The sequence below is a fragment of the Elgaria multicarinata genome, chromosome 5 (assembly GCF_023053635.1).
Source record: "Elgaria multicarinata webbii isolate HBS135686 ecotype San Diego chromosome 5, rElgMul1.1.pri, whole genome shotgun sequence".
In the NCBI taxonomy this organism is placed as follows: Eukaryota; Metazoa; Chordata; class Lepidosauria; order Squamata; family Anguidae; genus Elgaria; species Elgaria multicarinata.
The window spans coordinates 95532034-95653607 of record NC_086175.1 but is presented as its reverse complement, the minus strand read 5'-3'; the positions used below and the strand labels follow the sequence as shown (position 1 = coordinate 95653607).

General features: G+C 43.1%; 2 protein-coding genes across 2 annotated transcripts; one reads left to right on the top strand and one right to left on the bottom strand.

Moving 5' to 3' along the window:
• Positions 1 to 27891: 27891 nt before the first annotated feature.
• On the bottom strand, positions 27892 to 102081 carry MORC1 (MORC family CW-type zinc finger 1). The gene is made up of 27 exons (XM_063126855.1): positions 102000 to 102081; positions 98513 to 98566; positions 96339 to 96373; positions 94249 to 94317; positions 85096 to 85183; positions 82496 to 82604; positions 76402 to 76561; positions 75142 to 75247; positions 74276 to 74401; positions 73088 to 73167; positions 72091 to 72164; positions 68233 to 68297; positions 67066 to 67209; positions 66559 to 66713; positions 63911 to 64039; positions 62062 to 62167; positions 59331 to 59463; positions 55620 to 55688; positions 54252 to 54485; positions 52660 to 52752; positions 41762 to 41837; positions 41095 to 41194; positions 40140 to 40286; positions 36569 to 36659; positions 34268 to 34318; positions 30759 to 30941; positions 27892 to 28452 (listed from the first exon to the last, which is right to left on the bottom strand). The coding sequence occupies exons 1-27, from the start codon at positions 102068 to 102070 to the stop codon at positions 28306 to 28308; spliced, it is 2895 nt and encodes a 964-aa protein (XP_062982925.1). The 5' UTR covers positions 102071 to 102081; the 3' UTR covers positions 27892 to 28305.
• Positions 102082 to 105079: 2998 nt separating this feature from the next.
• C5H3orf85 (chromosome 5 C3orf85 homolog) lies at positions 105080 to 111099 on the top strand. The gene is made up of 4 exons (XM_063126843.1): positions 105080 to 105187; positions 107288 to 107421; positions 109902 to 109987; positions 110827 to 111099. The coding sequence occupies exons 1-4, from the start codon at positions 105139 to 105141 to the stop codon at positions 110942 to 110944; spliced, it is 387 nt and encodes a 128-aa protein (XP_062982913.1). The 5' UTR covers positions 105080 to 105138; the 3' UTR covers positions 110945 to 111099.
• Positions 111100 to 121574: the final 10475 nt, after the last annotated feature.

Sequence of the window (121574 nt, the reverse complement as noted above, 5' to 3'; positions counted from 1 at the left end):
GCTAAAACTGGGTTTAATTTAACTAGGCTCACCAGGGCGTGGCCCCCAGAACTTGTTTTCAAATGCTTATCCATGGAATGCATGAGGTAAATAAGAATAGGAGAGTACCTTTGAAAATGTGCAGCGTGATTTTCATCCACATTGAGTAAACAAATGAGACTGTACATAGCAGAGATTAAAGTAAGGGCTTTCACATTTGAGAGGATTACTTTCACGCAGCACTGGGCTCTAGAATTGCTCTCTCTCTCTTTCTCTCTCTCTCTCTCTCTGCTACTACTACTGCTACAACTACTATTAATGTAGGCCATACAACAAAATGTTACAGTACAGAGTGGTTCTGCTCAAGGTTTCAAATACCAAACTACACCTAGAGGTGTCGGAGGAATCTATTCGGGGGCTGAAGTTCACTGAGCTTGCAGCAGCTCCCCCCCCCCCCACATGATTACATCGAGCCAGGCCAGCTCACAGATTTTCCACTGTTGTTGTTTATTTATTTATTTATTTATTTATTTAATTACATTTATATACCGCCCCACAGCCGAAGCTCTCTGGGCGGTTTACAACATTTAAAAATAGTAAACATTAAAAGTATACAATTTAAACACACACACACACACACACACACACACACACACACACACACATAAAAACAGTATAAAAACAACAGTATCCATTTAAAAACAACAATTGTGGGGTCCATTAAAAACAAACTTAACGTTGTTAAATGCTGTTAAAATGCTGTTAAAAATGCCTGGGAGAAGAGAAAAGTCTTGACCTGGCGCCAAAAAGATAACAATGTTGGCGCCAGGCGAGCCTCATCGGGGAGATCATTCCACAGTCGGGGGGCCACCACTGAAAAGGCCCTCTCCCTTGTTGCCATCCTCCGAGCTTCCCTTGGAGTAGGCAGTCGGAGGAGGACCTTAGATGTTGAGTACAGTGTACGGGTAGGTTCATGTCGGGAGAGGCGTTCCATCAGGTATTGTGGTCCCAAGCCATGTAACCATGCTGGGTACATCAACACCAAAAACAAGCCCTGGGTTGTTATGGGGGCTTGTTCCTCACACACAAGTTGCTTACAGGAATAAGTCTGGGATTGCATGACATGAGAATCCACCATGGCTTGTCACCCATGATGGGTTGTTGTGTCATGTGAACCCAGTCAATAGATGTAATTGTAATTCTAACAATGAGCTGTGAAGATGATTCCAAAGGCATTTTGAAAATTTTGAAAATTCATATTTTAGGTTTGTTTTGGAAATACTAAATAAAAAATTAAGCACAGCATAGCACCCCAAAGAGTTTCATTGGTTCTATAGGTAAAGATCTATTTTATTTTAAGAATGTTTATCTTGCTTTTCCATCAAAAGAAGGAGTTGCTCAAAGCAGCTTACAAAATATAAAAACATAAAATCAACGACAATCAGTTATTAACACACATTACATACTAAAGTAATAGCAAAACACAAAAGAGAGAAGGAATAAATGAAGAAATGAAATTAAGCAACCACAGAGTCAAATACTGGTTGAAGGAGCAAGGTTTTCAATTGCTGGCAGAAAATTTATAAAATGGAAGACATCATGACAATATGACAAAGATGTCATGATGAAGTTGCCAGCTCAGAGGTGCTAGAGATGACAAGTTTTAATGCCTGGAAAGCTGCAACATGACCAGGCAAGGAATAGTATGAATAACCGTACTGACAACCAGAATAAGATCAGTGGAAATTGCAGTAGCTAGACAAAACAATATCTGGATAGCCTGGATTCACAGCAATTTTATTCTCTATTTGGTACCCTGTAGATCTAGGCAACTTTGAAGCTTAATATTATTTTTCAGAAAATGAAAAGATATTTCTACACTTGAGTAAGCTCTATTGATTACATCAGAAGCAACCCATTGTGCTTCCTTTCTGTTTAAAGGCCTAAGGCCAATTGTCCTTCCATCTTGACCTTAGCCAGGCAACAGCTAGATTGAGAGGAAATGTGCAGCTGGGCTAGATCTACACTAGTGCGTTTTATCAATATTGAAGTGCACTGATAACTGTTGTGGCACATTACGCATTCCGTACACCGCTTTTCTAGCATTAATTCCTGTCCCACCCCCCTTTTATCCAAAATATTGCAACACGTCATTGTGTGTGTTACGAGGCATCAATGTGCAAAAGCATCACCATGATGGCATTGTATCCATATGACATCATATGTGGATCTGCCCCTGGTCCTGCTCCTGTAATGCTAGGCATTTCACTAGCATTATCATAGCAGTTCCCAGTGCCAAAAGAAAGCACATAGGCTTACATAAAATTTTCATATGCTAAATCTGGGACTGGTTATTCTTGGGAGAGAATGGCACATAAAGAACTATAAATCTCCCTGTCTCTCAGACTATAAGTCCTTGTTCAACTAGACTAGCGTGCCCACTTAAATGAAGGAACACGTTACCTAAAAGAGGATAAAAGGGACACAGGTTTGCATAAAATATGCATATGCTAATTCATATATAGCGATGCCAATTCAGAAGTAGGGATGTCCGTTGTTTCCAAATCCAGCCCTTTCAGGGCCCGACGGATCCTGTCACAGCTCGGATTGCATTCATGAGCTGAGCCATGGCCTTTCCCCAGAATCTAGGAACATTTTTCATTTTAATGTTTCTTTAAATCAACAGATGTACAAATTGCAGCTGCAATTTGCTCAAAGTGTGGCTGTAATTTGCTCAATTTGCATAAACTATGGCCATAATTTGTGCAAATAGAAGTAATTGCTATAATTTAAATAGACATAGACCTGGTGCACATGTATTGGTAACTATGGGTTAGTTATGTGTGGCCACAGTGAGCTTCTCCAGACTGCTGAGTTTGGAAGTCAGGCTAACAACTAAGGAATGGGTTGTTAGAAAAATGGGAGGGAGCAGGAACCAGCACACTCTTTCATTCACCAGTGCTCACAAACAACCCATGGTTTGTTTTATTGTGCAAACCAGGTCATACAATATATCTCATCATAATGGGGAAGGTTGTGACCAGGTGAGCTGTATGTCTGTTCACTGTTGATGATGACCAACTTCAAGGCTTTTGCTCTCCCTTCTTATGATTCTTTATCTTTATACTGGAATTGGTCTAGACAGTTCTTCAAAGAAAAGATTCCTTCAAAGCCAGTGTGGTGTAGTGGTAAGAGTGTTGGACTGGAAGCTGGGAGATTTGGGTTCTAGTCCCCACTCGGTCATGGAAGCTCACTGAGTGACTTTGGGCCAGTCACAGACTCTCAGCTCAACCTATCTCACAGGTTTGTTGTTGTTGTTGTTGTGAAGATAAAATGAAGAGGAGGAGAATTATGTATCCTCACAACAATCACAGGGTTGTTGTTGTGAGGATAAAGTCGAAAGGAGGAGGATTGTGTACACCGCCTTGGGTTCTCTGCAGGAAAAAAAGGTGGGATATAAATGCAATAATAAATGAAAATGAAAATAAAATAGTGTACCCCCCAGAGTTTTCCATAGAACATCCCTACTCTTTTGCTTTGTGATGTGTATTGATAGAATTTGGGGAGATTCCAGAAAGAAAATGCATGTGCCCTTCACTGGGTGGCCATGTCCTACTTTCCAGAGGATAGTCCTTTATTTATTTATTTATTTATTTATTTATTTATTTATTTATTTCATTTATATCCCACCTTTTTCCTCCAAGGGACTCAAATGAAATAAATAAATAAATAAATAAAGGACTATCCTCTGGAAAGGAGGACATGGCCACCCAGTGAAGGGCACATGCATTTTCTTTCTGGAATCTCCCCAAATTCTATCAATACACATCACAAAGCAAAAGAGTAGGGATGTTCTATGGAAAACTCTGGGGGGGTGCACTATTTTATTTTCATTTTCATTTATTATTGCATTTATATCCCACCTTTTTTTCCTGCAGAGAACCCAAGGCGGTGTACACAATCCTCCTCCTCTCGACTTTATCCTCACAACAACAACCCTGTGATGTGGGTTGGGCTGAGAAGGAGGGGATCCCCAAGGGTAGGGTGACCATATGAAAAGGAGGACAGGGCTCCTGTATCTTTAACAGTAAAGTGGAAAAGGGAATTTCAGCAGGTGTCAATTGAAGAGGGTGAAATTCCCTCTTCATCACAGCAGTTAAAGCTACACTAGCTATAGTAGAGTGGCCAGATACAAAAGAGGGCAGGGCTTCTGCAGCTTTAACTGTTGTGATGAAGAGGGAATTTCACCCTCTTCAATTGATACCTGCTGAAATTCCCTTTTCTATATTACTCTTAAAGATACAGGAGCCCTGTCCTCCTTTTCATATGGTCACCCTACCCAAGGGGCAGGGCTGGGATCACCTGGATAAGTGGTTTGAAGTGTTGAAGTGTTGCCCCGACTCTTGGGCTGCTTCCTTTCCAATCCACCCCTGGCAGTAACTGGTTTTCCATAGAAAAGTGCATGCCACCCTTTTGACAGCTATCAGGCTAGAAGCAGTTACTATGTTTGGGAGCAAAAAAAGGGGGCGGCTTATTGGCCACCCCAAAAAAGACTTGCTCAGGACTCAAGCAAGTGGGGATTCCTAGCAGGGCACCCCCTTTGAACCCTGGGGATAACCCTAGTAAGGGTGTGTGATCTGCACCTTACTTCCCCACCTGTCAATTGTCAGAGCATAGCAAACCAGCTTCTATAAAGTCCAGCCTTGTAAGTTACCTTCTATGTTTGACAGCTCAAATATACAAGGATGCAGGCAAGGCAAACTTGCATGTTTCATATAGTTGCAGTTGTGCACATGACCAATTCCAAAATGCAATAATAATGTTTTAATAAAAACATTTTTAAAAGGGGGGACATTTAAATTGTGACCAAAAATATCCTGGCCCCATTTTTACTCAAAAAAGAAAAAGAAAAAAAGAAAAGAAAAGGATTCTTATTTTTAAAAGGGCTCTGACTGTGATCAGGATCACGATCAGAGCAAGGATGGGGGACTTGGCAGCAGACAAGATGGGTTTTGCCACCAAGTTCCCTGGGATGCTGGGAAGAGCTGGCTGGAAGACTGAGAGGAAAGGGGGAAGAAACAACCCATGGCAACGCTGATTATCTGTTGGTTGTGCAAACCGCAGACTGTGGGCTGTTCACAAAGGCCCTGGTAGTGCGTATGTTGTCACCCGCACTGGGTCGCCATGCAATGCGAACATGGCCAATGTGTGTTTCATCTGATGACTGATCTTTGGATACAGATTTGGGACTACCCAGGAAGCACCCTCTGCAGCAGGAGCCTTTTCTGAGGGCCATAGCAGGCAGGGCAGGGGGTTAACTCAGCTCCTGTGCCAAGTTGGACATGTACTAGCAATCCGTATTGAAATCTGCCAAAATCAGTTTTTGGCATGCTACCCCAATAATACCTTTCGGAGCATTTATTTCAATGCACAAAAATGCAATCATTTAATTAATCAAGGTTTGCAATAACATAAAAAGTCAGAATGTTTTTGCTTTCTCCTTCAAACGCTTACCATAAACATCTGCCCTTCAGGGCTACAGGTGCTTTAAAGTTAAAAAAAGAAAGAAGTCATCACGAGATCCAATCATGGATCTCACATGTCACATTGTTTTGACACTTCACGAACGGATTACTACTAGTAACACTTCTGCTGATGTCATTCTGTTTCTCTTTAAGCTTGCTCCTTGGTACAAAACACCTTCTGAAGGTCAATTATTGCATCTATTTCTAGTATTTGATCGTTACCATTTTACAACGAAAAGAACTGGCAATAGGGTGTGAGACACCAAACAATAGAATCAATTGAAGATACAGGACCTGTGGAAGGAAATACACTGCTCAGGATTTTTGTTTTGTTTTGCATAGTTCATATTCTTTTAGCTTGAGAATATTTTAAATTGCCAGAAGTCCATGCTTCTCGAATCTGCAAACATCAATTGCTGAAATTTGCTAATTTGTAATATGCTAACCTAGTGAATTACTTATTTTACAGTTTTTATGAATCACTTATATTAAAGAATTTTCTAAGCAACGTACAAAAAAGTCTTCATACAGAGGACAAGGTTACCTTCCTGGGAATACCTATTGGGGAAAAAATATGTTTTCAGTAGGCACTGTAAACATAGGGCTGGTGACTCGTTAATTTGTAGTGGTAGGGAGTTCCACAGAGTGGGTGCTATGACACTTGGAAAATGGCCTAAAAGCCATATTCCAAGCAACGATGAACTGAAGCTTTGAAATTGTGGGTACCACTAGTAAGGCATCTCCGGATGGATGCAGCAACCGAGCTGGCCAGTAGGGATCAGGCAATCGCTTAGCATCCTGGCCCTGAGTTGTTTAAGGCTCTGTAAACTAGTACCAAAACCTTAAAGCTGATCTTGTAGCATATAGGCAGCCAATGCAGTTCCCTCAGCATAGGTGCTTTTAGGAAGTCAACAGGCTGGAACAACTCCCCTATGAGTAAAACTTAAAATACTCAGGGCTTTTTAGCTTAGAAAAAAGGTGAAAAAGGAGGTTATAGAGGTGTATACAATTAGGCATGGCATGGGGTAATGAGAGAGAGAGAGAGAGAGAGAGAGAGAGAGAGAGAGAGAGAGAGAGAGAGATGTTTCCCACCCCTATAATATTAGGAGCCAGGGTCATCCAATGAAACTGAATGGCAGGAGATTCAGGACAGACACTTCTTCACAAATCATAGTTAACATTCAGCGCTACAAGATGTGGAAATGGCTTTAAAACGGGATGTACACATTCATGGAAGATAAGGCTATCAATGATCATATCAGTATGATGGCTACATACCATCTCCAGGATGTCTCTGAATACCAGTTGTTGGAAACAAGAATTAGATAGGGTGACTGCCCTCATGTCTCGCTTTTGGACTTCATAGGGGCATCTGCTTGGCCGCTATGCAAAACAAGATGCTGGACTTGATTAGACTTTGGTCTGATCCAGCAAGGCTCTTTTTGTGTTCTTATGAATGTATCTCGAATCAGAAAACCCAACTGAAAATTAGCATTTGGAAAAAAAAATGTAGATAGATTTTATTTGATTCTCTTAGCTTGAGAATTTTCTTTTTCTTCAGCGTAATTTCTAAGAAATGTCACTCCAAGGACATCAGTATAAAAATGTTAATGCTTGGTATGGCAGTTTCAACTCACAAAGCCTGAAATATCAGGAGAAATATTTCAGTGCTCTAAAAATTAAAAAAATAAATAAAAAGATTTGTTTTAATTGCCAGCATATTGAAAATGTTTTAAGGTGGCAGAGAGTCTTTACTACCTACGTTTATTTCATGCAGATGCAGTTATTCCAAAATGAAAGTGTAAATCTAAATAGGATTTCAAATTAAAGTGTGGAGTTATTTGACATGCAAATAATTAAAAAAATAAGATACAATTTAACCAAAGCAAGGCACTCGAGAAAGAACCCTTACCTTATTTGAATCGAAGATATTAAACACTTTCTCAACATAGGTGTTTGCCTGTGCAGTCGGATTTTCAAGCCCCAGGAGTTTCTTGCATTCATACATGCTGAGTTGACCGGATGGGCACTCTTTCATGAATCTTGCATACCAGTGATGGTTTTCCATAGCAATGATCTCTTCCATTGATTCATTCGCACCCATCTTGTTGAAATCAGTTTGTCTTTCTCCTTACTCAAGTTTGTTTCCGGCACCTACCCTCACTATCAATGGCTCACATCCAACTGGGATACAAAGAGAAACTGCAGACCATATAACTATTGTAAACCTCTTACAGATCATTATAAATGTAGGCTAAGTAAAAATAGAAGCCAAGTGGGATTACCTTCAGTACTCCATTTTAATATAGGTTGATTTTGTCAATAGATGAACCAATTTGGGTTACAAAAATACCAAGAAACGCTGCTGTAAGAAATTGAAATTGTCGCTGTTAAAAGTTGCATAGTTCACGATTGAAGGGAAACTGATGTCCCATCTAATTGATATTATGATCATTAGATGTTCTACTATGCCATGTTTTGTATGGTCAGGGAATGAAATTGGATTGCCCCAGTAACATTCCAGTAAACCCTTAACATTTTTTTTCATTGATTTGCTTGGGTCTTCATAAGGAAAGTAATGAGTATTGGAATTGGAAATAATTATGCTACTATACTGCTTTCTCAGCTGCTCAGTTTTCACAAGAAGAAATCAATCCCTTAACTCTGAACTTTGCTGTAATAGATCTTTCATCTGGCTCCTTAATTGTTTATAATGGACTAATGGAATGAGCTGCTATTGGCATTACTAGGATTAGTTCCTGGTTATATAAAATTGAAACGATCCTCTAATCTTTCCCTCCACCCCTCCTCCATAAGACTGCAGTTCATATAAAAGACCTACAATCCTGTTTCACAATGTCCACAATTTCTCCCCTTCCCTGAGAAGCAGCAACCAATAAGAGCGTCCTTTGGCTGTCAGACTGTGTTTAGATCTCCCTTCCCATTTCACGCACATTCCCACATCCTTTTGCTTAGATTCTTGAAGCTGAAAGTTGCTGGAAAGGATAAACATTCTAAGATACATGTGCATCATTTGAGTAGATGAATGAAAGATGAAAGTTAGGTCTGAATCTCCTGGACGTCATCATTACTTTTTGCATCTTATCCCTAATGAACTGATGGTTGTTATTTTATTTATTTATTTATTTATTTATTTATTTATTTATTTATTACATTTATATACTGCCCCATAGCCGAAGCTCTGTGGGTAGTTTACAAAAGTTTCTTCCCATGCCTTTCTTTGAACGATGGCTGAAGGTCAGGGAAATGACACTGATCACTTGAGAGGCTCCCTTATATACTGTCATAAACCTAGCACCTATTGTTTTGCTACATTAAAGATTATTTTTGAATAGCCTGTGAGTTCCTTGTGTCTGATAATGTTGTGCCAAAATATGTCCTCGCGTTTCCTGTAGGTTTTCTCCTACAGGAAACTCAGAGTTTTTCTATAGGAGGCTGTTAATTTGTTGTATCTACTTTCAGTTTCATTGCAGAGTTGAGATCTGAGCACTACTCAAAGAGCATTTCCTTTCCTGCTTTTCCACTACATAACCTCTAGATGGCACTGTAGTGTAGTGGAATACTGCAAATACACAAGAGGAAATCATCCTTTCTTTCACTTTCACAAATACTGCATTTTCCCTGTTCTAAAAAACTCACAGGAAGTGCTGGTTAGACACAGAAGTGAAACTGGAGGATCACGATGTCATCTAAACAACTCATAAACAAGCATGAGCAGGGAATGATGAGTGTATGTTCTATGCATGTTGTAGAAAAAAAGAAAAGAATTCTCAGAATTCTTTAGAATTTCTTTTGGATTGCTCTTGGAGGTGTTTCTGAATTTACTGTATTGTTGCAAGGTGGCTGCTTTCCCCCCTTTCTTTGACACATCTCTCCATTGCTCTGCAGCCCTCCCCTGGCTGCCTAGGCTTCCTGATCTGAAAAAGTTCCATTAAAAGTTACCTCATGACATCTTCACCTCAGTTTTAATTGAAAGCTGAGGGGGTGCAGACCACTGGTTGTACAACTAAACCAGTTGTACACCGGTTGTTTTGTAAAGAGGGGACACTAACATAAACCTCACAGACACCTTGTTACCAAGATGAAGACAAGAACCCTGCCACCCCCACAATAACTTTACTAAATGTGTATTGCCGTTTGATTTATTTTTTTAAAGAAGGAATTTCTTTTCTCTCAAATTGAATTAGCATGTTAAAAAAAAGGTGCGGAAGAATTTTTTTGGCACAACACTTTGTGTGTGTGTGAAAGAGAGAGAGAAACCTTGACACAGTACTGAAGAAGGAGGAGGAGGAGGAGGGTAAGGCGAGGAGGGTAGGAAAGTAGCTCAGAAAACTAGAATGGTATTTTCAGGTGCGTTGTTGTCACAATTCTGCCTTTCATGCCACCACAAAGATATCAGAGGCAATGTTGCACTAGTAAATACATTGCACAACCATTTTTATCACCGAAATGTATTTTCAGTTTGAAATGTCTTTGGGGGGGAAAAAGAACAAATCTATCTTAATTCTAATATAATGAACAGAGTGAAGGAAGGATCCTCCTTTGATCTTACAGCAACAGTAGGTGCTGACATAAGACCATATATTTTAATTCTTGATTAAGCCAGAATAATTTCCATCTCATAGTTCCTGATCCTTGCAATCACTACCATGGACCTAAATCCTCACTCCGCACACAAAAATGAAAAACAAACAAACACACAACACACACGCTACCATACCTCCTTTTGTATATTACTACAATTTTATTTGATTCAATAAAGCTTTATTTGATTCAATAAATTCACACCTGTTACCATTTGTGCTGACCGTTTCATCAGTATTTAATTGCTTCCATTTTCCTGATGAAACATTGCACATCCCACCCTGGGGGAAAAGTTACAGCTAGCTGTAATCTCTGGCATGGTTTCATGAGATATACTGTTGCTACAAAAGCCACTCCAAGCCACTGTTATGTCTGCACCATAAATTACAAATTAATTGGCATTTAAGAGCTTTATCCCAAGCTTGTACAGTTTGAATGGAGGATCTGGGTGAACTCTCAAATGAAGCATCCAATGCCTCCTCCAATCTCAGGAATCGAATCTTAGAGGAAATTCTGGTGTATGAGGTAAAGCAAAAGCAGTCTCTAGAAGAGAATGAATGGGTACAACAACAACAACACATCTCTTATTTATTTATTTACATTTATATCCCGCCTTTTTTCCTCCAAGGAACCCAAGCCGGCGTACATAATCCTCCTCTCCATGTTATCCTCACAACAACAACCCTGTGAGGTAGGTTGGGCTGAGAGTCTGTGATTGGCCCAAAGTCATCCAGTGGGTTTCCATGGCCGAGTGGGAACTAGAACCCGGATCTCCCGACTCCCAGTCCAACACCTTAGTTACTACACCACACTTGATTCAAAGATGTAAATAAAGTACTAAGTACCTGCCACAGAAAGTATTATACATGCTGTTGTTATTGTTTGATTATTATTATTATTATTTAAAAAACTTCACTAGTATGTAAACACGTGAACTCAATTCGATTTTAACATTGAAATGGATTATACGTCATGTCTGCACAGGATATGATGTACTCAGCTGAAGGCAGTGCATTACATGCCATGTTCAGATTCTTTGGTTATTCATATGGAAGGGCTGGATCCCGATTTAGTGAGGAATAAATGGGACTTAAATTCATCATGACTAAGAGCTTCTTCACATGGAGGTTTTTTGTCCTGTGATTTTACTGGGGCTTCTGCTTACAGATTTCTTAGAAGAGAAGATCAACCCTTTACTAACTTCCCTCCCCCTCCCTTTCTCATGTTTATCTGTGAGATCCATATGTTTCATTAACATCAGCACCACCCAATGGCTGTATATATAATGCCACATCCTCTTTTCACATCAATTGACAGTGGATCTTTTTGTTAGCTCATTATTTCTGTTCAAATTAAGCCACAGAAATGGTCTGAAAACACAGGAGAGGTGTTTACATGTAAAGGACCCGCAAACTTCCTTGAGTAACCAATCTCAATCGCAGGATAAGTGCTCCATGTGCAGAATCTCCAAGTTAGGTCCTGACATTTTGAATGGGCCTTCTGTAAACAGGATTAAGACTGGTTCCAATCCAGTATGCTTAGTAGCCAGGGTTATAACTTGGGCTGAATATATTGGGCGGCGGGTGGGGGAGAAAACAAGGGTAATGCTGACACCCAGTGGTGCAGCAGGTAAGTAGATGGCAATGTGTGTTACTGCAGTCATGAAGCACACAACTAATGTTTCTACTCTCCCTAACACCATTCTATGCTTTACAACTGTTTCTACATTCCCAATCCCAATATGTTAGAGGAAAACAAACAAGCAAAATACTGTTTGCCCATCCTGATGGGAAAAAAAACAAAACTCTGGGCATGTGGAGTTATGCATTTTAAATACACTTAAATCACAGTATCACGAGACGGACGGGAATAAAACAGAGTTTTCTTCCACTGCCCTGATGCTTAATGTCATTTACTTGTGAATAAGCAACATTTTGAAATGGAAAAGAATAATTTATTTTAAAAAGTAAAAATAGTAAAATGAGCACCTCACAATGCTGCCCCCTCCAAACTACAGAAGAAAGAAAGGAAACTGCAGCAAGCAGCATCAACTCTGGTAGGACCCAGGAGCATGCCCACCCTGGCCCAAGTGCTGACACTGGGCCTATTTGCCACTGCCACCATGACATGCTGTTCTCTGGGTGGTCATTTGGGGCTTCCTTGCACTGTGGGGCCCTGGATTTCAGCCCCCAGGGCCAATACTTCTGTGCACAGAAGTCCTCGTATTCACTGAACAACAGAGTGTACAATGAATTTTAAAACCTCAATGGAGTCATACATGGGAGGGGGGAATCAGTTCCTTTCCCCGCACTTCCCATTGGGACTTCTTTCCCTACTTCCCAAACACTGTCGCTAAGTTGTTAATGGGGTTCTCCCACTCCTTAATTATACCTTTGTATGACCTGGTTCAGACAACATGCTAAATGATGCTGCTTAACCACAAAATGATTAAGGAAATACATTAACCTTAATGCATTCCATTAACCATTTTGTGGTTAAGCAGCATGGTTTAACATGTTGTCCGAACCAGGCCTATGTCTCCCATGTGCTGCTTCCAACAGTGTACATCCTGACCTGAAAGGGCAGTTCTGGGACTTTGCTTTTGGCCAGATGAGTAGCTGGCAGCCTGTAATCCAGCTGGCAGTGTTCCCCTGGCTGTACACTGGAGTCTAGAGAAGGGATGGGTGGACGTCAGTTTAGTGATTCAGTGCTTGGATGATCTGGGTTATTTATTTATTTATTTATTTATTTATTTATTTAGTTATTTATATATATAGCACCAACAATGTACTTGGGTTCCCCAAGAATATGAAAACCCACCAAGACTTGGGAGTTTCCAGCATCTACTGAGCAGAGCAGAGTGTGTATTGTGCATTTATTTTTGCTGGGAATATTGCAACCTCATCTGCAAGTTACTGGAAGGAGCAGTGTTGCAGTTAGTTAACTCAAGGGAATTTTGACCACAGCTAGCCTTAGGAGTAGGGCTGTGCTCCGCTTCTCCTCGGACTGGAGAAGCAGAAGCGGATCGAGGTGTTTCATCTCCCCTTAAGGCAGAGGCAAAGAGGATTGGGGGAGCAGAGTGGATTGAGGTGAAGGCGGATCCTTCGCCTAGATCTGGAGCTCCGCAAAAAAGGTAAGGGGGGGGGTTTACTTGGCCCTGCCGCTGCCGCCGCCACCCGTGTGGCAACGGCGGCAGAGCCAGGTAAAGGGGCAAGGGGGAGGGGGGTTCTTACCTGCATCTGTCTGTAGTCCCGCGGCTGCTTCAACTGAGCCCGAGGACTCAAACAGGAAGACCAGGCCACAACTGGACTTCCTGTTTGAGTCCTTGGGCTCAGTTGAAGCAGCTGTGGGACCGCGGACAGACGCAGGTAAGGGAGAGGAGGGAGGGGGGTTTACCATGCCCTGCCACTGCCATCGCTTGTGTGGCGATGGCTGCATAGCCAGGTAAGGGGGCAAGGGGGAGGGGGGTCTTACCTGCGTCCATCACGGCCCATCGCTGGCTTCACTAGAGCCCGCGGCTCAACCCAGAAGTGTAGGCCGCAAGCGGGGCCTACATTTCCTGGTTGAGCCGCGGGCTCTAGTGAAGCTGGCGATGGGCCGGGACAGACACAGGTAAGGGGGAGGAGGGGGGGCCTTACCTGATGCCGCCCCCCCGCTGCTGAAGAGCTCCGATTCAGAGCCGGAGCTCCGCAGCAGAGTGGAGCGGACCCTAGGCGGCTCAAGGCGGGGCAGAGCGGGCCTGATTCGCAATTTGTGAATCTGGAAGAGAAGAGGATTGGGGGGGGGGTCTGTGCACAGCCCTACTTAGGAGCTCTATAGCCTACAATGTGGTTTCCTGTGATTACCGTATTTCTTTGATTCTAAGACACCATCAATTGTAAGACACACACTAATTTCAGTACCACCAACAGAAAAAAAGCTTTGATTCTAAGATTCTAGGGTGGATTCCTGCATTGAGCAGGGGGTTGGACTCGATGGCCTTGTAGGCCCCTTCCAACTCGGTTATTCTATGATTCTAAATAATAAACGCACCTGCGATTCTAAGACGCATCCCGTTTTTAGAGATGTTTATATGGGAAAAAAGTGCATCTTAGGGCTTTGCTAGACCTACCAGGTGTTCCGTCGTTGAGGAGCGGTGAAAGTGGATTTTCCCGTTCAGCTGTGACGCCTCATGATCCACACCTGCCTTCGATTTGTGGTGGAAGTTTGTGCCGGTTGTGCTGCTGCCGCCGCGAGCACGGTTGCGCAGCCACACCGGCCTGATTGCCGCGGCTTTTTTTTTCGCTCGCTGCACGGTTTGTGCAAGTCCGAAAGACCGCAAACTTGCGCAGCCGTCAGCGATGCCGCCGCCGGCCCCAGCGGCGGCGGCGGCAGTGCCAGTGCCAGCTGAAGTGCTGCTGGTGCTGTTGAGGGTCAACACTGATGCGCTCACTTCCTGATGGGGGTCGTGGTGGGTGTAATATGACCCGAGGTCAATCGTCTGCATGGGCACTCTGTGCCTACATCTCCCATCATGCCTCTGAGGTGTCGGCGGCGATGACCGCCTCTGTGCCCCATCCCAAGGAGCCAACCCACATCTGGCCGTAGCCATGGCAGCAGCCCACAAACAGCTCTGCCCTCTGCCAGCCTGGTACCCACACTAACAGGCAGCGTACAGCACCGCCATTATGCGGCCACGGTAGCTGCCCACCACAAGGAGTCACCAGCCACTTTTCCGTTTCTCCGTTCCTGCACAAACTGTCACTGGGGGAATAAAAAAAAAAGCCGCTCTGCCGCGCTGCCCCAGCTGGCGGATTGCGCGCAAATGGCGGAGGCGGCTTGACCGAAGCTGCTGACCACTCCCCCTTAGCACGCCTTTTCCTGCCCAGTGCAGACCGCAGTGACCTCACATCCTCCCACACGTACTCCGAATTACCGCGGGACAGCAGGAAAAGGCGCACTAGAACTCACTTTTTTAAAGTCGGGAGAAAGAGGCTTCACCGCAGGATAACGGCGGATCCTCATGAACGTCATCTGGAAGCCTCGACGTGACTGCGGAAGGTAACGCGCGCTAGAGCCCCGTCTAGTAACGCCGTTAGAATCAAAGAAATACGATACTTCTATTTGATCCTCTTGCCCTTTCTTTGACCTCCGTGATTGCTAGAGCATATGTGTTTGCTCTGTTGCTCCTGCTGGTGTAATGGAATATAAAATGGACTCTTTTTAAAACTCTGTGCTGTGCCGTGCATTGTATAAGCAAGAATACTTGTGAGTAGCACTGTTTTCTGTCCTTCACTGAAAATGGGTGTGGCTTCCATTTTTGTGCTAAAATAGCCTGTGTGCATGTGGGGTTATTCTGTTTTGCCTTTTGTTTTTCTCTCTCTGCTAAAGAACCAACAAACAACTGTAAATAGGGAATGACGAACATGCAATAAAGGCCTTTTGTAGAAAAGCTCAGAGAAACAGTCTGGCATGACTGGGGCTTTATTCACTGACTGCTTCATGGATACCTGGTTTGTAAAAATCATTGCCATCCTACAAACAGGCAAGGTTTTGTTCTATAACACTGTGACCTTTTAGAGAGGCACCCTAATTCCTATTGACTCTCCAGCCTGGTGCCTTCCAGAAGTTTTGGACTTCAATTCCAAGCATTCCTGACCATTGAACATTTTGGCTGGGGCTGATGGGAGTTAAAGTCCAAAACATCTGGTGGGAACCAGCTTGTGGAATGGTGATTTATATACTCTCAGGATCAAACTAGATATGATGGGACAGAGATTTAAACTGTTGTGCATGTTCCACGTCAAGCCTCTAGAGGGCTTCTGCTATCTCTGTGTATATCAGTGCAGGACAAAGCAAGTGAGCAGGCAAGCAAGAAGCATGTCTGCCTGATAAAGAAGTCACTACATTGCTGTGTCTAGGAGTTAGCAATGGGACACAGACATCAATGCCGGCTCCTGGTTTTTGAGGGCCATTGGGCATGACACCCTCAACCGACACCCTCACCTTCACTGAGTCTACCAGGGACGGCCCTACCATAAGGCTAGAGGATGAGGTCACAGCAGGCGGTGAGGTATGGGTGGAGTGGCACTCTCCCTCCCCAACTGTCCGCTATTTCTTGGTCATGCCAGTTGCCTGAATGTCCAAGAAACACATGCTCTCTCGCTCCCTCATGTGTTATCATAGTATGATAGAATATTAGACTTGGAAGGAACCTATAAGGCCATCGAGTCCAAACCACGCCCCCCCATGCAGGAATCCATCCTAAAGCTTCCCCTCCCGCTCCATTCTGCTCGAGCATCTTCCAACCCAGCTGGCCCCACCCGCCTGCCTTTTCTTTGCACACGTGCGCATGCCTGCTTCTCCAGGGCTCTGCCCATAAGGTATTTTCCCCTTCAGGAGCCATGCGCTGCCTGCATGAGATCTGGCCAAGAACTGCGAGAGGTCCTGAAAATTCTGGGCTCTTTTGCGATACTTTGCCTGATGCGCAGGTGCCACACGGCTCAAGAGGGCAGAAAAACTGTCAGGGCAGCATGCTGGGGAGGCATGCATGCACGTGTACGCCCACAAAGAAAACTAACTCAGCTGGTGGGTGGACTATTGAGGTGTGAACGCCTACCTGCATCAAGAAAAGTAAGTGGGTGGGTGGTGACCTGTCTTGTTTGCTTGACAGGCAGAGATCCAGTGAGCAAGTAGGCAGTGGCATCTATGGCTCATTCTTGACTAGGGGCATGTCTAGACCTCCCGGCTTTCCAGGAGGGAGAGGAAGGATCTCACGATATGGTGATCGTGGGATCCTCTCCCTCTGTCTACACACAGTGCACGATGTTCCGGGAGGATGGAGGATGTTGCGCCCGCCTTTTTGTGGTTTTTTATCGCAAATGAGCACAGAAGTGCTCCTGTGCAAAGATACATGTTGTTGTTGTTTTAAAAATATTCCTGTTCCCCTGCCCCCCCCCCCCCCATGGGCATGGAGCTCCTGAGGAGCTCCACGCCCCGTGCCTGGCTCCTCGCAGTTACTCACGAGGAGCTGGGACAAACCGGGACTGCCAGCCTCACGTTCCTCAGTCTTGGGATCATCCTGAGACTGCGGGGAAAACCAGGATTAAAGGGTAGGGCGATATCCTGGGGAAAGGGAGGAATCATCTGTCCCTGCTCCTGGGATCTCCTATGCATCATTTGGACGCACAGGGACAATCCCAGGACAATCCCTGAGATATCGCCCATCTAGACATGCCCTCAGTCAGAGCAAGATGCAGGTGAGCAATCAGGTTGTAATAATATAGGGGGCTCTTGTTGGCGTGTGGCCTTCAGCAGGTGCCCATCCATGCCCACCCTTCCGAGTACTCGTCAAAGACAGCCCAGTGTGTTACAGTACTCCAAATGAGATGTGACTAAGGGGCTGTCTGTATGGCAGCAGGGCCATAGCTAGACCTAAGGTTTATCCCTGGATCGTCCAGGGGTCAAACCTGTTCATCTAGGTGACACACAGGGGATCCAGTGCTCAGGCAGGGGCGAACCCTGGATGATCCTAGGATAAACCTTACGTCTAGCTGTGGCCTAAGTTGCTGCAGTGATGAGTTCAAACCCTGCACTTTCACTGCTGTGGGGTGGTGGCTAATTCTGAGGCTGCAGCAAATTCATGGGCTTTCTAGCTTTGGCCTGCCCTCCTGTCCTCTGCCTGGGCAGACAGCGACCAATCAGGGGTCACCATCCACCCAGCCACACCTCTGCTGTGACTCCGGAGCGAGGCTAGATGGCGGATATGCTGTACTCACATCGTTCTGGAGAAAAAAGTCAAGGTAATTTCCCAACTTTTTTTCTTCAGTATTTTGTGGGAAAGCTCCGCAATAGCTTCAGGGAGGCTGCTGCATCATATAATAGATACAGCGCCACAGCACAGCTATCCCAGGGCTTTCGGCGCATATAGGTAGCCCCTAAGGCACGTGGAGGTGAGTGAAGCCAGTTCACATATAGATACTTAGCACACAGCACAATCTTATATATGTTTACTTAGAAGTAAGTCCCCATTGTGTTAAATAGGGCTTTTATCCTTGTAAATTGATATAGGATTGCAGTCTAACAGTGCAATCCTATACATGTTTACTCAAGTAAGTATGTATAGGATTGCGGCCTTAGTTTCAGTTTCATGTTGTAAACTTGTAACCCAGGCTTAATCTACACCAAGCAGGATATTGCACTATGAAAGCAGTATGGAAAAGGTATATAAAAAGCAGGAGCCACACCAAGCAGGATATAGCTGTATGAAAGCGGTGTATGGTATGTTTCTATGGGCCCCAACAGATGTCAGTGTACTTCAACACTGCTATAAAGCAGTAGTGTGGCTCCTGCCTTTTATATACCGCTTTCATATAATGCTTGGTGTAGATTAGGCCCCAGTCAAAGTCCAGCACTTTCCAGACACATTGATTTTAGGGTGAAAGAGTTAATCATGTGCTGATTCTCTTCCATTGAAATCAATGGGAGTTAAAGTTGCATAATTTCAGCTGGCGTGTACTTGCTCTTCTTGCATTATGAAAAGTTTCTTTGGTATTATATAAGGATAGTTTATTACGTCTCTAGTTTAAACATACCGTATTTCTTCGATTGTAAGACGCACACTAATATCAGTACCACCAACAGAAAAAAAAAACCCTAAGAGACAGCCGCGATTCTAAGACGCACCCCGTTTTTAGAGATGTTTATATGGGAAAAAAAGTGCGTCTTAGAATTGAAGAAATATGGTAGTTATCATTTTATTCCATGCTTTTAGGCAGTTTCCCATTGTTTAGAAGATATTAAAAGTATATCTTCTTGAGGAGGGTTTCTTAATTCGTCAAAGAGGTAATAAGAAAACACAGCAGGGTCCTTAATCTTTAAGCTTTATGGCATTAATTTAATCAGATTAATTTGATTGGTTCTGGGTCACTTTTCACAACAAAATTCATCTGTCACATGCTGAAGTATCAGTTTGTAAGTGAATACATGTATTGCCAGTGGATTGCCTGATTGATGACATGCTGCACCATCTATTGCATGGGGATGGATGGATCTGGGCTCATGTTTGCTGTTGGGCCATCATCATTATGAACCGTGTGAGCTGGGGTGGGCTTCATGACCCAACCAAGATTATGCTGAAGTGGCAGCATAGATAATTTATAGTATATACCAGGGGGCAGAGGGTGCTGAAGCTCAGTAGCTGGAAAAAGTTCAGAATAAGGCAACTAAAATGATCAAGGGATTGGATCATCTCTCCTATGGGGGAAGGTTACAACACCTGGGACTATTGTGCATGGAAAAAAAGGAGAGTAAGGGGAGACCTAATACAGGTGTACACAATTATGCATGGTGTAGAGAATGTGGATAAGAAGACATTTTTCTCCCTCTCCCATAATACTAGAACCTGGGGTCATCCCCTGAAGCTGATTGGTGGGAGAATCAAGATAGATGAAAGGAAGTATTTCTTCACACAGCGCATACTTAAACTATGGAATTCACTACCACAAGATGGCCACCAATTTGGATGGCTTTAAAAGGGGGTTGGATAAATGGCTTCTAGTCCAGTCTCAGAGAAAAGGCTATCAATGGCTACTAGTCCAGTATCAGAGGCAGTAAGCCTATGTACACTAATTGCTGGGGAACATGGGTGGGAGGGTGCTGTTGCACTGTTCTGCTTGTTGGTCCCTGATTGACAGCTGGTTGGACACAGTGTGAACAGAGTGCTGGACTAGATGGACCCTTGGTCTGATCCAGCATGGCTCCTCTTATGTTCTTATATGTGGCTCATGGCTTAATTTCATGTGTGAGAAGGAACCTGGAGGGAGAGAAGGAGGGTGGGACGCAGAAATGGTGGGGAGAGCCAAAATGGATGGAGAGATGGGAGGAGCAAGGAAGACAGGAAGACCTCTGCAAGGAATCAGTTCAAGGAGGGAAATAACTGAATGGGGGAGAAAGATATAGCTGATAAGGATGGATCAATTGAAGCAGTGGAGGCCCGTAGCTCCTATGTCAGTGGGGCAGTGAATCCACTCTGAGTTCTAAAGGATCTATCCAAGGGAGGACAGAGAAAATGGGGTGGGAGAGAGAAAATGAGTAGCCCCGCCCACTTTTGGATCTGGCCCCTCTCACAATTGGCTTTTGCCCTGCCCACCAGTAGGTAGCCCCCATCAGAAATATTCCCCCACCCCTGCTTTATGCACCACCTGCAGGCGCTGCCATTGCCAAGTGTGGTCTTCTGGTGATGTGCAGTGATGTTGCACAGACAGAAACGGGTGGAGAAGTAGTGTTATTGTTTGGGATGACTCGCCCATGGGAATCCTAATCACATCCTGCAGAGTGGAACCTCCTGTTCCTTCTCTGTCCCTTCACCATGGCCACAATCCCAAAAGCTATTTTACTCTGAAATAATTCCCACTGTGTTCAGTGGGGCTTACTTCTCTATCTGCATAAAACTGTGGCATGTGGGTGCCTATGGGTTTGTACAACTTCAGCGAACGTTTGATTGTCTTTTTGGAAGAGCAGCTCCCAAGGCAGCATGCAAGCTACTTTTGAAAGACCCCCCATGTTTCCAATGGCAGTTTGCATAGGGGCCTGCTGCTTGAGAAAACAAGCTCAAATCCTTGGCATGCAATCCCTGGGACTGTGTGGCCTATGTCAGTACAAATGGGCACCCCTTCCCAACATCCAAAAATAGCTGCTGGACTTTGCCAGGTCTTGTCCTTCCTTTCTAATAGACTGCCTGCATGTTTGAGGAGGCCCCTCCTTGGTCAAGTACCCTCTTGTGAGACCCTCCTTTGTCACGGAGCCCCTTCTGAAGTCAGTGCACCTTCTCTGGCAGGCTTACTTGGCAGCAGTGCCAGGCAACAAAGTTTTGCTTAGTGCCAGGAAATAACGTTCTGGTCAGTGCCAGGCAACAATGTTCTGGTCAGTGCCAAGTGACTGAACCTGGGAACTGCCCATTTAACTGTCCCAAAATGCCCTGGAGCAACACTACTTTGGGAGCATTGTGGGAAATTAACAAGGCGGCCATTTGGTGCTGACCGAAAGCTGTAAAAAATGCTTAAAGTGGGGTGGGGGATTGGACCCAGGATATACATCAGTGGTGGATCCTGCTGTGGCCTGAAAATTGCCTGAGGGTGCTGTTTGCTCATTAGGGTGGCCACAAAAAAGATGAAACACATCACCCCAAAAGAGGTCACAGGTTTGCATAAAAATTTCCTATATTAATTTATATGTAAAGATACAAATTTAGAAAGAATTATTAAAATTTAAATAGAAATACCGCACATTTCACCATAGTGTGGAAGACTATGTCCAGGTAGGCTGTCTGCCCAGTCTGCGGTCTAGGTGCTATTGATGGGCAACTTCAAAAATCCAGTTTCTTTCTATTGGACTTGGATAGGACAGCCCTTCAAATAGAGGATGCCCTCAAATTAGAGGACTGAATGTTATTTTTTTAAAAAGAGGGGGACACATGGCCACCCTAGTGTTGATGCTCGGCCTGCTCAAGTGTTATATTTTCCATTCCAAACACATGGTTGTACAGGGTAAGCCTGGGAGACTGATCAAGTTTCCTTTTTTTAAATTATTATTCTCTAAGGATTGATCTGCAAGAAATACTTGCTTGGGACAAGGAGTAATGTCCTTGCTACTGCTCTGACACTGTTCCAATGTTCCATTATTCACAGCTTGATAACTGCACAAGATGATAAAGGGAAGGGCGAGCCAGAGACCTGGAGGAAGAGCCTGTGTACTCTGTTTTCCTAATTATCTAATTCAGAGGCCCCCAACTTTTGGGGATCAGTAGGCCCATTTGAAATCTTGCTGGGCAAATATGTGATTTGGCATTTTGGGGATCAGACCCCCCACACCTGTGCCTAGTATGAAGTTTCTTGGTCAAATTACTTAGGTTTGCCTTCTGTGGAAATTGGTATTGGAATTGGAGCAGAAAACTGGCTTCAAAAGCTGGTTTTGTGTTTTGGAGCTCAGAGGTGGTGAGCTCCAAGACAGTGGGTGAGCTGGCTTGGTTCTGGGGTAAGTTAGTCTCAGCAGTTACTTTTCTGGGAAATGTGTTTTATAACTGTCCACTCCCTCCATGGCTGCAGCCATTTTGTGAATGCTGCAAGGCGGGTAAGCATCCAAGTTGAACAACAAAAAAGAGAATTTATTAGTGAAAAGCTGAGATTATTCTCTCATTTTGTATTCTTGTTGCGAATGGGCAAATCCCCAATGCCCAGCAGCCATTTATTGAGAGTACTAGCCAACACTGTCAAAATTCTAGATGTGCCCACTGACCCAGAAAGGTTGGGAAGCCATGCCTAAACTTCTCTCCGTGCCATGTATTTGAGAACTGGAAAGGAAACAAGACAGATAAGATAGTGCAGTTTGTTCTCTTGCTTTCTTGTCTTTCCCACCATAGAACCAGAACTTCCTCCACTCTCTGCTACTGTGGATACATCTGGGGAAGACAACAGTCACTGCCTCCTTACTACCAGTGTGGCTCTGGCCCTGTTTCCCTGCAATGTTTTTGTGTACTAGCCACATCAAAGTTTGATTAGGACTGCTTCACATTCAACAAAATGAGCAGGTAGCTGCAGCGCACCCCTTAGAGAGTAAGATGCATGTCTGTTTTTTTAATACTGCATATTATCCGTGTCATGGGGAGCTGGGACCCATCACTGCTCCCTTCAGTGGAGACATATGGGCAAAATCTAGTCACGTTTTGCATCCTCCCCACCCACTTTCACATGCATGCTCTGCATAAGGGATTGCCCGACATCATCTTCCTTTTCCATCGGCAGCCCTCCACTAGCCCCCTCAGCTGCTGATGGGTAGTGGAGGGGTTGGTGATAGGAAATGTCAACACACAGAGCGGTGCCTGCAGGAAGGATTGGGAAGAACACAAAAGGAGACTGGATCAGGCCAGTAGTTTGTATGTGATATATAAGTGGCCAAACAAAGCAGTGTATCTCTGTCACTATTCACTATAAAATAGATGGGGGTGCGTGCAAATGTTCGAATTTGAAGGTAGCCTGGTTGTACATGGTTTTCATAAAACATTTACATCTACTGAGCCATACTTGAAGCAAAGGGATTTATTGCATTGTTATCCCTTCCTTCATCCATCGAACTCATGGTGGGGTACCTGGTCCCTCCTTTTTACCCTGACAACAACCCTGTGAGGAAGGTTAGAAAGAGTGCTTAGCCCACTGAACTTCCTGAGTGGTGGAATTGAACCTTGGTCCTATCCAAGTCCTAGGTCAACATCCTAGACTTAGTCCAACACATCTCTCAAAGATAGATTTAGCAAATATGGATTCGAATTCCTCTTTGGCTGAGAATTCACTGAGTGGCCTTGGGGCAAATCACTATCTTTTGACCTTCATTCCGCTTTTAAAATGGAATGCATGTCTGTCTCACAGAGCTGTTGGGTGGACACTGGACAACCAAGATAAAACCAATAGATTACTTTGTATCTTGTGATACAGGTTAATGATACCTAAAGTTCTTATGCAAAGTAACCAATAAAATTCACTATCATGGTTAAAAAATAATAATCCATCAAACAAACAGAACAATAACAATGTTGTTTTCAACATTGAAAAGTTGGAAGTTGTATGAGACAACTTCCTAGGAATTACTGGACAGGGCTGGAGTGATCTGATTAGATATCCATAGAAGACAGCCACAGAAAGCCAGTTGTCATGTAAGAAATTCTATTTAAGAAGAACCATTGGTTATGAATTGTTATATTGTTCACTAATTTCCAAGCACTGCTTTCAGTGCTACAGGAATAAGCTAATGTACCTTAAGAATTGTTTAAAGGTGATTTTTATAACTCAAGTACTATGTGAACAATGCAAATGTAGAAGAGAATTACTCCTTACCTTATTCATGTCAAAAGTGTGAAAGACCTGGTCAACGTACTTATTGGCTTCTGGAGTGAGTCCTTGTAGACCCAAGACTGATTTAAATTCATGTAGACAAAGCTGTCCAGACGGGCATTCCCTCATAAATTTTGTGTACCAGTGGTGGATCTCCATAGCATTTATATCATCTGCTGATGCATTGGCACCCATAATGTCCAACATTCCAAGTATCCTTTTTAGTTTTTCTTTTTTAGTTTTTTTTAGTATAATATCATCCAAATGATTGTGCTGCCGCGTTGCAATGGCTTTGCGAGCAGCTGTCATTCAAACACCAACTTGCCATATAAAGAAAGAGCTACCATAAACCTCTTACAGATCACTGCAGAGATAGGCTATGTATATATAGATGCCTAGCAAGATTACCTCCAGTCCCCAGTTTAAATACAGAAAGGTTTTATCAGTGGGTGGCGGGCGGTCTTTCCTCAACTGGGATAAAAACAGTCTGATGCCTCTGTACATTACCTCAGTGTACTGCACGGCAACTGTGGCTGTCTTTTTGATGAATGTTGCTTTGTTGTTGTTGTTGTGTTTTAAATAGCCATGATGAATGTCAAAACTGGTTTCTCTTAGAATGAGGGAAAAGAGCTTTCTCAATAATCACCTCCTGTTTGTGGAATTCTCTACCCAGAAAGTCTTGCTTGGCACCTACCTTGCTTTCCTTCTGTTACCATACAAACATCTACAGGTTTATTGTAATCTGCTGTTATTTAATTGTTGGTCTTGTTGATTTTGGTGTGTGTCTGTGCGTTTATATTGATTTTATTATTGATTTTATTATTATTGCATTTATATCTCGCCTTCCCCCCCTCCAAGGAACCTAAGGCGGCGTACACAACCTCCTCCTCTCCATTTTATCCTCACAACAACCATGTGAGGTAGGTTGGGCTGAGAGTTTGTGACTGGCCCAAGGTCACCCAGTGGGCTTGCATGGCCATGTGGGGACTAGATCCTGGATCTCCCAACTCCCAGTCCAACACTTTAATTATGATCGCATCTCCTTGTAGACCACACTGTGAAATGTTTGGCTGAAGGACAGGATACAAATGTATAAAACAAATGTGTGGTATAGTGGCTATACCGACTTTCTAAGACATTTTACGAAGCCAGGGCCAACATGCTTGGAAGTTCAGCAGCCAGTTAGTTTCTGTACCCCAAACATCACAAAGTACAAATGCTGTTTATTTGCTCCGACACCATACATGTGTGATAGAAAATTGGCTTGATGTAAGCTTTCTTTTAAAAAGAAATCTTTAAAAGCGTCATCTTTAAAAGGGAGACTGAGGTGAAATTACCTGCTCAAAAATTAGGAGTCCCCAAGTGGGACTCACTCCTACAGCTTCCCTCTGGGAGGAATGAACTGTAAGGCCAAAACCGGAAGGTGCCTTTCTGAGACATTGACCTCAAAAGCCTTTTGAAAACAGCACTTCGTCATGTGTGCCATGCGGTTTTAATGGACTGTAAGCCTATAAAAGAGATTAAAAACAGCAGAATATCCTCAAGAAGTATGGAAGTGAGCAGGTGAAACAGACAGCAGGAGCAATTCCTGTCTGGTGTCATTGAGAATGAGCTCTATCTGATGAGCGTTTTATTGCACGCCCATTACTGGGCACTCATGGATTTTCCGCAAGTCCCTCACATGAAATCATCTGCCTCTCGCGTGCCTTCCGGCCTTCCTTGCACCGCAGGAAAAACCAGAAAAAGTCCAGCTGCTGCTTTCTCCTGCTGTGTGTGGGAGAAGCAGCGTGATTACACCACCCGACTGAATAGGCCTTGTGCTCATTGTTTACTTCCTGTTTCCAAACAGGAAGTAACTGAACAATAAAACCAGGAGTGGAGAAGCCACAGTAGCCAGCGTTTTTTTCTGAGGTGTGATGGAGCTTCCAATGATCTTCCAGAGTCATCAGGTGACTGTACACTAGTGTAGGTTTTGATGATTTCAAGTTTAAACTGAATGCCATAAAAATAGGAAGCCATGGCGCTGAAATAACAGAATCAAGTTCCAAATTGGTATACATAGAATCTTTAGAAAATTAGATGCAGATCGATTTTTGTAGATTTCAATAGAAGATTTTAAAGACAAGCTGTGGCTTAAGAATGTGGAACCATCCTTGCTCATCTTCCCTTCCCTTCCCTTCTCCGATACAAATTCTGTCCTCGCTCCCCATGTTAGCCTTAAACATGATTTAGCATTCCCACATGCACTGATGCAAACCAGTTTAACCAGAGTTTGCAAACCCAATTTAAATCCAGGTTCAGATGGGAATCCAGATTAGCATTAACCATTGTTAGCACTGGTACAGACATAATGCTAAATCATAGTTATGGATAACAATGCAGGCTAGAGAAGGGAGGACGGCCTGTGTTCCTGGGTTTGGATCTTGATTTGCAAACCTTGTTTGCAGGAAGCCAGTTTTATGTCTGCCTCTGGCCTTTGAAAATGACATGAGTTGCAATTCAAAGCACTTATTAGGGATTAATTTCAATGAGACTTACTCCTAAGGAAACATGCTTAGGTTTGCATTGTTGGGGCTTTAAATCACCAGTGTACTAATCCTAACAGTGCAGCCATGTAATTTGAATCATGAGCCCACTGTGGAAGTTCACTGATTGCATTTTGTTCAAACGCAAAATTTGTTCTTAAAGTTCCTGCTCAGAGGAACCTGTAATCTTCCTAGTTGTAACTAAACTTGGTTGTGCACAGCACTGATTGACTGGTTCCTGTGACATTTGGGAAGGACCATCACTTAGTTCTACATGCATGCAGACATTCCGGCATCACCATGTCAGCCTGAGAATGATCCCTGCCTGAAACTCTGGAGAACTGCTACCAGTCAGTTTATTGGGCTAAACGGAACAATTATGTTCCTGCCATGAGGCCTTTCTCCCTTTCTAGAACAGTTTTTTTTAACTTTCTAAAAAACAGATTGCTTAAAAAAACAAAAACAAAGAAAGTGGGATTGGGAATATTACTGAATGAATGTGTGAACACACAAATACATAGTCCGAGTTCGGATGTTCAACTGGGCTAGCAATGCAATGGCGGTTGTTTTCCCCATCCCTGTGTGTGCCAGTCATGTGACTTGAATCACCCTAAATATCCATGCTGCAGGTTCTGTGACATCTGAATCTTTCATCCACGGGAAAACCCATGGCTTGCAGTAGATGTTGTAGGGTGGGTGAAAATGCACTATGCCTGTCCTGTGTGCTGGGTTTGAATGATACCGTAAACCGTGACAAGGCAGAGGTAATTAGGGTTATCCTGGTCATGTGACCGGCATGTACCGGGGAGTGGGGGGGGGAAGCAGAGGAAAAAACTGACACAGACAAACACAGTGAACTTGCATTTAAAACAACCTAAAAAAACCTACAGCGTATGAACCATATGCAAAGGGAAAGACAATTAGCATTTCATTAGGGATTAGTAGTTTAGCATTAGTAGTAATTAGCATCACGAATGCATGGGGAATCTATGCTTGGCATAGGGGGAAGTACATGTTGCAACACCTGTTTTTGTTGTCTCAGTCTGAATGTTCATACCGATACATCCGCTCTGCAATTTCGAATTAACATTGCTCCAATGGCAACAGGACAATGCAATGATCTGGGACAGCATCCCAAATGCTTCATCCTAAACAGTTATTTGCTTATACTGAAAATCTTAGATTAGAACTGTTAATATCTGACTGGCATCTATGACTAGGGGGCGGGGGTGGGGGAAGCACTTAAACTAATCCCTGGGGATTAAATGTTTCAGTTTAAAAGCACATCTCAATTAACTTCAATCCATAACACTTGGCTAGTCAAGGAAACTGTAAATCATCTTTATTTATTATGCAAGATAAGTGGTATCAACAATTAAAACAAACAAGCCAGTATTTATATTGCTACAAACTAACAAATTATGGTTACCAAGGTTATTATTTCAAAACAAACAGAAACTGCTTTTAAAAGCTTCAATTTAAATCTTTCAGTAATACCACAACAGAATATTCACAAGAACACAGGGACCATTTCAACACGCACTGTTTGCTGAACAACATCCATACATTTCAATGGGACTTTTGTGAAACATTCCATTGAAGTGAAGGGGATGTTGTGCAGGAGCAGTGCCTCTGGCATTGGTTCACAAAAATACGATGGTAAAAAAATAAACCACAAAAACGTATCTGGGAATGTTTATTGGTATCTCTTCTGCAAGTTCCGCTGTAGCATATAAGATTTAGGCAGGATAATTCTGGGCGGATATCTGTCTATCCATCTAGACATACACACACTATAAAGTGTTAAAACTATTCCCCAATTTCTTCATCCAGAAAGGCGGGTCCTCCTATTTCTGTGGTTTTGGTATTTTCATACACAAATGTACTTAGATTTTCAAACTTCATGCTCTCTTCTAGTAAGCTATCAATGTCTTCCAGGTTATTTATACGAAGGAGCTGAAACAAAAAGCAGCATAAAGCCATTAATGTTACGACATTAACAGGCTCCAGGGAGAGTTAACCAGAATAAGCAGCCAATCAGTTCCTTAGGTCCAAACTGCATATCACAGGCAACTGGATGTAATAGTAGCCCAATAGCTTTGTTAGAACAGGAATTGCATACAGGAGAAACCTTGGGGGAACAGGACTTGGCACAAGGAAATGGCAGCTGGGGAAAGGGCTTAAATGCCCTTCTCCAGCCACCTCACTATTAGGAATCTCATAGAATAGCAGAGTTGGAAGGGGCCTGCAAGGCCATCGAGTCCAACCCCCTGCTCAATGCAGGAATCCACCCTAAATGACAGATGGTTGTCCAGCTGCCTCTTGAATGCTTCTAGTATGGAAGAGCCCACAACCTCCCTAGGTAACTGGTTCCATTGTCGTACTGCTCTAACAGTCAGGAATCTGGCTTCCTGTAACTTCAGCCCATTATTCCATGTCCTGCAGTCTGGGAGGATCGAGAAAAGATCCTGGCCCTCCTCTGTGTGACAACTTTTTAAGTATTTGAAGAGTGCTATCATGTCTCCCCTCAATCTCCTCTTCTCCAGGCTAAACGTGCCCAGTTGCTTCAGTCTCTCTTCATAGGGCTTTGTTTCCAGACCCCTGATCATCCTGGTTGCCCTCCCCTGAACATGCTCTAGCTTGTCTGCATCCTTCTTGAATTGTGGTGCCCAGAACTGGATGCAATACTCTAGATGAGGCCTAACGAGGGCCGAATAGAGAGGAACCAGTACCTCACGCGATTTGGAAGCTATACTTCTATTAATGCAGCCCAAAATAGCATTTGCCTTTCTTGCAGCCATATCGCACTGTTGGCTCATATTCAGCTTGCGATCTACAACAATTCCAAGATCCTTCTCATTTGTAGTATTGCTGAGCCAAGTATCCCCCTTCTTGTAATTGTGCATTTGGTTTCTATTTCCCCTTTCCCCTTTCTGATGGGGCCACTGGACTACTGTTACAACATGCGTTTGTGTGTAACTTGTGGTTTGGCACTTAGCATCACATGCACAGTGTCACATTTTTTTTCTATTGCGAATATCAACAAAACAGAACAGAAAATACAGCATGAAAATGAAAAAAAACACCCACTCATACATTACGTATATAAGATTATTGTCATTGCTCCATCACACCAGCCATTTATTGCACACTCCCCATGCCTGGTATGCAGTTTTGCAGCCCGGTACCCAAATGACGTCATCCACGTCCTGTACTCATTTCAGCTCTTATCCTCCATGTTTCATTTCTTTTTGGAGCTGGGAAAGTCTGGATTATTTCCCTCCCTGAGAAATAAATGCTCTCCTCCCTTCCATGTATTTCTGTAGTTGAGTTCTATCGACCATCCTGTTCTTTGTTGGGTGTGTGTGTGTGTCTAAGGGTGGTGTCGCTAACAAAAGAGGAGGGCGGAGAGGTTCTCCACTCAACCGTGAAGGGGGAGGGAGAGAGGTCCCATTTAACTCTATGTTCTTACTCCTGTGTAGGCATTCTCACCTTAAAAGACATGTGGAAAATGCACCCTCCTTGCCTGCAGCGCCCTCATTTTTAAAGATAAAGAGATCAAAATTGACACAGCGATAGCTCTTAATATGCCAAGCTTGAATCAGATTGGGTCATCCCTTGATTTTAAGGAATTTTAAAATGGAAATTTAAAGCTCTCCTTAAGAGCTATCATCATGCGGAGTTTGATCTCTTTACCTTTAAAACTTACACAGATGTAAACATTTTGGTTACTCTGGAGCCAAGGAGGGGCCCTGACCACCTTTACAAAAGAAATTAAAATGATTGTTCATCTGCCCACCCTTTGAAACGAGCAAAACAAACCCTCGCTCCTCACCCCTGTAAACCTTTCCCAAAGGGGCGGTGCTTGAGACTTCACTGGCATAGTAGCACTCCAGGTGAAAAGATACATGAGCTGAAAGAGTGCAACAATGCACAGACGTGAAAGTGCCCCAGCGCTTGACTCATTAAGGAAATGGAGGGGGAAACCTCGGATGAAAACTGGATAAAAAAGTAGGTGTGATGGGGCCCTAAGACTAATAAACAGCCAAAGTGAAAGTAGGAAAACAACTGTTAGTGCTAAGAGAAGGCAAGATTAATTAGTGCAACCTATGAGAAATATTAAAACCAATCCTATTTTCTCTAATATAGTGAGAAATATCAGCAGTGAGAGGGACATTCTTTTTTTTCTTTTTCTTCCAAAAATAAAAATGGTGGGAACCACTTAATTTCATCTAACATTAGAATAAAATAGCAGCACTTACTGGATGAAACTTCAATAGCAGTTGTGCTATTTCCCCCCGAAAATGCTCAAGTCTTTCCTGTGCAGCCTTTATTTGTACTTCACACAAAGTAATCTCTCTTTCGATGGTACTTATGGTTTCAAGGCCACGTCGTTCTATCGACTGGATTTTTTTTGAAAGTTGTACTTCATATTGCGAAAAATACTGAAAGATATATTCATACCTTTGAAATATACTGCAGGTTTTTAATGCCTTTTAACGCTCTACTATTCAATTTGTTCCTCTGCTCTAATAAAAACAACAAACAAACAGTGTCATGCTCTTTTTATAGCTTTGCTTCTATGGAAGGAGCTCTAGCATCTTCCGCAGCAGAATAATGGCAAGCACTGTACCGGCTGAGGTGAAGGACGAGATACCACTCTGGGGTGGAATGTGGGCTGTGAGAAGCACATTGATCTCTCCTCAAACACTTTGCTCCCTCTCCCAGAAGCTGTTACCTTAGGCCGCTGCCTCGCTCTGCCTAATGGTAGTGTTGTTCTTGAAGCAATAAGCCTATATACACCAGATGCTGTGGAACACGGGCAGGAGGGTGCTATTGCACTCATGTTCTACTTGTATGTTCCTAGTCAACAGCTGGTTGGCCACTGTGTGTATGGAATGTTGGACTAGATGGACTGATCCAGAATGGCTCTTCTTATTACAGGAAACATGGTCGTGTTTCATGTAGTAAAGTATGGTTAGTAAAAAGAGCATTCCACCATGTTAAAAGCAGTTACTTGGAGGGGTGGGTCATTCTAGCAGCCTAAAATGAAAAATATTTCACCAATCTTTCTGAAACAGAGTACTGCCAGAAATAAATGCTGGTTTTACATACCCTGCGCGGCGGTGGTGGGATGGGACGGTGGGGGGTGCAGGTGCGGGGCAGCTTGCCCGGGCCCGCCACTGTCGCCGCAGTTTGTGGGCGGGAGCGAGTGGGGGGGGGCGGGAGCGAGCGGGAGTGGGGGTGGGAGCGAACGAGCGGGGAGGCAGGAGCGGGAGCGGGAGCGAGCGGGGAGGGCGGGGCCCAGGCCGTGGGTGGGGGGGTGGGAGGACAGACTTACCTGCTCCTCCGCAGGCCGGCACAGGATTAAATGGGTAAGTGATGTTGGGGGCGGGGTTGGGCTTTCCTGGGGCCGCCGCCACAGTTTTTGCAGCGGTGGCGGTGGGGCCAGGCGGCGGTGGGACAGGACGGTGGGGAGCTTGCCACTGTTAAAGATACATGAGCCCTTTCCTCCTTTTCATATGGTCACCCTAGCCATATGGAAAGGAGGACGGGGCTCCTGTATCTTTAACAGTTGCACAGAAAAGGGAATTTCAGCAGATGTCATTTGTATGCATGCAGCACCTGATGAAATTTCATCTTTATCACAACAGTGAAAGCTGCAGGAGCCCTGCTCTCTTTTAAATGTGGTCACTCTAGTATAACTCCTGCAGCTTTAACTGTGGTGATGAAGAGAGAATTTTACCAGGTGCTGCATGCATACAAATGACACCTGCTGAAATTCCCTTTTTTATACAACTGTTAAAGATACAGTTATCTGAGATTTAAAAGATATCTGGTCATCCTTTACAAAAAGCTATGAAATTCAATAAAAAAAACCCAACGGTTTCTAAAGCAACGTTAAGGACGTACACTTTTCCACCAAGCTCCAAAAAGCGGGGAAATTGGGAGTTAAGGCTCACCAGCCTTAGCACCACATCCTCCCTAAGGAGGCAGAAAGTACCAGTGAAATTCTCATTCTTCCAAAGCAGATAAACCACGAGGACAGGATGGAGAATAGGATATGCAGAGGTGACTGTGGGGTTTTGGAAAACTGATGACAAACAACTTAGAGCCACCGACTTCTTTTTTTGTTTAGAGCAGCCCTTCCCCAACCTGGTGCCCTCCAAAGATGTTGGAATGCGACGACGGAGCAGGTAAGAAACTCCCCCCCCCGCTTGGCCCTGCTTACGTGCTCCATCGTCGCTGGGCCCGGGCTTGAACTGAGCGCCCTGGTCCACCTGGAAGCTCAATTCAAGCCTGGGCCCGGTGATGAAGGAGCAGGTAAGACCCCGCCCCTGCCTGGGCCCTTACCTGGACCCGCTGCTGCTGCTGTACGAACTGCAGCACAAGCCCCCACTCCAGCCCACCTCACTTACCTGCTCCGTCGTCGCCAGGCCCGGCTTGAATCGAGCGCCCTGGTCCACCCTGAAGCAAGTCCGCACCTGCAGCCTTGCTTTTGGGTGGACTCGGGGGCTCGATTCAAGCCCGGGCCTGGCCACGACGGAGAAGGTAAGTGGTGGGGTGTGGGGGTGCTTGCCTGGAGCCGCTGCCCCTGCAGTTTGTGCAGCAGCGGCTCCAGGTAAGGAGCCAGGCAGGAGGGGGGTTGCCTGGAGCTGCCGCAGTTTGTGCAGTGGTGGCACCAGGTCCAGGTAAGGGGCCAGGCGGGGGAGGGGGGTTCTTACCTGCTCCGTCGTCGCCTGGCCCAGGCTTGAACAGAGCCCCTGGGTCCACCAAGAAGCAAGGCTGCAGGTGTGGCCTTGCTTCTGGGTGCACCAGGGCGCTCAGTTCAAGCCCGGGCCCAGCGACGACAGAGCAGGTAAGTGGGGTGGGGTAGGGTGGGAGCTTGCCTGGAGCTGCTGTCCTACGTTCCCCATCCTGCTGTCCCAGCATTCCTGACCATGGGACATACTGACTTGCAATGATGGGAGTTGTAGTCCAACACCTTTGGAGGGCACCAGGTTGGGGAAGGGCTGCTCTAAACAAAAAAAGAAGTAGGTGGCTCTAAGTTGTTTGTCATCAGTTTTCCACAACCCCACAGTCACCTCTGCATATCCTATTCTCCATCCTGTCCTCATGGTTTATCTGCTTTATTTATTTATTTATTTATTTATTTATTACATTTTTATACCGCCCAATAGCCGAAGCTCTCTGGGCGGTTCTCATTCTTCGCTTTGGCAGAATGAGAATTTCACTGGTACTTTCTGCCTCCTTAGGGAGGATGTGGCGTTAAGGCTGGCGAGCCTTAACTCCCAATTTCCCCGCTTTTTGGAGCTTGGTGGAAAAGTGTACGTCCTTAACGTTGTTTTATAAACCATCGGTTTTTTGTTTATTGAATGTTCTTATGAAGGCTAAAAATATTTGGCTTAAGCTATGGAACAGTTGAATTCTTGACCCTGTCTTCATATGGGGATAGTGGAACTTTCTTGCAAAAAAAAAGCAGGCCCATTGGGAGGACACAGATCATTTGTGCTGGTGCTGAATTCGTGTTTGATTAGTGTTCAGAGAAAAGTGGGTGGGGCCAGGGAAAAGGGGGTTGGCCTTTTGGGGAACCCGGATTGGGGCCACTGGAGCACTGGATTTGGCCCCTGAGCTGGAGGACCTGTACCTGTATTAAATGAGTTTGCCCCAGGGCTGAACCTGGCACTTTTATTTCCTGATCATGTTTGTTACTGACCTGATGAGTACTCAGTTCAGAGAATATTAACTAGCCATATTAAATAGCTTTTACCTGATCGATGCGTAGAGTGACAGCCTCATTCTGCTCAGAATGCCCTTTCAGCTATATTTAGAAATAAAACAAATGCATAGTCTTAGAAAAATGGCATGAGGTGTGGAAATCTTGTACAGTCAGGACCAAACTACACATGACTGTATATTTTTGCCCTTCGTTGCAGGGTTGTTTTTCATAGCTTCTCCATAAATTACCAGTGCAGTGGGCCCAATCCCCAAGTGGGGCAGGGAAACCTTTAACCATTTGTCCCCTGATGTGGTTTGAATGCAGATCAGGGGCCTATGTCTGCAATTTGCATTGCTAGAAAAGATCCCCCCCCCCACTCCAACCTATGCAGACTGGGAGCTGAAAAATAATGAAAAGGGCTGGGTGAGTAGTTGGAGATGAAGTGCAAATGCAGGATTTGGTGCTGGGATCAAAATTCAGTCTCCCAAGAATCTCAGCTTTAATTTATAAAAACATGATTCTAACTCTTAGGGCTCTAAAGACACATTTGATAGTATGTGGGTGGGGCAAGAAGCATGGATTTCTACTGGCCAGGGAGGTGGGATTGGCACTGGTTGATTGTTTCTTACAAAAAATGGGGGATAAAACAAATGAGCATAGCTCCTTCGATTGTCTCATAACAAGCAGAAGCAAAATAAATTCTACAAAATAAAGCATCTCTCTCTCCCCCCCACCCCCCGAATTGCACAACCCTCAGATGGTAACTTTTCTTGGTACAACTTGGAAAGCCAGTGTAGCACAAGGGAGACTCAGGTACAAATCCCCACTCAGTCCTGAAATTCATTGGGCAACTTTGAGCCCATTACTAGCTCTCAGTTGAACTTACCTCCCAGGGGTGTTGCAAGGCTGTAAGCAGGGAGAATCATAGAATAGTAGAGTTGTAAGGGGTCTATAAGGCCATTGAGTTCAACCCCCTGCTCAATGCAGGAATCCATCTTAAAGCATACCTGATAGATGACTGTCCAGCTACCTCTTGAATGTCTCTAGCATGGGAAAGCACACTACCTCCCTAGGTAATTGGTTCCATTGTCGTACTGCTCTAACACTCAGGAAGTTTTTCTTGATTTCCACCCAAGAAGGACTAAGTATGCCAATCTGAGAACTTCTTGGAGGACAGGTAGGGTAAGAATATAATGAACAGTCTTCCAGCCTTCTGGGAGGGAGGGGGAGGATCTTGGGATTTCCTAGTTCTGAGATCCTTCCCCTGTCCACATGCCTGTGCCACGTCCAGGGATAGCGTGGGTGCCATTCTTTTTTTGAAGCATTGGGGCTGGTTGCTCAGGATTGAAGCCCCACTCCATCGAAAATGTGAGTTTTTTCTTCTTCTTTTTTTAGGAAAATACAAAAACCCCAAACCGCCCCCTCAAACCCCCTCCCTGCCATCCCAGGGATAGCAAAATTGCTGACACTCCCTCCCCTGATGGGCACGGAGCTGTGCGGCTTGGCTCTGTGCACATTTCTGGTGCTGCACTTACTCGCAAGTAAGTGCGGCACCAGGCAGGATGGGCGCCCAACTTACCGTGGTCTCGGGACTGTCCCGAGACCACAGGAAGAATCGGGTTTCCCCAGGGTTTCTTTATCCCTGGGATAACTCTGTGCCCATCCTCCTCTGACCCCATGGGTCTCTGTGCGTCATCCAAATGACACACAGGGACTCAGCCATGACCATCCCGGACTATCGGACTGGTGTAGCAGTGGAATAATTTTGGTTTTCCTGGCAGAGCTTGTTTAAAAAAAGCAAAGGGGTGAGTGGTGGGTGGGAATTATAGAGAACACAAATGCCTGATAACAACTCCATCTTCTTTTTAAGAAATATTTGATAATGCTAGCCAAGTTGGTACCAAGAGTCGGAAATTCCAAATGTTGAAGATAATACAAATATAGTCACCTGAAGCTGGACAATGAACAGCAACCCTCGTTTTCTCATACTAACATAGTTAATTCTTTGTTAATTATGGTGCTCTATTGGTTTTAATGCTTTCATTGAAGTTTTATATAAATATTTTAGCAATTATATATTTTAATTGTATACTAATATTTTAGACATTTTAGCAATTATATATTTTAATAGTATATTAATATTACAAAGTATTTTAATCTATTTAAATTCTTTAGTAAACCACTTAGAGATATATTTTTAAATATGGTAAGCAATTTATAAATCTATTAGATAAATAAATAAATAAATTCTTGTTTGATATTGATTATGCGCTGTTGTTGGTATTGACTAACTATACAAATCTGAGCAAATAATCATGCATTCATTCTAATTTCATTTAGATGCCCACTTACCTTGAACATAGTTAAAATATCTTCAGGACCCATGGATGTAAGACGCTCTCTTGAAAGACTACATTCAGGTAAAAAGTATAGCAGAATCTCTCTGGGAGAAGATAACAAAAGCAGGGTACCAAAACAGATTCTTCCACATGCCACAAACTTGCACGGTTGTAGGGACTCCTCCCATGCTCCAGAGGAAATTTTTAGAGAGCACAATTGGGGTACAGGGGGAAGGCAGCACCAGAGGAAATTACCTCCCTACTTTTTATTTATTTATTTATTACGTATTTATGCTGCTCATCAGCCTAGTCTCTCTGGGCAGTTTACAACTAAAACCATAAAACCACAACAATCCAGGTTAAAACTTAAAACTTTAAAAGTCACATAAAACTAGAGTAAGTTACAGTCCAGGGAAGGCTTGTCTAAAAAGGTATGTTTTTAGGGGGCGTTTAAAAGATGTTACATTTTCCGCCTCCTGAACCACACGAGGGAGGGTTTTCCAGAGGCTGGGTGCCGCTACAGAGAAGGCCGTGCTGTCGAGGTTCTTCATGACGACATTCTCTTCGTCTCGGAGTGACGAGCAGGGCCTCCTCTGAAGATCATAAATGCCGCCTGGGTGTATAAAAGGGAAGGCGGTCTGCTAGGTATCCTGGTCCCAAGTGGTTTAGGGCTTTGTAAGATAATAGCATGACCTTGTACATGGCTCGGTAGCTAACAGGCAACCAGCGTAGTTCTGGTTTTATATGAGCAGAGCTAGGTGTCCCCATGAGCATCCTAGCTGCTGCGTTCTGCACAAGCTGCAGCTTCCGAACCACACATATGGCTAGCCCCACATAGAGTGCATTACAGTAGTCTAATCGTGAAGTTACCAGTGCATGAATGACCGTGGCTAGGCTATCCCTGACCAGGAATGGGCGTAGCTAACATCCGAACCGAAGTTGATAATGGGTGCTCCGGGACACCGAGGCCACCTGTGTCTCCAATGACAAAGATGGGTCCAAGAGCATCCCCCAAACTACGGACCTGCTCCTTTAAAAGGAGTGCAACTCTATCCAGAACAGGCAAACACCCCATTTTCCAGACGTTGGAACCTCCAACCCACAAAGTCTCTGTTTTATTGGGATTCAGCTTCAGTTTTTTGGCCCTAATACAAGCCATAACTGCATCCAGGCACCGGTTCAGAACGTGCACAGCTTCTCCCGATTCAGATGTTACAGAGAAATAAAGCTGGGTGTCATCAGCGTACTGGTGACACCTTGCCCCAAATCTCCTGATGACCGCTCCCAATGGCTTCATATAGATATTGAATAACACTGGGGACATGATGGTGCTCTGTCGCACGCCACAGTTCAGCTGCCATGCAGCTGAAGTGCAGTCACCCAATGCTATTCTCTGGAACCAACCCCACAAGTAGGAGTTGAACCACTGTAAAACAGTGCCTCCAACTCCCAACTCATGAAGGCAGTCCAGGAGAATACTGTGGTCAACGGTATCAAGAGCTACTGAGAGATCGAGAAGAAGTAACAGGGTCACATCCCCCTGTCTCTCTCTCGAAGAAGGTCATCCATCAGGTCGACCAAGGCCGATTCTGCCCCAAACCAGGCCTGAATCCAGACTGGAATGGATCCAGATAATCAGTTCCACTGGTGGAAGCATCCATGAGTGCAATTCCATTCATGGGAATTCTGATACAAGTTCAATAAATTAACATAACATATGATTGCACAGACTTGTTCTTGAAAGCTTATGCCTAAGCTTAATAATGGTGTAATCCTATGCACAAATACAGAAAAAGATCCTATAACTCCCCAAACCCCAGCCAGCCAGCCAATCCTAACCCTGTCTAAACATCCATAGGATTGCACACTACATGTGATGGCCTTGAAGGTGCTACAAGATTTTTTTGATGAAATCAGTGTGACTCACAGTCAAGTATGTGCTTTTGTAATTGGACCTATGCAAAGGAATCACTCACAAGGAAGTCCCACCATGTTCAATTGAGCTTGCTCCTAGATAGGTTCATAGCTTTGCAGCTATGAACGTACAACGCTCCCCTACCCTGCCCCACCCCACCCCACCATGAGACACTATGCTGAAGCAGCACCAGATCAGGACTGCAGTGTGGGAGTGGATTTTAGAAAAATCCTTTCCACCAAACTGTCTTGCCAAAAAAGGCTGCTTATAAAGCTGCTACTTGCTCCCAAGGAGCTATTTTAAGCAAATTGCATCGCCAGGGGCAAATAGTGGCATGGAAAAAGGAACTAACCCACCTTGCCCCATACTGTGGTTCAGATCCGGATTGGCTTCCCACCCACTGCTGCTTTTAGTTAAGGAAGAGAACCGGCAGATTCAAACGAGGTTTTAAAATCCCAGAAATTAAGGGGGCAGTAGCATCTACTGGTTGCATTTAGAAAATAGCCCAGAGAATTGACCTAAAAGCTGGTAGTGTAGGAGAAGTTGGTTTGAGGATGGTCACTGCCAATTTTGAGCTAGAAAGAGTAAGAAATGCCTGATTTACAGGACTTTTAAATGTTGACGATTGACCTTCAGCACCTTGACAAATACTGCCTGTTTTCTTTCTCTTAGACTTTGTGGGGTTTAAAATTTATGGGCCAATTTCTCCATTTGTACACCATATTTCGGGCAACTGTTTGTGTCAGGTCTCGTACGTCCCATGCTCTAGTAGTACTGAAATGTGGTTGCAGTTTTTATTCACATTGTTGAGATGACACGCTAAGCCACGATGGTTAAATATTTTGAGCTAAACATTATGTCTTAGCTTGTCGTGAAAACCATGACTTAGCGTGTTGTGTGAAGCATTCCTAACCATGTAACTGCATAACTATGGTTTAAACACATTCACTAACCATTTGCTGCAAAAGGGTTAGCAACCTAATCATGGCTTAGTGCTGAACAGGCTCATTAAAATGCATTTTTGGGCCCATTTAACCTATGCAAGTTGCATAAACTATTTCATGTCAGTGAACTGAAAAATCTGAAGCTTGTGTCTACTACTCTGCCACTGACATCTATTCAGCTCCAAGGTAATAGTGAAGCTGGAACTAGCCACTGCATAGCATACCGTACATAAGTGCACTGCCTAAATAAGGCCTCTGTTAAAGGCATATCCTTTAACAGCTGTAATTTCTCAGCACGTTGGTGCTTCAGTAAACATGGAAAACCTTTAATGCAACATGTTAAAACGAAAGAGGTTTTTTTTGGTTAAGTGATTCTGAAAAGATCTCTCTCTTGATGGCACTGCATTTCTCAACAAAACAATGCCAAAAGCTCTAATGGAGGGAGTAATAAAAACACACGCAAAAGCCTTTTAAAACAATCCATTAAAACCATGGCTCTTGCCTACAATACTTTCACAAGCCCAAAACTGGCCCCAGGAGACCATTTCAACGCTGATTCCATACAGGGTATAGAAGTCATTAAATATTTCACAGCCCAAAGAAGCCGATCACTCAATTGCTGCCTTGATTCGTATTTAGCATGAAATTGGGTGTCAGAAAGGTTCTTGTTAGGATACAAGGACACACGTTTTTTGCTGCACATCTGAGTCTTTAGCAGTACTTACTTGATGCGAGATGTTAATGTTTCTATCATCTTGGATTCAAGGATGCTCTGGGAATTCCCCTGCTTGCATGAAACGGCAGTATTCGACTCCTGCACTGCAACAGGGACTTGCTCTTTATTGTCTTCTTCTGAAGCCCCTGCGGAACCACTTCAAAGAGATACCACCAAGATCAATTCACGTTTGATACCCAATTCAAGTATGATATCCCGGGGAGGGACCACAGCTGAGTGGTACACTGCATGCTTTTCATGTGGAAGTTCAATCCTTGACATGCAGTCCCAGTTAAAAGGATCAGGGAGCAAGAGATGGTAAAGACCTCTGCCTGAGGCCCTGGGGGCTGCTGTCATTCAGTGTAGACAGTACTGGGCTAAAGGGACAAATGGCCTGACCTACCTGCGCAAGTAAGCTATCAGGTCTTTATCAGCTCCTTACAAACAAGGAGGCTGTAACTTTACGTCCGCTCGCATGCCTAATTCTTAGCCAAGCCTTAATACAACCTTTTCTTCTGTACCACTGTATGCTTTGGACAGTCTGCAGCAACCTTCCTTATTGATGTGGGTCATTCTAAGAATTCTTCACCCCTCATCCAGTGGAATTAATGTCTTATCAGCTTTTCTACCAAGCAGCCAGTCTAGCTACATGGCAGCTTACTTAGTGCTAAGCAGAACAATCATGATCATTCATTAAAACAAATCAGGGCCTTTGTTTTGTTCACTGTGAGTTCCTTGCCATTAAAATGTGTTGTCATGTTATATACAAAGTGTAGCGATTTGTGGCCCCCTGATGTTTCGGCCTACAATGCCTATCATCCCTAGCCAAAATAGCCAATAGTGAAGGATGATGGGAGTTTTAGGCCCAAACCGGTAGAAGGCCATAAGTTGTCCACCTCTGTTATACCCACTGTAAATGCAGTAGAACCCAAGGTATTACCAGTTGAGGGTTCCAGTACACTCACCTTTCCAAGTCTGTTGGTGGCAAATCATTTTCCTCTAAATTTACACAACCTGCTAGGTTGAGGAGATGGCCTTCTTCTTCATCACTCTGCTCCTGTTTTTCTTCATGTGGTTTGAACATTAAAGAACAAATAACATGCAAAGTTATTAGCCACCAATTTAACCAGAGAACCTGCAAGAGCGATTGCCTCTAATTACCACTCCTTGACCAGGTTTACACGATCATGAGGGAGGGAGGTTTACACAACCAGGGCCTACTGTAAGGTTCTGGATGGCTTGTTACCCATGGCAACCAATCACCTTGCCTGGGTTCATATGACATGCCAAGCCACACCACCAGGGGTAATGATGCTAATCCCCCAGCACATGACCAGCACGAACGGAGCAATAAAAGAACCCACCATGGCTTAGTTCCCCTCCATAATAATACGAACTAGGTTCTTGTGTGCCTGATGAAGTTACAACTCTTGTCATTTTCTACTCAGATACGAGGACATACACACCAGCAGTGAACTTAAAAAACAAAACAAAGCCCACATGTTACCTATGTAGGTCCTCCGGCATACCTGTTTTTAATTTCCATTCAAAGCCAGATGCAAGTGAGGATACAGATTTTGATCCATACATAAGGGGAAAATGTATCACTGACCTCCAAAAGACTAATTTTACCTTTGTGCATGAAAGAAATGTCATTCTGTTCTTCGTACTTCAGCAAATCTTCATTCTCACTGTCGGATATTATAATCTGCAATGTAACATTTTGATTATAAAGAACGTTTTTCTTAAAATGTTTAGAAATACCTATGAGTTTATAAACCACCCAGAGAGCTTCGTCTATGGGGCAGTGTAGAAATATAATAAATAACAGTAATAAGATTTCCTTGGCATTAAGAATTCCATAAGATTCTCAGTTTAAGCTTGAAGGCTTGCCTTTTAGCAATCCGTGCCGGGTTTTAAACCAGCATCTTACCCATTTTACTGTACCATATGCCACGATGGTGTATTCTTCTTTAGGACTGTGTTAAGTGGAAAGAAAGATTGCTATATGCTCCCAAATCCCTAGAACAGCGAGATGTTCCAGAGGCAATGCTACCTGAGTTTGGCTAATGGCATGCTGGGGGAATTGCACACTTTTTGGAGGCTCTGGAAAGTGCGCTTTCCCTCCCTCCATGCCAATCGTCACCTTAAAGGGTTTTAAGAGGGCCTTTAAGGCCATGATTAGCACGGTGGTAGTGGCGGTAGCACGTGATTTCCTCAAGGTTGGGGAAATTTCATATTTCCCCCCACAGCATTAATGGCAGCCTCCATTAACACAGCCAGGAAAATGGGCAAAGGGTCACAAAGGGCCCAGACCGGCGGATTTTCGCCCCATTGCCGCTCAGGATATCCCTAGTTAAGGCTGGTGGGAGTTGTAGGCCCCAAAAAATCTGGAGGCCACAAGCTCTCCATTCTGGTGCTAAGTCAGAGTTTAGCAAGTATGAGCCAAAGTGAGTCTCAGCTCCCCTCTTCTTCTCTCACGTGGCTGGGATGAGGAGTTCGGAAGCGTTCCTTTTTGCTTTTGATTAACTACAGTTCTGGGTCAGGGGTCTGGAAACAAAGCCCTATGAGGAGAGACTGAAAGAACTGAGCATGTTTAGTCTGGAGAAGAGAAGATTGAGGGGAGACGTGATTGCACTCTTCAAATACTTGAAAGGTTATCACACAGAGGAGGGCCAGGATCTCTTCTCGATCCTCCCAGAATGCAGGACACAGAATAACGGGCTGAAGTTACAGGAAGCCAGATTCCAGGTGGATGGAACCAATTACCTAGGGAGGTTGTGGGCTCTCCCCCACTAGAGGCCTTCAAGAGGCAGCTGGACAACCATCTGTCAGGTATGCTTTAAGGTGGATTCCTGCAATGAGCAGGGACTCGAAGGCCTTATAGGCCTCTTACAACTCTACTATTCTATGATTAGTAGAATAGAGCTCATGAAACCAAGCCTCACAGTGGCTCATTCCCATATGTATACATTGCACCAAACAACGGTTTAGAAGAGTGGTTTCGTATCTCTTTCAGCTCAAGGGCCGAATTCAATTTTGAGGGTACAACCCAGGGGCGGGAAGGCCAAAGGCAAAAGAGGGGGTGTGGGCAAAAGCATAAGGCCCAAATAACAAAAAGTATTGTAGCTTGAAGCTCTTGCTGCCAGTAACTAAATGTTAGGAGAGGCATTTCAACCTTTTAGCATAGGGGAAAGAACCACTCAAAAGCCAGGAAAACCCCACAGAAGATCAGCAGTTGGGGTTAAGAGCTCACAGGCCTGAGGTTCACCACTCTGGTTAAGTATGATAAAGTCAAGTTGCTTACCTGTAACTGTAGTTCTTCGAGTGGTCATCTGTGCATTCACACTGATGGGCTCTGCGCCTGCGCGGAGACCAACCGGGAAACTTCCATAGCCTAGAGTTTTGGCGGGAACCCCTCCCCCTCCCTTATATATACTAGGGGTCCCCGCCCTAATCCCTCAGTTTCTAGGAGACCGACATTGTGGCCTACTTAACCGAGAGATGTATGGTGTTGACAGGGTAGTGTAAGTCAACAAGTTGTCATGATACATGTGTACCTACGGGTGATTTGGGCTCGACAAGATTTGATATCGAGCAAAGAGGATACGGAAATAACGTCAGTATCGACAGTATCATAACTATCACTAAGTATAGAAAAATGTACATATGTATATCAACGACCCGAGAGGGGTTGGAGGGTGGGTTGTGTGAATGCACAGATGACCACTCGAAGAACTACAGTTACAGGTAAGCAACCTGACTTTCTTCTTCGTGGTCTTTGTGCATCACACTGATGGGCGATTAACAAGCTGACGTACCTTGGAGGAGGGTCGGTGTCGTTAGTGAAGGATCTCAGACAGGACGGCTCTTCCGAAGGTGCAGTCCTCTCTGGCACGAACATCGAGACGATAGTGTCTTATGAACGTGGATGGCTTGGCCCAGGTGGCTGCTTTACAGAGAGAGGGTAATGAAACTCCTTTCCCAAAGGCGACTGAGGTTGCGACTGCTCTTGTCGAATGGGCCATAACTTGTACAGGTACAGGTAAATGAGCAATTTCATAAGCGAGCTTATTCATTTGGACAACCCAAGCAGCGATTCTTTGAGATGAGATGGGTAATCCTTTAGACTTTCCAGCGTAGGATATGAATAGTCTGGGTGACTTTCGGAATGGTTCCGTTCTGGCTTTGTAGAAAGCTAAAGCTCGGCGAACGTCTAGGGTGTGCATGGTACACTCTAGTGGTGATGTCGGTGATTGGAAGAAAGAGGGTAAAATGATATCTTGTCCCAAATGAAAATCTGACACCACTTTTGGTAGGAAAGTCACATCTGGGCGTAGAGTTGCTTTGTCTTTGTGAAAAGCCAAATAAGGTGGGTCTATTCTTAGGGCAGCTAATTCCCCTGCTCTCCGTGCCGATGTCATTGCGATTAAAAACGCCACCTTAAAGGAGAGAAGTCTTAGGTCAGCTGTTGCTAGAGGTTCGAATGGGGGCTTTGTAAGGGAATGAAGAACCACTGATAGACTCCATGTTGGAACTATTGGTCGCGATGTGCCAATCGTATTTTTTAGTCCTTTCAGGAAGCTTTTAACTAGTGGATGTGTAGTTAGAGGTGGGTTGTTGTGGCGGTTGGTGTGAGCTGCGATTGCTGCTAAATATACCCTTAGGGAGTTTGGTTTAAGGCCGTCTTGGTGTAAGGTGAATAAAAATTGTAGGATGTCTGTGACCGAGGGGCGTAACGAGTCAAAGTTTGATTCGCAGGCAAATTTGGAGAAACATTTCCACTTTGCTAGGTACGACCTTCTAGTATTGGGTTTTCTAGATTGTAATATAATGTTTTGAATGGGAGCGGGAAGAGTGTCTGAGGTTACCGCTTGATCCTCCATGCTGTGAGTCTCAGGGTGTTCAGGTTGGGGTGCCTGACTTTGCCCTGTTGGACTGTTAGTAAGTCCAGTTGTTGGGGAAGTCGATGATATTGGTTCCTTGAAAGGAGAAGTAGCCTGGTGAACCAAGGTTGGCGTGGCCACCAGGGCGCAATGAGGATGCAATTCGTGTTGTCGTGTTCTATCTTTGCTAAGATTCTGACGATAAGGGGAAACGGTGGGAAAAGTTAAAATAATGTTCCTTCCCACTTCATGTTGAAAGCATCTCCGAGGGATCCTGGGCTGGTCCCTGCTCGGCTGCAAAAGTTTTGACAAGCAGTGTTGTGGTGTGTAGCAAACAGGTCTATTGCTGGTGTTCCCCAGTTTGTGAATATGTCCGATAAAACATTGAGGTGAAGTGTCCATTCGTGTGTTGTGGATGAGGAGCGGCTCAAGTGATCTGCTAGAATATTGTCTCGACCCGCTATGTATACCAACGTGAGGTATTTGTGGTTGCTGATGCACCATTGCCAGATATTCATTGTGAGGTGTAGAAGGCGGGAGGAGCGTGTTCCTCCCTGTTTGTTTAGGTAAAACACCACCGTTGTGTTGTCTGATGCAACCGTGATGTGTTGGTTTCGAAGTACGGTAACGAAAGCTTTTAGTGCCTTCTGTACCGCCAGTAGTTCCAGGTAGTTGATATGGTTGAGTGCTTCGGCTCTTGACCATCGTGCTTGAATGTTTAGGGGACCGCAATGCGCTCCCCAACCTGATAGGGAGGCATCTGTTACCACAGTTTTGGTAGGTGCTGGTACTTGGAAAGGGAGCCCTTGGGTGAGATTGTTTATGTCTTCCCACCAGTTTAGGGATTGTTTTACTTTTGCGGGTATCTGGAGGATGAGGTGCTGGTCGTCTCGTTGGTTGTCGTATGCCCTTAGGAACCAATTTTGTAATTGTCTCATGTGGAGTCTCGCAAATTGCACCACAGCGGTCGTTGCTGACATATATCCTAGTAGTTTTTGAACTGTATGAACGGTAGTTGATTGTCGACATCGGAGTTTCTTTGCTAGAGCTGCGAGGCTTCGAGCCCCGTGTTCCGGGAGATATGCCCGACCGGTGATGGAGTCGATGTCTATACCGATGAAGCGAATGGTGTGAGTGGGTTGAAGGACGGACTTTTCTGTATTTACGCATAGTCCGAGATTGTCCAGGAGTTGTAAAGTGGTGTTGAGGTGTTGTTGAAGTTGGTGGTACGTTTTTGCTACCAAGAGCCAATCGTCTATATATGGATAGACTTGTATTCCTTGTACTCTTAAGTGCGCGCATATCACTGTCATGCATTTGGTAAAGACGCATGGTGCCGTTGCCAATCCGAAAGGGAGCACTAGGAACTGAAAAAATTGGTTTCCTATGGCAAAACGTAGGTACTGTTGACTGTCCTGTCTTATAGAAATATGGAAATAAGCGTCTTTGAGGTCTATGGTGACGAACCAGTCTCCTTTGGTTAGTAATGGGGTTATTTGTGCCAGGGTGACCATTCTGAACTTTTGTGTCGTAATGAATCTGTTGACGTTTCTGAGGTCTAAAATCGGTCTGAGACCCCTGTCCTTTTTCGGGACAGTGAAATATCTTGAATAGAACCCTGCGTCTATTTTGTGATAGTGAAGGGGGCGAATGGCACCCTTTTTTAGTAGGGTTTGTACTTCTTCCGTGAGTGTTGGTGATGGTTTGGTCACCTTTATTCCTGAAAAAGGAGGGGGATCGTAGAATTCAATCATGTAGCCTGACTCTACGATGGTGAGGAACCTGTCGGTGGTGATGGCCTCCCACGCGTGCAGATAGTTTGAGAGATGGCCATCGAAGAAAAAGGAGTGTCTGGTTCGGACCTCGAGGTGAGAGTCAAAGTCGCTGCTTCTTAAGGGGTTCCTGACGTTTGCGGTAGGACTGGTATTTCCCTGTATTGTATTGTCTTTTTCCTTGTTGTGGTTATTGTTGCTGGCGAAAGGTACGGTCAGGATGAAATCGTGTATTAGGTTGATACTGCTGTCGGTAGCAGGGGCGTTGCTTGAATGGTTGTGGTGCCTGTGTTAGACCCATTTTCCTAGCGGTAGTGCGTGCCTTTTGCACAGAGTCCATGGTATCATCTGTGGTAGCATGGAATAGTCCTAGGCCATCGAACGGAAGGTCTTCTATTCTCATTCGTGCCTCCTGTGTCAAAGAAGTGGATCGCAGCCAAGCATGCCTGCGCAATGCAACGGCAGCCATCATGGTTCTGGTGCCGCAATCTGTCTGATGCATGGCAGAATGGATTTGCATTTTGGCGAGTTCAGATGCTTCGCTCTGAAAGACTCTTGCCAAGTCCCTTCGATGTTCTGGAAGGTCGTCACAAAGTGCCCCTATCTTCTCCCATAGGAAGAGTTGATGTCGGGCCATAGTAGCCTGATAATTGGCTACTCTCATACTTAATGATGCTGATGTATAAATACGGCGTCCCATGAAATCCAGTCGTCTGTCCTCCTTATCGACTGGGGAGGCGTGGATTCTGTGGGATTTCCCTTGGGCCAACTCTACAATTACCGAGTTTGGCGGTGGGTGTTTTAAAAGGAAAGCCGTATCTGCTTCTTGTACTTTATACATATTCTCTAATTTCTTGGAAGCTGGAGTTAGAGAAGAGGGGTTTTTCCACACTTGCTGTGCAGTTTGTAATAGCGTGGGGAGATACGGTATCGTTACCGATGTCGCACTCTCTGTTGTAATTGCATCAAAAACAGGGTCTTTAGGTCTCTCTATTTGTTTTTGTACTTCCAGTCCCAATGTTTGGGCAATTCGGAGAATATGGTCGGAAAAATTCACGACATCTTGTGGAGGTGAAGCGGGTTCCTGTGAGCCTACGGCTGCGTCCGGGGATGGTGTCGATGGAGCGACAGATATTTCCAATGGAGAGTCGGATTCATAATCATCAGACGGAGATCCAGGAGAGGTAATGTATGGTTGTCGGCGCTGGAGGGCGCTGTCGGTAACGGCAGGTAAGTCGGGTTGTCTTGACCGTGGCCGTGGTATGGGCATGTGATCGTCATGTGACCTGTGCCTTGGTTCCGATCGGGATGGTGGTTGAGGAGGAGGCATGAACTGGTTGTCCTGTCTATGCCTGGATGGTGATCTGTCGTCAGGTCGGTATGGAGACGCACGTCGAGGAGGGTATCTAGTGTGGTCGTATTCATAGCGAGAAGGTTGGTAATATTCCCAAGGAGGGTAATCCCTTCTGTAGTTGTATGAGGAGCACTCAGACGATCTGTCCCACTCTGCATGAGGGGATCTAGATCTATCAGTACGGTATCGAGGCCGTTCAGCTCCTCGTTCTAACCCTCTCTCCGGTATATCGGAGGTTAGGGGTTGCTGCCTCTCAGGTGAGGTAATTGCCGTGGCCTGTATAGCGAGGCTCGTTGGCGCGGATTCGACAAGTTCTCCTTCAGAGATCGAAGCAGTCGGTATGACGTTCGGTACCGAGGTTATTGGTTGTACTGCTATCGGTGTCGATGGCATTGGGGGCGACGGAGTTGGTGTCGATGGTCGTAGAGGCGTTTGCGAGGCAGATGGGTGCGGCTGCTCACTACGCTTTTTCTTCCTCTGTGGGTCCAAATGCTTAGTTTTTTTGGACTTTTTTGAGAGTTGTTTTAATGATAGAGTTCCCTTAGGAGTGGTTGGTTCATGCGTAAGCGCTGGGCCAGAGACTGATTTAGATGGAGAACTTGTATAATTCTCAAGCTGTGTTGTGCAGCTGAGGAATCATCTGACCTGGTTGTAGTTGAGGCCGAGGTAGGCTTCATTTTGGAAGCTGTTTTTGTCTTTTTGGGATGGGCGTCCACGGCTTGGAGGGCCTTATCCCAAAGGAGTGAGCATAGACGATCTGCACGATGTTTTCTAGTTTGTCTGGTGAAGGCCATACAATGGTGGCATGTATCCACGATATGACCTTCACCAAGACATAAAACACAAAGAGAGTGTCCGTCGGAAGGGGGGAGTTTGCTCCCACAACGGACACACTTACGGAAGGGTGCTTTGACGGCCATGCGGCAAGGCCGTGCGATCAGAGATCGCAAAATAAATATCCAAGGAATAAAGAAAAAAAAAAGCTAATTGAAAGAGAGAAGTATGAGAAAATAGAAAAGGCAGAATAGAATAGAATAGAAAAATTATTCTAAGCGCTGCTGAAGCAGAGAAGCCCTAAGTTGGTCTACCACAATGGCGGTCAACGAAGAACTGAGGGATTAGGGCGGGGACCCCTAGTATATATAAGGGAGGGGGAGGGGTTCCCGCCAAAACTCTAGGCTATGGAAGTTTCCTGGTTGGTCTCTGCGCAGGCGCAGAGCCCATCAGTGTGATGCACAGAGACCACGAAGAAGAATGGCCTGTCTCTGTCCAAACGGCTTGTTTTATTTCTCTCTCATGCACGCTAATCGTGTGTGTGTGGAGGGGAATTATTCTGCACATCACCGCATTTTTGCTCTTTAAAAAAAAACCTTGCTTTGATGCCTAATACAGACTTCCAAGCTAATTTCCCTCTCTGTTTGTACTTCTCCCCCACCAAATGACTTTCAGGAAGTTCTCTTGGGATACATCACCAGTTGCTAGGGGAACTGCAGATTGCCCAGGGATTGTGTCTTCCTCCACAAGGCTAGGAAGTAAGAAGCTTGCCATGTCACTGTATTATGTGCATTAGCTAGATAGATATTTGCAACATTCTTTGCAATTCTTTGACCTTCAAAGTCATTAATAAATATGTTAAAGAGGGATTGCCCGCGAGGGGTGCCTTTTGGCACCTCAACCTAATTTGATATGGATTACTTAATAATTATTATTCTTGTAGGGGGAGCTCTTCACTCAAATACCAAGGAAGATTTCCTGGAATAAATTATGTACAGAAAAGATTTCTCATCAAATTTACATTTCAAATGGTCTCTTTGGGGACCCCAGCAAAACTGATCAGAATTTCATCTTATTTCCCCTTATTTATTTCCTTAGTGGACTAAATTAATCTTAAGTGATTCTGAGATGTTTGTTTTGCATTACTTTTTGGAAGCCATTTCTTATACTTTCTGTTTTTTCTCATTATGCTACTTGTTATCACCTAAGCTTCCCAGAGTAATTGTAAAACGTAAGATCTGACATATGTTAAGTGAATTCTCACTCTCTACCATTTTGTTTTGTTTTAGACAGACCACCTGCTATTTACAGTAAGTGGCAGCAACATAATTAACTCAGAATAGTGAACTCTTTTAAATATCTGCTAATTACACCTGCATAATACAGTTTATGGGCTGCTTTTTTTCTTCGTTAGAAGCAGAGTATATTTTCAGGCAAACCAAACAGCCGAGCAGATGAGCCACAAGTAATTAAGGCAAGGAGTATTTCAAAGCAGAGGTTTAGAGTGCTGAAAGCAGCCAGCTGAGTATTAGGGACTTAAAGTAATTTGATCCCCATCTATGCTACATTTTCTGCAATGAAAATTGCTTTTGGTGCCAGGGTATTATAAAGACAGGCACGTGTATTTTCTTTGATTTTTTTTTTTACTCCAGCCAACTGTATAAGAGATACCTTTTAGAAGCAGGTATTACCCATGAGGGTGGTGTGTGTGTGTGTGTGTGTGTGTGTTTGTGTGTATTTAAATACAGATTTGGTTCAAGCCATATTCAATGATAAAAACTTGCCAGTAAGACCGGAGAAAAGGCTATCCAATGGTGGCCCAAGATCCACAAAGCCAGGAAACTGGAATCTAAGGCTAATGCCTTAAGAGAGGTGTCTATGATCAGTAAGGAAGTTGTGCAAATTCTACCTGCTTACTCTCCATGCATCCACATTTTTACTTGTTCTTTCAGGCCCCAATCCAGATGGGCAGGTTAAAGTGCCTGGGATCAACAAAGATTCTCCACATTGTCCCTTGCCTGTATTGCGTTGTTGTTGTTGTTGTTGTTGTTGTTGTTGTTGTTGTTATTATTATTATTATTATTATTTACATTTATATACCACCCCATAGCTGAAGCACTCTGGGTTGTTTACAAAAGGAAGTATTTGAACCTGATTGTATTGCTAGAGGAATTTCCCTGTGAGTTGACCACTATCTGTTGCTTGTAAGCAAACAGTTTGTTACATTGCATAACATAATCATAGGGGACCGTCTGTTAAGGCTTCAGCCTTAGCTTCCAGTTTCCTGACTTTTTGAAGCTTCCGTAAACATGGGATAGCCTTAATTTTAGTCTTAAACAGGCAGGTTTTTAAAGCATTGAATTTCCCTGTGTTTTTTTTTTAAAGCACATGTATTATTTGAAAAGAAATTAATATATATATATATATATATATATATATATATATATATACACAAGGGAGTAGATGTGTATAAATGAATAGATATGTCCCTGTATGTACAGAATAGCTAGTTTCTGGGTATCCCGACACAGGATTCCAGCGTAGCTTTTTCCTTTTCCTCCCTATCCTCTCTTTATCAGTGATCTATCAATCAATGAGAGTGATTCTCTCAGCCTACAAAATAACCTCACTCTTGCTACCCCTCACCCAATCTATCAGAATTCTGACAAAAACACTGGAATTCCTTTCAAAACACTGGAGTAATGGCAGCATTCTAGTTTTAGAGTGAAAATGAGCATGCCTGACATAACTTTGCCAATAGCTGCTGTCATGGGGCAGAAAAGTCTTGATAACTTTTAAAGCGCTGCTCAAAATGTCACCAAAGCAATGAAAGGCACACCTCCTTGACGAGTATGAATAAAGTACATCAGTAGTTTCTTCCAAAATTTGAAAGAAATATATTTATTATTACATTTATATTCTGCCTTTTCTCCTGCAAGGAACCCAAAGCGGCGTACATAATCCTCCTCCTCTCAATTTTATCCTCACAACAACAACCATGTGAAGTAGGTTGGGCTGAGAGTTTATGACTGGCCCAAAGTCACCCAGTGGGTTGCTATGACCTAGTGGGGACTAGAACCCAGATCTCCCGACTCCCAGTCCCAAATTCCTGCCTCTACACCACACTGTGACCTACAGTTTGGAGTAAAACGTACAAATATGTCAGCACTTTCTAACTTGCTATATCTGTGGCAATTTGTATCAGATCAATCTGAAAGTTTGTACAAATTTTGTGCATGGATCATGGCTCCATGTTTCAGGTTATTAGCTCAACAGGTGTCACTGTCATAAGCAGTAGAATTTTGAGGCTTTTCAAGGAGAACGTCTTTGTTTTTGTGCAACGCATCTTAACTAAAGGGACACTCCTGTGCCCCTTTAATGACAGTACAGCTCTGTTTGTTTAAACATGGAATTGCTCCACTCAGGTCAGGGAAAAATCTTATTTTATGAGCAGAAGTGCAACATGGCGGAGGAGTGTAGAACCCTCTTCCCACCAAACAGCCCCTGACGCTCACTGCACTTTTCCTCCAGTCAAGCTCAAACTGCACTAAAAGTAAGCAGGGTTCGCCCTCCCCCTGCCACATCCACAAACCCCCTTTTTGCTTTTATAATCTGACCTCATCTGCTGCGTTTCTAGACCACTGTGACAGATCTGGGCTTAAACGCATGGGACCTCCTCCATCGCATGTAACCCGAGCCTTAGGATCTCGCCTGTTTTGTACAAGAACATAAATGGGCTCTTACACAAATGATTTCTGGCTCACTATCGCTTTCAGTTTTGATGACCTCAATCTCTTCCTGACGTGGCTGTTTATCTTGTATTTCAAAAGGTAGCACCTGCATTAGAATTTGAATAATTGCAGTAATTAATTATGGTTCAACAATGACAACAACGACGTAAGTGTTAGGCACTTAAATGAAGGAAAAGCCTTTCTCAAGGTAACTAATCTAAAAATGTGGCAGCCCCATTATTGACAACAATGATGACATGATGCATTGCCTGTTCTCACAGAAGCTAGTTAGGTGCATAGCTGGCATGCCAGCATGTGGAACTGATTTAGAATCACACATATCAATACAGCAATTGCAGTAGTAAATTGTTTGAATACTATACGGGCCAAACAATTCATTTCACTAACATTAATGTTATGACACATTCATATTCATTACAAAATAGGCAATATCAACTATTACAACAATAATAAAAAAAACACCACAGTATGTAGGCAGTGTTTACGAAATATTTAGCGGCGTTGAGAAGGGGGAGAATCTAATTGCAATAGTTCAAAAATAACAGCTAATTCACACATGCAGCCACATCACCTAATTTTCCTATTCTGGATGTGGAATATGTGAGCTGAGTCCATGGAAAAGCATGGGGTCAGAAGGAGAGTTCTAGCTGCACTGTTGAAATATGTGATGCCTATTTGTACATGACCACAGGGCACCTCTACAATAAGAAAAAAATTCCACACCCTTACCAGGCTCCCCGCCCCCTCGGGTCTTTCCATGTTTTCTACGGGCTCCTTTAGTTAGTGACCATGCGATTTGCAATTGAAAACTTTCCCTCTGGGCAATATTCCATAAAATTCAATGAAAGTGGCAGAATTAATCCTGCGATTATTTTAAATACTCTATTATTTCCATTGTTTTCTAAAACGAGATTACAGGGGGAACGCACAGGAGACATCCTGGAAGTTGATGGCATCATGTAAAGGCCTAACAAACTTCCATGAGAAGCATGCAATAAATCACTCGTGTAGAGAAGCTCACAGTCATCAAGGTACAAATACGCATGTGTCAACCAGCCCAAGGCATCCTTAATCAGGATAACTAACACTCCCTCCCCAAGACTTGCATCCCCTTTTTTTTGAACTTATAGGCTTATCCCCACACTTCAGGCTTGTGGGTCTATTTAATTTTTTACTAGAATGCCGATGTCTACCACTCAGATCAAGCTGCAAAATGGCAGCTCAGGGACAGAGTCTCTTACCTACTGCCTCCAAGAATCACACATCATTGTGTTCACCCACCCACCCACTTGTGAGTCGTTGGAGCTCAGGGATTCTAACAATTCTCTAAAACTACTCACCAGAGCAGAAGAAAGACCTGGTCAAAAGCAACCACTCAGTACTCCTATTTTACAGAAGAGGAATGCTAAGGCAGAGATAATCAACTTTCACCCTGTGTGGGTGTGTCTGCTCATTTATGCAACGTATGTACTAGAATAAAATGGTTCTCATAAAGTAACATATGGAATAGGGCAAGAACTATTAAGCACACCAAATATTGTGAGCCTATGGATTTCTTTCAGCACACTTTGCAATATACTGTACCATTGGCTTGTCATACTTCTTATCCTCGGGCACAGAAAGGAAATATTTTCCTTCCTGACAAGGATGCTGTAAGCTCCGATAGTGAGTCTTTTGCTTTGCATGTGGTTGCTTTTGATGGCTCAAGTGTTGGATGAGTCCTTTATTTGTTCTACTCTTAATCAAATGTCTGCAGGCTGGAGATGGATCCTTATGAAAAGTTTTCCGCTGGCAAGCCATCTTCCTGACATTTTCATTCTTGTTTGGAAAGAGGAAAAACTGGCATCACTATTATTGTTGTTGCTGTAATTATTATTATTATCTTGGATAGAATTGTATAGAGGCATACATCTGCCTAGTGGTTTGATTTAGGAGAGAATATAAACGATGACATGCTCAAGGTCAAATCTAAAGTGCAGTGGTCCTGGAAGTATTCCTAAAATCCACAGCTGAGTAACCTTTCAGGGGCGTTCCTATCTAATGAGCAGATTTTGCTCTGCAAGGATGGAAGAACAGAGCATGGACTTTTAAGATTCTGTTCTTCATATAGGGTACAGTGACACATTGCACAGAACAATAAGCCAGGGTCCTGGAGAATCCTGGCTTATCATGATGAAACTGTTTACTGATGCCTGGAGCCCATTTGCTCCCTCTTTGCTCCTCTCTGCTAGCACAATGGCTAAACAAATCAGAAATCAGAAGCTTAGCACGTTGGGGATTCTGGCTTGCTGCTCCCTTTACAAGCTAAGATTGCTAACAAGACCTAGTTTTTGTTTTTCTCCAATGAATAAAAAAGTAGTAGACACCATATCTTGGTGGTTCCCCCCACCCACCACAAAGTAGTTCCCATAGATATAAATGAACATGCCCTTTTGTATTGACAAATGTTGTCTAAGAATGTTTTCATAGAGGATGCTCCCCAGTTAAAAGATTTTTTTTAGCAATGTTGAGCATTATCCACTGAAGCAACAGTTCTCATTCTAGTCCAACAATATGTTTTGTAATGATTTCCCCTTTCCTCACTCTTGAGAGGTTGAGCAATATTGATCCATATGTATAAGCAATATTGGTTGAGCAATATTGATCCATATGTATCAAATTGCCTATATCTTGAGTAATGATGTATTCTGTAGACCGAAGTGCCTTTGGGTTTTGCAGTTCCTAAAGGCTCCAACCTGTACCCTCCCGATGTATTGGAACATAACTCCCATCATCCCCAGCCAGCATTGACTATGCTGGCTGAGGATAATTAAATCTGTAGCCTAACAGAATGATAAAATGAATGGTTTACAGGCCAATCCTATCCATAGCTATTCAGAAGTCAGTTCCGCTGATTTTAATGGTCCTTATTCCCAAGGCAGTATGTCTAAGATTGCAGTCCAAGTTACTCACATTCTTAGCAGAGATTCTGCTGTCAACTGTATGCGGGACAACTGTATGTGGCTGAATCAAGGACAGTTTCTGTAAGGGAAAAAAGTGTCTCAAAAGCAGACTTTGGTATCTATTCATTAATATAAATAAAAGCTGCAATCCTATAGATCAGACTTGGGCAACTTCTGGCCCTAAAGATGTTTGGCCTACAACTCCATCATTTCTCACTGTTCTTTAAGCAAACTTGGACTAAGACCACTGCCCAAAATTTCTCAAAAATATTTCTGATAAAATTTCTAAGAATGTTCTTTTCTGGGCCCCCCTCTGCATAAGTTTAGCCAGTGGAGAAGTTTGGCCTCCAATTTCAGTGGAATTGTGAATCCGTTCTGGATTTGATTCAGAAATAGCCAGAACTCCAAAGGAGCTATCCAAGGTCTTGAACCTGTTTAAGAGGATCAGTTTAGCACTCTGGATAGCTTCCTTAGAGTTCCAGCTGGCTATTACTGAAATCCAGAATGGATTCACAGTCCCAACATTCTCCAATGAGTTCAATTCCCTCCCTGGAGAATATCACAAAGCACAGCATTATGGGCATGAGATAATCTTCAATTAGGAACATTATGCAGCACAAAAGAGCCACTGTGGTGTGGTGGTTAGAGTGTCAGACTAGTACTGTGGAGAACAACGTTCAAATCCCCACTAGGACATGAAGCTCACTGGGTGACTTTGGGCCAATCACAGACTCTCAGCCCAACCTATCTCATAGGGTGGTTGTGAGTATAAAATGGAGAGAATATTTTTGCACCAATCACCATCACTCAGCCTAACCTATTTCACAGGATAAAATGGCTGTAAAATGGCTGGCAATGGGGTGGGGGACACATTGTGTGTTGCTCACTGGAGAGAAATAATTAGAATGTAACATAACTTTGCAATGTGCTGTATGTGGGGCTACCACTGAAGAGTGTCCAGAAGGTTCAATTGTTGCAAAATAAGAGAGGTGCACAATACTGGGATCACATTACGCCTGTCTTGAAATAGGGACGGTGGAGAAATCTGTTTGGGGAGTTGGGATTGATGGGTTTTCCTAGACTTGTCTCGCCAACTCCCCCTGCCCTCCGACTTTGTGTGGGTTTGACTAAATAGAACAGTTTTTAGTAAAGAGTAATCTGGACTAGATTTTGTTTTAAAATTCTATTACTATTTTGAAAACTAAAATTATTATTTTTTTTAAAAAAAACCTTAACTAACTATTATATATACAATGAAAATACATTTGTTTGCTTGAGTAAGTGAACAGGTACACTTATAAACAAAGCACAAAATCTCTTCCCTCTTCCCAAGGCACAGGAGTCCTGTGGAGTTTATTCACTGTCCAAAAGTTTGAAAAACTGACTGAAATGGATTGAAAATGTCTATTTTCTCTTTGAAATTGTCATTTTTTCCCCTACCAAAAGTGCAATCCTTTCTTTGAAACTGTCATCACAAATGAAACCACTTGATTGTAATGTGTGCAGGCTATTTGCACAGTTTGAAAGGTATTCAGTGTAGATTCAAATAGGAGAAGAAGCACTTATATCCTTAAAGAGCTCCAGCAGGCCATTTATTGCTGCCAAGATAATGACAAATATAGCATAGTTAAAAGCTTTTATTAAGAAACTGAACTGAACTTGAAAGCATGTGAAGCTGGCAAAACGAGAGCATCTGGGACCAAAAGAATGGAGCTTCATTGTGTGTTTTTTCAAAGTGGGATGAGATACATTATCTTTGGGCTTTCTTAGTTTAATGTGTGAACAAGGATGCAATTTGTTCACAATCAAATGTAGAACCATAGCACAAGTTCCAGCAGAATGCACTTGCATTTTTTATATATAGCAGTGTACAGACATGAACCCTTGCAATTGCCAGCGATGTGGCTGCTTTCGGATCAATTTGCCAGAACCGCATTTCAATAACCTGACTGCCTTACCCACCCATGCCAATGCTATCCATGTACACGTATGTTTTGTGCTACTAAAACTATATTGGCAGTGCAGCGACACAAGATGTGTTTGACTTGAGAGCATCTTGCTAATGTATATGCAGTTGATTAGAAGAGCTGGCCCTAGCTTTCGACACAAGTGAGGGGGCTACTTCCAGCAGCTGATTTGGAGTGTCATGAAAGGGTGGTGCATTGTTAGTTATTTAATTTATTGTTTTTATTTGTTTTTGCTCTTAGAAAGAGGTGGTTATGGGATTTTCTGCCTCAGGTGCCAAAATAAATGGGCCTTGACTTGGGAGTGGGGATGAAGTGTCATTTGCTATTCTGTGTCAGGCAGCGAAATATCTTGGGCTGGCCCTATTTTGAGTGGGTCGCTGTTATTTATGGAAAAGGTTTTGAGAATGGTTCTGAAAAATAAAAGAAACCTTCCCTCTTCATCTACAATTATACAGTTGATGGAACATGATACATAACGATACAACTCCATTTTTCCATGGTTCCCTCCCTGCACCCTTCCCTTCAAGTCACTGATGTATGTTAGTTTCTGTTTCTTACATATTAAACCATTTATAGTTATACCTAAGCTTGATTTTACTCATTTGATTCAGCAGTGTAGCAGGCTTATGCCAAACTGACCCACCAAGTCAAATATAACCCACCATCTTTATATTGGGCCTGTTCAGATGACATGCTAAGCCAAGGTTAGTCCGATAACCCTTTTCCAGCAAGTGGTTAGTGAGCATGTTTAAACAGAGGTTATGTAGGCACTACTGTTAGGAATGGTTCACATGACATGCTAAGCGATAATGTTTAGCTCAGAATGTTTAGCGATCTTGGTTTAGTGTGTTGTCTGAACACGGCCGTTGTGTCTTGCCAGGTGTATGACCACTTTTTGTCAGTCACAAGCAGAAAACAAAATCAAAAGATTAAGCTCCTATTAAGGTACTATTCCTAATTGGTAAACTAAATTCAGCATGGTATTTTTGCAGGCCTGAATTTTTGCAAACCTGAAATCAAGCAATGGCAACATTTTTTTCAAGTATGTTGCGAAAGCCTGTCACCAGAACGAATTTATTTTTCTTGTCAACAGTGTCAGACTTGCTATGCTAGACCTAACACAGTTAGGGCTAAACAAAATTCCCACCACCAATTTTCTATTCCATTTGCATGGGTGGTGATGGTTTGGGAATGGGCTTTTTTGTTGATTTTGGGGTGGTGGTGGAGGAAAACATATAATATTTCCCTACCACCGCCTGTGTGGTGGTGATGGCAGCAGGGGCAGAGTTTTCCTTGCAACTATCAACTGCCATTTCCCCCTCCTCTAGAATGTCCCTGGCATGATGGTGTATAATATCATTCTGGGGGCATTCAAGGAATAGGTGGGGGAGAAATGATAGCGACTGTCTCCACCGCTGAGGCTGCTTCATGCCATATTTAAAATACATTTGATTTAAACTTTAAATATAAGGTGAAAAGGAGAGGGGAAAAGGAGGGAAACTACTATTACATATCACAGGAGTAATTGCCCCTCCAAAACTATTTGAAGAATTTTGGACCCTCAAAATGAAACCCTCCATTTCAGTGTCCCAAAATCAACTTGCCCCATTTTGCCAAATGTTTAATTATTCTAACTTTTGGTCTGGGCCTAAATGTATTCAATTACAAGTAGAAACAACCTAATTCTAATGAATTAATTCTAGGCCAAAACATATAGCTCTCAAATATTAGCGTAAATCTTAGCAAGGACTCACCGACTGTTGGTTTTCCACTTTCCTCTTACGTTCCCGAATGGAATCTATGAGTAGCTTTTCTTTGTTGTTCAGTGACTGAGTTGGATTGAAGGTGCCCAAAGGGATGGAGGGCAAATGTTCTGGTACATTACACCTACCGAGTGTTAATGATCAATGCAAGGAAAAGAAATTACTGTGAAGAAAAGTCTATGCTCTCTTCTTGAATTATCTGACAAGGAACTATTCATACTGGAAAAGGTCCAAAGATGAGGGAGCACAGGACTTGTGTGCACGGGCATTCAAGCTGCCCTTACAAAAGGCTACACCCCTTAACTCTTCCCTGCATGTGGGCATCTGCCCCTGGGCTGTCTGAAGTACCACCAAGGGAACATCAAGTATTTTCTACTGCATGGAAATGATTGAAGGTGGTCAAAATGTATAAACCAGTCCTGAGACAGATGTGGGTCTAGAGATGTGAAGGCCTGGAAACACACACACACTGGAAAAATTAGGAAAAAAACTGTTCCCTCCTCCCATTTCCCCCCCCCCCCCAAGACTTTTTGGGAGTTTTTCCGAAAAATTGAAAAAACGGATTATGGAATGTTTTATTGTAGCATGATGAATTAAAATGTTTAAGACAAGGTATTCATATATTTACTTCTCCAAATGATTTCTAAAGACTATGCACAGTATCAGATTATTCAAATTTCTGCACACTGAGGACAAGCAAGTCTTAGGTTGCAAACTGAGACTACAACTCTCAAATGCAAGAGCAAGATGCATTTCTGCCTCTAGGGGGCACTGCCATTGAAGCAGAGACTGAAATTGATAATGATGGCTATAGCTCAAAAAATGAGTCTGATCGAATTTCATGCATATTTATTGAATCTTGCCCCCCCCCCCCCTTTTTCTCAGTTCTTTTTAAGGGAATGAGTACTTTATGTCTGCTTGAAACTGTGGAGGACTAGCAGAGACAAATAATTTTCTTTGATACTAATGTTGATGACTTCTTCTGTTTGTTTGTTTTTAAATTGGTTTTTGTCTGCTCCTCATAAACTGGCAAAACCAAAGAGGTTCCTTACAGTTCAGGAGCTTGTAGCTCCATTTGTTACAAAAAAAGCTTAAAATTTAAAAAAGTAAATTCAATTTGTAATAATTGCTTGAATACACTGTACATTAAATACACCAAATGTGATTTCCCCCCCCCAAACCATCTTGTACATAATTACTTTGGACTAGAAGGGAGATGTAGGCTAAAAGTAACAAAGTAGTAAAGTGACTTTCAATCTTTAAAAAGTCCTAATATTGCAATTTTTTCCTTCAATTTTTCCTAAAATTTCCATTTCCCTCCAGAAACCATCCAAGAAAAAACCAGGTGTCCCCCCCCCCCCTAATGTCATATGAGATCTCTTTTTAGGGTATATTATCTATTAGCCTTTAAGCATTGTATATTTGGATTCCATGTAAAATACACCTAATTAAAACATATATATGACTTCTGCATGCATATTATCATCCAGTGGTTTAATTATATGTTGTATGCTTTTCAACACTTTGGGGTTGTTTTCACTTACAACTGTTGCCCTCATTTTGTTTTTCTTGTACTAAGATAGCACCAACTTATTCTACTGTTCCACGAACTCTACATGCAATGAATATGCCTAATGCCGTCTTGAGGGTGTCACCCGAGTTCCTGCTAATCTTGCTGCTATAAGACTGGGAAAAATTGGGGATCAGGATTGCTATATGTTTGGACAAAATATGTCATCTCTAAATGTTGCTTGAAATTTGCCTCCAATGGTGGGTTTTCAACCTGTCCCAAGACCAAGTGCGCCTAGAAGAGGGGTGAGCAATTTCTGGTCCTCCAGATGTTTTGGCCTACAACTCCCTTCAGCCCTCAGCATCCCTAGGGTTGATGTAGGCCAAAACATCTGTCCACCCTCGGCCTAGAATATTTAACATTTTGTGTAGCGATTATTCCCCTACTTCTAGAAGAGAACAATGATGGCCATGTATACATTACAATCTGTGTGGACATCTATGATAATGCTTGTAATATAGTACTGCCTTCCGGGTTTATGAGATCTGAATAATTTTCAGAGGAAATGGTGTGCATGCCTGTATCTTCAGATGTATGAATTGAAAATATAACTAGGAAAAAGTAACATTTTCCAAGGGATGCTGTATTATTTATGTATTGGTTTATTTTATTGGTACCCTGCTTTCTACCAAAAAAATGTCACTCAAGTCATCTGTAGGTATATAGGTGTGAATATCTGTACATGAATCTGGACATTGTGTATCTCCTCTGGTGAACAAAGTGCGTTCTTACAGCCCCAACATTGTATTCTTATGCATATTAATATATAATTGTGGACATCTCTTTGAGGATAAGGCCATCCCTGGCTGCTAGTTATAATGGCTATATATTACATCCAGTAATCAGAGACACTATGCCTCTGCATGCCAGTCGCTGGGGAACATGGGTGGGAGGTTACTGTTGTGCTCATGTCCTGCATATTGGCTTCATATTGGGACAACTGGTTGGCCACTGTAGGAACAGTATACTGGACTGGATGGGGCTTATGTTCTTAATAGGTATAAACATAAAGATGGTATCAACATCTAATAATTGCTAGTAGTGCATCTTTTTAGAATGATAGAATGCTGTATATTGAAACAAATAGTGAGAATAGAAGGAACGCTGCTGTGTGGTAAAGTCTGCAGATTGAATCGAAACTTCAAAGCTTACTTATTTTCCATAGGATTAGGGCTCTTTGAACAATTCCAGATGCCATGATGTCCTCGATGACTTATATCAGTATCAAGTGACAAGAGTCTCCATTTGAGGCAAATATCTAATGAAATTAATAGAGTTAAATCAAAATTAATTATTACAAATCATAATGTCACAATTGATTTGATATGGCACTGTGACTAATTGATTGCCTGCATCATTTATTTTTAATTATCGCCCTGACAGCTTTGGTTACTAATCAGAGAAAGTTGTTTTAGAAAGGTTTTTTCCTTAAAAGTAATATTATTCCCCTTCATATTTAGCCTGTTAACGTTTTAAGTGTATGGAGCTGAATGGGCCGGAGGGGGGGGGGAGGGAAGGTGTATTAAAGAAGCCTCAAATTTAGGCAGCCTGGACAAAGCACTGCCCATTTGCCCCACATATATCTAAACTTAGGCCTTTTCTAAAATCCATTCTAACCTTCATGACCTCCTGCAATTTGTACATGTTTGCTCTGGTGGGGGTAGGGGGGGACACTAAGGAAAGAGGAAATGAAATCACCTAAAAAGGGAACAAAAGGAGACAGCGATGTGCATAACATTTGCATTTGCTAATTTATGTGTATGGATGCAAATTTCGAAATAATGAGAATACTTTAAATAGAAATATAGTACATCTCACCAGTGGAGGCTGAGGCTGTGAATCCATCCTGGGTTTCAGCCAGAACTCTAAAGGAGCTATCCAAGCTGCTGAACACTGGGCCCAAAATAGGTTTAGCACCTTTGATAGCAACTCTACAGTTCTAGCTGTTTCTGACTCACAGCCCCACCAAAATCAGAGCCACCAGCCTCCACTGCATCTTGCCTTAGTATGGAAGGGTTAGGGTGATCATATGAAAAGGAGGACAGGGCTCCTGTGTCTTTAACAGTTGCATTGAAAAGGAAATTTTAGCAGGTGTCATTTGTATATATGGGGAACCTGGTGAAATTCCCTCTTCATCACAGCAGTTAAAGGTGCAGGTGCTATACTAGAGTGACCAGATTTAAAAGAGGGCAGGACACCTGCAGCTTTAACTGCTGTAATGAATAGGAAATTTCATCAGGTTCCCCAAATATACAAATGACACCTGCTGAAATTCCCTTTTCTATGCAACTGTTAAAGATACAGTAGCCCTGTCCTCCTTTTCATATGGTCACCCTATGGGTAGGGTGTGATCAGGCGACCTGTATGGCTGCCTGTTCAGTCTGCTGTCTATGTGCAAACTGATGTGGACAACAGTTCTTACGGTTCTTATAGCCGGAATTAGGGAGGCCAGCCTTTCAAGCAGACGACTCCTTCAAAACAGAGGGCAGGCCTTTTGGCGCCCTTCAAACAGAGGACTGTAAAAGAGGACTCATGGCCACCCTACTTTCCTCCATCTTACCACCCTAAAAAATGGCAGCCTCAGGCAGAGAGAGGATGTTAAAAGGAAGTGTATTTGTTTTTAAAACATCTGTCTTAAAACAGAAACAAGGAAACTGGCAACTTGCCTATAATCCCCTTTATCTCACACTGAGGCCTACAAAGTCACTTAAGCTATATGCTAGCAAGGCTTTATCATGAACCCTGAAGGAGACCTGTTACATTAGTTGCCCCATAGGGTGCTTTTATGGAGAGCAAAAAGAGAAACAAAGGAATTGTTTATAAAAGGATTGTTTCAAAGAAAAGGAAGTGAAAAACACAGCAGTGTACAGCATCCGTGAAGAGGAAAGCTCGAATGAACACATTTGAAGTTGAAGAAAAAAGGAACCATCGTTTTTATCCTGCTGAATCCTGCCTTCCCCCACTTTCTCTTTTTAAAATTCTTCTCATTGTGGAAACTTACCACACTGAACAATGTCAGGGATTTCCACTGCCCGTCTTCTCCTGTACTGAATTGTCTCAGAAGGTCTTTCGTACCACTTGTCACTCAGGTATCCAAAGTCATTCCAGAACAAGGTCTCTCCTTTTTGACCTTGGAAGACAAATAGTTGTAATATTATGTTGTACACCGTAGTGAGGCAGCATTGCCAAGTACCTTGGATAGGCTGGGGCACTGTAAGCGCCAGGGCAAGTTACCTGGACTTTGTTTTGGACACAGCTAGCAAATTTACTGTAGTCTGCAGTCGGGATAGTAATATCCAGAAGAGAAGGGCCCTCCTGTCCGCACATGCTTGAGGATGGGGATTATGGTAAGGGACAGTGGGTGCCAGATGCATAGATTCTGGTAGCCTGGCCTGGCACCTGGGAGGCTCACAGGCCTGGACTGGGTATATCATGATGGCTGATACTCCATGCCTTTGTGAGATTTAATGGGCCCAAATTCTTGTAGGAAACAGAATTCACACATTGCAAGAATAGGTGACCAAGATATGGGAGACCCCCTATATAAGGCCTTGCCGCAGTGGTCCAGCCTCATTCTGGTCAGCACTCAGCACAACCCATTCACCTTCCCTCAGACTTCAGGGTTACCCCCAGACCTGCACCGGTCATCCTATTGGGGGTTGGGCAGGATTTTTTATGCCATCCAAATTCCATGGGGACGACTCCATGTTTTTGCCTTTCTTGGGTATCACCTTAGTGATGTACAGTATATATAATACCCACAATGTAAATTACACATAATGATCAAAACTTTAGTGGGTAAGGAACACATGAGGGGGGGGATTAAAGCCCATAACTAGAATACCAATATTAGAAGCACTGGGTCTGGGGAAAACTGTTGGAAATGGGAACTACTGAGCCCAATTGAGGCCCACAGGCTACGCAAGAATAGGTTTGAGCCAATTGTCACATGGAACCAAAATGCAGCTTAGATAACTAGGTCAGCTGTTGTTCCCCCCACACACCCCAACCATTTATTATGCTTGCCATTAAGGGCTCCATCTCACCAGCGTTTTATCGCAAACTCGCTATGACTGGTATGTGGTTTTGCAGTCTGGTACTCACATGACGATGTCCCTGTCCTGCACTCATCTCACACTTTCCCCACCTGTGTTGCATTTTATTTTGGAGCAGGGAAAGTCTGGATTATTTTCCCTCCATGCGAAATAAATGCGCTCCTCCCTCCCATGTATTGGTGTGGTTGCATTCTATCCAACCATCCTATTCTTTGTTGGGTGTGTGTGTTTCTAAGGGCGGTCTTGCTAACATAAGAGGAGGGTGGTGCGGTTCTCCACTCAACAGTGAAGGGGGAGGGAGAGAGGTCCCACTGAACGCTATGTTCTTACTCCTAAGTAGGCATGACCTTAAAAGAAATGTGGAAAATGCACCCTCTTTGCCTGCAGCTCCCTCATTTTTAAAGATAAAGAGATCAAAATTGACACAGTGATAGCTCTTAAGTAGAGCTTTCAGCACGCCAAGTTTGAATCAGATCGATTTATTCCTTTGATTTTTTTTTTAAAGATTTTTTTAAATTTCCCCCTTAAATGGTTTTCCTAGTAGTCCACCAGTGCAAAGGATCGATTTTCCTTTCCTTTGATCATCCGAAGCTGTCCATCTTCAAGTTCATAAAATAGGGACCTGCTGGTTCCCTTACCCAAGAGTAAATCCCAATGATTTCAACTGCATTTATATCCAAGTCATGCTAAAATCAGATGCATGCTTACTTTTGAGTAAAACCCATTGAACAGAGAGAGACTTACTAAAATGGGGTTTACTTAAAGGTAAGCATGCATGGGATTTTAGTATGACTTGGATATAAATGCAGTTGAAATCAATGGGATTTACTCTTGAGTAAGGGAACCAGCAGATCTTGGAGACTTGGAGATTCACAGCTTCACATGATCAAAGGAAAGGAAGATCAATCTTTCACATACTGGGGGACTATCACTTGTCCAGCCTTTGAAATGAACAAAACAAACCTTCACACCTCCTCCTGTAAACCTTTCCCAAGGGGCGGGGCGGGAGATTTCATAGTAGCGCTCCAGGTGAAAAGATACGAGCTGAAAGAGTGCAAGAACACACAGACGTGAAAGTGTCCAGCGCTCGACTCGTTAAAGAAATGGAGGGGGGGACGGTGGATGAAAACTGCGTGCCTAGGGCTGCACAGCCCTTTACACATTATTTCTTACAGATTCAATAAGAGCTGAGAGACTCATTCTGGCTGGTTCTGACTGAAACCCAGAATGGATTCACAGCTCCATGGAAACTGGAGCCGCCAGCCTCCAGTGGTTAAAACATTTGCTTCTCCTATTTAGAGATGCTTGTTTGGATGAGCTGAAGAAATGAAGGAACGAAATCTATGTCAGGGATGCTTTAGGGTGGATTCCTGCATTGAGCAGGGGGTTGGACTCGATGGCCTTGTAGGCCCCTTCCAACTCTGCTATTCTATGATTCTATGAAGGGGCTGAGGGTGGTTGGATGGGGGACTGGGAGCAGGCCAGAGTGAATGGCCCTGGTTTCTCTACATGCATTGCAGCACCCTCCTCAGGCAGCCTGAACAAGGCCTCTTGGTTACTGTACGTGAATCAGCTCCCAGAAATAGCAACTTACTGATTCCTATGTCTTTCCAATACTGAACAAGGTAGCTTCCCATTGCTTTCAACAAGTGGTTACATTCTGTGACGTTGGCAAAAGCCTGCTTGTTGTGTGTTGGTTCCATAATTTCTAAGGGCACATCCACAATCCCCACAGCTCCGGCACCAAAACTGCAGCGATAGAAACATATCTTAAATACAAAGGACAGGACATGGTTTCAAATACCAGATTCTTTCACTGGCATGACAATGGATATTTCCTATCTATCTATCTATCTATCTATCTATCTATCTATCTATCTGCTTTGATTCCTAAATCCACTTCTTAAAAATAATACTCAGAATTATGCAGAGATTTTCTAGATTTAACAAAGAGTTTAAAAACTCCTGGCTGGCAACTAGAATAAATGCATTTCTAATGGTGCAATCCAATGCACATTTAGACAGAAAAAAGTCCTACAACTCTCAACATCCCTGCAAGCTAGCATGTCTCTCAAATGTACAAAAAAGGAAGAAAACTTACTAAGATTCCATATTCTTCTGTGGCCCCACTTTTTCAAACATCTTAATCAAGCGATTATTGCTATAGATAAGCATGCCATCTTGACTTCTGTTTTGAATGTTAATTCCAAATATTAAGAAGAGCTTTTTTGGTCTTCTCAGATTTCTGAACAGAGAAAATGAACAACACTTTAAACTGAAGAGTTTTCTAGTTGCAGAGAACTTCATTTTGAAGCCTACTACCTGCCACAAATAATTTAGGCATATAATCACAAGTGTTAAAAGTCAATTTAGGGCACAATCCTATGCATGGTTAGACAGAAAAAGTCCTACCTGTATGGCTGGCTGGCAGGTTGCTTTTTCTAAACACGCATAGGATTGTGCCCTTAAAAATGCATGTGATAAATTAGGGCGGGGGAAGAGAACACTTGGAGTTAGACATAACAATTTCTATATATCGTTTTTAAGAACTGATGAATTCTAGGTTCCAGGAGCGTGACTCATGAATAAACTTGCACATTTCAATTTACAGTGCAATCCTATACATATCTATTCATAAGTAAGGTCCACTGAGCTCAATGGCACATGCTCTAAGGTATAAGATTGTATAAGGTATAAGATTGTAGCCTCACACTGCAATCTTATGCACACTTACTTAGGAGTAAGCTCAACTGAATTCTTTGGCACTTATTTTCAAGTAGATGTGCATAGGATTTACTGTATGACTCCACAATTATTTTGATAATTGCCTCAGATACAGGATTTTTTAAATTGCATTAGCACTGAAAGTTGCACATAACTTTATTTTTCATGTTCAGAATCAAGTACATTATTTAGCAGAATTTCTTGAAAAATGCTTTCCTAAGTCATTCAATGCTGAATTGGAGCCATTCTTTATTCTAGTCATATTAAACTGTGACTTTTGGTGTTGTTACAAAAATAAAAATGAAGGCCATTTCTAACATCAGTTTTGAACTACCATGGTCTCAGAAGCATTACAGTTTCTGCTGAACTGTGAAAATATAATGGCTAGAAATAATAAGACCCACATCTGTCTTAGGACCAGTTCATACATTTCAAACAACATTGGTCATTTAAGTACACACAGTGTCTATTTTTGCACATGGTTCCATTTCTTCTGTGACAACACCAATTCACAAAAGTAAAGCCACCATATGTCTCAACTTGCCTTTTTTTGTCTTCCAGTTTTTCCCTCATTCTCTTTTCTTTCTCCAGAGCATCCTGTAATGCAAGCTGAGCAAACTTTTTCACCCAGCATCAGAAAGGAAGAACAGTAAGAACAAGTTATTCAACACTATTTCAATCGTTAAATCCAAAGAAGAGCTGTAGAACAAGATATGTAATTCAAAGATCATTTTAAAGAATTCTTAGGGTTAGAGCTACTGGAACTCATACCTATTTACTGGAAATCCTGGAATTACAACTCCATAGTGGCATGTGTTTTTTAAGAGCAAGTGTACACAACGTCTGGCCCACTGAGCCTAGTATAGCTCACTGATGATGTACTGCGACTTTCCAATTGTCTGGCAACCCTCCTGGTTTTGCTGTACAGGACAGGCAATGAAAAACAGGAGGTATGCCAAGACCTTGTGGGTCCACCGTACATGGTTCATGGGAAAAGCTCTAGTCTTCTGCTGATGTGGCTGCATCTTTCCAAAGAACAAGGTAAGGAGAAGGGAACAGTGAATGCTTTGGTTGACTATTATCCTGAGTGAGGGAAGGAAGTTGGGAGACACTTCCTACTTTGAGTAGCGGTGGTCAAATCTGTCAATTTTGGTTTCTCTCAGTTTCTCATTTTTTTCACTCTTCAGTTCGGTTCATCCAAAACTTTTTGCAAGAAAATTCATAAGCATTTTTGTGCTTATTTGTCCTAATACATGCAATTTTTTGGCACAGCATATTCACTTTTTGCAAGCAATTTTCCTAGTATAATGCATTTTAAACATTATTTCCCATGAATGCGTACATTTTTGTATGCATTTTTTTATTGGAAAGCTCCATTGCAAAAATGGGAAAAGTGAGAATTTTGACAGATAACCGAGTTATATTTCATGTATTGGGTTGAAAGTGCAAAAATTGCATTGAAGTTTGCATTAAAATGGCATGAATTTCTCTCCCATCTCTAGTTTTGAGGAAAGTCTACCAACTCCAGAGGGTTGTTTCTGAGCTAGGTTCAGATGGACTCCCGTGACATCCCCAATTTTAATAAGGAGAAGCAAATGTGGGCCCTTTCAGGTTTTGCTTGTTGATTTTAATTCTCAGAGTTGTTTTTATAACCACTTTAGTGGCTTGTTCAATAGTTACAAACTGAGAGCCAACCTAGAACGACAGTGGCAGATCCTTGTGCAGGACCAAGGCTGTTGGCAATTCCCTACTGGTATGAGAAATTTGCTCCATCAAGGTACAGTATTTCTTTTTCTTTTCTACCCCCCACCCCCACCCCCCGCCCAGGATCTTCTACTTTTTTTTTTAATGTATTTACCCAATTCATCTGAATGCATCTGGATCTGAATGCAATTTACTGTCTGCAATGTATATATTTTTGTGCTTGCAATACATTCAGCAAGCCCCAAAAATAAATAAAATGCATTTGACGGCACGTGCACATTTGAAAAATGCACAAAGAAAAATGCATACAATTTCCAAAATGTGCACAAACTCACTTTAGTCAATGGGGCCACGCACACAAAACCATGTACAGTTAAACAAGTGTACATTAATGTAGACATTATGAAAATCATGTATTCATTTCCATACGGATTTGAAAAATAAATAAATTGCAAACTCTTCTGGAAATAGAATGGAACAAGCTTGACTTAAAAAAAAAATCAATAACCCAACAACAATCTTTGAGATGGGTATTGACTAGGTCCATCCATCCCTAACTATTGGGAAGGGGAGAAATTCATAGTACAGGATGGGCTAGTGAGAATATGGATAAACTCCCTGAGCCCCAGCCCATGCTTCTTCCCTCCCTGAAACCATTTGGTGTAAGCTGTTTTTAACCTCCTGAGAGCTCCAAGATGGAAAATAACTCCCACTGGGAGAAAAATGGATTTAAGACCGCAAGCCTGTACACAAAGACACAATGGGTCTTACTGCTGAGTGAACATGCATAGAATGATGCTGTTGAAAGTGGCAGAAAAATGAAGGTGGGAGAAAGGTTCAGTTCCTCTTTCACCTCCTCATGCTGCACATTTTAAAAAAAACCAATCCAACATTCTACTGCTATATAGTGAATTAGATTGGGACCTGCTATGTGTAAATTAAATAATATCATCCTACTGGTCCATTTTTGGTCAGTATTGCTACTAGGAACAGTTCTGCAGGGCCACATGCAGAGGTCCTTTCCATCACCTGCTACCTTATCCTTTTAGCTGGAGATGCTATGAATTGAACCTGGGACATCCTGCATGTAGACTCCCTGCTTGGCCTCTGAGTGATAGTCCTTACCCTAGTTGTGCCCTTATTTCTAGAAATTTGATCCATAATAAACGATTCCAATACCTATAGGTGGGTCCCGATTGACCATTTACCATCTGTAGACTAGATTATCTCCAAGGTCCCTTCCAGTTCTATGATTCTATGGCTCTTAAGTAGGTATTAAACTGCCTCATCTTGAACAGTATATTCTCTTTTGATGTACAGCACCAAGCATACAGTTGGCACTATATAAATATTTAGCTGCTCCTTTTCAAATATTAGGAGTAAGTAATCATAGTTGTAGAAGTCTAGAATTCAGTTTAGTGGGGATTAGCAACAGTGAAAGTTCCCTCTGAATATAAATGATAATTTCTGCAGGTACAAGTAGACTATAATTATCACGTTTGAAAGTCTTCTCAAGTGGAAAGTTCCTTCCAAACATTCTTTAGGAAATAATTGAACCTGAAGGCAAGGCAGCTTAATAACGACTTTAAGAATCTTCAGCAATAGTAAATAGGCAATTAACAGGATTTGAAAATCTTCCCTACTGTTTAAAGGTCACACTAGGCAAAACCTTCGAAAGCCTAGCATTAACAATCTTCGTGGCCTATATTTTCAAGCAATTAACTTATAAGTCTAATCAGGTGGCGAGGCCAAACATGGCAAACGTTGATGCTCTACTTTGGCAGTTGTGGGCAATAAAAGTGGTTTGCAATATAAAACACAGATTACGGGCAGAATTCACCGGGTAATTCTCCCACCTGAGGTCATTGTCAAGAACTGGAGCAGTATTGGAGATTCTGGGGCATGGAGGCTGAGGCTGGGACCTTGACTAGAGAGGGACCAGGGGCTGTGTGCATGCCCAAACTTCACAGCAGTCTCCAGACATATAAAGCAGCAGTGCAGAATGCCATAGGGCCCTTTGAGAGTCCGCAGAAGGCCATGCCCCACCAATCCTTTGAGCATTTCCTGACTTTTATGCATTTCCCCCAAATCTAAATGGTTGAAATACGCCACCTAAGGCTTAGCTACTGGCAGTAAGAGATGCAAGCTACGATGACCTGGTGTTTGGGGCTCTGCCTCTTTGGCTTGAGGACCCAGCCCCTTTGCCATCAGCACCCCCCCCACTAGAATCCCCCCCCCACCCGTGAGAGTTTCTTCAAAATGGAATTGGACCCTTGGGCTGAAAGAGGTTCTGCAGCCCTGACATAAAGGAACAGGGTTTTGCAACATCAGCCCCTATGATTGATAGGCAGTATGAATCCTCGGGATTGGCTAGGCATGGAAATAAGTAAATAAATAAATACTAGGAGCGTGACCTTGCTCTTGCCCTTCTACCTGCTCCACTTCTAGCTTTCTGATCAAACTACTGACCTCTGGAACCCCGATGAGGAGGCGAACACACTCTCTAGATCTTTTAAATATAGCCATCTACAACCCAAGTCTGGCCTTAACAAAAGGGTTTCTTCCATGCAGTTGCACAGATCCCATTCACTTCAGTGGGGCTTGCCCAGGAGGCGATCAGGGCAGACTGTGTCCTTTGCAAAGAAGAAAAACTCCCAAATATAGTGGACATTTTTAAAAAAAATTCTTGTGACAATACCTCACTATTTTCATGCAAGAGAGAGTCCATCAACTGTTGAAGTGTACACTTCGCTTCTTTCACTGTGTCTTCAGCTACCAGCAAAAGCAAAAAATTGTCAAAGCATTTGGGACACAGATGTCTCCACACCATTAAGCAAAGCATACTACATAAGAACGTAAGAAGTGCCATGCTGAATCAGACCAAGGGTCCATCTAGACCAGCACTCTGTTCGCACAGGGGCTGACCAGCTGTCAACCAGGGACCCACAAGCAGGACATATGGTACCACAGCATCTCCCCCTCCCCATATTCCCCAGCAACTGGTGTATGTAGGCTTACTGCCTCTGATACAGAAAGTAGCATACAGCCATCAGGACTAGTAGCCATTGATAGCCTTCTCCTCCAGGAATTTATCCAACCTCCTTCTAAAGCCATCCAAACTGGTGGCCATCCTCACATCTTTTGAAAGTGAATTCCCAGTTGGGCATTTTGATCTCAGTCACATCCAGGTGACATATGTGTGATTATCCTAGTGCTATCATCCCTTGCTTCCACTTCTTATGCAAGTACATTTCCGAAAGGGAATGACAGAAAGAACATGCAAATTGGAGTCTACTTTGAACAGGCTGATTCATGAAGCCGCTTGCGCCAACTGAAAGTTGGCTTGCGTGGGGGTGCTTTCTGAAGGTAATTAAGTCTAGGAATTTAGCCCTCATACAACAAAACTAGATTTTTTTCCTGCCTATACCAAGTGTGATACCCACATTGTTCATTGCTTGATGGACCTTATGAGATCACCGATTTATCCACCAAGTGCTACTGCAAAAGTCCCTAAGCAATGGGGTGAGTGGGGTGGAAATGGCCACCTGGATCCTCTCCATAGTTGGACGAAATAATTTGTTATGAAGCAAAGCCAACATTAGAAGTGACATATTTCTGATTACATATAAAGTCAGCAACCACTTAACGAACACTTCAGAATAGGAATATGATCAAAGTTAAAGGACACCGCCTACCAGCCTTCACTTCCATTTCTGCCCTTTTTAATTCATTTGTAGAGACTTGTTTGAATAAAGATGAGATATATGGGTACATCCTATGAAGACACAAAACATACGAATATAAATTGCATTGACGGCGAATCTTTTTGCTTTATTGCACAATTAAGGCAGAATCCATAGGAGTACTTCACAATCAAAGCAGATTATAAGGTGGAAAACTTCTGAGTCCTTTGCATGCACAGTATAACGCTGGTGTGATAAAGCTCTTAGCCCCTACATTTTGAGTGTATCTTCTGAGCCACCGCTGGGGTGCAGGAGCAGGATTTTAAAGAAATGCTTACATCTGCGTAAGCTTTAAAGATAAAGACACAAAAATTGGCACAGTAATAGATATTAGGGAGAGCTTTAAGCATACCAAATTTGAATTGAATTGGGTCATCCGTTGATTTTTTTATGATTTTTTACATTTCCCCTCTTAAACTCACTTCCTGGTATGCAAAGGATCGCTGTCGCCCGGTAGCAAAAACAACAACAACCGCGAAAGCTTAATGCTACAGGGATAATCCGAGGGAAGCAGGTACTTGGAATGAAGCTTTAAGTCAGTTGAATTCACAAAAGCTCGCCGCTTGAGAAATGAATGTGTCTACATGTCTACAAGTCCAGTGCAATAAACCTGCCTGCTAAATTGTATTCTTCAAATTCCCCTTCCTCACTTTGCAGTCCTCCTACCATAGGGTTCAGTTAGAACTGGATCAGTTCCCAGCTTTATTGGAACTTGTACCAGGACATTCATTTGGCTCTCTAAACCTTACTTCAAATATACGCTACAGGTTATAAGATTAGGAGTCCATTAAAAAATGAACCCTGTAAGTGGCCTACAATCATTTCATGGCGCCTTTACAAAACTGCCTGAACAACTTTCACTCAAGTGAAAACACACACATAACCAAAAAAACCCCTGCCGTTTTCGGTGATTATCTTATGTAAAGCGTTCCTCACTCTGGGTCAAAGTGTTTGGTCACAGCTGATTACCTTTTAACAGTCCAGCCTGCCCGTGCAATCTGAACTTGGCTCAGCTTATAATGGCTCTGCCATCAAAATCAATTTCTCGCTGTGGCCAAAAGAGGGTTGCTAATGCTTTTGAGTACGTTGTTTTGAACATTTAAATATCTGGCTTTAGAATCTTAAGAGACGCCGACTCACCTGGGCCGGTAAAAGCAATAAGGCAAACGCTTGGTTTCTACTTTCTTGGCTTGAATGAAGATCCTCATTCGTGGGTCAGAATACAATATAGCTGTATAAGCTCTTAGCGACTGTTGTTCTGGAAGGCTGGCACAGGAAAATGTTTAAGGCAGAATAATTTTAGAGCTGCACAGGGAGAACTCTACTGGATAGTGGAAATTAGGTGCATAATCAGCTTGAACGAAAACACACACACACACACACACACACACACACACACACACTTTGTGTTCTTAGAGCTGCACAAGATGGCTATACAATTCTCTTCCAGAGCAGAACAGATATATGCATATCTGGATAAAGGTTAAAAGATACTGGAACTTATTAAAATGCTACGTGCTGGCAAACAGCATTCATATATTAGAGAAGAATTCCAGTACTAAATGGATCTATAGGCTGATGTGGAATAAGGCATGTTAATTTGTTTACTGGGAGCCTTTTGGACGCTGCTTTGGTAGTTTTAAAGGAAGAGGCCTCCTGACTTTGTTCTATGTGCATGCACAGAGTGAGCTAGATCATGCCATTAGTTGGAGCTTCTTTTAATCTCCCCCCCCCCAAAATCTGTTAGAAAATTTTGTTTGAGTGTGTGTGTGTGAAGTTATTTTCAAACATATATCTGGTGCCATACAAGGCAGAAATGTACATTTAAAGAAATAACTTGGGATTCTAAGTACACTATATAAAATTACATTGGGATCAGATTATACCCACCAACTGATTTATTGTTGGTGCATTTTGTAATCAATTGTATCCAAGCAAATCAGAAGCATTTTCCAAAATATTTATTCATAAGCTTTTTTTTCCATTATAACAACTACTGAACTTACTTCTCGGGTGTTCCAGCAATCAACATATCCATCTCATCTGTTAGAACATCAAGTTCTGGCTCCCCATTGAGCATGAGTTTCACATTATAAATCACCAGCAGGGTTCCTAGAGGTGAAGGATAGAATCTATCACTAAAATATTACTTTTCTAATTCTTAAAGATACCCATTAAAATGGTCACATGGAAAGCAATGGTTGACCAAAAGAATATTACAAAAATCCGTATTACGGACATCCCTTTTATTAGGCCAACTCAAACGTCACAAAATAGTGTACAAGTTTCCAAGTCCTCTTGAACTCTTCATTGGATTAAACAGAGTAACAACAACAAAAAGGTGGGTGGGTAGAGTGGGATTAAAAAAAAGTAGCTGATGTTCAAGCCATGGATTCTGTATCTGATTAAAGTCCTAAAATGGAAAATGGGAAGAGGACGCAGATGTTCAAATGAGGTTCTACCAGGTCATGAGATGGTGTCAGGATGTACTTGGGGCTCTCCCAAGGGTTAATAGTAGTTGGTTAATAAAATCACGGCTTCAGGCAAGATAAAATAATATGCTTGCAGTATATTGAGCGGCTAAATTTGGTATTCCCCAGGTCACACAAAAGCAAAGATGGACCGTTTTAGGCCAAAAGAAAAATTACAAAACCAATATTAGGGTAATACCTTTTATTAGGCCCACACAATGGTCATAAAATAATGTGTAAGCTTTCAAGTCCTCCAGGATTCTTCATTTTGTGTTCTTTCAGTCTTCATTAGACTGTTTTTGGTCTTTCCTCCCTCTTGTAGAGTGACTATATGAAAAGGAGGACAAGACTTCTGTACCGTTAAGAGATGTATTGAAATGGGAATTTTAGCAGGTGTCATTGGTATGCATGCAGCGGCTGATGAAATTCTCCTTTTATCATAACAGCCCTGCCCTCTTTTGTATCTGGTCACTCTAGTATATCTTGGCAGGGCTCCTGCAGCTTTAACTATTGTGATGAAGAGGGAATTTCAGCAGGTGCTGCATGCATAAAAATGACACCCATCGAATTTCCCTTTTCAATACAGCTGTTAAAGATACAGAAGCCCTGTCCTCCTTTGCATATGGTCACCCTACCTCTTGCAAACCTTTGGGTTTCCCTGCTCTTATCTCCCTCTTGTATGTGCATGTGGGTGCCATTTTAGCTAGATAAGCAACAGTAATCACCCTCTATTGGTATTAGCATATGCAATTGCTATGGATTGCGTAATTAAAGTTTTAGGCATAATAAGCTCACCCATTTCCCCATAGATGGTATCAAACTGCTCCATCAGTTCAGTTTCATTCTTAAAAGGAGAATATTTGCAAATTATGCACAACTGTGTGGCAAATTTCTCGGGATCATCTATTATTGGATTTCTTGTGTTACTTGACCATGAGGGTATTGGGACTATGACCTAGAAACAAAACGAGAAAGAGAGAGAGAGAGAGGAGGCACCAGTTCAGAGATATTCAAGTGCAGCAGAAGGCTATTTCACTCACAAATCTTCCCCTGGAACCAATGCCGGATTTAGGAACAAGCCAAGTAAGCCATGTCTTATAGGGCCTCATATTATGAGAGGCCTCTAAATATGTTGATGATAACAAAGGGCCTTGCTAGACCTGCCGGCTTACGCCGGCAGGGAGGCGGGGCCGAGGCGCGCTAACGTTAGCGCGCCTCCCCCAGGCTACCACACGGCGGACGCGTAGGGACATCGCGTCCCTGCGGCGTCTGCCATTTTTATTTTATTTTAAAGGGGCCGGGTGCGGCCCGAAGACGGCGGACAAGGTAAGTGGTTTTTTTTATTATTTTTTTACGGGGGGGGGGGGGGAAACGAAGGCTGGGAGGGTGGGTGGCAGGGTGGGTGGCACGGGGGGAAGGCGGGTGCGATCGCGCCACGCGGCGCCCAAGCCTGGGCAATGCCTGGCATGGGGCGGCATTGCCCGGGCAATGCCGCCTCATGCCAGGCATTGCCTGGGCTTGGGCGGCACGATCGCACCTGCCCTCCCCCCGTGCCACCCACCCTCCCAGCCTTCGCCCCCCCCGCCGATGGGCACAGCGCTCCTATGAGCGCTGTGCCAGGCAGGTCCGCGGCTTTTCGCGGCTCCTCGCGAATAAGCGAGGAGCCGTGAAAAGCTGCGGAAGTCCCTAGACGTTTCCCATCTCCGGCCTGAGGCTGGAGCTGGGGAAAAGGCGCACCATAAGCGAATTCGCTTATGGTGCGTTGGAGGAGGCCTCAGCACGGCCTGTCTCCAGATTCCCCTGTGTGTCATTTGGACGAACAGCAGGGAAGCCGGGACAGAAGGCGCGCTAAGGCCTCGTCTAGGAAGGCCCTAAGATGCGCTATAATTGAAATTGCTTTGATTTAAATATGTTGGAAAGTCTGGTATGACTTACAACAGGGTTGCCTTACATAGAGAAAGCATGGCAACACAGCATGTATTATTGGAGGCAATAAGCACAGTCTTGAGCCAGCATAAAAGAAGTTCAAATCAACTTACTTTATTAGTGCTTTTACACACATCTTCAGAGAAGGCTATTTAAAAATGTTTACCTACAAGCACCTGCTAATGCTGGGAAGTATCCTTTCAGTAACCTATTATAATGTAACTCACTCCCCCCCAACTTTATTTTTATGGTATGAGGCCTCTGAATCTTGCAGTGGTTTAGGGCCTCAGCATGTCTTAATCCAGCCCTGCCTGGAACAGATCGTTGGCACCATCAAATCCAACAGTGCGGATTGCTTTCTGTCTAACTCTAAAAGGGGATAAGCACGGTCTAAGCTAGGCGTGCTGATCATTTGAGGTGCAGTTGAAATAAAAACGCAATGAAAATGTTAGGCCTATCAAAGAGGCATAGCTAAAATAGCTATATGAACCAAAGTTTGCTTTTGACCTGTTACTGGCAAGAAGTTTGACCTGGAGTGAATGTTACGGAAAACATTCTTGCTCAATAAGGTCCATGTCCTGGACAGGTTAAAACCACAGAGCACAAGTTGGAAAATGTGAACTGAAGAATGAAAACATTATGTGGACATCACGCCACAATTTTTGAGAAAAGGGGAGGCTTTAAGAATAGAGGAAGGGTCCTCCAAGAGTGTTAGACTACCAATAACAGACTAATCAGCAAGCTTAAAGTATTAAGTTCTCCATTTATAATAATTGCAATGAATTTTAAGGTAACAGATAAATGAAAAGGGTATAAATTCTGACCTCAGCCTAACTTCAGGGTCTACTGCTTCCGAACTTAAGGTGAGAAGGGATTCTTGAGGGAAATAGTAGCCCTTTTGCTGGCAAAATATGTTTGTGTAAGTTTGAAATGTTCTTTTATATATGTTTAGTTAAAGGTGACTACTGTGTGTATTAGTTTGAACTATTTTTTTATAACTTAATAAAAACACACAATTTATTTAGTTGTTTAATTGAAGTTCAGTGCCTTTCATTGCTACAGACAAATCTTTTGAAAATTGATTAACTAGACGTAACTAGCAAAGTGAAGCAAAACACTTGAATAGTTTATCTGTATTTTATTTGGGCAAGGATCTGAGGATCATTCAGATTATTCCCGTATAAACCCTACCCCCAAATCCATGGTTTGCACAAGCCCCACATTTCCCAACCTTCCTTTTTCCCTAATCTTTTTCCCCAGAGTGGAAAATATTGCTACACAGTGCATCCATGGTAAAATAACACCATGTACACACACCATCCAGCTGGGGGTTGGAATAGAGTTTCAGAGGTTTAATCAGGGTCAGTACCAAAGGCAAGGTCAAGAGTCAATCCAAAATCCAAGCACAGGGAATTGTAGAAAAGAGCTAGGTTATAAGGGAAATAGGTTATAAAACGGTAGTGCACGTGTTGGTAACTTCAAGGCTCGACTTCTGCAATGCGCTCTACATAGGGCTACCTTTGTGCCTAGTCCGGAAACTTCAACTAGTTCAAAATACGGAAGCCAGGCTGGTCACCGGTACACCTAGATGTGACCATATCACACCAGTTTTAAAATCTCTTCACTGGCTGCCAATTAGTTTCCGAGTGAAGTATAAAGTGTTGGTTATTACCTTTAAAGCCCTACATGGTTTGGGTCCAGGCTACCTATGGGATCGCCTTCTCCCATACAATCCGCCCCGCACACTCAGGTCCTCTGGGGAAAATTTACTTCAGCTAGCAAAAACTAGATTAACAACTGTTACCCAGGGGACCTTCTCTTCTGCTGCTCCCAGGCTGTGGAATGGCTTGCCGGAGGAGACTCGTCAACTTAACAGTCTACTAGCATTCAAGAAAGCTATAAAGACTGATCTCTACCGGCAGGCCTATCCAGCGGAATTTTAAGATGTTTTTAGAATGTTTTTAGGATGTTTTTTAGAATTTTTTAACAATGTATATTATGTTTTAATTCAGTTTTATGTATTTTATCGTTTATTGTTGTTCCCCGCCTCGAACAGAATGGAGAGGCGGGTAAAAAATAAATTTATTATTTATTAAATACACGGCAAGGGCTGGTGCACAGAGAATGTTCAAGCACACTGCGCCTAGAACTGAAGCCTATTAAACCTGAGACTTTAGAGCCCCACCAAGAGCACAGCTGCAGGCTACCAGAGGAAAGGTCTACATGTGAGAAGAGTCTTGATCACGAGTATTCCTTTACTCTAGAGGATTCTTTATTTCTCAGGTGGGCAAGTCTGTATTTGGCATTCCGCTCAGCCTGAACCATTTGGTGCCCATACTTTCTGAAGTTAGGTGGCCACTTGGCGTCTGCCTCTGAGTTCAAGATGGGCTAATGCCATCTTGAGGGGAAGAGTTGACGCTCATCTCCTCTTAGGGCCTAGGATCGCCCTGATCTGCTTCACAGTCCTTCAACACTGGCTGCTCCTCTGTAATTTGTGGGTGTTTTACAGAACGTTGTTACCCTCAGGGGTTTCTCCCATGTTTTGAAATCATTTTCTTTCCCTAATGAGGGAAGTCTGGTATATCCTGAATTGCACCATGAAATTCTAGTGTATTTCTGCTATTCTGCTATACCATAGCACCATCTAGTGGTTGTGTAATGGAACATATAGAAAGGTAGAGATAAAAAAAACCTGGAAAAAATGTAAAGGAATTGATTTTAATCCCACAAAGGATCCGGAATCAGAAGCCTCAGTAAAGTGGTGGGTTAAACACCTCATGTAAAAAAAAGCCCCAGGTCATCTCTGAAGAGGAATCCTCCAGCAGGGGCATGCCACTTGCACCCCACCCACTTCTCCCTTGCACCTCTTTAAATTGGCGGAAGGACGGATCCATGGAGAGAAATCCATTTCTACTTAGGGATCTGTCTTCCTTCTCCAGTTATCAGATGCAAATTCAAAACATCTCAATAATCAAAATACCTGATAAACAGGAATAAATTAATAAATAGTCTTGTAATGCATATTATTGTTACGAAAGAAACCAAACAAATGGTGGAAGAAGCAGAGCACTATGCTGGAATCATTGCAATTCCTCTATTAAATAAGGTTTATGGAAGAGAAGAAGGAATAAATGTCTGTGGGGGGCGGGGACCATAGGACAAAATGCCCCAAACATATGTCTTCATCATGAAATACAAACAACAGATAGACCATCTTCAGAAATTCACATCTTTGGCCCATTTTTTGCCCGTATATTTAAAGTGAAATAAAGGAGAAATTGCATCAGAAATAGACTTAGAGCATCATCTCACGGGGAAAATCACGTTTCCTTACCGTTGCTTCTCTGCCCGCACTTTTGTCCCTCGTTACTTCCTCTTTCGAAAGAGGAAGAAAGCAACGTGCGGGTGGCCCATTCAGTGGCCCATTTTGATTGTGCTGCTTCTCCTGCACACAGCAGAAGAGAGTGGCAACTTCTGTCTCAAAAATAATTCAGATTTACTGGGGTCTTTTTTCTCATGCGAAGAAGGGGTGGAAGGCGCACGGGACGCAGACGACATCACGAATAGGACCTACGAAAATCCATGAGTGCCCAGTAACGAGCATGCAATAAAAAGCCCATCTGATGACGCCCTTAGTTCCTAATTGTTACAGGCAATTATTCTGAAACTTCTTCCTCAGGAACAGTCTTATAGACCTGCTACTTGTTCCTTCTTTCGAGGAACTGTTCCTTATGTGTACGGCAATCCTATGGGGGGCAAGAGAGGGAGAATTCAAGGCAGGGAAGCCGCCATATGCAAGAGTGGGTGATTTTTCTTGTTCTGCCATTTCCCCTCCAGGGTTTCCCTTACACTGGTCTGAATGGGAGGAAAAATAAGTATGCCCGCTCCAGGGCTTGTGAATGCCCCCTGCTTCATTCTAAGAGCATGCCAAGGAATTTGCTCCCAGATCACGCCTACTTTTGCCACTGCTACTGTCAGAGCACCGGCAGCGGAGCAGAAAGGGCAGGGATGTTTCTGTGACTGCAGTGGCAAGGCTTGTGAGGGTGGACCTCTGGAGATCTCTGCTTTATGAGCCCTGGAAACATGGGATTGCTGCCTTAGTAATCCTACATCTTAGAACTAAATAAGGAACCATCTCTTAAAATAAGGAAGAGTTGGGAAGCAGAAGAGATGTATAGATGTAATACCTAACACTGCTGCTTTTTCTTGCTGTTCCTTTTTATTGTTCATTGAGTTTCTACTCTTTTACTTGGGGTGCTTCCACATAAAGGATTCATAGCATTATCTGTGAAAAGACATTGTACAGTGATGCCATCTTTTCCTGCTTAATGGATTTTCTTCTATGGGAAGAACAGAGATGGAAGTACTGGGAAAAAAATGGGAGGGTTACAAATGGAAGACACTGAGCTGCATGAGCAATTTATTGCACGTTCATGATTGGCCACTCACGGAAGTTTGCAGGTCCTTTACATGACGCCATCAACCTCCAGAATATCTCCCATGCTTTCCCTTGGTAATCTTGCTTTTTAAAAAAAACGGAGATAATGCTGTATTTAAATTATTGCAGGATTTCCCCAGCATGTAAAGTTGGCATAGTGCTATAATTCTGCCTCTAGATGGTGCTGTTTTATTTAACAGATTGCTCAGATTTTCAATTCAAAATCACATGGTCACCATTGGTCACTGTCTAAAGCAGCCTGTAGTGAACGCAAAAAGACCCAAGAAAAAGAAAGCCTGGTAAAAATGTGGGGTTTTTTTAATATAGGGATGTTCATTGTTGTCTGGACCCCATCCCCACCCAGTAAAATTCCATGAATGAGGAAGGGTGATTGCACAATAAAAGCCTCATCTAGAAGGACCGTTGGTTACATGTCAATTAAATAATATTTATTAAGCCACCTTGAAGATCTCATTAGGAATGTACAATACAAATGTTTCAATAAATAAATAAAGGCAGACATACCTCATTGAGACCTTCTGTTTCACAGAACGTCTGAGAGAAAAGAAGGCATGTCATTGTATTCTCCTTCTTGGTGAATAGTATGAGGTCTTTCCCTATACGCATGGACCCTCTATAGTAAAGAAAAAGGAAAACACCATTGTTATAATAGTTGCATTGCCTGCATATTAATATGCTTATGACCATATGAACAGAACATATACATGAAGTAGGTGTCATTACTCTTTTGGGTCAGGAAAGAATTTTCTACCAGCTCACGAGCCTGAAAGTTTTCCTTTTCCCCTCACCATGTAGAGCTAGAAATACACTGGCAATACCAGACAAGGTATCCAAATAAAGTATGAATGTTGCAGAGACTATTAACTGGGGCAGGTTATAGGGAGCATGTTATAATAGCTTCACTGGTACCAGTCCATTTCTGGGCATAATTCAAAGTGCTGGTTATGGCCTACAAAACTCAACCCAATTTGGGATCAAATTATTGGAAAGTCTCCATTCTCCCGTGAGAGCCTGCCTGGCTTTTAAGATCGTCAGGAGAGGCCCTTCTTCCTGTCCCACCACCATCAGGAGCATATTAGGCGGGGATTTGAGAGAGGGCCTTCTTGGTGGCTGCTCTCAGACCCTGACGTTCATTGCCAACAGAAGCACATCCAGCCCTAACTCTGATGACCTGATAAAGACATTTTTATTCAGCTTAAAGTTAAGGGCCAACATGGTACAACCCTGAAACTTCCTCATCTCAACATACATCAGCAGGCTAAAGCTCCACCTGGGCTGCCCTTGTGGTTCCCTGTTCTGAGAACTTCCTCCTAGCTCTCTTGCAGAAGCATGGTTCTTATAATGCTTAGACTGCTATACTTAATTCAATCAAGCAGCAAGGAATCCAAAGTTAGGTCCCTTTTCATCCCTCTGAGTCAAAGTATCATTTTATTTATTCAAGTCCAAAGTCCTAAGTCTGCCCAAATTCATTGCCCCTTGGTGCTCCCACTTGAAGTCTGCAGCTGCCCTTGAGTTTGGCCACTCGGTGAGCTTTTTGATTGTGGGATCCAGTGCGGACAAACCCTGCGTTATGCAGCTCCCAAATCCTCCCATGGTTCTCTTGGTTCACAGTCCATTCCGCTTCCTCCCTACCCTGTTGCCTAACATTCCCAGGGCCAGAGTTTCCCTGTCCTTTATTGAACCACCTCACTGCTTTGCATGCCTACATGGATCCATAGCCTTGGATACCTTCGCCCCCATTGCTGCATTTTACCCACATTCATTCGAGGTCACCCGTCCACTCCAGGAGCCAGGTTTCCTGTCATAAGGGGCACAGGAAGGAGATTTCTCTCTTGTCTGCACTGCACGTCTGCGGTGCTGCAGAGCCTTGTGGCCTATCTCTTGGGCCTGCAGGGCAGCCGTGTCTCACAGCGGGGCAGTGAAGGTTGTGAACTTTAAGCTTACGGCATTTTTGGTGGCAGCTTAGGGCATTGTACTTTGGTATTCAGGGCCTCAAGACAAGTGCAACCACACACACACACACACACAAATGAAATTCTTGTTGTTGTTGTTTTTAATTTCATGATTTGTTTTCTGTTCTGTTAAATACACAATTAAAAGGGGGGGAATATACCCACCCACACAGCTTCCCTTCCTTGCCTTCTTCTCCTAAGGTGCCTTGATTCTTTCAATGTCCCTTATTTTTCTCACAGAGAGATTCAGCTATAGGGTGCTACAGATATGTATTAAGTAAATAAAAATAAATAAATAAATAAATAAATAAATAGTCAGGATCCAAGAAGAAGCCTTGTTCCAGGGCTCTCCATTTCAAATTCTACTACTGAACAGTATTCCACACCATTATTACTTTTCTGATGACTTAGCCAGCTGCTCAGTCTCCCCATTGCTACTACTTCCAGCCTGACCTGAAGGGGCCTGCTCCATACCACAGTGTGTTGTGGTCTGAAGTGATTGCCTCATTTTGTTCAAAGGCTGGTAAAAGCCAGGAAAGCCTGAGTTTCCAAGTGACTGTGACCAGCCAGAAGTCCCCCCTTTTTTTCTGAAACAAGGTAAACATAACGACTTTGACTTTATTTGCCCACCCTCCTCCTGAAATGTCTCCAAAACTATCCATAGTCTATGGGTCCAGCACTAGGGGGCTCATACACTAAGAGCACAATCCTATGCATGTTGAGACTGGAAAAAGCCCTACAACTTCCAGCATTCTCCAGCCAACCACGGTGGTTGGGGAATGCTGTGAGTTGTAGGATTCTTTTCTGTCTAAACATGCATAGGACTGCACCCTAATCAATCAATTTCTTTTTGTAAACATTTATGATCAAATAAATGTCACTGTTCTCAAGGTTATTTCCCCCCTTTCATTCAAGTACAGTGTGAAAACTACCACTTGTGTGCCCCTAAAAGATCCCTATACTCTCAGGTTTGTTGGGGTCTCACCATGTACACATGCAAGTTTGTGTGCATATGTAAATGAGGACATTTAATAACAATCTTTATGGCCAGTACCGCAGAACAATTTTCCATTGAGCACCAAGTGCTACAAGGCATTTTCCTTGTCATGAATACATGGGACATTTGAATTTCAAATGTAGAAAAAACCTTACGATTTTAGGCCGTTGCCGTAGCGTCCAATCATCTTAGGGTTGGCCCGCTTAGAAGATCTCCCAAAATACACGAGGTCTGTAGCTTCTCCTGCAAGAGATTTGAAATAAGAGTACTTTGTTGGAATTCGCTGTCATCCTGTCAAACTTCAGGAATTTTGAACAGTCATCCATTAACATTTCAATAGCAGTTTAGAGCATTCAGTGCAGTTTGTATATATTGCCTGCTTTTATTTCTTACATCAACCCTGTAAGGTGGGTGTTGCTATCCCTATATTGCTGAGGCTGATAGATTGTGGCTTCCCTAAAATAACCTAGCATAGCAAGCTCATGGCAGAGGTGAGATTTGAACCTTGCTGATTCAAAGCTAAGTCTCTTAGTCCTGCACCAGCTTGGTTTGTTGTAGCTCACTTCTACAAGATATGTAGAAATGGATGTGTCAAAAGACTAGGCAGCTGTAATGAAGACTGCACTAAGCCCTGTATAAGGCTACGGGTTTCCATTCCTAACCTAAGTAAATTCTGTTGAAGTAAGAGGGGCTTCCCACAAAATGTTGCAGTGTGGAGTGCTCCTGCTCGGTGAGTGACCAATCCATCCAGTGAAGGCAAGTTGCTTCCAATTCAGTGGGGTGGTGAATCCAGTCCGGGTTTCAGTCAGAACCAATCAGTACTCTAACGGAACTATCCAAGGTGAGGAAGCAACTTGGATAGCTCGTTCAGCGTTCTGACTGGGGTAGATTCACCACCCCACTGACATTGAAGCCAGTATCCCCACCCCACCCACAATTTTTCACCCCCTTCCAAAAGGTACTGAACTTTCTGTCGGAATGCTATTCAGCATGCCTACTCCTCTATGGGTTAATTTAAATGGGTCTACAATTCTGACTAAATCCAGATGGAACGTCCTCTATTGCTTAAACAAGGCAAATCCTAAAGATTTTTTGACATCACCTAATAAAGATAATAAAGGGTCATGTGCCATGTTACAGACTAATACATTTATTGTTGTTGTTAAAAGCATATTTATGCCATCTTACACTTGAAGTTTTTTTTAAAAAACCTTTAGCCTTCAGGTGCTATCAAACATATTTCTTAATACATTTATTATGGTATAAGTCAGCTTTCCCCAACCTAGGGGAAATGAATTGAACTGCAATGTATTGAACTACAACTCCCATCACCCTCCAGCCAGCAAAGCAATAGTCATATGCTGAGGATGAACAGATTCTGAATCCAGCATAACTTGTGGGAAGATTGGCAGAAGCTTCCACGGATTAGAGTCCACTTCATCAGGTGCACAAAGTGCTATCCTGAGTTGGCAGGCAATGCTGGAAGGCACAGAGTTTACGTGAGCACAGAGGAAAACAAATGTAAGCAGTGAGGTTACAAGGAAATGAAATGGGGGGGGGAATACAGATTTGATGGTTATGTTAGAGCTTAAATGTAAAATAATTATGGTGATCATTCACAAAGCAATGTTGATGATAATATAAACATCCTGGCACTGGAAAGCTAATGAAGCACTGCCAGGGGCATAAAACCCCATTATCTTGATTCAGGCCACAGGTGATAGAACTGAACTTCTTGATAAATTGTAATTCAACAACTTCACACTGGAGTTTCTGTTTGAAATTCCTTCCTTCAAGAAGTGCCACATTAAGGGCAGCCACAGTGTTCTGGGGGGGTCGAAATGTTCTGCCACTGGTTTCTGTATTTTGCCCTTTCTGATGTAAGATTTATGTTATTTTATCCTTTTGCATAGAGACTGGTCTGCTTGTCCTGTGTAGAAAGCACAGCAACCTTGCTGGCCGATGACAGCATAAATCGCACTGGGAGATGAGCAGGTGAACAAATCCTTGATGTTGCCACTGGCATTATTAGGTCCTGTAACAGTGTCACCCAAGCAAGATATGGGGACACTATTCACTCTCACAGTGGGGTGGTGGTGGCTGGAGATTTAAAGTACATCATGAGTGGGCAGAAGGGGAGAGCTAATTTCCCTTCCCTTCCCACTGAAACAGCTTTTTAAAGCCATTTCCCTCCTGATGGGGCTCCATTACAAGACACAATACCAGTTTTCTTTTTTAAAAAAAATATGGAAGATGAAGTAAAGGCAGAGGAAGGGTCCACCCACACTGGTTGGGCCTGCATTTCAAGGGCTGAATCCAATATTAGTTCTACTTAGGGTAGACCCATTGAAATGAATGGGACTTAAGTCATGACTAACCTAAGTCCTATTCATTTCAATGGGTCTACTCTAAGTAGAACTAGCACTGGCTACAACCCAGTATCTCCTCCCTCACCATTTTATAGTGACTCAGGATGAGCCAGCTCATGCTATGCCACCGTCACATCCAGTCACGCCCACAGAGACAAGACATGTTTAAAATGTCTCGCTTGAGATAGGAGCATCGTGGGTCTGACAGAGCCTGAAATAGAACCACCATCTTCTAATCCTTGAGTCCGTGCTGCTAAAGATACAAGCCCCCACCTGGCCTGCAGCTGCTTTGACTGGCATTTTACATAAGGAACCAGACACACCTGTTCATCACCCTTTCAAGTACAAAGTCTCTCTTTCTCTCCTTTTGCAAGGGGAAGTTTGCATGCCAAGTTTCAAAGAATCAATTTGCCACAGCGGGGATTCAAAGAACACCTGTCACGCTCTTTCTGGGAACAGTTTATTTTAAGCGACGGCTAACCTAAGCAGCGGGAGACAGGCTCCGCGTTATCTTCTTGGCACTGGCTCGGAGCAGCCATGATCCCGTCTTACCCATTAAGCTGTTTGTACTTAACAACACCAAAGGGGGGAAAAACATTCTGTCCTGGCAAAAGGAAACCACTAGATGAAGCAAGAAGGTATTGCGTTTAGTTACTTTCACTGAGGGGAAAAGTTCCCCACGTGGCATGGCGGTGAGGTTCCCCACAGTGGAGGCTGGAGTCTCCAATGTCGGTGGGGCAGTGAATCCGCTCCGGATTTCACTCAAAACTCTGAAGGAACTATCCAAGGTGCAAAGTTTTCCTCCTCTTCACTTTATCCTCACAAGAGCCCTGTGTGGTAGGATAGACTGAGAATCGGTGATTGGCCCAAAATCACCAGTGTTGAGTCACTCAGGGCTGAGTGAGGACTTAAATCAGGGACACTCAAGTCTCAGTCCAGCCCTCCAACCCCCCTGTCATTTCTTCCTGTATAATATTGCCAAGATTCGACCATTTTTGTCTGTCTCTTCTGCCAAGACTCTCGTTCACACACTGGTTATCTCTAGGTTAGACTACTGCAACCTTCTTCTCTCTGGCCTTCCTTCGTCTCACATCAGTCTGCTGGTCTCTGTCCACCACTCCGCCGCCAAGATCATCTTCTTGGCCCGCCGCTCTGACCATGTCACTCCACTTCTGAAATCTCTTCATTGGCTTCCAATTCACTCCAGAATCCAATATAAACTTCTCCTGTTGACCTTCAAAGCTTTTCACGGTCTAGCTCCTGCCTATCTCTCCTCTCTCATCTCACACTATTGCCCCGCTCATGCTCTCCGCTCCTCTGATGCCATGCTTCTCGCCTGCCCAAGAACCTCTACTTCCCTTACTCGGCTTCGTCCTTTTTCTTCTGCTGCCCCTTACGCCTGGAATGCTCTTCCAGAACACTTGAGAACTACAAACTCAATCACAGCTTTTAAAACTCAGCTAAAAACTTTTCTGTTCCCTATAGCTTTTAAATATTGAGTTTGTTCTGACTCTATACTGTTTAGCTTCACCCTACCCAGTGCCTGTTTACACTTCCCTGTGCCTGTTTGCATTCTCTTTCCCTCCTTATTGTTTACTACAACTTTATTAGATTGTAAGCCTATGCGGCAGGGTCTTGCTATTTACTGTGTAATCTGTACAGCACTATGTACATTGATGGTGCTATATAAATTAAATAATAATAATAAATAATCCAACCACTACACCACACAGGCTCTCTGTTTAGAATGAGAGAAGGTGACTGGACAAGGGTCACCCACTTCATGTGCTGAATAGACTTCGGCCTCTCTGGTCCAAGTCTTCCACTTTGCTCACTACGCTGTGCTTACATGCTCTTTGTCAGATATCAGTACGTTTTTACAGCTACTGGCTCCAATTTAACCCCAACATGTGCCAACCCAGGAGTTCCTACAGGGACATGTCCTCAGTTTGCCCGATTGCTCTCGGGTGATCCTTCATAACACAAGTAGATAAGAAGACGTTAATGGAAACTATTCCATACAACTGATCTAAACCGTAAATCTGTGGTGTGTTCACATTTGCAATATCGTCCACAGCTCTGGTTGCCACATCTCAAAAAAGATATTGTAGAGCTGGAAAAAAATATAGAAAAGGGCTGAAAGGATCAGGGCAACTTTCCTTGAGGAAAGGTTATAACATTGGGAACTATTTAGTTTAAAGGGGAAAGCATGTAAAAGGTTCTGTAGAGAGGTGCGGGGGAAAAAAACATTAGAAATGTAAAGCTACAGAAAAAAAGACTTTTTTCTTTTTATCAATTTTTCCAAATCTGACATTTGGGGAAGATGAAGGCTACAATCCTATACCACTTACCCGCAAGTAAGCTCCACTGAACACAGTGGGGCTTATTTCTGAGAAGACATGTATACAATTGCACTGCAAGACATTTATATTCCAGTCTTAGTCATGCTGGCCTGGGAGTAAGCTTCACTAAACACAGTGGGTTTTACTTCTGAGTAAATATGCACAAGATTCTTTTTATTCTCATTATTTGCAGAATACAAATAAAACATAGTTACAAGCAAACATTCTTGAGTACGATGACATATACCAGATGTGTCAAGGATAATTGAATCTATATTCTCAGGCTAGTCAGTCTGTTTTCTGGTTTTTTTATTTATGATCTGAAATTCCTTGCTGGTTATCTTCTCTGATAATATCCTAGTTTCATGACACTTGAGGTTTTAGGACTTAGTGTGGCTGTTTGGTTTATAACCTCCTAACCGGGCATCTTTGCTTGTCAAATCTTTTTTTAAAAATAATTTTCAATCAATATCTGCATCATTCTGAAACATACATAATTTCCTATTAACATCAGCATACTGCTTAGAAATCTATATAAATAAAAATGTAAAAGTTCGTTTGTTCCTAATCTAAAATCTCCAAAAGTTCTTCACCGATTGCTTTGAAATTTTGACACAACATTGCATTTGAATACACGCGTGTTTTTATGTAACTATATTATAGATGGGGACAAAAGTGTGTCTTAGAATCGAAGAAATAGGGTATATAAAAGCCCAGAGGCCTCCTCCAAGCCACTTATGCAAATAGGAAAGAAGCCATTGTGACATCACCAACCAGTAGGCCAATCCACTGCCTCTGCCTTCTCTCCTATTTCCATGTTCTCGCCACTTATGCAAATAGGAGAGAAGTCATTGTGATATCATCAACCAGTAGGCCAATCCACTGCCTCTGCCTTCTCTCCTATTTCCATGTTCTCTCCTACTTGGCGCCATCTAGCGATGTTTCTCGGAACTGCAGCCTTCTATGGAAGTTCCAAGTTCTGAAGAAAGGTAACTGCCAGGAGATTCCGGCCTAGCAGAGGGGCCAAAACCCACTAACCTCCTCACCACACCAGTGACAGGTAAAAACATGCTTTTTTTGAAAAACAGCGCCATCTGTTGGACATAAAAGCAACACATGCTGGTCAGGCTGGAAGATACATAAGCAGCAATGAAGCTGTATGGCGAATTCTTTCATTTCCCATACATGAACGAAGTCCAGCTGTTGTTCACTTAGCAGTACATCTAGAAAATGGACAACGCGTTTATTTCACAGCTGCAAATGTGCAACAAATAGCCCTGAATCCACTGGTTACAACGTTAACTGCTTTCTTCACGTTATGTCAAAATGACGCGTTTGCGAAAACACTGCTGTATTCAGAAGTGCCTACGTATTACACATGGAATGCGAGTAGAAAATCATTCGAACGACGCAAACGAGGAGAGCGAGTTGACGGACAACCTGGCATATTCAAAGACACCGTGCAGACTGTACACCGTGCATCCCAATCAAGATGAATGCTTCTTTCTTCGCATGCTGTTGGTAAATGTGCCCGGTCCAACGTCTTTCCAGCAATTGAGAATTGTCAACGGCGTTACACATGCCACTTTCCGCAGTGCATGTCAAGCTCTGAATTTATTGGAGAACGACCGACACTGGGATGTTTGCATTAATGACGCGTGCAACACGTCACATCCAAATCAAATTCCTGCATTGTTTGCAATCATATTGACCGCCTGCTCTCCTTCATCTCCAACAGAGTTATGGGAGAAATATAAATCGCACATGGCTGAAGATATTTTCTGTCGAATACGCAAGGAAAATTCAAATATGAACATGGATTTCGCAGCAGAAATCTACAATGAAGCGTTGATAATGATTGAAGATTTGTGCTTAGAAATCGCGAACAAAGTTCTCAATCAATTGGGAATGCCATCACCGAATCGATCTGCTCCTGCTTCGTTCGATGTAGAATTGCGTCGTGAACAAAATTACAACACGGGTGATCTTTTGTCGTATGTGCAATCAAATATTCCTAAGCTAACGCTTGAGCAAAATGGCATTTACGATCAAATAATGCAAACTGTCAATAACGGGGTTGGAGAAATGTTCTTCTTAGATGGACCAGGAGGAACTGGTAAAACGTTCCTAATTACATTGCTTCTGGAAGCAATTCGATCCCAAAATGACATAGCCTTAGCTCTTGCGTCGTCCGGAATAGCTGCGACATTGCTACCAGGTGGAAGAACTGCTCATTCCGCTTTGAAATTGCCATTGAACATGCAATTCATTGAAACTCCCACGTACAACATTTCCAAAGCATCTGGCATGGGGAAAGTATTGCAAAAATGCAAACTTATGGTTTGGGATGAATGCACAATGGTGCACAAAAAAATCGCTCGAGGCTCTTGATCAATCATTGCAAGATTTGCGTGGAAACATCAGACCATTTGGGAACGCATTAATATTGCTTGCAGGAGATTTCAGGCAAACATTACCTGTAATTCCTCGCTCGACACCAGTGGACGAAATAAATGCTTGCCTGAAATACTCTACTTTATGGCGACACGTCAAGACGTTAAAATTAACTACAAATATGCGTGTCCAGCTGCAAAACGATCGATCAGCTGAGATATTCTCACGTCAATTGCTGGAAATTGGGAACGGAAAGGTGCCGGTTGATCTGACCTCAGGACGAATTTCATTGCCTCGTAACTTCTGCAATTTAGTGATGTCAAAAGAAGAATTGGTTGAAAAAGTATTTCCCAATATTCAAACCAATTATAAGAATCACGATTGGCTGAGTGAACGAGCTATTCTTGCGCCCAAGAACAAAAACGTCTACGAACTTAACAATATTATTCAGTCTAACATTCAAAGCGTGGCAGTCACATACAAGTCCGTCGACACTGTTGTGGAAGCAGATGAAGCAGTTAATTATCCAACAGAATTTTTGAATTCACTTGATCTGCCAGGGATGCCACCGCACGTACTGCAATTGAAAATCGGCGTGCCAATTATCATGTTGCGAAATATCAACCAGCTTTGCAACGGCACACGGCTTGCAGTAAAAAAATTACTGAGCAACGTTGTAGAAGCAACAATCTTGACAGGACCTTTCAAAGGTGAAGATGTCCTCATTCCTCACATTCCTATGATTCCAATGGATATGCCATTACAATTTAAGAGATTGTAATTCCCAATTCGATTGGCATTTGCAATCACCATCAACAAAGCTCAGGGCCAATCTTTAGAATTGTGCGGTTTAGATCTAGACACAGATTGCTTCTCACATGGACAATTATATGTTGCGTGTTCTAGAGTCGGCAAACCAGACAATCTCTATATCTGCATAGACAATGGAACAACAACAAATATTGTATACCCACAAGCATTGTGAAATTAAACATATTAGAAACGTGCGCTTTCTCTTTTCTTTCTTTTCCATTTAACCAGACTGAGCCACAGCAGCGCGTGGCCGGGTACAGCTATATCTCATATAATTGTTGAGACAGTTAACACAACATATACAACTACACACACACACACTTTTTCCATATGGTACCATATATGGATTTACAGCAGCTTGAGCTTTATCATTGCAATATAGGACAAAAAGGCCCCTTTATCTATAGATTTATTATTTCGTTGCATACATCCTCTGGCTCTTACCAGATTTGTAATTTCATCACATAAGCCATATCCCATGTAGCAGCCTTGGCCATCTGGTGCCTTCCAGGTGTTTTGGACTGCAACCTTCATGGCTGTGAATTACGGAAGTTGCAGTTCAACATGCATATGGATATGGAATAGGTTTCTTTTATGTAAGTCACCTTGGGAAAGCCTTTACTCTATACATATATACATACAATTGCTTTGTAAAATTCATAAATCTGCCAAAAAGTGCAATTTTGTATGCTACGTTATAAATGACATATCTTATCTTGCTAAAGCAGCGAAAGCAAGTTTGATAAGAAAGTAAGTATTGCATGTATTTCAATTTTCCTCCCTAATTTCTGCCCTAGCCCCCACCCCCACCCCTTCCCATGACTTCAATATTTCCAGAACATTTACATCTCTAGATGTGGGAGAGGTTTACAAGATTATGCAGGGTGTGGACAGAGAGAGAAGGTTGTTGTTGGAGGATTTCTGTCTCTCTCATCAGACTAGAATGGGGCATCATACAATGAAGCTGACTGGTGGGAGATTCAGGTCAGGCAAAAGAAAATAATTCTTTATACAGTTCATGGTTAAACCATGGAATAAGCTTTCACAGGATGTTGTGACAGCCAACTTGGACAGCTTTAAAAGAGGATTAGACAAATTCATGGAGCATCACCTATTAATATCCTACCCTTCCTCCAAGGAGACCAAGGCAGTATGTATGTTTCACCCTCCCATTTTATGCTCACAACGATCCTGTGAGGTAGGTTAGGCTAAGCGACAGACAGAGAGAGAGAGAGAGAGAGAGAGAGAGAGAGAATGACTGCTTCAAGATTATGGGATGAGCTTCATGGCTGAATGGGGATTGGACTGTGGGTCTCTACAGTCCTAGTTGGGCACACTAGCCATTACACCACATGAACACTCCGTAAAATGAATACAGGTATTAACTTACGAGGGGTCATGCCACATCCATTATCCAGGAAGCACAACGTAAATCCTCCCTGTAGGTTTTCATTATTCACTGCACAATAAAGCACAGAAAATGGAACTCAGGGATAGTTCTTTACTAAATATTTGGAAGACATACATTAAAGTAAAAATCGGTTATGTGACATACTAGGGGTGGGCAGAAAGTAGATCTCCAGATGTTTTAGACTTCAACTCCAAGCAGTCCTGACCATGGAAATCTACCTTTTGTCATGAAAGCTTTGCATATTTGAATGTCCCCCCTCCTCCCCCATGCCCTTACAAAATGAGCATGTCAGGTTGTATGACAAGGTAAAGGGCCAAGCATGTGCGTTTGCCATTCTAGTTTTCTATGAACAGGGATATCTGGGAGAGGACTCAAACACCTGTAGTCTTAATAAAAGCCTTATTCAGGCTGCAGTCCTATGCACAATTAGTCAAGAGTTAAGCCCTATTGAGCACAGAAGCACTTACTTCTGAGTAGACATGCACAAGATTGCACTGTATAGGCATTTAGAACTTTTTGATGCTGCAGTCATGTTCATGCTTACAGAGTGGGTTTTACTTCTGAGTAAACATACACAGAATGCTTTTCATTCTTATTACTTACAGAATATAAAGTTACCTAAAAATGCTTACATCAAATATTCTTCAGAACTATGACACACACCAGATGTGTAAGTGACAAATGATTGATCTTATGCAGACATTTGCAAAAGTAATTCCAAACTAATCCAATGACGCTGACTTTCTCTGGCAGGATCAAGTAATCTTAAACTTATTTACAAGGAAGCAAATCCCATCAAACTCAATAAGACTTTGTTCTAAGGGTCAGACTAACGGATTGAGCATCCCATGGGCAGGAGTTTTTTTGGTTGTTTTTTTAAAAAAAAACCCAGAGAAAGCCTCTACTGAATGAAGCTTCATCCTTTTCCCTTTTTAAAAATGCCTGTTAATGAAAGCGTTGGGAAGCAAATTATTTGGGGCAGTGTGGTCCCAATCCAAGCCGGGCCCACTTAGGAAGCTGCTCTATACTGACCCTGTTCAGATGACACTCTAAGTCACGGTGGTTAAGCATTTTGAGCCAAACATTATGGCTTAGCGTGTCATGTGAACTATGACTTAGCATGTTGTGTGAACTATTCCTAACCATGGTGGCTACATAACCATGGTTAAGTAGTACCAGGCTGGATCAGACCGAGGGTCCATCTAGTCCAGCACTCTGTTCACACAGTGGCCAACCAGCTGTCGACCAGGGACCAACAAAGCAGGACATGGTGCAACAGCAGCCTCCCACCCATGTTCCCAGGCAACTGGTGCACACAGGCTTACTGCCTCGAATACTGGAAGTAGCACACAACCATCAGGGCTAGTTAGTGGCCTAACCATGGCTTAGTGTGTTGTCTGAACAGGCCCACTGAGTCAAATCCGTGGTCCATCTAGCCCAGTATTGTCAACCCTGACTGCAAGCGCCTCTCCAAGGATTCAGGCAGGAACTTTTCTAGCCCTACCTGGAGCTGTCAGTGACTGAACTTGGTGTTCTCCCAATGAGTCACAGCCCCTCACAATCTTTAGAGAGAGAAAATTCCTCAGATGCACACTATGCAATTAACATTAATGTGAGGCTTCATCCGAAGTAAAACTTCTGTAGAATCAGTCTGCAAGGCTTCCCACTCAGACAGAGCTAAGGAACAGTGGACCATTATGTAACATTCAAGCAGCCGATTAGCAAAGCCAATGGGCACTGGAAGAGTTGTATCATTTGCATGCATGAAATTAGCCCAGAGCCATGACTGATTTCTTTTCACAGAGATTCCTTGACAGAACTATACCTGTGCCTCTAGCCCTTTAACCATACAAGACATCCCTGACTTTGACTCAGGTATATTTCTCTATAGACCTTTGTCATGCGAAAAAGGTCACTATCTATTAATGTCAGAGCCATCTTAAATGTGCAAAACTGCACATTTTCAGGTGGGAGCAAATAGACAAGATTTTATGCCATTTCTTCTCTACAAAACAGTTAATGTGATGAAGCCAACAAGTCTTTAAAATACATATTTAAACAGAACTCACCTGTAAATATGTCAAGTCTGGTTGCACCAGCGTCTCTGAAAAAAACACACACTATAAAAGCAATAGTTCAAGCTGATACAAACAAATACATTCAAACCATTACTAAGACAAGTTCATGCTAGCAGTAAATACAAAAGACCATGCTCATAACTTTACATGGTTAAATCAACTCATTTTAGTACACTATTCATACACAAACCTAAATAACAAACTCCATCAAGTCAGTGGGGATTTATTTTATTTTTTAAAAAAGCACGGGACTTGAAAGTAATATTTTGCAAATCTAACAATCTCAAATGTGGTTTAATAAATTAATCCAAAGAAAAACACTGAAGCAATAAGCTAAAACATCTCTCAACAGAACATGCAGGATCCTTTAATGAATGACCAAACTATATGCTATGCTACTAGCATAACACGTAGTTCGGGCTTCTTTTTCCATTTACTCTAGTGTAAGCATGTGGGGCCCCAAACTGAATCAGGAGAGGAGTATGAACCTCCCTCCCCCACTGTTCCATCCCTAAAACGCCACAATGCTACCCCCGCCCCACCAGGCTTGTGTGTTAAGAAAAGAGGGGGGGAATCCTCCATTGATGCCAACTCCCTGTGTTGATTTGGAGGAAAACATGTGGATGGGAGGTTCACCCTCCTCTCCTGGATCACAATGTTCCCAATCCAAATCGGGACATACGTGCTTATACTAGAGAAAATAAAAAGCTAACCCTGAGCCACATGCTACACAATTAGCGTAATGTGTAGTTTGGCTCAGATGAGGCTTTTCATTGTGAAATGAAATCTCAGTGCCTCATTCATGGAAGTGTACACAGGTTTTCCACCTGTGACCCTCCCATGCTAAGGAAAGAGAGCTTAGGAAAGAAAACTCCCATGCTGCACCCCTGCCTCTCCGTCTGGAAGCATCCTCAGACTCGGGAGCAATCACTGAGCTAAGGGTTGAGCTCAACAGGACACGGGAGACTACATTAGCCCCTGTCTAACTGGGTGCCCTCCAGATGTGTTGATTATAACTCCTAGAACCCCCCCAGGTGGCTTACTAGGGGATTCTGGGAATTGTAATACAACACATTTGGAGGAAGTCACTGCGCTACATCCAGCCTTTAACATCATTTTCTCTGGCCCTCTCCACCCAGGCTGTACAAGACATGGAGCTCATCTACACCAAGCAGGATATTGGACTATGAAAGGGGTATGAAAGCTGTATATAACAGGCAGGAGCCACGCTGCTGCTTTATAGTGGTATTGAAGTGCACTGACAACTGTTGGGGCCCATTGACACATACCATATACCACTTTCATAGTGCAATATCCTGCTTAGTGTAGATGAGCCCATTGTTTCTCACCCTTCCAAAGGTAAATAAGAGGCAATTTGATTTCACTCTGGCCCATCCAAAAGCAGTTTGTTGAGAGACCCTTATTTTCCCACATCACGAAATGCAGGGGTGGGATCTTCCAAATGTTTTGGCTTACAAGTCCCATCAGCCCTAGCCACACCAACCAATGGTGAGGTATGATGCAGGCCAAAACATTTCGAGGGCCACAAGTTGCCCAGCCTTAAGATAGAAGATCACCCAGAAGGCCTCTGGTATAGTAGCAATTCCTGATATAACTCTGGTTGAGAAGAAGGAGGTTGGGGAACAATGATGTCATGGCTGGAGGGATCAGGTCCTTGAACATCCAGCCACTCAAGCTTAAGTAATTGGCCATAGCTGCAGTAGAGAAGCCTTCCCCAACTTTGTGCCCTCCAGAAGCGTAGGACTAAAGCACCTTATCATCCCGTCATCATGCCCATTTGGCCATGCTACATGTGGATGATGGGAGTTGTAGCCCAACATATGTGGAAAGCCCAAGATCAGGAGAAGCTGCAGTAGAAGTTAGTTTTATTCAGTTCTGCAGCCAAGCTCAAACCTGTACTGTGGAAGAAAAAATGCTGTGGTAACGATCATACGATTTTGAATAAGGCAGGAGAGAATACTCTGATCTCATTTTTGAGACCAGAGAAAAATCTAAAATGTGAACAGCTGCCTTCTCATGTCTGTGGTACAGAACAAAGGGCATCCCTTTCCCTGACTTAGAAGGATCCAGCCTAGAAGCACTGTCCTGCCATACATCCTGTAACCAGAGGCATAAAACTTCACTCCTAAAAAGGTAATATTTACCGGGAATTGTCAATCAGTTCAGCAACTGCTCCAAAGAGAAAGTCGTGTGTTGTGCTAGAAAGAAGCATTAAAGACAGTTTTATAAAAGGGAAGCCAGAAATAGCAACAGCCAAACAAGATAGAGGGCCTTCTCTGTGGTGGCCCCCAATTGTGGAACAATCTCCCTGACGAGGCCTGCCTGGCACTAACACTCTTATCTTTTCGGCACCAGGTCAAAACTTTTTTCTTCTCTTCTCCCAGGCATTTAGCAATATGTAATTAGCCTGGGTCAGGTTTTTTTAGGCACATAGTTCTTTAAAAGTTGTTACAGCTGTTTTTAAATGTATATGTATATTGTATGTTTATGTGGTTTTTAGTTTTTTTTAAAGTGTTTTCATCTTATGTAAACCACCCAGGGCTTTGCTAGACCTGCCGGGATAAGTCGGCAGGGAGGCGGGGCTACGGCACGCTAAGTTTAACGCGCGCCACCCAGCCTCCTAGACGGCCGACCTGCAGGGACGACGGAAGCCCTGCAGCATCGGCCATGTTTTTTTTTTTTTTAAAGGGGCCATGTGGGGCCCGAAGCCGCCAGAGAAGGTAAGGTTTTTTTTTTATTTAATCCCCCCCCATCCGCCCCCCTCGCTGTCTCCTTCGTCGCCCTCCGCCATCCCATCGTCTCCTTCGTTGCCCTCCGCCATCCCCTCGCCGTCTCCTTCGTCGCCCCCTCACCATCTCCTTCGTCGCCCTCCGCCATCCCCTCGTCGCCCTCCGCCCCCCCTCACCATCTCCTTCGTCGCCCTCCGCCATCCCCTCGCCGTCTCCTTCGTCGCCCTCCACCATCCCGTCGTCTCCTTCGTCGCCCTCCGCCCCCCTCACCATCTCCTTCGTCGCCCTCTGCCATCCCCTCGTCGTCTCCTTCGTTGCCCTCTGCCATCTCCCCCCCCCCGGATCACCCACCCCCTGGCACGATGGGCACAGCGCATCGTGCCAGGTCCGTGGCTTTTCGCGGCACCTCGCGAGTAAGCGAGGAGCCGCGAAAAGCCGCGGAACTCTCCACACTTTCCCCAGCCCCGGCCTGGGGAAAAGGCGCGCCATAAGCGACTTCGCTTATGGCGGGTAAGACCAGGCCTCAGCGCAGCCTGTCTGCGGATTCCCCTGTGCGTCATCTGGACGCACAGCAGGGAAGCCGGGTCAGAATGCACGCTAAGGCCTCGTCTAGGAAGGCCCTCAGAGAGCTTCGGCTATTGGGCGGTATACAAATGCAATAAATAATAATAATAATAATAGACTATTGGGCACGTGGGTGAAGCATCTCTTCTTCAAAACGTGTTAATGGCAAGGGGAAGCGGAATGCTTAAAGAACTTTTTTTTAGCTTGACATACCACTGTGTTTGTATATGCATGTGGAGTAATAAGAATCAGTAAGTTAGATCCAGATTTAAGCACGTGCAACTGGGCTGGCAGAAATGGACCTCCTTGCTCACTCTTCTCCCAGCAGGCTCCTGAACATGCTACACAAAGGGCCAAGGGACCCTGCTGAATGGAGGCAGCCGTGATGGTTCACAGGGGCTCCCCACAAAATTGGGCAGTGGCACCTTGTAAAGCAGAACTTGGATCTGATCCATTGTTCCTAGATAAAGATATCTGATAGCAGAAGACAGAAGTCCTTGTGCAAGCCAATGCATGTTTACTCCCTAGGAAATGTGTCTTGCAGCATAAAGCTGTAATAATCTAATACACACTTTCTTGGGAGGAAGTCCCTTTGGGACTCAACGGCTCTTACTTGTGCACTGCTCATCTGCTATAGCAAACAGTTATAGGGAACCTTAAGTTATAGAAGTGATATACATTTATAGTTCTTTTTAGTTACAAGTGCAGAAGACCAGGTCCCTGAAGGCTCCTCCTCCTCCAATTGTCAAGCAAGCAGCCATTCCAGCAGGCTACACTGAGATAAGATGGGGGGGGGGGGGCTATTCCACACTAGAGATGTAAAATTTCCAGAAAATTTGAAGCCATGGAAAAAAACCCATTTTTTTCAGGGGGGAAATGGAAATTTTTGGAAAAATTGAAATAATGCAGTATTACCACTTTTTACAGATTGAAAGTCATTTTGTTACTTTAGGAACATAAAATGTAATTATGTCCAAGTTGGTTTGGCATAAAACTATTAAAACAATTATTACAAATTTAATTTACTTTTTTTTAAACTTTTTTTTTGTAACAAATGGAGCGACAAGCTCCTGAACTGTTAGGAACACCTGAACTGTGAGGAACCTCTTTGGTTCTGCCAGGCAAAAAATAATTTTAAAAAACAACTGAAGAAACCACCAACATTAGTAACAAAGAAAATTATTTATGTCTCTGCTAGTCCTCCAGTGTCAAGACATAAAGCTCCCATTCCCATAAAAAGAATTGAGAAAAATGGGGGGGAGGGACCAAGATTCAACTAATATGCATGAAATTTAATCAGACTCATTTTCTGAGCTGTCGCTATCACTATCAGTTTCAGTCTCTGCTTCAGTGGCAGTACTGCCCCCTAGAGGCAGAAATGCATCTTCCTCTTGCATTTGAGAGTTGTAGTCTCAGTTTGCAACCTAGGACTTGCTTGTCCTTGGTGCACAGACGTTGTAATAATCTGATCCTGTACAGTTTTTAGAAATCGTTTGGAGAAGTAAATATCTGAACACCTTGTCTTAAACATTTTATGCATAATGCTAAAATAAAACATCCCGTAATCCGTTTTTCCTTCATTTTTTTTCAATTTTTCAGAAAAAAACAAAAAAGGCTTTGGAAAAAAACAAGGAAAAAACAGTTTTTTCCTGGGCCTTCACATCTCTATTCCACACCACCTCTGCTGAAAGACAAAGGGTGCATGTCTGGCTGGGGCATAGGATTCCACCCCATCCCCCGTCTAAACATGCATAGGATTGCATTTGGATCCCCCCAGCCCCACCCCCCTCATGCCCTTTTTCCTCGTGCGTCCTAGGGGCAGCGATTGTCTCATTTTTCTGATTACACATAAGCTCTTCCGGGAGCCTTTCTGGCTAAAGAGAGGATAAAAGATAAGACTTCCAATAAATAAATAAAACCTTAAACATGCAATTCTAGGCCTTTTTACACAGAGGGAAGTCGAGGTCAATGGAACGCGCTCGCGAGGTGAGCCTGCCAGGATTACCTCCCCCGTCCTCAGCGAAAATCTATTTTATTTCATTTCAAACTTCTGATCAAAGTTTTCCTGCAAAAACTGCCTCTTGCAGCCGGCGTTCCATAGGTTTCAAATGGAGGGCGGGGACGGTCCCTTTTCATCGAAAAGAGGGTAGTTTGGGAAGAGACCTCCGCGTGGCTTTTTGAGAAGAAGGGCTCTTACAATATTATCTATTATTATCATTAATATTATTAATTATTGTTAGCAGGGGAGGCCCGTCCTTGGTGAGTCCAGCAGCACCAAACGCCGAGAGCGTGGGGCGGGGTGGGGCTCCCGCTGACGGCCCTGGGTTGCTCCACTCACGAGTTTGCATGCAGATACTCCAGCCTCAACCCCGCCCTGCACAGGACCCCATAGCGGCTCCCTGCGGCCATCGCCTCTCCAGAAGGGAACCCGGGACTACCCTCTCGCGGCCCTCGCTGAAATCACCAATCACACGGCGCCCCCGCGTGGCCAAGGCGAGACGACGCGCGTCGAGGGGCGGCGCCCCAAGTCAGGCGGCCGAAGAGGCAGGAAGGGCGCGGCAGGCGCCCCCAGAGGAGGGAGGGGGTCGGCGCTTGAGGCCGTTGGAGCAGTTCGCGTCTTGAAATCCGTTTATATCTTCTTCATAGGCTGCGCGGGCCGAGTTCTGGCTGGGGGCGCTTTGTAGCCGTTTGTGCACTGGAGGGAGCAAAACGGCACCCAGCTCACCAGGACCTCAACTATTGCAGTCTCTTGCCCGGCCTCCCTCAACCTGGTGCCCAGGAGATGTGTTGAACTGCAACTCCCACTACCCCTAGCCGCGCTGGGTTGGGGCAGTGAGAGTTATAGTCCAAGGTGGCTGGAGGGCACCCGATTAGGGAAGGCTGCTCCTGAAATAGCATCTGCCCTTCTTGCAGCATATCCACATTGGTGGCTCATCATCCAGTGGAGGCTGGTCGCGAGGAATCTGCTCATTTCAGTCAAAACGCTAAAGGAATAATAATAATAATAATAATAATAATAATAATAATAATAATAATAATAATAATAATAATAATAATAATAATTTCTTACCTGCCTTTCCATTTTGATTGAGGCGGGGAACAACAGTAAATATAAAATACATAAAACTGAACTAAAACATAATATACATTAAAACATTCTAAAAACTTCCTAAAATTCCACTGGATATCCAAGGTAGCTCATTTAGAGTTCTGACTGAAACCTGGAGTGCATTCACCTCTCCACTGACATCGGAGCCACAAGCCACCACTTCCATCATCCTAACCTGACGGACAGCCCAGATCTGTTTCCTCACTTCCTGCCAACAACTGGCAACAGTGTTTATCATTTGTTTTCAGATGCATGGATTTATAGGTTTGTACAGCTGCATTGCAAAGCAATGCCTGAGAGTTTTTATTTTGTTGTTTAAAAAGAGGTCTTAAGATGACAATATTGTCAGTGCAAAGAGCTATACGTCTTGTGCTTAGCTCACACACTCTTTCCTTAAGAAATGCTTCCTAAGTTGACAATAGCTTCTTTCTGCTATTCCAAAATGTCATGCTCATGAAGCAGGAAATAATAATCCTTTTAACATTTTTCCCCATTAACGGATGACACTTCGACAGAATTTCTTTTCTAACGGGAGTAACACAAAAAGACAATTCAATCACTTTGTGAGTGAAAATATTTATTCTCAATGTGAACCTGACTTCTCCGCATCTCTGATTGGGATGGAGTAGAAAGATAGCACGCCATCAGCCTCTTGACATTAGATATTTTAAAACCTGAAGCTCATACTTTAAGAACTTTAAGCTACAATATACTGGTATTATTTGTTTGGGTTCTGGTATTTTTGGGCTCACCCCTTTTGCCTTTGGCGTTACCCACAACAGGAACGTTTTACATATTAGTTAAAGCAGCAGTGTTAATGAGATTCTTAACAATGAAGCACCTACTGGAATGTAGGATGTTTTGTTAAAAACCCAGCAGAGGGTAGTTACCATTTATTAAGGCTGAAATCTGACACACAGTTGCCTAGGGAGTAAGCCCCATTGATCACAGTGGGACTATACTAAGTAAACATGCTGAGGGCTGCAGTGTAAATCGGGAAGCTTAATATTTTAATAGAGCTTGCAATAAACAAAGCTTTTTGGTAGATAGGTGGTCTCGTGTGTTTGTATCCTTTCATTCACTACTCTCCATTTCCTCAAGGAGTGAAGAGGTCTTATTGAGCTTTGGAAGGAGAGATCACTGGAGACTGGTGGCATTTTCTAACATTTGGGTTGATTTACAAATATACAAGTTGAGCATAAGTGGAATAAACAGAATAGGACTCCTTCAAGTAGCAAATCCACTGCCTCACATCCAATCCCCATGGCAAGATACTTGCACCCTCAAAAGGTGCCTTTCGGTTCCTCAAAATGCTTCCATTGATCTCTGCACCTGCAGATCACAAGATCCACCTTTAGCTATTGGGGTGGGGGGAAATAAATAATTCATGGCCTCCAGAATAGTTCTTATGTCCCAAGCATTTTCTGTGTAAGTTCCTCTTTAGCTCCTCTTGAGCAGAGATCGTGAGCCATTAAGAAACACCAGCCCCCTGGCCCACAACACTCTTGTTTAAACAGGAGGATTATTCGCAGCAATCAGATAGTTTGTGCATCTGATTGACCATATTTATGAAATGTTTGCTTATTCAGACGGGAGTTTTGCAATGTAAAGTAACATCAACCATTTGCTTTCAGGAGTAAAAAAAAAAGGAGGGATGATGAATACGGTGATAATTGATGATTAATGCAGTCTTCCCCAACCAGTCCTCTCCATGTGCTTTGTACTATATGACCCATCAACTCTGACCACTGGCCATGCTAGCTGGGGGTGATGGGAGTTGTAGTGCAAAACATCCAGAGGTCCCCAGATTAGGGAAGGCAGGTTTAGGATACAATCCTATGCATGCTTTGAGAGAAAAAAAGTCCTATAACTGCCAGCAGGTTAGGGATGACGGGTTTAGGGCGCCAGTTAGGGAAAATGGGTTTAGGGAAGGTGGATTTACGGCCCAATTCTATGCATAAATCCTACAAGTCCCAGACTTTTCTGTTTAAACACGCATAGGATGTCTAACCAAATATGCTGGGAAGTGTAGGATTCTTTCTGTCTAAACATGCATAGGATGTCTTCTAAACATGCATAGGATTGCACCTTTAGTCTAAACATGCCTAGACTGTGCTTTTAGTGGCTTAAGCATCCATTCATGGGAGGGGAAAAACAGGTCTGGACTATGAAAACATCCATGTAAAAGGTCCAAAGGGTATAAAGAGGTCAATGAAACATGTCAATGCAACAGTGGACCCTGCCCTCTGCCTGCACAATGTTTCCGACAGATGTAGTAAATGATTGATAAAGCGAAGGGAGACAAACGTACAAAAAGGACCCTGGATTTGCTGTTTTGCCAGCCAAAAGGATTTCCAAGGAAGTCGCCATGGCTACTACAATGCTCGGAGTTGCTATGTGTGCCGTATTGCTCACAGGTAAGCTTTTTAGAGGCCTACTTCAAAATGGTATTTGACTCATCCTCTATACTTGCTACTGAAAAGATATGCATGATACGTCAGTCAAGTAATGTATGTTCGAGTGAATGCATTGCCCCGGTCCCAGTGGAAGCCGGTGGCTCTCATTTCGGAAGGGTGGTGATACCATTTGGGTTTTAGTCAGAACCATCTAAAACTCTAAAGGTTCTATTCAAGGTGCTGAACCCATTTTGGAAATAGGTTTTAGCACCTTTAGAGCTCTAGTTGGTTCTAAATAAAACCCAGAACGGAATCACCACCACCCCGAAACTGGAGCCATCAGCATCCACTGCCTGATCCACGATTGGACACAGAGCGAGGCGCACTGAAGTCCTGGTGAGTTTCATTTGAGTAGGACACTGAAAGTGCATCTAACTGTGTGCTGGACGATGATTTAAAAGGCCTTTGGTCCATTTCCACATGGCATCGAGCAAAGCTGGCAAAGCAAGATCTTTTTCCTGAAACACAGCTGTGGGCAGGAAGAGCTTTGCCATGCGCTCCTTCATGTTCTATCTAGCCAAGTTACCTCAGATGTGCTCATATGATCCCCATAGTGGGCCCAGCAGGAATTCCAGTAGTTCAGAAGAATGACTAAGGACCTGTTATGTCTTTTGCCTTGTCACATTTATTCATTTCTAATGTGTTGGCTTCAGTCAGCATTAGCTATTTGCTCTGCTCTGGCCTCTGAAAGGGGTGGGGTGGGGGCCGTTGGTGGAGGTGGTTGTTCTCTCACAGCAACAACACTGACGTGATTGTCACACTCCAGTTCTATGCATCTGTGCAGAAAATACTCTCGAGGTGGGGTATTCAGCTTGTGATTTAGTTCTAGTTCTCACAAACAGCAGCTGAGGCAATAAACCCATGTCTAAGCTGCACCATTCCTGAATAAAAAGGAGAGCTCACACACGTGATGGAATGACCCTTTGTTAATAGTTCCCCCCACATGTAGGGAGCTTTCATGTCAGGAAGAAGGCTAGGATAGAAGTTGAACCCAGCTCCCTGACTTGCTACATTTCTAGGTGTGGAGATTTTCTTTTGTTTTGTAAGGAGGAGGAACATTCAGTTAGATGAGTTCCTATCAGCAGCGACCTCACCTGCTATATGTAAGAATGAGGCGTCAGTGATGGCCTTACTTAAAGAAGGGGATATTAGTTCTGTATCTCAGAGGCAGTGGAGGCTGGTGGCTCTGATGTCAGTGGGGCGGTGAATCTACTCCAGATTTCAGTCAGAACCAATCAGAACTCTAAAGAAACTTTGCATCTTGAATAGAACTTACACATCAGTGATTTGCCCTACTAAGTTATTTAATTATTTATTGCATTTCTATACCGCCCAATAGCCAAAGCTAAAGTTAATGCTTTGCAACACCTTGGCTTTTGAAAATTTGATTTTAAATATTTCCATGAAATATAATCAAGCCTCTTAATATAATATCAGGGGATATTGAGGGTTAAATGTCTCAACTTCTGCTTGTGCAATGGGACTCCACCTTGTTCTCATCCCCGCTGCAGCCCATTGCATGCTCCCAAATATTCTCCAGAGGGTCTTCCTACCCTCCAGACAAGATTTAAGGTGTGTTGGGGCTGCAGGAGGAGAGGAGATCCATTCTGCTAGTGGCTTCCATTCCTCTGGCTGGCAGCCAGCATTGGATCCAACCCTAAGGATGTAGAATAAGAGTTTTCCTACACAAGGCTGTTCATCCACTCTAACAACTTTTGGTTTCGTCACAGAACTGCAATCTGAGTGCTACACAAAGAGCATTTCCTTTCCAACTTTTCCACTACATAACCTCTAGGTGGCACTGGGATAAACAGCACAGCACAGCACAAATAACCGAGTGGAAAAAGCCTTTTCTCTCATTTTCACAAATACTTCTAGCCAAAAGAGCTGCTAAAAACAGAAACAAAACTGGGGGGTAGTGTCATTGTCTAATGAAACCATAAACAACTGTGAGTAGGGGAAAGACCAGTGCATACAAAAATGCCTTGTGTAGAAGAACTCTAAGACCAGACTGTTAAACATGAATCCATGACTGTAATCGGTGTGCATTTTGTATTTCAGGAGTCTTGGGGCGACCATTTGTCTCTGAAAACGAAGCCAATCAATTTTTAGGACTGAAGAGACAAACACCTCTTTTTAACATTGGGACTCCGACTATTAGCCAGTTTCGTTGGGGCACTGCCCTGGCTGACAAGGTATTGTTTGTTTGTTTTGAAGGTTTCATAGTGTTCAAGATTTGAGAAATCCAAGTGTGATTTGAAAGGTAGGAGGCTCACCATGCTCAGCCAGGGTCGCACTGGTTGGGCTAGAGTACTTCTGCCTTTCCAATCTGTAAAACAACAATAGCTCATTTCAGGCATTCAAAAAAATAAAAATGTGGATATTGAATGTGAAGGCGAGCAGCAAGTTTCTCCCCACATCTGACTTACATATGTTTGCTGGAATGTCTGGAGAGCCTTCTCTCCCCTGAGTTAGGCACACATGGAACCTTCTACAACAGGGGAGGGCACAAGGTAAATCTCCAGACATTTTGAACTTCACCACCCAGAAGACCTTGCCAGCATAGCCAACTGTCAGGAATACTGGAAGTGGATGTCCCAAACATCTGGAAGTCTATTTCCAGCCCACCACTTGCTCTACAGACCTTCTAATGTATTTAATTTATTTTCGACCAAAATACAAAGTGCTGGTTCTTACCTTTAAAGCTCACCATGGTCTAGGTCCAAGGTGCCTTAGGGAGCATGTCTCCTCCCCTATGTTCCAGCCCGCCACTTAAGGTCCTTGGAGGGCCATCTGCAGTGACCGCCTGATGTGAGATTGGCCGCCACATGACAGAGGAGCTTTTCCTTTGCTTCTGCTCAGCTGTGGAATGACCTGCTGGTTGAAATGCACCTGCTGACAAGCAGGAATTAAAGACTGTATTATTCCAGCAGGCCCTGTTTAGACCCTTATGGCTGACCATTATATATTGTTTTTAAATTGTTTTTTTAACATTTTTTGTGCTATGGTGTTTTATTGTTTGTTTTTATCTTGTTTAAATTGTTTTAACTTCGTATATCACCTAGGGTATTCTGTATATAGGCGGGATATAAATTGATTTATTATTATTATTATTATAATAATAATAATAATAGCTCAGAGATGGGGACTGCTGCCATCAGAGTGCTACCCCCTCCATGTGTACCCATTATCTATGTTCTGAACCCATGAAAAGAGCTAGTAATTCAACACACAGAGTTATTTTGAGGATGAATGGAATTAGGATTATAAAGCATTTCGGATCACTAAAGGGACTTTGCAATATGGGATTGGATCAAACCCTTGCACAAGCAGACGTCCACTTGGGCAATGGGTTTCCCCCCATCTCCTCCCCCCAGCAGCCCCACACGTGATGCACCTCAAATCAGGTCAGGAGGGTTCCCCAGTCCCCTTAGAGCAGTGTGTGTGCACATGTGTAACTGTAGGGTGGAGGGGTGAATCTATTCTGCTAGTAATTCTCTCCCACTGGTGGAATGACACCATTGCATACAGTGCCAAACAACAAATTTTTATTTATTTATTTATTTATTTATTTATTACATTTTTATACCGCCCAATAGCCGAAGCTCTCTATTTCCTAAGGAATCTAATTAAACCCAAACACTACAAGTGCAAGGGACCGCTAATCACAACACACTGGAATAAATTCTTTTTCATGCAATATACAATTGTTTATATATATGATTAGATTTTCAACCAAAAATATGAGAAAGGATGTTACTAAACAATTTCACTACACACCTGAGGAAGATTTTCTGTTAAAAATGAAGTTTCACCGGAATCCTGGTGTTGTTTTGTTTAAAAGTGATATTTTAAAAAACTGTATCATTTAAAAAAACATTATCTACATACAGAGGGATATGTCAAACACTCTCCAATTGTGTCTAAATGACTACAGGTATGTTAAGGAGACAACTGAGGATGCCTTGTCCCCAAAACCTAGAGCCAGCACTTAGCTGCATTCACAAAAAGTGCCACGGTGTGTCTTCAGAGCAGAAGTATGTCAGATAAAAGGCCCAAGTCACCAGTGGCCTTGACCATCCTGGCTCTCTGCCAAAACCTGTTAAATGTAGATATTATATAGTAAATTATGCCAATAAAATATTCTGTGTTCTGGCTGCTTTCCTTTTTTCATAATAATAACTTCAGAGCACATGCATACAACAGTTCCCCGCGTCCACTGAGATTCGCTTCCCTACTATATGGGCAATGCTGGGTATATTTTGAAAACATATCCTTAGGTTTGCATCTTTTTTAGCTGGTAGAAAGGGTGTTGTGTGTCTTGATTCTTTTTGAAGTTCAGATGGCTGCTCTGGCCAAGGCATGATGGGAGGTGCAGGCGTTTTAGGTAAAACAAAAAATGTGGTTTATCATGAAGCTCTAATTTAAAATATAGTTCTTATTAACACAATTTTCCATTTATTCTAACAAAACAATTTACTAACTCAACCAAACTAAAAAAAACCCAACGAACCTAAAGAAGGAAAAGTTGTAGAGAAATTTATTATTTATCAAATAAATGTTATAAACATTATTCATGGACCCAAGCAATGCCGAGCATATCAGCTAGTTCACCTATAAAAAGTGTATTGAATATTCTTCCTAGCTAAATCAATACATATTCTCTTCTAATCAGGCTGGTAAAACCTGGGAAGCACTGAAGAAGTCAGGACAGTATTACTTGGACTTTGGATCTTATGCATTTCATGACGACAAAGCCAGGTAAATTCGTAAATTCCTCTGCCAAGGAAGTCTAGGTTGGCTCCCTCTTTGCTGTCCTTCCGCCAGCAGGCAAAGACATGTTTATTCAAGCAGCATATTGGCATGTAAGCAGGTCTGTTGCGTTGGGTGCTCTTTCTATTCTGTTATTGTTGTGTTTTAATTGTGCTTTTTATGTGTTTGATTTATTATTATTTCAATCAAGTTTTTATTTATCCATGACTGTAAGTGCTATTGGCCTTTAGTGCTATTTTCTTGATAGAAAGGTGGGGGTAAAAATGAAATCAAATCAAAACTAAAAATAAATGCGGCCCAGGTTCCCCCACTCCATATATTTATTGAAAGACCATCTGAAAAGAACTTAGAACATCTGAAAAGGATTTCTTTCTTTCCTAGAACCCCACCCACCTACCCCAGGCCTGAACTAAAACAAGTTTGTTTGGTTTTTTTTGGTTCTTGTGGCTGGATGGGCTCAAATATGGAAAATCCATTAAGGAGGGAGACACTAAATAGCTGCATTATGCTTTTTGATTGATAGTGCTAGGAGCCCACCCTCTGCGAGCATCTCCTCATGACATTCCACAGTGGGCCTGTTCAGACGATGTGCTAAGCCATGCTTAGTGAGTATGTTTAAACTGTGGTTATGTAGCCACCATGGTTAGGAATGGTTCATGCAACATGCTAAATCATAGTTCACATGACATGCTAAGCCATAATATTTAGCTCAAAATGCTTAACCACTGTGGCTTAGCGTGTCGTCTAAACAGGTCAATGTAAGAAAGGCAAACATTTCCATGTTAGCCTTCTGCAGGATTCTGACAAAGCAATGCTTCCATTTGCAGGGACCATCTTAGCTCTTACATGGATTTGTTCCATCAATCTGGAGAAGACCTTCCGCAGCAGAGAAGAAAACGTGAGATAGTTCGACCCGAACCAATTATTGATCCATGGTGCCCTTAGTTCCATTAATGTCCACTGTTTACGTCAACATCTCTACTTGGCATATCAGCGCTGGAAACTAACAGTGTTATATAATGGGCTTCAGATTGCATTGAGCCAACAGAAAGGTCTTCGTTACACCACGGATAAAATAATAAAGGACACATGCCTAAGAACTATTGAGTTTTCATACGGCTCCTATTCACCTCAGGCTGCAACACTAGACACATTTTCCTGGGAGTAAGTGCCACTGATATCAACGGGGCTTACTGCAGAGTAGGGATTTATAGGATTGCAGTGTCAGGGATGGCTTGCATAGGAAAACATCCCAGTGCCCCAAGTGAATTGAAAATGGTCCCAGTTTGTTGTTGTAATGGTGGTGGTGGTGTGTGAGAACCTCTTTCTGAATTCCATTTTTTGATTAGGAATTTTCTTAAGGATTCTTCACAGGTTACAATTTAACATGCAGGACCACAGACTCTGCAGAAGCAATTCTGGGTTTTTTTCACAGTAAAATCCTGGTGCCCAAGAACCTTTCTTCTAGTCCTTTAAGCCCTGGGGGCTGGAGACCTTCACCTTTAACTTTATTTGTAGCCCCTTTACTTTAACTTACTTCATACAAAATCTTAACCACATGCCTCAGTGGCATCAATCAAGGAACACATATGTTCATGGTTTCTGTTAAGGAGAAAAAGATGGAATAGGTCCACAAGGCTAAAAGCTCCATCACACCAGCATTTTATCACACTTTCATCCTGCCTTGTTTACCATTTCCACCCCCGCAACACTCACATGATGTCGTCCCTGTCCTTCAATCGCCTCGCCTCTTCCTCTCCATTTTCCATGTTTTTCTAGGGTGGGGAAAGTGTGGTATTTTTTCTCCATGCTGGATAAAACCACTCTTCAGTCCCTATGTATTGCTGTCCTTGGCTATGTCTGAACAAAACACTTTTATGGTGCATGTTCGTTGAAGGGCGGGCTTTCTGACAAAAGAGGAGGGTGTGCTGAGTTGCTCGAAAGAATGGGCTTGTGCTGAGTCACTCAAATGGACTTCCATTGCTCCAACCCCACTCTCATTGCTCTCTCATTACTTTTTCTCCCCCTCCAAAGGCAGAAATGGTGCTTAATTGATCAAACGCTAAATCATTAAAACAGTAGACAACAAAACCAGTGTGTTGTGTGCCCATGTCCATCACAACGTCTATCAACCACAAGAACCAGTGAACTGGACGGGGAAGGAAAAGATGCAGGGTGGAGTGAGCACAGTGGCAATACCAGGAAGCCAGCGCAGGTCAAAAGGTAAACGAGGCGAAATAATGCAACAGTGCACACACGTGAAAGTGACCAACGCTTGACGTGCTAATGAAACGGACAAGGGAATCATGGATGCATACCAAGAAAAAAGTAGATGTGATGGAGTTCTAATTATCAACCCAAAGACCCCTCTGTCTGGAAGCACCATTAATCTCTGGCTCTATCCTATGGATTTGGCCTTGTGCCAGACTCCTGTACAAATGCAACCTCTTATTTACCATGTGTCAAATTTCACCATTCTTTGAAAATGGGACATCATGTAGTGCGATATAGGAGCTTTGAAATGGCATCAGAACAGCAGTGACAAATTATATTATCACTTTGAGGTCACATAGCACATAAATGCTCTATCAATCATGTGTTCATTATAAATAATGCATTTATGCATGTCTGTGTCTTATTACCTTAAGACAGAATTGCTCTTCACTTTTGCCAGTGTAGTTCTTTGTGTAAAATGCCCTTAATGTCACTTTGTGTATACATGATTTGTGTTTACACATCCAGTCCCAGTCCCCACAATGGATACACTAAAGCTATGATGGTCAACTAGGAACTCATTAATTTGGAGGTTGGCAAGATCCAACCTCCAAATTAATGTATTGCATGTGCATAACAGGACAACTCTGACAACCTTCTGTTGTGCATCGTGCTGTTGTAGAGAAGCAGACACAGTTTCTAAAGCTCAGGAATTCGTTTAGGGTGAGCATCTAGGCCACCGTGCACAGAACATATCGTCCTTTTCTAACATTCCCTGTGCATTTTGTGCACACCCACCCACACACCAGATCAACAATAAAAAAGAGAAAAGCATAAAAACATAGTTGGGATAAAAAAAACAAAAGCTGTAGCAGATGTAAGGCATGAGAAAATAAAAAGGTCAATGGGCACCAAGTAACATCAAAGCGGGTGCTAGATAGTTAACATGTATGACTTCTTAATGCTCCATTGTCTTTTTCCGTTGCACAGCTTCTGTATTGACCAATGGACAATGTTCATCTCTTGAATATAACAAACCGTGGAGACATAGCTGCACAGAGCAACTCTGCCAGTGCCTTCCCTTACTAATATCAGTGAATAAACAATTTTATTTGAGACTATTTCCCTTGTAATAGGGAAGTAGTATGTATTAAATACTTTACCATAGGATGTCATTGTCAACTGTAGTTGGCTTTTACAGTCATGCAGATCTGATTTTCCAGCATTTTAGGGATTATTGTTATGAAAATTGTGATGAGCATAATTTAATTTAGAAATATTATCTGCCATACCCCAATAGAAAATCCAACAGTTTTACCCAAACCTGTTGGCCTCAGTTCAAATGGGCCTGCACAGTTTGTACACTCGCACATATAGCTTGTTGGGAAGGAGGGGGAGCGGTTGGAAGGGACTCAATCCATCCCCCTCCTCCATGAAATAGCTGCTTGGTGGCGGTTGGTGCCCATTGAGGCTGATGGAGCAGAGGATGGGGAAGACACACAATATTCTACTAAGATTGTTGGAGGTGGACAATAGAAGATCATTCAAAGTGATGCATGCCATACATTGGAGTAAATGTACCTGGTTGTGGTGGGATTTCTCTACCACAAGTGGGTGGGGAAGAGGCAGAGGGTCACTGCCCCATTCATCCCAAACGTAGAGCAGCCTCTGTGTTGTTGCTGTCAACAATTTTATGACAGGATAGGTATGTGCAGCAGCTGGACTGAGGGAAGATTCACAAATGCTGCATTTGATTCCTCACCACCACCACCACCCAATACCTTCCCACAATATCCCAGGCAGGACAGAGAAATATTTCTGTTCTTTCTGCTTCCAGGTTTGAAAGAAAATATCAGTTTAAGTGTTTCTCAGGATGTAGTGTTTTTTGGGAGGAGCGTTTAGTCTGGTGAGCATTCAGAAGAAATTCTACCTGCACCATCACTGTGTACACATTTCTTTAAGGAATAATGTATGCCAAAAAGAAGGGGTACAATGTTTAGATTTATCAGTTTGCTTAAGGCAAAATTCTATGCCTTTTCAGACACAAAAGAGGCCTACAACTCCCATCATGCCCCAGCCCTTAATCAATTAATAGTGCAGCCCTTTGCATGCCTACTCAGAAGTAACCTTCATTGCATTCAATGAGGCCTGCTCCCAGGTAAGTGGGTATAGAATTGCAACCTAAAAAGCTTTTGATTCAAGCTCCTCCACCATTAACCAGGCAGTGCATTTCATTAAAAAATGTATAATTGTTAATACAAATATTTACAAAAGCTGAAGTTTGCAGAAGCGAGATACCATCTTCGGAGAAAATGCATCTCTCCTCTGCCCCACACGAAACCCATGTGGATCATCTCAAAACAAAGAAAATATGTTATCTTTTTCAGAATGATTTATAGCTGAAATTTCATTTGTAACTCAGCCTAAGCATAAGCAATTGGAAAAAACACACATATTGTTTCCCCTTCCCTTCCTTTCCTGTTTTCCCCTGTGTTCAATTTTAGATTGTAAGCTCCTAGGGGCAGGGAACTTTAAAGCTGCATGCACACTGATGGCAAATCATTCAGTCAATAAATATGAGCGATCAAATAAGATTCTTGTTGGCTGCTGTACAAAAACGAGATCTCCTTGCCCTGAGGAGCTTATAGTCTAGTATGTCTTGTGTGTGCGTATGTGTGTGTGTGTGTGTGTGTGTATGTATGTATGTATGTATGTATGTATGTGTTGTTGTTGTTTATTCGTTCAGTCGCTTCCGACTCTTCGTGACTTCATGGACCAGTCCACGCCAGAGCTTTCTGTCGGCTGTCGCCACCTCCAGCTCCCCCAAGGTCAAGTCTGTCACCTCCAGAATATCATCCATCCATCTTGCCCTTGGTCGGCCCCTCTTCCTTTTGCCTTTCACTTTCCCTAGCATCAGCCTCTTCTCCAGGGTATCCTGTCTTCTCATTATGTGGCCAAAGTACTTCAGTTTTGCCTTTAATACCATTCCCTCAAGTGAGCAGTCTGGCTTTATTTCCTGGAGTATGGACTGGTTTGATCTTCTTGCAGTCCAAGGCACTCTCAGAATTTTCCTCCAACACCACAGTTCAAAAGCATCTATCTTCCTTCGCTCAGCTTTCCTTATGGTCCAGCTCTCGCAGATATATATATATATATATATATATATCAAAGAAAAGCCACCTTATAGTGATTCCTCCCCCCTCCCCCCATGTTAAAAATGTGCAAAAGGGATAAGAGAGGGGGAGGGAATCTGATAACAGAGTTTGTAATTTGCATGCCTTTCTGTGGAGAAACTTGATAAAGGGGTATTATTTTTGACAAGGAAACCTGGTAGCAAAAGCATATTGTTACAGCCTTCTCTATAATATGTGTCACACAGGAAAAAAAATAGGCTTTGAATCTCAAAGCAACCCTATGGTTGAAATATTCTGTAGCAATTCCTGCAGCTGATGTGACATTATTAATACAAATGCTTTAGTAAGATAATAGCCACCACTGCTTATCTGCCAGAGCAATTAAAAAGTGCTAATAAAATAATATTGAGATAAATTACATAGCGCTTCCCATTACGGAGCTCAGTGCAGAAAACCTAATTTTTACAGCACTGGCCACAACTTGTTAGGAATTCATTTTTGCATGTAATGCCGTGATAAATTTTAATAGTACAGATAGCACTTGCTTCGTTGCCACATTAATTATGCATTTAAAACTCCGCGGGCCAACATTGCAAGGAGGGTGCATGTTGCCTGTCTAAGTTGCAACCTGAGCCAAATTGCAAAGGTGTCCAATTCATCAACGCTGGCAGCTTTTGACATAGTTATTCTGCTCCAGCCTCTCTATGCATTAAATTACTGTCATGCTTCCTTACCTTTCTGGCTTATAGAAGGAGCACCGAGGGTCGGTTGTTGATGTTCTTTCAGGACTTTGTGGCTCTGCTGAATGTTAAATATTTGAGCAGTTTTTCTACATTCCTCATTTCGAATGGTATCCATTCTAGTTTATTTGTATAGTGGGCCACAAACAAATTTATTATGATTCTGATGCACAGTAGCCTCACACAGCGGCGGGATTGCTACACACACAGTCAGATTGTCGGTAATAATGCCTATCATATGTTTGGGTGAGAAGAAGTGCTGGTAGAGGGCAGCCTCCAGACACTTATGAATCACCAAAAGAAGAGGACAAAAGGGGGCAGAAATTTGCATAAAAAGTGCATATGCTAATTTATATGTATAGATGCAAATGCAGAAAGAATGATTTTAATTTAAATAGAAGTACAGTGCTTCTCACCTAAACTGTGGCTAGATGACCTGACTATTGTTCAGTCTGCCGCCCAGTTGTTAACTGACAATGGGCAAGAGTTCTTGTGGATCTTTATCTTTAAACTGGAGTTGGACTGCACAACCCTTCATAGAATCATAGAATAGTAGAGTTGGAAGGGACCTATAAGACCATCGAGTCCAACCCCCTGCTCAAGGCAGGAATCCACCATAAAGCATACCTGACAGATGGTGTCTCTTGAATGCCTCTTGTGTGGGAGAACAGTTGTTCCTCAAATAGAGGACAGCCCTCTGGAAGCCCTTCAATGAGAGGACTTACCTCTGTAAAAGCAGACACATGGTCACTCTTGTAGTCAGTGGTTTCCTCAGGTATCTGATTTGATGGGATCAGGGGGGCTTCCACACTAGGTATTTACTGTGGGATCACCATGCTCTGTTTACTCACTTTTCATGGGGTATGTACACGATGTCATCATGGAACCATTGTCCTGCGTTTTCCCTGTGTCTCTTCCACCTTTTGTCAGACCTCAGAAAATCTGACCTTTGTTTGTTTGTTTGTTTGGAAGAGCACACAAGTGTAATCTTCCCACGTGTGGTTTAGAAAAAGCACAATTGAGCCACCCAGCAAGAGAAGATACAAAAGAGGGCAGGGCTCCTGCAGCTTTAACTGTTGAGATGAAGAGGGAATTTCACCAGGTGCTGAATGCATAAAAACGACACCTGCTGAAATTCCCGTTTCAATATAATCATTAAAGCTGCAGGAGCCCTGCCCTCTTTTGTATCTAGTCAAGAGAGCAGGACTCCTGCAGCTTTAACTATTGTGATGAAGAGGGAATTTCACCAGGTGCTGCATGCATAAAAATGACACCTGCTGAAATTCCCTTTTCAATACAACTGTTAAAGATACAGGACAGGAGCCCTGTCCTCCTTTTCATATGGTCACACTACTTAATATACTTTGTATTCTGGGCCAATTATATCTCAGGTACTGGTGAGGGAAAGAGCAGCTGGGAACCATTTTAGTGACTTTTTGTGTATGTGTGAAACTCTCCTCTGCCATTTGCTCTCCACTCAGCTCCCTTCCCTGGAAGCTGCCCACAAGATTCCTGAACTTATCCTCAATATAAATCAGGGGTGTTGAATCGCTTTCAGCCTGAAGGAAATTCTATTTTGGAGAAGTTCTCAGGGGCCACTTTCCACTGGTCAGTGAGGCTAAAGGCAAAAGGGGCAGAAACCAAATAACAGCCTATTGTCGATTAAAGGTCTTACTGCCATTACCTAAGCCTTAGGAGAGGTATATCAGCCTTTTCGAATAAGGGAGAAAACGGCACAAAAGCCAAGGAACCGCCAACTGATTGGTAGTTACGGCAAATGGGGGTGGGGCCAGGGAGAAAAGGCATATCTATCTATGGAACCCGGGGGGTGGGTGGGTTAGTGTTGCTGAGCATGAGCAGGCAGCTGCTCCAGAGAGCTGCTGCCCCTGCTCTCCTGCTGCAGGAAATACCACAGCAGGAGCACAGTTGGCAGGGCTTTCTGGAGCAACTGCTAGAAGTGATGGTGGCAGGGGTGTGTGTGCGCGCGCAATTCACCACTTCTCCTACTCTGCCAGCTGAGGTGGGAGGTTCACCCTGCCTAATTGGGGGGGGGGGACTACTTCCAACACTCATTGGTCCAGATGTATATGTGCAAAAAGGAACTAAACTGTTCTCATGTAGAGGATCAGTTGCAAGTCCAATGCAACAGAAAGTGGAATTGCCATCCTTGGAAAGCGTTAACAATGCTTCATCTGAAAGCACCTCAGAACAGCCTGTTCACCTTCTCATCTTCTCAACATGAGGGACTTATTGCACACTCATGGTCTGCCTCTCACAGAAGTTTGCAGGTCCTTTACATGATGCCATCAACTTCCAGATTTTCTCCCGCACATTTACCAGTTTATCCCACTTTGAAAAAAATTGGAGATAAGGCAGAATAAATCTTAATGGGGTAAAATTGCGAGTGTCTTATAATTCCACCACTGAGTGGTGCTGTTTCATTTAACAGAATAGCATTGCTGAGAGAAGATTTTCAATTCAAAACCACGTGGTCACCATCTAAATGAGCATGTAGTGAATACAGAGAGACAGCAGCAGAAGAAACCCCAGTAAGGATGTGGTTTCGCCACCCTTAAGGTATAGACACACTCTGTTTATACATGCAGCTCCTGAAACTGGTTTCATGTGGTTATGGTCCTAGCTGAACTGGGGTGTATAGATTTTTAGATTATTGCAATAAAGTCCATGATCATTGCTGATTTGCAATGATATAGTTCTGTTCCAGTAAAGCTGACATTTTATGGTCAGGTTTTTGGTAGAACTGGACTGAAATTCCTCAGAAGGCATATTTTTCGTGAGAAAATGTCTGAGATTTTTCTTTCCAAAATTTTACCCAGGAAAAAAAAGGCACTTGGCAGAATTTTCTCTGAATATTCCCCACCCCTCCTTTGTGTGTGTGTGTGTGTGTGTGTGTGTGTGTGACAGCCACCATTCCCACCCCCACTCCCACCTCTGAACAATGCTGGGTCTCAGGCATTGAGGAGGATGCAAAATGGTGCTGCATGCAGCAGCAACAATGCCCCTTCCCCCAAAAAAATTACTTAGGGGAAAAAAGGGAAGCAGCTATGGCATTGCTAATACCAAGTGTGGGCCCCACTCTCGAGAAACTGCTGGAGAATTTTTCTTTGGACTAGAGAAATTTGGTGAAATGGATGCTCAGATTTCTTAGCCCACAAATTGGGTGGGGAATTTCATATCATGCTTTTATACTGTTTGTTTTATACTTTGAATGGTTTTAATTTTTGTGAATTGCCCAGAGAGTTTCGACTATTGGGCGGTATAGAAATGCAATCTATATAAATAAAAATGAAAAAGACTGTTTGTTACTGTCGTTATATCTCCAAAAGTTCTTCACCGATTGCTTTGAAATTTTGACACAGCGTTGCGTTCGAATACGTGAGTGTTGTTATGTAACTATGTTCTCTATGGGGTCAAAGGTTTGTCTTAAAATCGAAGAAATAGGCCTCCTCAAAACCAGTCCTGCTGATCATTGTGACATCACCAAACAGTAGGCCAATCCGCTGCCTCTGCCTCCTCTCCTATTTGCATGTACTCTCGCAATTGGCTGAGTGAATATAGATGTCACACCTGTGACAGTTACACGTTCAGAAGAAAGGTAACTGCCAGGAGTTTCCACTAACCTCCTCAACGTAAAAAAAAAACTTTTTTAAAAACCAAACAAACTGCTTTACTTCATCCAAATAATGCCTCGCAGAAGATTACACTTAGGTTGTCGTACTCGCGGAGCGGAAGCACTGCGACGAGAAATTGCAAATCAGACTCAGGAAGAACGGGCATCAGCAAATGAGAAAAAAAGGAAAAAAATGGCTCAAATACGTGCCAAGGAATCAACCAAGCAACGTTCAGCCAGACTTGAGGATGCACGGTTGTGAGCACGGCAATCGCGTACTACAGCTACAGATCTGCTTTGTTCTCAACATAATGAACGCGAAAGGCTGAGAGGGGCTGAAAGATGTCAACGAGAAACAGCACATCAGCGTCAAACACGACTCCGTGGTAAACAATCACACGATTACAATCGCCTTGCATTCCGGTACAACCCAGCTGATGATTATAGTTTGAGGCGGCATGTTCTCATTGGCACTATGACTGAAGTGTGTCCTTATTGCAAGGCTCTTAAATTTAATGGAGAAACAAAAGGAATGTGTTGTGCTGCTGGAAAAATTAAACTGCCTCAACTTGGAGAACCATCAGAGCCATTACAAACTTTGCTTGCCGTATATACCGCTGAATCAAAGCATTTCCTATCTAACATCAGGAAATACAACTCATGCTTCCAAATGACGTCGTTCGGCGCAGAAATCATCACAGCTCCATTTATGCCAACTTTCAAAGTCAAAGGACAAATTTATCATAAAGCCGGCTCCTTCCTTCCGTTTCAAGATAGTCAACATAAATTCCTACAAATGTATTTCATTGGTGATGGCAATGATGAATTGAATGCACGCTGCGGAATTTATACCGGCATAAAAAGGTCCATCGTTTCAAAACTGCAACAGCTACTTCACGAAAAAAACAATTTAGTACATTTGTTCAAAACAGCAATTGACATGATGCCATCTGATACACACAAGATTGTTATTCATGCTGACAAAACGCCTGCTGGAGAACATGTGCGAAGATTCAATGCTCCAACTATAGACGAAGTGGCAATTGTTATAGTCAGAGATCAATCTTGACAGGACCTTTCAAAGGTGAAGATGTCCTCATTTCTCACATTCCTATGATTCCAACAGATATGCCATTTCAATTTAAGAGATTGCAATTCCCAATTCGATTGGCGTTTGCAATCACCATCAACAAAGCTCAGGGCCAATCTTTAGAATTGTGCGGTTTAGATCTAGACACAGATTGCTTCTCACATGGACAATTATATGTTGCGTGTTCTAGAGTCAGCAAACCAGACAATCTCTATATCTACACAGACAATGGAAAAACTAAAAATATTGTATATCCACAAGCATTGTGAAATTAAACATATTAGAAACATCTGCTTTGTCTTTTCTTTCTTTTCAATTTAACCAGACTGAGCCACAGCAACGCGTGGCAGGGTACAGCTAGTAAATAATAATTTTGAAAGGGCATTTTACATGTAGCTCTAGTTTTGCGTACCCTGCTTTTTAAAAAGTAGTCAAATGAAAAAAATTTCAGGGTAGATGTTTTGAAGACATTCCAGTTTGTCATTTCCTTTTAGAGCATCTCTAAATTAAGGGGAAATTGTGTTGCTTATCCTGGGCTTTGTGCTTCTTGGGTCTTTGGCGTGATTGTTATGGACTGCATTACATGGGTGAGAAGAGGGGTGACCACATGCTTTGAATTGAATACTTCCCCACTTCTATTGAGTCAGCACAAAGATCTCACTTTCCCCTGGATATTACATTAAAAGGGGTTCTTTTCCTACTGGAATTTCCAGGGGATATTGTGGGAGACATCTTGGTTGTTGACAATGTCATGCAATGGGCCCCA

Excerpts from the sequence above, each read along its gene's own strand:
- C5H3orf85 (XM_063126843.1), top strand. The coding sequence starts at position 105,139 with ATGGCTACTACAATGCTCGGAGTTGCTATGTGTGCCGTATTGCTCACA. Across the intron at positions 105,188-107,287 it reads GTGTGCCGTATTGCTCACAG|GAGTCTTGGGGCGACCATTT; the intron begins GTAAGCTTTTTA and ends TTTGTATTTCAG. Across the intron at positions 107,422-109,901 it reads GCACTGCCCTGGCTGACAAG|GCTGGTAAAACCTGGGAAGC; the intron begins GTATTGTTTGTT and ends TCTTCTAATCAG.
- MORC1 (XM_063126855.1), bottom strand. The coding sequence starts at position 102,070 with ATGGCCGCAGGGAGCCGCTATGGGGTCCTGTGCAGGGCGGGGTTGAGG. Across the intron at positions 98,567-101,999 it reads GAGTATCTGCATGCAAACTC|CACAACACACGACTTTCTCT; the intron begins GTGAGTGGAGCA and ends GCTTCTTTCTAG. Across the intron at positions 68,298-72,090 it reads TCTTGCATGAAAATAGTGAG|CTTGCATTACAGGATGCTCT; the intron begins GTATTGTCACAA and ends AAGTTTGCTCAG.